A 126,793-nucleotide genomic window follows, 5' to 3' on the forward strand; every position below is an offset into this window, starting at 1 on the left:
AACCAAGAGGATACCAAGGGATTCTCCTGTTTCTGTAAGCAGTGTATTGGGAATCCAGAAATAAGATCCCCAGGACATCATTCTGTGCAGGAAGTCATCGACCCTCGAATGAGGAGCGGATTGAGCCTGAGAGCTGGCTGCCTGGGTCTGCTCCAAGGCTTTCAGCACCGCTTGGCTGGGCACAGAGGTGCACAGTTACACGGCTAATTACTTCCATTGCATATGGAAATCAGGAGAGGGGAAAATGATCATTATAATCCATTTGAGCATATGGTTACCTGCTTTCGGTGTGTGGCTGCAGTGCCCTGTTTGTGATTTCACTTTCAGATAAACAGCATTGCGCTTTCCATACGAGGTTTTTATAGACCAGGCTTAAAGAAAAGAGCCCTAAAGCACACTTAATAACGTGGCTGGAGTTTTAAGAGATTCTGGTTGATATTTGCAAATCAATATGTCAGGCATGCTGTCAGAAGCTGGTAGGTCTAAAAATATGTTGACCAAACACCGTTTGAATTGATCAGTACTTGCTGTACTTGATCCATTCTTGCTCAAGGGAAGCCAAGAGATGCTTTGAAAGATCAAGTTAATTTAGGCATTGCGTTTGGAAGGGCAATGAAGGCAGCGGTGTTTCCAGCCCTTAGGATATGATATTTTTTTTGTTTTGTGTTTATTGGCTGATTTGGGTTTGTTTTGTTTGTTTGTTTCTTTTTTTTTTTTTGCAATTTTCAAGTCATTTTGAATATTTTAAAGTCTCCATGGGCTGTTCTGACAAACTGGGCTCTGAGGGGTCTCCAGCTCCTCACTGAGGACAGGGAAAGGCAATCATGCCAAACAGTCCTCAGCATTCTGAAAGGCACCTTCGACTTCCCCTCAACTCTCCTTTTACATTTTAAGAGCAAAGTTCTTAGCTTCATGGGTGTCAGGAAGATCCTGAAAGGCAGGGACCATAAAAGGCTCTGAAACAAAGAAACAAAGAACCTAAATTGTGTTTGGCTTAGCCGAGTTGGAATGCTATTGTTTTTATTATCACAGTGGGAGTGAGTTCAAGACCACCCATGAGACTGACGAGGGCCAGATCAGAGATGGATGCTGTGGTAGATGTGCTCCTTCCTACTCCCACTCCCTCTCCTCCACATGCCAGCCCATACCTGGCTGCGCAGCTCCCTAGGTGTGCAAACTTGAAGCAGGAGGATGTGTTATTTTGGTTTATTCTGGTGGTAAGAACAAATGATCTCAAAATAGCCTTTTCAAGTCAGACTTGATATCAGACTTGACAGACCCAAATATGTTTCATTGCCTGACCTTAGCAGAAGTCAAAATTCACCCTGACTTCAGTGGGCATCACCTTGATTTCATGAAGCTGATGCCACATAACACCACAGCAGATTTAACCTGTTAGTTCTTCGTTTCCCAGTGATACACAGCATTCACATGTCAGCATGTCACCAGCAGCCTCCACATCTCACCCATAGCAGTGGGTGACACCATAGAGGAATCCCAGGAGAAAACCCTGTGCTAGGTCAGCCACATGAGCTGCTGGGGTAACAAATGGGGTGGCAGAAGCCATTCGCTCCTGTCTGGGAAAAGGAGCAGAGCTGGTTCTTGAAATGACAGGCAACACAACTCCAAGGTGGACTTAACCAGAGCCAGAAGCAATTTCCATCCATCATGCACCTTCTCAGCTGTGTCTGGTGCTCCTTTCAAGTTGGGCCAGCTGGGCATGCCCACAGGAACTGGATGCCATTTCCCTGTTCTGAGAAGTCCCCAGCTCTGCTGCAGTGACGCAAGCCAGGCTGCCTGCAGCGTAAGCTCACGATTACCCAGAGGAGCAGGCGGGTTCTCCTGCAGTCACAGGAAATAGCTGCGGCACTGCTTCCCTTCGTGCAGCACCCATCTCCTGCTGACACATCCCAGAGGCACTGCGGCATTACTCACACTGCTTGGCATTTCCTGGATGGGTTCTCACGGCCCAGCCTGCTGCCAGCAGGAAGGAAGGGAAGGAGTGGACATGGCTCGGGCCGCATGGAAGCAGCCCATCAAGAAAGGCTTGTTTGGCACATGGCAGGTCAGCCTGCCTCAGGAGTGAGCTGGTTCCATGAGTTAAATGCTCCCCATGAGTCAGGAGCTTAACCGTTCATTACAGAGTTGTGTATATTCAAAAACTGCTTAAAAGCAGCAGGCACAAGCTGTTTCAAGCTGGTGTGGCCACACTTCCCATTTGCATCGTCACTTGATGGTTCCTATGCTGCCTCCACAACTCGTCTGTTCCCTAGCTGGCCTTGCAGGCTGAAGGTACAGTGGTGCAGTGTGGTGTGACATGGCATAGCATGGTGTAACATGGCATGGTGTGCCACAGTGCTGCCCTGAGAAATGCCCTCCCAACTGGCGCTCCCTTTCCTCCATCCCCAGCTGGAAATGGAGCATCTGTGGTTCTTGACATAAAGCAGATCACTGAAGTGAGCGGGTTTAAATATAGCCCTGAGAGAGCAGTGTGGTATGAGGCAGTGAAAGGTGAAGGCTGGAGATCTCTGGTGGCACCTTTGCTAAAGAGATGCCTCCTTAGCAGTCCTGTCTGCAAGGCTCCTCATGTCTGTCCTGTGCATCTTCTTAACTTGGAAATGACTCTTGTTCTTCCCATATCTGTGCAACACAAAGGAAACAGCAAGTGTCACGTTCCTGCTTCATGATGACTTCACATCTGTGTCCTCCACTGACTGCCATGGGCACAGAGCCTCTCTGGGTTCTCCACAGGGCCTGGCAGTGCTCTGGTGGTGGCTGACCACCCTGAAAACATCTGTTACTTGCATATAGTGTCACTGCAGGACATAGTTCCTGCTGGCTGGGGGTCTATCTCACTGGGAGAACTCACTGTAGGGGAGAGCATGCATGTTGTCCTTGTCTGGTGACACAAGGCTGCCCTCATGGCCTGAAGGTAAGCTGCAGAGAGGGGAAGTGGGACCTTCATCTTCCACCTGCCTCAGGCTTTGCTCTCTGGGGCAAGTGAAGCTCCCAGTGATGGAGGGCAGGGCCACAGTTAGCTCTGCTTTGTGGGAAGAGGTGAAACTCCCCTGTGATAGAGTCCCCATGGACTCTATGGCCACCAGCTTCCACACAAATTGTGCAGAGGTGCCTGTTTCTTGGCAAGCAGGTCTGGCCACAGTGAAACTTCAGTGTTCCTCTGAACCACTTTGGCCATGCGTTTCTCTATAATGCTGCGACTCAGAGGAAGGGAATCTTGAAGGGGGATATCAGGCAACCCATCCCCTGCCAACATTTGCCAAAAGAGCCAGAGCTGGCTGCTTTTGAGGTCCTTTTCCTAAAGATGACATTTGCAGGAGTAAGCTATATGGAGACACTACTGAAGATAATCACAGAATCATAGAATGGCCTGGGTTGAAAAGGACCACAATGACCATCTAGTTTCGACCCCCCTGCTATGTGCAGAGTCACCTGCCATCAGACCAGGCTGCCCAGCGCCACATCCAGCCTGGCTTTGGATGTATTCAGGGATGGGGCATCCACAACCTAAATCACATGTGGCTGAGACAATGCTGATTCTAATTTTGTGATACTTGGCTACTGTAATCTGCAAACAGAGCTCAGTGCTTGAAAGAGGCAGCAGCCTCCTTCCAGAGCCATTGGAGGCTGTAACAGGTACACACAGTCAGGAGACCCCTTGTTGCAGCTAAGGCACGTACACACTTCTGCTCTGTGCTTAGGAAGTGGCAGTGAGGATTATTATCGCCTTCACATTGATCTTTATACAAACATCATAAAACATAAGATAAAAACATAACCATTAAATTGTCTGGCCTCGCCAGCCAGCTGTTGCTTGTAAGTGCCAAGTGATTCATTTGCAAGGGGGGCCGTGGTGGCCCGCTCTCACAGAGCAGCCTAGCAGGACAAAAGAACAACTGGAAAAGTTCTCTCGATGCTTGCTGTGTGGCCCTCAGATAGGACTCGGTAAACAAAACATCCTCTGTGAAATATATGATTGAGGCTCCCGCCACACGAGAGGGACCTCCTGAAAGGTTCCTTCGTGTGAAGCTGGAGAGACCAGGAGCACCAAAGCTTTAGAGACAGAACACTGCAGCAAATGTAAGCAAACTGCTTCAGGAGGGACTCTTCAGTCTTTGAATTCAGCTTTTAAATAAAACATTCATCCTGAGACTAAAAAAAGACGATACCTTTAGTGAGTAATAAAGCATAAAGCAATTTTTTTTTTTTTTAGATGATACAATTATTCAATATAAAATAAGCTGGCTTTTTTGATTTATTGAAAAGCCAAACTCATGCTTTGCCTCAGGAAAAGAACCCACCATACAGCTCTCTGGTTTGCAGATGCCTCAGAGGCAGGGATGCTGCTGCTCTGGTTGGGATTAGCATCTGTGTGGCGGTCGGCAGGAGGATGGTTTATGTCTCAGCTGCAGTGCTTATTGGAGATGACGGGACAGAAGCTGCTGGTGAGCATCAAGGCTGAGAACAGCGCTTTGCTGAGAAGTTCTGCCCTCAAAGTATGTATGAAGCATTTGAATTTTAACAACTATTTGCTGGCATATGTGGATGTAATTAGGTACATATCAATCAAAGTTAGTTGAATATTTGAATTCATTCTTGCAAATGAAACACCAGCATTTTGGTGTGTGCTCTTTGTGCATCCTCGGCAGTGACCTGCTCCCACTTGCTTCCCAGGGTCCCTGCTGGCCTCCTCACCAGCGGCGGTGATGCGCTGCAGCATGGCATGACCCGGTTGAAGAGTTTCACCACGCTGTGATGGAAGCTTTGTGCCCGCTCTGCACCACACGGGATGACTTTTTGCACCATGCACCACCGGCAGCCTGCCTGCCCCAGAATGACTTCTCAACTGTCTCTGCCTCAGTACACGCTGATGCACAACCTGCTATAAGGACTTAAAGCCCAAATTTTCCAAAATGGAAACCATTTCCCATTCACATCATCTCTTGTGAGTTTTTCTAGAAGGCACACAGGACTTTTTGGGCCAGGTGCAAGGTGCTGCACAAATGCAAACTGGGAGATGAATGGATTGAGGGCAGCCTAGCAGAGAAGGGCTTGGGGATTCTAGATGAAAAACTGGATGTGAGCCAGCAATGTGCATTTGCAGCCCAGACGTATGGAACAGCTCTCCTGGGACACCATGGAGCTGTGACACATCAGCAGGCCCATGATGTCACAGGGTTCCCTCCTAAGTCACAAGACTAAGAGGAGCACCTACAGTTCTGTTCCGCAGCTCGCGCCTGCCCGCAGCTTTCTGGACAATTTTTTACTCTCCCAAGTGCAAATAGCACTTGGGCACTGATGCAGCCTGAGGATGTCTCTGCTCAATAGCTTTTTGGAAGACCATGAGTGGGATTTTAAGCAAATGGAGAGAGCGATGCAGAGACAGATGCAGCTGCTGGACCAGCACCTGCAGGAGCTGCGGGAGGAGCTGCTGCCCTGCTGCCCCTGCAGCCACCTCCCACCACCCTCCTGCCTCTGCTCATGGTCCCGCACAGCTGCCAGCCGGGCTGTGATGGCCACACGGGATGTGGAGCGAGACCTGGCCAGGTAATGGCTCCTGGGGCTGTGGCACGGCCTGGGCCGGCGGTTAGAGCGAGCCCCTGCAGGAGGGTGCAGGCTGACACTGGTGTGCATGGGAGGGGCAAGGTTTGGGATTTCTAAATTTAGGGCCTGACCACTGTTGTGGTGGTTTCAAGTCTGTGAAGTCAGTACAGATAAATCCAAAAGGCATCCCTGCAGGAAGGAATAAAATCTTTCAGCTTGAGGGAGGCCTGGTCAGGCCTTGAGAAACCAGGAGGGATGGGAGATCCCCAGCCTTTTGTCACACACCGTGCCCCACTGTGTGGGCACTGTCACTGCAGGCTCTAAGTGCTGATGCTGAATGGGCCACAAACGGTGCTGGGATCTCTGACTGCAGTGGCCATGCCTGTTTCCTCTCTTATGGCCTCATTTCTTCTTTCACCAGGCACATTGTCCTCTTAGTTTGGTGCCTTCTGCCCTCTTCAGCTGCAGTAAGAGAGGCAACCCTTCTGTTGTGCATTCCACATGTGGTTTGACCAAGAGCCTTGCTTCTGGTCAAGCAGACTTGCTATTTGACAGCAACAGAAATCATTTCAACAAGTCAGTGAGCCTCCAGATCAGCTCCACAGTGGTGTTTCTGTGATTTTTACCAGATGTGTCTCCTCCCCTTCTCCTAACTAAAAAATGTGATCTATTGCAACCACCCATTTGCAACATAGGGCAATGCATGACATGGGCAAACACAACAAGGAAGGCATGAAAAAGAGCATTGAGCTTTGTGTTGAAGTGAAAAAAATCTCAAATTCCCAGCTGTTCCATCCCAACAGGACATGCTGAAATGTGAGCAACCACCAATACCTGCAGATGTGGGCCAACACCATTGCATGTACTGTGCATCACCCTGCAGTTGAAGATGGAACAAATGGTTTATATTTGCTCCTCTTGAGCTCATAGTGATCCACCCATTCCTCCATGAGCTGGACTGAAGGGCTCTCTTCTTGTTTTTATTGCAGTGTACGGAGAAAACTGAACAAGATGTGCAATTCTTCCCAAAACCGCAAGGTTTTAGCAGTGATGGATGTCAAGGGTTTTGACCCAGAGGAGGTCACTGTGACGGTGAAGGACAGGAAGGTCCAGGTGCTGGCGGAGCACGAGGAGGCCCACACCACCACACGAGGGAAGGAATATAACTACAAAAAAGTCAGGAAGGAGATCACCTTGCCACCGGGGGTGAGAGAAGACGAGGTGATGTACTCTCTAGGGCCAAACAGTGTTGTGAAGATTGAAACATCACAAAGACACTGCCCTCGTCTCCTGAGGCTCTGAGCTCCTGGGGCGCAGCTGGACGGGCTGTGCTGAGTAGTCCCTCTACTCCTTTATGTTGATCCATAGGCACTACCAACTCTCCTTGCTATTCCCAAAACAAAACAGAGCATTCAAAAAAAAAAAAAAAAAAAAAAAAAAAAAGGTGTGTGAGCCTCATTTCAAAGAATTTTGGTGATCAAAAAGGGGGGGTGCCAAGAGGAAAACTCAAAGGTACAGGTGAAGGTGAATACTTGACTGGGGTCATTGCTGGAGACAGCATGATTTAAAGCAGGCATTGCTGCTGCTTATAATCTCGAGGATTTCAAAAGCCAAATGAAACCATTGATCAGTTGTGTTTCTATAATAGAGGCACTGCTCTCCAACCCATCACTTCCGTTTGAGCTGTTTTATATTTTCTAGGGCACAACAGAAATCACCTGAAGGGAAGGAGACTCCTTCCAAGGCAGCACCATGGCCTAGCCTGCTAGTGAAGAACTGTCCCACCTCTTTGGAATGTGGTGTGTCTTGCTTTCTTCTCTACATTCATCTGTATTTTCCTAGATCTCACATTGTCATTCTCTGTGAGATGCCACCTCTAGCAAAAGTCTTCTCACTCTGTTAGTGAACCAATCACTTCTTCACCCTCATGGAGAGGAACATCAGCAGAGCTTTCTCCTCTTTCCCACAGGACTAGTGGGTTTCCAATATTATTTAGTTATTCCAGTTAGAGAGGAAAATGCCTCTGGATACTGGAACTGCACATGTTGTAGTAGTATGGCTTCACCATGTCCCATGTTCTCTCACAGAACAGCTCCTCTGGACCAGCTCTGTCTCCTAGAAAATTTCATAGGAGGCCACCAGAGCTGTGTGCTGGTTAGGTGGTGAGAATAGACTGTCCCAGTCCACATGGAGCTGCAGCACGATGAGGTGCTGCTGTGGGAGCAGCAGACAGGAGCCCTGCAAAGTCAGCTTTCCCTTAGAAATAGGGGAAAAAAAAAAACAAAAAACAAAAAAAACAGTACTATTTGTCTGCTCAATTTGGCTCTTACAGATGTTGCACTACTAGGAAGAGCCTCATTGTGGATGCACAGAGGGTTTTAATTTAGAAGGTGTTGAAAATGTTGCAGAGCATTTCCCAGCAGATGAGCGCTGTAGCACGGGGCAGAATCAATAGCTCAGGATGTTTACAGTTGGGAGGGAGTGAACTGTCTGAACTTTCTTCAGCTGTACCGAAGGGTGTCGTTTGCTGCCATTTGGGCCAGGCTGGCAAAGTCAGCAGTGCTGTGGCCTCTCTCCAGAATCCTCACAGAACAGCTCCATCAGCCACATGTCCCAGCAAGAGGCTGAGGATGGGTTTGGCTGGAGCCAGCTGGGTAACTCAACTCAGTGCAAGATGTGCTGCTTTGGGCAGGTGTTCAGCATCCAAGCAGATCTTAAATATCTGGTATAAACTTCAAGCTTTATGGGCTCGGTGTGTATCTGGGTCTGCATGTACAGGTAGCCCACTTTTCCCGGTGTTGTTGGAGGACATATAGAAATGTGCTTTGCTCCTGCAAGGAGATACCTGGGAGACTCCTGCTCTCACCAATATGGGGAGATCATGGTTTTATTGACAGATATGATGTTATTCCCACATTTCAGGACCAGAAGGCACTATCAGATCACGTGGCCTCATCTGTCATACGACAAATCAGCACTCAAAGTGTCACTTCCAGAGAAGAATCTAGTCTTGATGTGAAGATTTCAGGTGACAGACTCCAGCACTTCTCTTGTATTTTGTTCCAGTGACTAATTCCCTTGTAATTAAATGTCATGCCTGGTTACTAGCATGAGAATGTCTGGCATCATCAGTTCATGAAATGTTCAGAGGAGGATGCTATTAAAGCAAGATGTAGGGGAAAAAAGTGTTTTCTCACAGAAATGAACCACAAACAGTCATTTTTTCCTAGTGATAGGGCTCTTAGTGCTTAAAGTCATAGATGACTTGGAGATTGGGAGGTATGCATTACTTTGCTTTTGTTTATTTTTCTTATTTCTGTTCTTTTTATAGAACTTAGTAACAACTGTATAAGTGTTCTTTTTCACTTACCTGTGCCTGAAGAGCAGGATAAATATTTTCAGCACGAATATGCCCCATCCTGATAAATGTTTTGAGAGTTATCTTATGTATTTTCTTTTGATGTAAAGTAAATGGAAGTCATGCACTGCTTTTGACAGCTGATAATGTAAGAATTTTTTTTATTATTTTTATTTTTTTTTGGTGAAAGATTAATCTGCTCTATTTTAAGTTTCCCATTCAGAAAATAGCCACACGTATGGTATTAGCAGGGACATGGCTAACTAGGTGGTTGTGTGGGTGGCAAAGGAAGAGTTTGCCTTCCCCTAGCACATACACTGTACTGGCAGTAGGGAGCACAGCTCTAGGCTGAACAAACAGCATCTCCAACTTGGAGATGTGTCTCCTCTTAGATTCAAAACTCTGTAATAGCACATTTGATTTTGTTCCTGCCTTTAGTAGATGCAAAGGCTCAGATTGAACAAGCCTAACAGCAGCATTTAAATGACTGTTATTTCCATGTAACCTGTAGAAATGTCATTTTTCTTTGCTGTTCATTGTTTGCCATTATTCTACCCAAGGTGCAAGCTTGCTATGGTACTACTGGAATTACTGCATTCAGTTCTGAGGCTCCCAGCATAAGAAGGACATGGACCTGTCCAGGATGGTCAAGGGGAGGGACACGTGAATATTTCTCTCCTACAAAGAAAGGTTGATGGAACTGGGCTTGTTCAATCTGGAGAAGAGAAGACTCCAGAGAAATGGAGTGGCTTTCCAGTGGCTTATGGTAGCTTTCCAGTACCTAAAGGGACACCTACATGCTCTGCAGCTGAAGATGAAGACCTTATCAGGGAGTGTAGTGATAGAACAAGGTGTAGCTGTTTTAATGTAAGAGAGGGGAGATTTATAATAGATATAAGGAAGAAATTATTTACTAAAAGTGTGATGAGGCACTAGAACAGGCTGTCCAGAGACACTGTGGATGCCCCATCCCTAGAGGTGAGGGAATAGCCTCAGTTTGTGCCAGGGAAGGTTCAGCTTGGATATTAGGAAAAAACTTGGAAAGAGTGGTGAGGCATTGGAACAAGCTGCACATGGAGGCAGTGAAGTCACCGTCCCTGGAGGTGTTCAAGAAATGTAGAGATGTGATACTGAGGGACATGGTTTAGTAAACAATACTAGTGGCAGGTGGTTGGACTAGATGATCTTAGAGGTCTTCTCCAACCTTGAAGATTCTGTTATATGTCTTAGGAGATGAAGAAAATTCCTAGCTCATTATATATCCCGCGCAGTGCTAGAGTGTGGGCCAGGCAAAGCGCCATGCTGATCTTTTCAGTAACAGAAGCCAGTCACTCAGATAGGTCTGTGAGCACCCGCATGCTACGGATATTCCGGGGCCTACCCACAAGTGTGCTTGGAATCAATATCCTTCAAACACTGCTTAGAAGAGAGCTTGCTAGATGAATACCCTGTATCACAGCTTGGCATTCTCATGAGAGCATCTCCCTCAAAAAAAATCACGTTGCCACTAGGTGGCAGATTTATTGCTTTTTTTTTTTTTTTTTTTTTTTTTTTTTTTAATTTATCCCCGTGTAAATATTTGTTAAAAGCAAAATCAACAGCGGTGCTGTTTCAGAGCAAGAAGGCAGGTCTCTGCTGCACCATGCATTCATGTCTGCAAGGCTGGCAGCAAACGGAAGGGACAGCAAGAGCCCTCCTTCATGCGGCTGCAGTGTGTTCTGCCATGTTCAGCTCTGCCACAGCTGCTCGCCAGCTCCCGCGCGTTGCTGTGTTCTGCAGCACGGTGTCATACAGGGTTATTCTGGGGGACAGTTTTGGCCGTCCCCATAGAGCAAATACCCTCTCTGAATTCTCTGGCACAAGGAGGATGTCGGAGGGTGATTATAGCTCCAAACGCTGCTGCATTCCTGAACTCTAGCCTTATTGGGGGCACTTATAAATAGACGGAGTTCTGTGGTGGGAGGTCATCTGAGGATGCAGCCCTCCTTCAGCCGGGTGCTTCCAGGAGCACGTTTCTTCTGAGCCTACTGCCTGGCGCAGCCCTGCAGCAGGGCACCACAAATCGCAGCTGGGGGGTGGGCTTGCCGCTGATAATCTCACATTTTTAGAATATTCCTTTGATTTATGCAGAAGGAAGGGTAACTAAGCATGTTTGAAGAGACAGAGGCTCTCCTGGTATTAGCATAAATCTCACTGACACTGTTTGTGCTACTTTTCTCCTGGGTATGGGGGTTTAGCTGGATTTCAAACATTAGCACAAAGACTCTAAAGGTAAAGGCCTGACATTTTTACTCTTGCTGATTGGAATGGCTTCTATTCAGGCTCTTTGCCTGTGATTATAGAGACACTTCTCGCTCCCTGAAAACAATGTTAAATTCAGGAGTGCTCACAAAACCCCATAAAAGTAATTTATTGTGCATCACTGAACACCCTCAAGAGGCTGAGACAGCATTAGCATTTTTATAGGAAGCACTCCCAGACCCTTTTGCACACACTCCACCTACTCCTCTGTTGCTGCTATGTCCATGGGAAGCACGCAGCTGTGCCCAGCCCCACACCACAGCTGGCACTGGCTCAGCAGGATGTGGGCTGCCCAGCTCCCATTGCAGTGCTGTAGGACATTCAGCTCTTTGGGGTGCTGGGGGCTGAAGTCATGGCTGAAGTCATGGCACTGAAACCCATCTGGGCTGTAAAACAGCTGCATTTCACCTGAAATAAGGGCAAATGAGGCAAGGAAATAACCTTAAGATGTCTAAATAAAGAAGAGGAACAAAACTGATCTCATGCTTTCTGCCAGCTACATCAGTAAATGCCACAGTAATTCAAGACTCCAAGACAGTTGTTTGTTCTTTAATTATCAATTTTAATCAACAAAGCAGTAGTAAAAGTTTCATAAGAGCTCATGCAGCTGGTGCACATTGACAGTCACTTGGAACCAAAGTGCAGCAAGGGAATTGCTTAATTTTCGCTGAGGCTCTCTGGGCTGTGGGAGTTGTAACAGCAAATGGAATTGTTGCTTCGTCAGCTGACGTTCCCTCTGATCCAGCCTTGGCTTTTCCTCTTCCCCTACATTTTTTTTTCTTTTCTCGTTTTAGGGCAGTCACATGGGACAAAGCGGTAGCTTGAGGGACTGCCTGTGGGCACAGATAAGCACGCTTGTATCTTGGATAATCCTGGATACAGTAAGAGGTGTACACAGAAACATCTGCAACACAAGATGATTTTCTGCTTACTGTGGTCCTAAAAGAAAGTAACTGAATCCATTGCTCCCCCTGGCTCCAGCCTATGCACTGAACAGATCCAAGCTCTGTAGCATGTGGGTTGCCCAGGGGGGTGGGTCAGGAAGCTGCAGGCATCCAGACCTTGGGGAGCTCCTCGTCTGCACAGAGCTTGGCCATGGAATCCTGTGTCTATGAAGCAAGACCATGAAATAACACTACCAATGCAGGCATCCATGTGATTGATTTTCAGTGCTTCTCATGCCTGTGGGGGTCAACCGCAGCTTAAAAACTTCCTCTGTAACAAACTTTCATAGAGGCAATTGCAATATTTATGATCCCTTGGAGATGCCCTTGGAAACTCCAAGGGAGTGATCAGAACTGTGGCCAGGGCCTGGTATGATCCTTGGCAAGTGAAAAGCTGGCCTTACGAATGGAACGGCACTGAGGCCGTGTCCCACACAGCGAGGTCTGGCATGACTGAGGTCACGGCTATGGCTTCGGCTTCAAACCAGTATGTTTGTCTAAAAGGAAAAGAAGGAAATCTGAGAGCAGCCACAGGGCTGTTGAACAAATTTCTCAATACAGCAGTGTTTTTTAGGTTTGCTGCTGAGTTACCTCAAGTGCTGCCATTAGAACAGGAAACACTCAGAATGTAATCATGTCAATCTGCTGAGAATTGCAATTTGCCTTTCTCAGATTTTTTTCCTTCTGAATTGCAAAGTGGATTGTCACGTGGAAGGCGCATGGAGGAAGGAGGCCTGGCTGCGAACCATGTGTGACAGCACTGCTGTGTTGAGATATGAACCAGGGCTGACATGCAGATGGATGTGCCGTCTTATCCCCCCGACCAGTGTTCTTACCGTGCACAAAATGTGATGAACGCCCGCATCACCTGCGCTGCCTTCATGCCTGGCAACTCTGCTCACAGCCTCTTCATGACAGTGGCTCTGCAGGACTTCAGGATTACCTGGCACAAGGCCTTGCCTCCCCTGGGTGCTGCAGAGCCTGACTTGGTACGTGCAGGGCCATTAGCAGCAGCTCCTCAGCTCGGCAGCGACATAGAAGTTGCTCCCAAGGCCTGTGCTGCTCTGTGAATAACAACCCTCCCAGGCTCTGTTCGGAAGGCCTATTCAAAAGCCAATTTTTCAAACCCTGTGGAGCCACCACAGCAGACATGGAGCACATCTGGAGTGTCCCCTTTTACCTCGTACCCAGCTGCCCTCTGTGCAGTCCTGACTTCATCTGCAGGCTGTAGTCCTCCTCTTCCCAGGCACAGCCAGGAGGTCTGCACAGCCCCCAGAGTCCCCTTACACACTGCATCACCCAAAGCATTGGAGCTGTGCTGGGAACAACACAAGGAGAAAGACTGGGGGACATGAGACCTGCTGGCAAGCAGTGGCTGCAGCAGTAGGGGTGGGTGAATCACAGGGTGAATCACAGGGAAAAGTATAGCTGGGTTGGCAGGACTTTCTGTGCCCCTCTGGCCCATCCCTTCTCCAGAAGGGACACCTGGAGCAGGGGGCCCAGGCCCATGGCCAGGTGGCTTCTGAACATCCCCAAGGAGGAGACCCCACAATCTCTGTGCAACCTGTGCCAGTGCTCCGGCACCACACTGCACAGGGCACCACTGAACAGAGTCTGGCTGCATCCTCTTGGTCAAAGCCTTCTCCTTGGATCTTTACAGACGCTGATGGGATCCTCCTGGACCTCCTCCATTCTGAACTGACCTCTCCTCGTACCAAAGATGTTGCAGGCCCTTCATCATCTTGGTGGCCCTTCATTGGAAGAATCACAGAATGGAAAGGGCTCCAGCCCTGATGCCCAAATATGCAGTAATGGTAACACAAGTATGTTGTCTATTCGCCCCAAATTAAAAATAGCAATGTTCCTAAAGCCACACCCTCAGACGTAGATTTATGAGGCCCTGAAAAACGGTGTGTCCCACACCACCACGTGCAATGCTTGTCCCCACCAGGAACCCCTCAGCAAGGAGCCATGCATGTGCTTGTTCTGACTAATATCTCTGGGCAAAGCCAAAACTATTTTAGACATTCTTTTGGGGATGGGAGTGAACTATTCATGAACTACTGCATGTTTTTCTCTGGAACACTGAAATACAAGCTGGCTCTGTTAGTCCTGGTGATTCAGGAATGTAAAGAATTATAGAACCATAGAATCAAAGAATAGTTTTATTTGGAAGATACCCTAAAGCCTACCCAATTCCAGCCCCATGCTGTGGGCAGTGTTACCACCCACCAGGTCAGGCTGCCCAGGGCCCATTCAACCTAGCCTTGGATGCCTTCAGGGAAGGCACATTTATGACCTCTGTGGGCAACCCATGCCAGTGCCTCACCACCCTCTGAGTGAAGAATTTCCTCCTAATAGCAAATAATTTCCCCTTCCTTAGTTTAAAACCATTCCCCCTTGTCCAATCACTATCTTCATGTGTAAAAAGTTGGTCCTCCTCTTTTTATAAATTCACTCTAAGTAATGGAAGGCTGCAGTGAAGTCTCTCTGGAGTCCTCTCTTCTCCATATTGAACAAGCCTGGCTCTGCCTTCTATCACAGCAGACTCTGAGCATTTCCATGGTCTCTTCTGGAGTGGCTCCAACAGCTCCAAAACAGTTCAAGTGACAACCACCTCTTGTTTGAAGGAAGTTGTGTGGGGAAAAAAAAAAAATAGATTAAATCTTCTTCCCATGACCCTAGAACCAGCAAGTTTTCCAGGCTCTGCTCAGTACTAAGCTGTAAGGCATGTCGTGAAGTGTGGGGGCACTTTGGGGGCATTTTTGCCCCAGTTGCTGTCTTGGTACACTTTGTTGAGTTTCAGGTCACATCCAGGTGGTTTTGGCTGTCACCTCTGGGCTGGGACTTCTGCAGCAGCACCAGGAGATACCTCTGCAGGAGAAGAGCAACCCAGGAAGATTCCTTTTAGCTAAGAAAAATAACTCATTAGGCAGGAAAAAATAAAAAAAAAAAGAAGAGGAAGAAGAAGAAGAAGAAGAAAACATATTGTTCAGGCAATTATATTCATTTCTCCAAACTAAGAGCTGCTGTAAGTCTCCTCTGCAGTCAAACATCTGTTTGAAAGGCAGCTGGCAGTGCAGAGCTGTATTTGTTTCTCTGGAAGTGAACTCTGTTGTGACGGGGCTGTTGCCATGGGAAATATCAGTGTTTGTCAAAACTTTAAGGAACAGCCCAGCACATGGAGGCTGTCAGCCTGAGCGCGGGGCTGAGGGCAATGGGAAATGGGAAATGGTGGCAAAGGGACTGCAGTGCGGGTGGGGATCTGCTCGTTAAATATCTTAGAGAAGGAAATAGGCAGCAGTGGGGGAAACAGAGTGTCAGTGCTGAAATACGAAGCGCAAACAAAACGCAGGGCAAGAGGCAGCACACGCCATTGGAAGCACCATTTCATTCCGCTTCAGAGCCAGAAGGAGTGGCATCATGCTCAGCCCTGGCACTGCACACCGTTGGTGCTCAGGGCTGTACCAGCACAGCAGAACAAGCCACAGCTACGCTGCTCAAGCGAAACATATGCTTTATTCTGCAGGCTATAAAGCCTACCAATATACTGCATCGGCGGTGTGTGGAAGTGGTGTGAGTTGATTCCTTGCTGCACTGATGATTTTTATTCAAGTAATTCAGGAAAACCCCATCTTTCAGGTCAATTAAAAATTTGCTTAAGTGTTGGAACGGTTTCAATGTGTGCTTGAATGGTTCCAGAAGCCAGTACTGTGCTTCTTAGACAGAGCCAAGGCAGCAGCAGACCCACTGGGGCTGAAGAATCCTTCTCCATCCCAGCAGCACTGTTGCAAAACTTAAACCCATTCGTATCTTTGAAAAATTTCATTTGACCATGGTGGCACTTTCATTGTTCCTTCCCTACACCTCCACCCGAGCACATCCCACAGCGGCTGCAATCACCCCAGCTGTATTTGGCAGAGCCAGACGAGCTGCCTCTGGGCTGTGGGACTTGAAGCTAGGCTATGGGCTCAGTGGTGTCTTCCTGACCACACCATGGCATCACCACCATTACCACACAGCCCAGTGTCTGTGCTGCAGGCGGCAGTGACACACACCACCATGGCTGGCCTGGCCTGAGGCATCAGGCCCACCCAAGGGCCCTCCCACCATGCCCTCATCCCCCCTGTGTGCTGGGAGCACTCCTCACACAGCCCAGGGAAACAGCCTCCCCCAAAAGTTAGGTTTGCCTTTTAGATCTCGCTGCATCTAGAACAGATTTCCTTTCTTTCTTTTGCTTTTTATAAATAGTCCGGGCTTCCTGCAGCTATTTTCCTGGCCTGGTGACTCACCATAGACTCATCAGGCTCCTTACATCGCTCGAACAGGGAAGTCTCTGGCACAGATAGAAAAGAAAAAGAGAGAGATCCCCCCAGCTGACATTAACAACTGGTTATGATGTGTTCCCATGGAAGACCTGAAACATGTCCTGCTGCCCCAGGGCCAGAAGGATTAGTGTTAAGATGAATCTGTGCAGGACAGAGGCGATGACACCTGGGCCTCCCAGTCTGTGCATCCTGTCCTGTCTCCTGCCTCCCTCGGGGCACTCACAGACAGAGCAATTGCTTCTCCTTAGGTCATTGCTGAGTGGCTTTGAGCAATTTAGTACACCAAGAAATTAACATGGCTGCCAAGCTTTCCATTTACTTCAGAGCAGGGCAGGACACTGAGCAGTCTGCATGCGATGCTTTCTAATTTTCTTCCCTATTTTGGAGAGGGGGTTGGGATTACCAGCTGCCTTTCGGGTAATTAAGCACCAAGAACCCTCCTTCCCAGGCAGGAGCATTGGGAATGGCTGAGCTCTCTCCTGGCAGCAAGCTCCTGGTGCCAGGCACCCAGCTAGCGCTGCGGGGGATCGCGGCCTTCGCAATTAGATGATGACAACTTGATGGAATTCAGCCCAGTACACACTGATGACACGATGAAGGGAGCTTATAAACAGGAGGCGGAACGGCTGTTTACAAGGGTGGATAGTGATAGGACAAGGGGGAATGATTTTAAACTGAGACAGGGGAGGTTTACATTAGATGTTAGGAGGAAGTTTTTCACTCAGAGGGTGGTGACACACTGGAACAGGTTGCCCAAGGAGGTTGTGGATGCCCCATCCCTGGATGCATTCAAGGCCAGGCTGGATGTGGCTCTGGGCAGCCTGGTCTGGTGGTAGGCAACCCTGCACATAGCAGGGGGGTTGAAACTAGATGATCATTGTGGTCCTTTTCAACCCAGGCCATTCTGATTCTATGATTCTGTGATGACTTTGTCCTTCATGGTGGAACACACAAGTCGGTAAAAAGTTTCACCAAAACTGTGGTACCATAGGAAAGGTTCTGAGTTATTTAACATATGACATTATTATCACCTGATTTATATTGCAGCACAGCAAATGCATCTATGGGCTGTCTGTGCATTCTCATCAATGTGATGAGGAGGCTCAAGATGTGTGTTGTTCTTGCTGATAAAGTGTCAAACTGTCCTTTGGAGCAAACAGGATGCAGCCCATGTCAAGGTACCCTGGAAAAGAGAGCACTGTGCAACATGTTCTACCCCACCGGGAAATGTATCCCAGAAACATTCACTGTGGCCGTATGTGATCTTCCCCAGCCCTTTCCCATGGAGAACAGCAGGTAGCGCGAGCCCTCAACACGCCTGTTCATTCATCCAGCATTTCTCCAGCCCTGATTGTGTGTTATAACTTTTCTGACAGCTTGTAAGTGTTTCCGTGGCGACAGAGTTATGTTGCCAAAGCAGACAAGTGAATCATCTATTTGCAGGAGACAGGCGAGCTGCCACGGGGATACCTTGTGTCCCTGCGTGCGGAGCAGCCCTGGGCTCAGTGCAGCCCTTCCCTCTGGCACAGGGGCACACGCCACGTCCGCAGGCGGCAGCGCCCAGCCGGGGCCATGGCTGGCTGGACATGGCCCCGCCAGGCAGCAGGGAGGAAGGAGGCCGCCGGGCTCACTGCTCTGCAGCCAGAGCTCCCTCATTGGCGTCTTGGTCCTGCCAGCGGCTGCGGCTCCCAGCCTGCTGCTATGTCTCAGGACCCCTCCTGTAAAATGCGCATTAGTTCATTTGTCTAGCATCCAGGCCTCCCACAAATGCTGTAATGGAAGTTATTGTTCTCCCAGCCACAGGGGAAATTATGACTTTTCCAGCTTTCTCCTCATGCAGAGATGAAGGCCCTGTGCACCACACGGACACGCTGGGTGTGTGGTGGGGGCTGCTGCAGTGCTGCAGGGGGTGACATGCCCCAAGCCCCCATACCCAACCAGGGTCTCCAAAAAATAACCCCAGGCTCTTATTTTGGTGCTGCAGCTGCAATCTGCAGTGCCATGTGCTGATCAGTGGGGCAAACCTGTACATGGGGTAAATTCACTGTTAAGACCCTGCCTTGAGCTGAGGGAGGCACTACCTTCCTTTTCAGTTCTGAGATTGAAGTGGGAGTCTTTCTTTCATTTAGCTCCCTGCAGTGCCTGAGATTTGCCAGCACTGTTCTGGTGAGCGATCCCAGCTCTGAACAGAGCCCTGCACCCTCCTGCCTGCTCCATGAGTGTGTAATTAGTGCTGATTCACCAGCTTAAACAGACCCACGTCACCTGGAGGTCTGACCCTGTGTATTTACCCAAAAAAGAAAATGTGAACACCCCAGGAGCTCTGTGATGCTCCTAGGGTCTGGCAGGAAGTATGATGTTGGGATGCACTGGTGATGCAAAGAAGCAGCAAATGGATGTGTACATGCTGAGACAAATTAATTGTTGTGTCCAGGCCAGTGCTCTCAGAAGGCCACCTGTTTTGCTGACTCTTCTGTGTCACTTCAGAGTGTGGAGAGGGTCTGGGAGCTTTGTAGTTGAAAGAACCTTCCTCCTGCTGGTCCACTCATAACATCACTGAACAGTTTGAGTTGGAAGGGACCTTTAAGATCAGCTATTTCCAACCCCTCTGCTTCAGGCAAGGACACCTCCCTCAAGACCAGGTTGCTCACAACCCCATCCAGCCTGACTCACTGGGCAACCAGTTCCAGTGTCTTACCACTCTCACAGTAAAGAATGTTTTCCTAATATCTGGTCTAAATCAGCCCTCTTCCAGTTTAAAACCATTTCCTCACATCCTGTCACTACATGACCTTGTACAAAGTCCTTCCCCAGCTTCCCTATACACCTCTCAGGTTCTGGAAGGCCACTGTAAGGTTCCATTCCTGGAACGCCAGTGTGCAGTGCTGGGGCTTACAGCATTGCAGGCAGATGGAGCTTCTTGCCTGGACACCCAGGTTTATGTGCAGCTCCCTTCAGCTTGGGGTGCTCCAAAGCCAGAAGGGAGCATCGAGGCAATCCCTGTCTGGCTGCCTTAAGTTATCTGTGTACATGGGAGCTTTTGGAGCCTGCTTCTAAAATGTAAAGTAGTGTGTGAGGTGAGAGGGAAGACCGGGACTCTGCTCATGGGGAAGTGTCTCCTACGCTGGGTTGTGTCCCCTCCTGGAACAAGAAGAAAGCATAATGACTCAGGGTTTTACTGCATAGGGCACTACATCAACTGGGAAAGGTAAGGAGTGCCCCAATCCTGATGCTACTTATCCTACAGGGAATGACAGTGAGTCAGCAGCCACACAGTCACGAAATATGGGAATCTCTGCAGGCAGAGGAGGGAATCAGAGCAGGACATGGAGGAGCCCGCATAAACAGAACCAAGCCATTATCCTCTGCACAAAGCAGCAGAAGGTAGAGAAAGGTGCTGCTTGCCGACTGCGGTGAAGGGAAAGCTTCCTGTCAGAGATGGCTCAGACTGCTGATTCTGAGCAGGCAGGCAGACCCGCAGCCTGCAGAAGGGTGAAATTCAACGCATACCTCTCTTGGTGTTGCTCATGACCAGCTCCAGGCAACATCACAGAGGAATCCCAATCCCACGCTGCACAGATGGTGGCTGCCACCTCTGCCTGATGGCTCGGCCATGTGCAACGTGGACTGTGTGTCACCCTGCAGAAGACACTGCAGTTCCACCATCATCAGAAAAACAATCATTTTAAACCAGCACTGTAGTGGCCCGCATAAGGACATTTATTTTTGGGTGCCTGGTGGAAAAGCGGGGGAAGGATGAAGAGCAGGGAGGGGAAAAGTATTCTAAGCATTAAGTGCAGACTTCAAATTCCACTCCTGTTGGCTTCACAGAGCTCATAAATCAAAGGTTGAGACAGATGGGTCTCACCAGTCAGGACATGCACTGTTGGACACTATATTTCACTCTGAGGCTCGCTTCCCTGCAAAGGGGTGAATACGACAAAGTTCTCATATGAACAAAAGAAGCCTGTATTAAAGAAAATTGCTTTTATTGTAAACAAAGTATAAAGTACAACATAAGAAATGTGCAAATCTTTAAAGTAGTCACAAAAGAGCGCATCTAGTACACTATTTTCAAATGGTTCACTTTCTGATAGGTGTCCTCGACATAATATGATAAAATATAGTGAAATTGACACATTATTTGTCACAAAATATACAGCTTTAATTCTAAGCTGTGTCTTTACTGCCTTGTTTAACTTTTCAAATCACAACTTTCTAATTTAATACAATACATAACATATCCATATCTCATTTTTAGTATAAACCATCTTTCAAAGAATAACATGGTCAAGAAGCCTAAGGTTCCTGTTTTTCTCTCTCAATCAACCCAAGTAGCTTACAGTTTCACTGTTTTTCTTAAAAGTACACTGTATCTGCTTATGAAAATCGCAGTGGTATGGAATTTGAGAGGGTATGAAGGAAACTGTAAGCATCACAAAAGCAGAAGCATCATACGATGCCTCAGTATAATCGGTTGTAATAATCATAAAGCTTTCAAAAGAAGCCAGGAAAATATTGCAAAGCCAATGAGGATTCACAAACATTTTACCCCCCACCTCCCACTGCCCACAGGGTGCCCCTCAGCACCCACCGATGCCCGTTCTGGGCAGCAGCACAAAGCTGGTGGCCCCAGGGCACGTGGCACCAATAATAGGACAGGCCCCACAGCTCCCAGAGCATGGCACCGACCCACCCGTACCACTGGGCCTGGAAATCTACTGAGCCCACCTACCAAGAAAAGGCAGCAGAAGTAGGAAAACCAATCTGTATTACCTCCAGCACGTACACCCTGGCTTTCAAGCCTGTGCCTGCACATTGCTGTCTATCTAATCTGTGCTGTACTGGCGATTCACAACCAACAGTTAAAATCTGTGCTGGTCTCAAGCATCAGCCGCAAACCTTCAGCAACACTGATGCTTGACTGATATATATATATAAATATATATATAGCATATATGAATAATCTGCAAAATTCAAAACCTGCACGACACGAGCTGCTCTGCTCTAGAACCTTCCCTTTCTCACCTCACCAGTGCAAAAGACACCCGCCATTTCAGCCAGCCCGAGTCTCTCAGCCCCACGCTGTGTCACTGCACACAGACCGCCTCTGCCTCCCTGCAGCGCTGCCATCAGCAGCTGGCACTGGAGAACCACAGAGCTGCAGCAAAAAGCTTTTTTTTTTTTTTTTAAATTTTTTTTTTTTCTTTTTTAACCTGGTATATCCCAGTGACAGCAGTTAATCCGCCACCTTCTGACCAAGTCCCTTCACTGCGCAGCCACCGACGGAGGCGGCACGGCGATGTCATTCAACTTGCTCACTTCCATTTGCCAGTTGGGCAGCTTCTTGGCGGAGAGGTGCCGCCGCGCGTGCTTCGTCAGGTGGTCGCTCCTCATGAACCGCCGCTCGCACATGGGGCACGCAAACTTCTTTTCCCCCGTGTGCGTCCTGCGGTGCCGGGACAGCTCGTCGGAGCGGGCAAACCTCCTCTCACAGCCCTTCCAGCTGCAGCTAAAGGGCTTCTCTCCTAGAAGAAGGAAAGCCATGAACACTGAGCAATCAACGCTATTGGCTTGACTGCCAGCAGCTGACTTTTCGAAAAAAGCATTTCCATTACAACCAAGCTCCACATAAATCATAATTACTTTTATATATATGAAATATGAAAAAAAGTGTACTAACATTTAAACATTGCAGACTAACTATCCTCAATACTAAGTAGTGCAGAAGGTGTGAAAAGTCCTCTGAAAAACAAACTATTTGAGATGCTCCCGATGCCTGCACACAGGGCTGATTTTAGTTCTGAGCTCCATGAGTGCCACAGATTATGGTGCCTCAGATTGACCCTACTGAGTGCTACTCCCTAATGCAGCCCATAATGATGTTGGTCCCATTCCCATGTAACAGAGCTCTGGCAGCACACCATGAGTCTCTGTGAAAACGCACGCGCCTCTTTTCACTACTGTGAATAAGAGCTGAGACACGAAGGTTGCTCAGAGATAACCAAAGTGGGAATAGCTTTGATTGGACACTTGCTTTTGTTCATAAAAGAATCCCTTTACGTTAACCTTAACCTACTTCTCACAAAGGCATTCTTTTGTAGAAGCCTAATAAGGCATCTGTAAGGACAGAAAAGCCTTTTCTACATTTGGACAGGGCCTTGCTTCCAATGCTTGTAAGATATGTTGCTGTCTGCCTTCTGACATGGAGCAAGGCCAGCATAAACTGCTGAATCAACTTCCCCCCGGGGTATTTCCTCTCTCAGATTAGGTGGCATTATAGTGCACACAATGAGAAAGAAGCCTTTCATTGCTGCCCCACAATATGCTCCATGAACAAATCCAGTAACTACAAGATTCTTAACAAGTAGTGCATACAGCTGCAACGTCATGTTAACTGTTAACAGCCAGAACGAGTGACCAACCTGTGTGTGTTCGGACGTGAGCCTTCAAATGGGAGCTCTTGAAGTAAGTTTTCCCACACCCCGGGTAGTTGCAAATGTGACTTCTTATTCTCGAAGAATCAACTGGAGGAGTGACTTTGGCTCCAGAAGGTACGAAGCCAGGAGCAGGGGCAATAGGAGAGAGCCTTGTGCCATTTGGGCTGAGGATCGGAGCCTTCGCGCTCGGCACAACTGGCTGGGGCACAACGAACATGACGGCGCCCTTGGGGACCTGTGTGCCCATGAGCACCATGGGCTGGCAGAGCGCAGGCGGCCGGCTGGCTGCAGCACTGGGTACCACAGCAGTCATGACAGAGTTGCTGGTGGACAGTGGGACCATCTGGCAGATCACCGGCACGGGGGGGGCTCCATTTCCCAGGACAGGGCATGGGGCTGCCATCGGTGCTGGCTGCTGCGCTGACCCAGAGACAGATGGACGCCTGCTGACCACAGGCTTTGTCGAGCGCTCAGGGCCAGCAGCTGGCTCTGCAGTTTCTCTTTCTGCAGCTGGCGATCGTCTGCTTTCATAACTCACTCTATTCAGTGCTGTAGCCGAGCACTCTTCTTTGCTGTCCAGTTTGCTATCGGTGTCCCATGAAGCACTATCCTGGTATTTCAGTACGCTGGCCGTTCTCGCTGGGCAGGTTTTGCGATTGCAGAGCTGAGCATCGGCCGTGTGGCGAATAACGCTGGTCGCTTGAGCCTTCAGGGCTCTGGGCGCGTGCGGCTCAGCCTCTCCTCGAGGTGTGGGGGTGGTGTGGGACAACTCCAGGTCGGATGGGCTGTACGGGGGGGTCAGGCACTGCAGGAAGAGGTGAGATTAGGGGGACATTTAACAACCTGCTACCACGCGTTACCAACTGCTGCCTCACGGACACAGAGAAACGAGCCTGCACATGGTAAGCACTTACAAATGCGGGGATGGTGCTGAAGTCTGCCACTCCAGGAAGCAGGGTCTCATCGCTGTCCTCTGACATGTCAGAGGCTGGGGTGATGGGTCTCACGTCTGCATGTTTCTTCAGATCAGACTTCCAGTTGCAGCTCATAGAAATCAGGGCCTCGACAGCCTCATAATCGCCTTTCTCAGGGGTGTTGTTCCAGAAATACTGAGCATCTCCCTGCTTCTCAGTCATCATCTCCATTTCTTCTTCCTGTTTGGGTCAGAGTTCAATAAGCCTTTAACTCGATGGCCTCGGCTAGCTAACAGCACGGAGCGCCTTGTGCAGGGAAACGTGCATGGTGACACGGGGTACAGCTACACTGCCCTCCTTACAGGATGCTTTCTGAAGTCATCTGTGGGGAAATCTGCCATCTGGTGAGGATGACACAGCACCTTGAGGCCAAACAACTTCCCCAAACCTTAAGCAATAGCTTAAGTTATTCCGTATTGTTGCGCCCGAAAGCTTAAAACAACAAAAGGCAACAGGGGACGGAGCCCAAATCCCCCCTCCCGCCGCAATCTCCTTCCATTCCCGCTCTGAACGGCCGCTCTGACCCGCGGCTACGAGGAGCCCAGGGCCGCTCCCTTCGGAACGCGTCAGCCGCCACTCGGTATTCCCACAGCGCTCGGGAGCGCATGCAGCCACGTTTACAGCCGTGAGGACGGCAGCTGGGGGTGCAGCACGTCGGGACACGCACGGTTTGGCGAACGCCGCACGGAACGGAGCTGCCGCCGGCAGTATCGCTCTGGGAGAGCTCCGTCGCACGGGGCAGCGCCGAGGCACGGCCGGCCGCACGGCCCGCCCCCATCCCCACCCCCACCCCTATCCCCATCTCTACCCCTATCCCCACCCCTATCCCTATCCCCATCCCCGCCCCCATCCCCGGCGGCCGTTGGGCGCGCGCCACCGTCACCTCGGCGCACCCCGCCGCCTCGCCTCGCCCCGCCCCCGCCCCGCCCCCATTGGCTGCCCCGGTCGGGGCGCGGTCGGGGCGGGGGCACGCGAACAAAGCGTGATCGGCGGCTGCTGGGAGCGCCGCGCGCCGACCTTTCCCCCAGTTCGCCGCGCGCCCGCCCCCGCCCTCTGACGGCGCAGGAAGGGAGCCGGGCAGCACCGCACCGCGGGGACGGGGCCGCGGCCACCGCGTCTGGCGGCGCATAGGCGAGAGGCTGCTCGCAGTACCGCTGCCCATCGCCCACAGCTCAGCCCGTCCCGCTGCCCGGTGCGGGGACGCCCGGCTCCCAGCTCCCCGCCCGCAGTGCCAGCGGCGCCCCCGCCTCGTACTCCTTCGCTCCCCTCACGCCGCCGTCCGGCCCCCGGGCTCTGCCGGTTCCCCCGTCTCGCCGTGCCCCTCCTCCTGCGCGCCCCCCGAGCTGCCCCCGCCGCAGCGCCCTCCCGCAGCCCCCGCTCACCGCGCGCCGTGCCGGGACCCCGCGCCGCCTCCGCCGGCCGTGCCCGCGCCGATTTTCCTCTTTTTGTCCGCCGCTCCCCATTCAGGTGGCGGCGGCTCCAGCGCCCCGCGCGGGTGGGCGGGGCGTCGCCCGCCCGGCAGCCAATCGGCGGCAAAGGTGTGTGAGGCGGCCGCCAATGGGCGCGAGGCGCCCCGCGCGTGATCGGCGGCTGCCCGGCGGCGTGGCCCGGGTGTCGGCGCGGCGTGGCTCGGGAGTCCGCGCGGCATGCGCGCTCCCGCCGTCATCCCGGCTGAGTCAGTGCATCCGGGCGGGGGTGGCCGCCGCCTCGCCGTGAGGTCACGCGGCCCCCCGCCCCTCCCCGCGGCGCGGAGGTGGCGCCTGGCTCCTCGCGGTGGCGCCGGGGGGATGCCCTCCTCCTCGAGTTCCCCGCCGCCCGCGATCGGGGGGGTCACGGCTCGGTGCGCGGCGGCCCGGCTCTGTGCTGCGGCATCGGCGGCACCGGGGAAACGCCCGCGGAGCGGCGTCTGCTCTGCCCGTGTCATTGAATGCGGTATGCAATATGAAGTGCTGTTCGCCTTGTCAGTGCTGCTATGGCAAGGTACCGGCGGTACGTGCTGCTCAGGTGGTGGTGCAGGGCTGAAAGTAAGCAACGCTTTGCGGCTCCTCACAGAAAAGACGTGGAAGTCCTGGAGCGTGTCCGCAGAAGGGCACCAAAACGGAAGGGTCTGGAGCACAAGTCTTATGGGAACGGCTGAGGGAGCTGGGATCGTTCAGTCAGGAGAAGGGGAGGCTCGGGGGAGACCTCATTGCTCTCTACAACTGCCCGAAGGGTGGCTGTGGTGGGGTGGAGTCTCTTCTCCCAGGTAACAGCGATGGGATGAGAGGTGAGGGCTGGGTGCTTGGCTGGGACGTGGGCAGCGAACGCTGCCTGAGGCAGTAGGGATGCAGCCAGGGCTGAGGGACCATGAAGAAGAGGGGACTTTGTGCCAGAGGGCATAGGCTTCGTGTGCCCAGATCCCTGAGGCCCTGCCATCCTGGTGGTGTGTCCTGGAGCAGCATTTCAGGCCACTGGGTTGAACTGGGAGGAGAGCCCTCAGAAAGGAGAGACCAAACTGCTCTTTGGCTCCTGCACCCCGTGGGAGCTCTGTTCCCCACACATCCCTGGCATCCATGGAGGTAAAGCTGCTCATTTTGCTGCAAACCCTCCCATGTGTGTTGGACTGCTCTTTCCTTCCCCATTCCTTCCCTGCTCTGCAGGCTGAGACTGTCTACAGCCACCTCTCCCAAAAATAACCCCTGCTTAAGAGGCTGGAAAATGTGACAGTTTATCTGCACATGCAGCGCAGAACTTATTTGTAATTAGCTTTAAGGCTGTCGTTTATTTTACCAGCCTGATTTCCACACCAGGCACATCGTGCGTGGCTGGCAGCGCTGCATTCCTCCCCATCCTACATAAGCCATCATCACATGGATGCATTCAGCACAGAGTTGCTCATGGCCCCATCTTCTCTCCAGAATATTTTGCCTGCCCCTGAGTCCATGCAGCCGTCATCCTGCCTTGCCTACAGGTCACTGCGTGGAAAGCTCCAGAGAGTGTTGGCAATGCTGTTGTTGACGTGGCTGCCATGGGGGTGGGGAGACCCAGACGCTCCTAATGAAGCCTGAGGCAAGTAAAAGGCACTTCTTTTCGTCAAATGTGCTGTTTTCAGTAAAAATGCTTTTCTCTTGGCAGCCAGTGGAAGCATCTGAGCTACAGTTGTCAGATCAAATGTGTGCTTTCCCTTTGGCCTCCCAAGGAAGATAGGGATGTGGTTTTATGCCATCTAGGAGTAATCTGATGTGTTTGCTTTTCATTCTGAAGATGTTTAGGAGTTTGACATTTAGCCCTTGTGGGTTATTTATTTATGCCTTTTACACTATATCTTATCTTTTCTAGAAAACCACTTACCCAGCCTGCATGTCGTATATTTTTGATGTGGAAAGATGTGGGATTGGGATGATAAATGAGGAAAGAGAATTGGCAACAGGACTGGAAAATCACTGGCCAACCAGGTAACTTCAGTCCTATCCGGCAGTCTGAACCTGAATTTCAGCATGCTCCATTAACCTGTGGCTTACCTTGGCTTTGTCATACAGAATTTACAAGGAGCCACAAGTGGCTCCTTTATCCTAGAGACTAGCAAGAAGCTGTGTTGCACTTATGAAAGGGCATGAATGATTATGTTAAACCTCGCATGTTGGATGAGTACTTCTATGGGTGTTGTGATTTAATTAACCATTTTGAATTTAACCCAATGATCAATTTAAATTACTGTTAAAAAAAAGTATCAGATACTTAGAAAGTGAACTAAAATTAAGCACTGTAGAGCGAGCTTGTGCAGCTGACAAAGCCACCTGTCCATGCTAAGTGTTTTTCCCGTTGGAAGCATTAGAAATACATTTGTTTGCTTTTTCATGCCCAAGCTGATCTTGCTCGTGACACAGTGACTAAATCGCTGCTGCATTTCCAGGATAAATTCCAGAGGCAAACAGATGGTGGTGTGAACAGAGCATTTTGTTTGACATACTAATGTGGTATGGAAGTCAGCAGGGACTTTCCTCCTCCTCACAAAGGTAACAGCATTTCTACACCTCAAATATTTTGATAACAGTCATATGAACAAAGTCATACGAACTTTTCTTTAAGCCTACCTGCATTTTCTAATTTTTGAACTGTTGAATAGTTTCAGCCACACGAAACAGACAAAATAGAGCAAAGCTATCAGTAAATGTAATATTGCAGGAACAGCAGATTAACAGCTCTGTGATGCCAATATTTGATCAACTCCCACTGCATGTGTGTTAGTTCATATTCAAGCAAGTGAATAGTTTCTGAATAGGGAAATGCAGGTGCAGAAGTGCAGGCAGATGTTCCTCATACAGTACAGCCTGTACTGCTTCCACTTTGACTCCCTGCACCCAGTACAACCCTCCAGTATGTCTTGGCAAGCCTTGAGTTTTCACATCCCACTGCCACCTCTTGTCAGATGCCTCTGCTCACATCATAGTGCAAAATACACCACTGGTGTGCTGTTAAGCAATCACCTCACTGTTAGTAATTGATTTTTTTTTTTTCCTTGAGATGTCCCAGAACTAAGGGCATGCTTTAGGGAGTCGTGGAGCTCAAGGCCTTGTGTCTCATTTAAAGAGACGTCATAAGAATCATGGCTTTGCCACACAGATAGCTCTGATAGTCTTTGGCAGTACAGCAAGAATTGAGCAATACTATTTTTTTTTAATTAAAAAAAAACAAAAACAAAAAAAAACACCCAAAGCCTCTGCGAAAGCCTGTTTTGGTGCTGCACACTGCAAGTATCTCAGCTGTATCAGAGTGATGCAGGGCTGCAGGATAGATCCCTGTTTAATGTCCAGATGCACAGCATGCAAGTAATGATGATTTTGTCAGTGGGAGGGAACCCCAGCAGTGAGATTGCCCTCATGACAAGAAAAGCTTGCCTAAAGTGCTTGTTAGGTGTGGCAGCCCCTGGACTTTGCCAAATGTACTCAACCCTGGAGGCTTTCATGCAGGTAACATAGGAGCAAGTCGGTGGGACTGAGAGGAGCAATAATTATGTGGGGAGTGTACAGGGAGCAGGAAAAGTGTTTGTCTTTGGTTCTCCAGTTGTTTCAGTGCCTCAGGCAGAGACAGGAGATGGCACAGAGCACACAGTGTGCGACTTGTCCTGACCACCTGCATGGCAGCAGGGTGCTGGCATCTGGCTGCTCCCTGAACTCCTCCCTGCGGCTCACTTTGGTCCTGCAGCCCAGATTGCAGGGCACACACCTCATTCCTGAAGCTTAGCATGGGGGTGTGTGTCTCAGTTCTGTGTCTCATTGCTGGAGAGATACACTTTGCTCTCAAGGCTCACTGCTGTCAAGATTCAAGTTCCTCTGTCCCACATTATCCTTGGAGGCACACTGCACCTCAGTCCCACCAAGACTTACTCTGCAGGAGCTTGCAGCCCCAGCAGAAAGGAGGGGGCTGTGCGAGCCATAGCAAGGAGCAGAGTGATGCCCTGACACCAGGGAGGTTCTTTTGGAAGAAGAGAGCACTGGTTTGTCCCTAATAGATGAATCATGCATTACTGGTGGCATCCGCTCCACAGACTGATCCTTAGTAGCCAGTTATGATATCCAAAAAAAGGTTGTGGTTGCCAGCTTCCAAAGGAGAGTGCTGGTTCTCTTTTCTGTGGAGATGGATCCATTAAGGCACGTGCCTGATTTAAGGGGCTGACAGGCAGTCTTTATAAAGAACTGACTATCTGATCTCACCCCTGGCTTTTGCCTTCCTGTTCTTACAATATTCTGAGTTGGAAAGGACCCAGAGGAGTCATCAAGTCCAACTCCCAGCTCCTCACAGGACCACCCCAAATCCAAACCCGGTGTCTGAGAGCGCTGCCCAAACTCTCCCTGAACTCCGGCACTCGGGGCCGTGCCCACTGCCCTGGGCAGCCCGTTCCGTGCCCACCGCCCTCTGGTGCAGACCCTGTCCCTGACCCCCACCCGCCCCTCCCTGACGCAGCTCCATGCCGTTCCCTCGGGCCCTGGCGCTGTCGCACAGAGCAGAGCTCAGCGCTGCCCCTCCGCTCCCTGTGAGGAGCTGCAGCCGCCATCGGGCCTCCCCTCAGCTCCTCTGCTCTGGGCTGCACAAACACAGCGGCCTCAGCGCTCCTCATAACATCTCGGCCTCCAGACCTATCCCATGTCTGTAGCCTCCTTTGGACACACTCTAATAGTTTAATCTCCTTCCAGTACTGTGACACCCAAGCTGCACCCAGTGCTCAAGGTGAGGCTGCACAGCACAGAATGGGACAGCCCTTCAGTCAACTGCTCTAAGTCCAAAGTCTCCTTTCCCCAAGGGGAAGAAGGGACCGCAGATGAGGTCAATGCCTGGAAGGCTGCAGGTGCCTATACCCATACCTGTTGCAAAACAGCAGCTGAGGGCTGTGTGGTGGGGCCTGGTGAGTGTGCTGGCTGGGGAGGCCAAGGAGACCTGGAGTGGGTAGAGCTCTGGCACAGCTCTCATGCTCCTGCTTGTCTCTGCCATGGGTGCAAATCATCTGCTCCAGAGGAGCCTTGTTTGAGCAGCTGGGAAGCAGGCCAGTCTGTACTGCATGGCCCTGATCCCGAGGTTGTTCTCTGGTTCAGATAGCAAAGTGAATGTAACTGTACCCAGAGACTTTGTGGGTGGGATTCATCTAAGATTAGGTGCTTGTAGCACAAGCATTTGTTTTTATAGCTCTTTTATGGCTGTTGACGTGGTAGTAAATATAAACCCTGGGGTTTGGGCATGTTTCATTCTTTACCCTGATATGGGATGAATTGCACTCAGCTCTGCTGACTCCATCTCCAGTGCTGATGATGAGAACCTGGATGGCTTCTGCAGGTGGGTAAGCCCACAAAGTAGATTGGTGAGGTGAGGGGAATCCCACCGTGAGTACCCGGAAGGTGAGGAGAGCCATCAACTGGGCAGAGGAGGGCTTCAAGGGGCAAAGCACTCAGGCCTCACTGGCTGGGTTTACTGGCCACGTTCTCTCCAGCCCAGCCATAGCACAGCCCTCTGCTGCTGAGAGATTTGCCTGAGAGCTGGGGGGGAGAGAGGAGATACTGAAAATGATAATGAAGAAGCCTGAATCTTACTGTGGGACCATGGAGAAGGAGAAGGGACGCTGTGGCTGTTGAGGTGGGGAACAGTCAAGAGATGAGAGTGATCTCCAACATGTAGGAAACCAGGGCTTCCCAAACCTGCCGGCTCAGCTCGTTTGCCTCTGCCCTGCATGAGAAGCTTCCATTTCCTCTCATTTCCTCTTTGTTGGGTACATGATCTGCAGGCGACCATCACTGATGCTCTGTTCTGCTGGGTGGAAACGTCCACCTTGAACCTCTTCCTGGCCCCTGGGTCTGCTTCCCTGGGTCCAGCTGTCAGACAGGTCTCTGCTCTGTGACTGCTGCAGTTTTCAGAGCTGATTCAGAAATGTACCTTGAGTAAAAAAAATGTAAAGTAAAAAATGAGTAGGCTTGCTTATAACTAGGTCCATTATCCTAGGAGGCAATTGGCACTTGTTTCTCACTACTTCCAGAAATATTTATTTTTATGATTTTTTTTTTTTCACTTTTAACATTTTTTTGAATATTTTTCTGTTAAAGAGGCAACTGGAGGTGGATTTGGTGAGTAAGCTGCTTATACTGGAATGGATGACTGAAGGTTGATTGACATGTTCTTCCCAGCAGTCTATCCAGCCTCTTCATGGGCACTGCTGAAAAGTCTCAGTCTGTTCTGCAGTAGTGGCAACACAAAGGGATTCTTGTGAAATACTATCTCATCTCACCCTACTTAGGGACAGAAAATGCTGATATTTGACAGACAGAAAAAGTGTGATTCTGCAGCTGTTGATTCCTATGTAGTGAATTATTCTGAGAAAAACTGAAAGACAGATGAAAGATAAACCACCACCAGAAGAAGGCTTACATCCAGCTGTTGGGTTCAGGAGCCACTCCCAAAGGCTGTTGTTTATTTGATGACACCAGACATTGTAAAAGCAACATCGATGTTGTAATGTTTATATGTGTGCGTGTTTTGCAGCTGGAATGATTGCAATCATCAGTCAGAAAACAGTCCCGTTCCACTGTGAGTGGTCAGGATCATGTGGTTACCAGGAACCCTCTTCAGATTCCTCCCAAAAACGGACAGTTCCCACACCGGTGTGAGTGTAGGTGGAAAAGAAGGCAGCAAACAAGAGCTGAGGAGTTTGCTGTGGGCCCCCACCTTCTTATCTGACAAAGCCTTCTGTGAGCACATTGCCATGTTTTGTTGTTTATATATTCAGCCTTCCTTGCAAGTATCAAGATGCATAAGCAGCGAGTGCCCTCCTCATGGGTCCTGCTCCCATCAGTGAGTGCTGTTTGGGACTGGGGCTGCAACACAAATACAGACAAAAGGAGGACAAGTGGAAGTCCTCTGGTTTCTTTCATCTGCAGGAAGCTTTGACGTTAACCCCAGATGAGACCAAAAGCTGCTGCCTTCAGCTCTAGGCTGTAAGGCATAATTCTCTGGAGCAGGTCACACCTGTGAAAAGCCTCCCAGAAAGCTTTGTCTGCTCTGTCTTCTGGAGGAGAAGTCTTGGGAATTCCTAAAGGTGGTGTGAGATCCCTGCTGTACTCCACCCCAGCATTTTCTGCCCGCTGTGAGCTATGTTGTCACATTTTGTGGGTTTGATTTGCCCTTTGGGTATTTTTCCTCACCTGCAGTGAGTTACAGGCTCAGATTTCATGTAGGAGCAATCAGAGGCATTGTGAATGCTTGCAGGGTTAGTGAAATCAGTGATATGGTACTGTCCTGGTTAACATACCTGTGGAAGGCAAAGCTGAGAAGGCAACGTACTTGTGTAGTTAAGTCTATGTCTGAAGTGTCTATTAAACTGCAGAAACACTGCAGCAGCCTGCCCTAAAGGAAGTTTTATGAATCTGGATTGGGATATGAAGCTGCAGTTTTCAGGAGGAGACCTGTGTCTGCATGGCCCTATAGGGACAAACCCTTCTCCTGCTCTTGAGTGACTATAAATAGCCCAAAATCACAGCGTAGGTGGGTTTGTTTGGTTACTGCAGTGCTGTGTGGCAATTCTGGCTGGATGCCCCTAAATAATCCTACTGGCCATGTGTACAAGAGAGCTTAAGGTTTTAAAAAGTTCTGGGTCAAATTTACTCTTGTTAAATAATCAGTATTGATCAGGTCATACGATGCACTATCCGAGCGGTCGTTCAAACACCCCATCTAGTTGGAGTTCATTTTTAGGCGTTTACAGATTCAGAATCCCTGGAAGAGTAACTGCTCTGCTCATAAATCCACGTACTTGTATACGCATGGTCCCGAGCACACAGGCAGGAGGGATGTCAGGGATGTGCAGTGGACTTGGATGCTCATTTGGTTTGTTTTACTTGGACACTTGAATTCCTCAGACAGATCCAGAAATCTCAGCTATAACTCTGTGTTTGTTTTAGTACATCAAGGCAAGAACTTTCCCCTGCTGGAGTTATTTTTAAGTATTCCTTTCTTGCTGCCATAAAATACAAATGAAAATGTGTTTAAGTGGATTTTTTAAAAGCATCTGTTTCCCTCAATGTGCCCATTTATCACATCCATTTGCTGTTTTGATTAAGAAAGAAACTCTTAAGCCATGATCTGCATAAATTTTGGACTGAGAGGGATAGCAAGGAGTTTGGCAGCACTAAGCATAAATTTAAAAATGGCTTTTTGTTGTGGTGGTTATTTATACAGATTAGACGTCCTGGAAAGTTTTTCTCATCTGAAGCCTCTCTCAGCTGTACCATTACAGAGCTGCACTCAAAAATACATCAGGAAAACACCATATGGCTCTGCCAGCTGCAGTGCACGCACACACAGAAGGGTATTGGTGTGCAACCAAAAAAAGGTGACGAGTGAAATCTGTAAACAGTGCTTTATAGGTGAAAGGCTGCACAGGGCTGCACTTACTGTTTTGTGGCCTGAGCAGGAAGCCATCACGCAGCAGCAGCGTGCAGAGGCTGCCTGGCTCCTCAGCTCCCTGCTCCCACTGCACTTTGTATCTCAAACAGTGCTCCCGGGGCTCACAGTACTTGGCTTGGTACTGAAAGCGAGACAACTAACCTGAGACCTCACTTCAGTGCATCATCAGCAAGAGGCTGTGAGGTGCATTGAAGCAATGAGAGGTTCACTGAGCACCTGCAGCTGGGTGTGCCACAAGGTGTGCTGCTTGCTGCAGGGCCTCACTGCCTATCAGTACAGCACGCTCTGCAGGAGATGAGAAGCAGCCAGGTTCCAGCCTGCCCCATGCTCCTGCCTGCCTGATTCCCTCTCAGTAGGTGCAATAGAGCACCGTACTACACCTGTACTGCACTGGTTCCCCTCCAGGAAGGACTTTGCACTGTGGTGGCAAAGCACTCACTGAGTTCACTCATTCACAGGAACAAAGGATGAAATGCTAAAGTGGACTGAGAGGGAAAATCCATCCTTCTCTCAGTTGCTTCCACTGGAACCAGACGGAGTGCCTGCTCTTGTAGGGCAGAAATGGTGGTGATCCAAAACAAGGAATGATTTTCCCCAAACTGATGGGAAGGGTAATCATGCCTCTGCTGCAGGACTCTGGCTGCTGCTCCTGCGAGGGAGCCCCCAGACCAAGCCCTTATCACTTTGTGTAGTGTCATTTTCATCTCAGTTCTCACGTCACCCACACAAAGAGACAAACATTTGTGGGGAGACTCAAGAGGTACAAAGAGGCTATGAATGAACAACCGCCTACAGGTAGCCCAAGGATCAGCGAGTGCAGGGACTTTGGTAAAAGAGGCTGGGGGAAACAGTTCCTTAGGGCTAGATAGGATAAAAGACTTTATAACATGTTCACTATCTACCTGATATGAACTTGGAGAACTGTCCTGGAAAGAGTGACCAGAGCTCAGAGTTTCTCCTTCCAGGTGTGTCGTAATAGTACAAGGGTATACAAATAAGATGGCTCTTTCTAGATAAACAGATTTCTGCACAGAAGTGCAGCACAGGCCCAATGCTGTATGAAAGGTGAATACTACCTGACAGAGCTCCTGAGCACTGCCATGAAATGAAAGTCTCCTCTGCTTCATGTTAAGGAAACATTAAAAATCTGAAAGAGAACATTTAGGTTAGATGTTTAGAGGAAATTCTTTACTCAGAGGGTGGTGAGGCACCGGCACAGGCTGCCCAGAGAAGCTATAGGACAGCAGGGGAGCCCCCACCCCAAGGAAACTGCAAAACACAGAGAGAGCAACCAAGCAGCAGCATGCTGAATGGCAATAAAGCCAAGCAGCTTCATTCTGTGCATCTGTTTCCATAAGGCACCAAGAGAACATTGCTTTGCAATGAGCTGGAAAGGGGAATTCCTTGCCTATTTCTGCCCATCCCCATGCCCACTGGAGCCCAGCCCAGGATCTGACCTGACAGAATCTATTCTGGTCTCATAGCCCAGGGGGGAGCTGAGAATGGATGGGCATCGGGTACCAGTTCCCAAGTCTGCAAGGAAAAGTGGATTGGTGGATAAGCGGATAAACACACAGTGCTGCAAGGAGAGCTGCACCCACACCCCAGCGTGGGCCCCGCTGGCAGCAGCGGCTGTGAGTCCAGGCCAGGCAGGGGGCTACAAGGGTTGACAAAAGCCAGGGGGGCTGATGAGTTGGTTGGAAAGTAATTTGTTGAAACAGGAGCTTTTAATGGGAACGTCCACATGGGGAGGGTGCAGGCTGTGCTGAGGCTGGCAGAGGCATCTGGTGGCGGGAGCTCCCTGCTGGCCGCTGCCCCATCGGCTGAGTTCAGAGCCAGGCCTGCAGCCTGCATGGCTCTGGGCCCTACCAGCATGCAGGGACCCAGCACATCGGCTCCCATCCTGTCACCACCCTCACTGCGGGCACTTCAGCTCAGCCCTGCACTGAGCCAAGAGCCAAACAGCTGAGGTTCTCCTGACAGCAAGAGAAAGGGTCATGTTCTGAGATGAGCAAAAAAAAAAAAAGTAACACAACCAGGATCTAAAACTGCAGCACTCACTAAACCATGCTGTAAACTTCTGGAGCTGACACTGCTTATTCTACTGTTTTTCCTTGATACTGAATCTCTATCCTGTCCTGAGTTGGCAACAGCAGGAAACACCACTACCCAATGCACACCCCACAGGGGCCGGTGCTCACACTGCTGCAGCATTCCAAGTAGAGAACGTCAAATCAAAGCACCATTTTTAAAAAATCAGGTATTGGCAGGGCAACACACAGCCCTCAGGGACCCCAGACCAGCAGCCTGCCCACCTGTGGCTGGGGGTTTGCAAGGCTCAGGCCTCCCTGAGTCCCTCTGAAGAGCAGTTAGCCTCATCCCCTGCGGCTGACCTATTAACACACCTAACTTATAGACTACGCAGCTGCAAAAGGATTAAAGTATCAAGTGAAGGAAAGCTTATTATGCTGAGGATACAGCCTGCCAGCAGGGCGCACGTCACCTTCACACTGCTCCCACTTGCACCACCCGGCTTCTGGCTCTGGATCAGACAGGCACACATACTCTCTCAGAAAACAGCCCACAAACCGATTAAAAAGCACATCTGCACATGACCGCTGCCCACCTCCACCTGCCTCCCCCTGCTGTTCCCATTCCCAGCACCACAAGCAAACACACACCATCTGCTCATCAGGAGCTGGGGCCCATTGGGTAAGAGCTGCACGTGCTAACAGGTTGGGCTTTTCCCTAGCCCAAGGGCAAGCACTCCCAGCGCAGGATTCTTGTTAAAGCAACAAACAATGGTAGCAACACATGCAGTGAGGGATCCACAGCCCTTCCTTGCACTGGGAGCCAATGCACACCAGGTGTGGAGCTGCTCAGTCACACACCTCAAAGGTGGAATCCTTTCAGCTGCTCCTGAGGGAACTGGCATAGCTTAAAGCCAGTCATAACCCCGTGCTGTCTCAAGTTGTTGTCCTGTGTCTTCCTTGGGAATGGGGATGCAGCTGAACGGTTGACGGTACAACAAACAGGTAAGGATGTGCAGACTGCACACAGGAACTTACACTCAGTGCCATTCCCATTACTGCAGCCAGCTGCACCAGCAGGTCAGCAGGAGCAGTGTCTGGGCAACAAGTGGAGTTGCAGATGTGTATTCAGCATGATAAAGCTATGCTAGTTCCTATCTCATAATTACTAGATGAAAATCATTCCACTTTTGTTTTCACTAAAAATCATAGGTTGCAATAACAATATAAACAAATAGCAACGCTTAGCAATGTTAATTGCAATACATACTGCATTCAAAATTCACATTCTTTTAATAGCAAGCTGCCTTTAAGCACCATCACTATTTCTGTTCTGACTGTATCATTTGGAGATGCTTTGCTCTTAAAAGTGACCTGCAAGTTAACATAAAACAACTTCAAAACTCTTTTATATATCTTAACCAACTGTAGCTCGTATTCTGTAGTAAAAAAAAAAAAAGAAATGGTGTGGTCTGTTCTGCCTAGAGAAAAACTTTAATAAGTAGATTGAATTAAGTGCAGATTGATTCTTGAAATGTCAAGATGGATCATCATTTCAGGTTCAAAAAAGAGTAGGGTTCCAGCCGTGATTACTTCCCTCCCTTTCCTTTTCCCACATTTAATCCAGTGATCTTTCTTAACGCTACCGTCAACATAAGTCACCTTGTACTTTAACTTGTCAGGACAGTTTTATAGGCCAGTTAAGTTCAAACTGACAGGTCTGTGCACTGCTAAGTTTTCTTTAATTTCAAGTACAACTCATCACATTATGAAGCCTCAATTCTTCATTCAGCAAGGCACTGTCTCACAATACACTCACAACTAGAAGGTAGAAATTATACCTCTATCTGTTAGAACAGCCCCCTTTGATTACGCAATCCGTAACCTCACACACCATTTCAGAACCCTGAGAGCCCTCCACAGTTCTCACATGGGGCAGATAGAGTTAAAATGAGAAAGAAAAGCACCTGGAATACATCAAAGGGCTCCAGTAATAAAGAGAGTCCCTGGGTGGTTGCAGCAGTACAAGTTACTTGGTGCATTTGGTGTATGTACTTCTGGTAGAGTGCTTTCCTTTTATTTTGTGGATATATTCAAATTAAGTCCAGTGCAGGACAGGACTGATGTTTCTGAAGACCTGCAAGGCCCTTCTGATGAGTTAGGGCTACATAGAATAAATTGAAGTTGAAAGTCAGAAACTCATAGAACGCTAAAAATAATAATAGCAACCTGCTACAGAACTCGTAGTGCTTGTAAAGCTGCACAAACCCATGCTAGCCTGGGGGCACTACATGTGCACCAGCTACATGACTACTATCTCTCCTTTGTACATTTGTCATCTGTTGCAGGTTTGCCATTGGCTGTCAGAACTGAAACTAAAGTCATGCTATAAAATTAAACACCACAACTTGCATTTTAGCCTTCCAGAAATGTACTCAGATTTTCACTTTATACAGATTTATCAAGCTTAAATTATTTACAATTTAATGCCAAGCTGCAATAAAGGCCAAAAGAGAAGGCAGCTTCCCAATCACGTAGACATCTATCTGCTCTATAGCTACCTCTTCTGCCTGCTCCCTCCCAAAGGTAGCCTGAAAAACATTAAAATCTACACAAAGTTTTATTGCAATCATACAAGGGATACATCAAGGGTCAAATACAACAAATACTATGATGCAATTTTACATTTATTAAACTACAGTTCAAAGCACAAATTTACACATTCTAAATACACTAAACATCTAATGAAGTCACACTGGTCTCCCACTGACATTTGATATATCTGGGCGAAAGACAATAACTTTACAAGACTTTTCTAACAGGAATCCTTAGTATAAAAACTGTGTACTTGTATGTAAACTGTTGAAGAACCCAAGTGATGGGTTTCCATCTCCACTAAGTCATCCATTTTGTTGCATATTTAAACGCTCAGGGGTTGAATAAACATAAGTTTAAATTTGGATGCCATTATCTAACCCTCCCTCCCCCCGGTGTAGCTGTAGCTTGTTTTGCCTGGTCCCCATTAGCTATTACTATTTTTTTCAAGTTTTGAAGAGAATGAATTGAATTCAAGATTGTTCCATTTCTTCCACACTGGAATGTTGACCAGACAAACTACAGACTTGCAACTGCAGGTCTAAATGAAGCGTTAATGCCTGTTTAAGCTGCAGTGGAAAAGCGGTCTTCTGGGCTCAGCTGAATGCAAGAAGGCACAAAGAAGAAATTCTTCATCAATGTGTCTGAAGCAATTCCAGCATCTTGCATCTCATCCCTGCAGCAGAAAGGTATGAGTTGTAATATGGAGTTTTGTGTACAACTTAACACTGAATATGGCATTTTAAGTCTACCGCCTCTAGGTATGTTGACTTGAGTCTCAGCAGAAGGGAGAATCACTTACACACAAACATGGCAGACACAGGAAGGCTGTGACTCCATCAGAACATCTATAGGAATGTGGTTCTTAGAGACTGGAACATTATGCAACTCATACCATCTACGCATCAATGCTAAGACCCTTCCTCCCTACAGCTACGATGCCAATGCTGTGTGCAAGTCACAGTTAGGAATCGTATTAGGAATTTCCTAGTTTTGCCTAATTGCATGTTTGCAAATGCAAAGTTTTCTAATTCTATTAGAGAAACCTCAACAGCTGCCATCCAGCAGTAGGCACCTATGACTCAGAAACAATCACCACTAAATGTACAGTCCACATTAGATATGTTGCTTTCTTTGCCAACCCTAATGACAGGTTGGAGCTTTATCACAGCTATCAAGAACACACAGCCATTTGTGGGTTCATCTGCATCTTCCAATACGTGCCATTCTAAACATTTATGCAAGAGAACACTCCTGAAATAGGTGAAAACAATCTCGCAACTGTTGAGAATTTTCTTACCAGTCACTGAAGGACATCATGTAGTAAATGAGCGGCCTCTGATAGTCACTGAAGGTGGACTGTTCACCTAAGGTACCAGAACCCATATTATCAAAGATCAGCCAATCTCCAACACTCAGCTCAGGAAGAAGACAGTTTTCCACAATTTGATCAAGCTCATCACAGGATGGACCCCAAAGGCTGCTTGCGAACAGAGGCTCATCTTCCTTGTATTTCTGTACAGAAATGTACCAGTTCAGGCTTTAGGTTATCCAATAAGAAAGTCTTCAAGTATACATAAGGATAATTTTATAAATATACAGTTACATGTATATACTGTATGTACAATACATACATGTTGCATATAATCTATAAATTGTAACAAAAATAAGGTCTATCCTGGAGGAATACAGAAGGACTCACCTTGTGAACCTCTGGGTTAGTATTCAGTTTCTCAGACAATTTGCTTGCAAAAGAACCATAAACACCATCATTGATGTAGTATGTAAATACTGGTTCATCATCATTCCTAGCTTGCTCCACTGCAGGTTAAAAAAAAATATCAGAAAATAGGTTATGAAGAGTCTATTTAACGCAAAAGAAATGCATGCAAACCAACTTAAATCAACTGTTGTCTCCTGAAAATGGACTTCAGTGTATTAGAATAGGAAGATTATGAACAGAGTAAGCAGTATGAAACAAGATTGATTCAGCTGTAGCATTAGATGTGAGGCTTAACAAAATCACTTTCTTCAGCAATACTCTCTTTGAGTAATATAAATCCAACATCTACTTTAGCAGAGAAAAAAGTCACTCTATTTTATGTTTTATCATGTAATTCTAGAAAAGAACCTTCCAATGCACCTTCTGTAAAGTACTTGATCTAGGCTTAACCACTGACAAGTCAAATCTATTAAGTAAACTAGAAATGCCTAATAATCTCACTTTCTTCGTTACATTTCACAGATAACATATGGCCAGAACCAAAAAAGGTGGATTACATGGCATAGAAGTATAAGGCATACGTTAAATATACACCAAGACAAACTAGTTCTTTCTTACTGGAGAGGGCAGTTATCTGCACCAATTCACAGGGTGTAAAAGAAATACATTGCTTACCTCCAGAAGGAAGAAGTTTGTCACAATCAACAGCTTTCTTTGCAATTATGTTAACTGCCAGTGTAAAAGCAGATGAAACATAGTAACATCCAGGCTCTGCAATCACCTCAATACCAGATTCCTTAGGAAAGTAGACATCCAGCAAAGGCCTGATGACATGATTAACCTGGAAAGTTCAAGTCAGATAAGACACACGAAACTCAGTTTACACGTGCATATCAGATACAAACATACCATCAGTCAGAAGCAAAAAGTTCAGAAAAGCATGGCACAAAGCTTATTCTGTTCCTCTATTATGAGGATTGTCTGTACAAGAAGGGCCAAATTTACGAAGCGTTTCAACGTAGGTCACTCTGCTAAACACTGTGGACTGAGCACCACCAGTGAGAATCAAGCAGTTCCTCTTCCCACCCAAAGTTTAAGCTGAAGGGTAACACTCAAATAACACAAGTCACTTCAAAGTTTCTTTCAGTTGTACTGAAATAGAACAACACCAGAAGTGCATTTTTGTGGTTGGTTCTGAAAGCCTTTGCATGAGAAACAGAGTAATTTGTTTAATACCTACGCTCAGATCTTCAGTAAGTAAGTACATGGCTTAAGTTTAAAAAGTATTTTGAACCAGTAACAGAACAGTTAAAACTCACAAAGAAGAATTCTGCTTGTCATCAACAAGTTGTCACTGAATGGCTTTCACTGTCCTACAGTCAAGAAGATTGTCTTTAGAAAGACATAACAGTCAAAACAGGTTATTCTTTTGTCTGCAGAACTGAATAGCATAGACCCAGTTCAGGCCAAGCCCACATTAAGAGTTATCTGAAGGCAAGATGGTTCATCTTCAGTTCTACAACAAAGTGCGAGAAGTTTTTGTAGCAGTGCCGTTTACGACCCAAAGCACGCTGAACAATCCTTGTGCAAACCATGCAATAGAACAGCCAGCTATATAACTGCCAACGCACCAAAAATTAATTGTTAGTAGCCTAATCCACCCTTACAGAAATTATCTCAAAGACTGAATTATGGAAGTCAGCGTTCACTCCTTGCGAACAGGATTAAAAAGGAAACAAAAGTAAATAAAAGATCTCCGGTTATTTGGATCTTTTGATTACAGTTTAACACAGAATTTAGAATAAGTTTCAGCTATTAACGTTAACTGTAGTTTCAAAGAGAAACACTTTGGCTTCCTAAATCAAAACAAATTTCAACTTTCAAGACATTGCATACCTCTTCCAGCTGAAGCTCCGAACCTGTGAAGCCCCCACCAATATCCAACATGTTCATCTTAAAGCCAAATTCTTCCTAAAATGCATAGGCAAAACATTACGTAAGTACACAACAACTGTAACCACAAACCATTCTTATTGCTGTTTACCACAGTTATTGTCTATGTATTTATATTTTGAGCATACTTGCAAAGAATAGTCTAGTGAACAAGCTGTATCATAGTAAAAATTAGCATCATTTCATTAAAACCAGTAGTAATAGCATGAGGGTGTAAATAGAGCCTGGTTGCAGAGCTCTCAAGTAGAAGTACTGCAGAAATGTCAATTCCCATCCTATGTTATTTAGTATGTTCAGATATTGTTTGCCAATCAGGGTGGTGCATTCTGACAAAGATCAGTGAGCACCTCAGTTCTACTGCCCTCTGTGTGCAACCTGTCATAGGTAACACTCTAACTGCAACATTAACAGCAGAGATCAACTCACATTCACCCTAGTTCTTTATTTAGATTATGAGTTGCTTATTTATAAAGAGGTACTTCCAGAGATGGGATCTTGGGGTTTTGCAAGATAGGAAATGCATATAAAACACCCAAGACTTATTTACATGAGCCACCAAAATATGACCCCTTTTAACATTTAAGCGTCATAACAAATAACCTCAGAAATCACACACACCAAGTTACCTCCATCACAAGAATTCCAAGATACAAATGCTCTAGTTGTTTTACAATGTGAAAAAAAGCCAACTGTGCATTTGCAGGATTGAGATCTGAATTTCAAAGAAAGAAAACTTCACCAGAACTAGGAATATTTTTGTTTTGTTTTGTTTTTAAAAGGAGAAGTAACAGCTGTTATTTATTTCAGCCATTTAGCTTCATTCTTCTCTAGGAAAGTAGGTCATCTTAGAAAACAAAGATACTTGCTATGTAAGCGTATCAATGCTTATTCCAGTGCTGCTTGTAAAAACTTAATGCTTTATAGCTACTGGCAAACTGGGTTACACACTATCAGGGAGACAGTAATTCATTCATTAACTTTTGTCCTCAGTTAGGATTGTCAAGTCTGCTTTACCACTAGCACATGTCTCACAAAGAAGTATTCAGTCCCCTACTAAAAGCTTTTGTTTACATTGATACATTGTGGAAATAACGTAGTAGTTTGGTTAGCATAATTAGGGCAGAGTAGATCCCCCCACTGCAGCATGTGCAGGTAAGTAAATATCCTACTTACAGCCATGTCAAACACACACCGAGCATCAGATATAGCATGAATGTATGTTTGCAGTTCCTTGCAAGAGCCTGAAACATGAAATCTGTAAGAAAAAAACATAGTTAGTACACAGAGCCTTGCAGCTTTCAGACAAATCAAACAGGTTCACTACCTACAACAGCAGGGGAAGTAATTCAGCCTTAAATAGCACAAGGCAAGTTTGTATGACAACACATTAACTCAGATGATGACTGCCTTCTCTTCCACTGGATTTGCACATAAGGCCCATCTAGCTTCACAGCCTCATGCTGCTAGGAATGTCCTACAACTGTCTCATCTTAAAAAAAAAAAAAAAAAAAAGCCACAATCACAGAACTTTTCAGTCTATGCTATCAAAGCAGCTAAAGTCCACCTCCATGGGTGCCAACACTAACGCAGAATGTGATGGAAGTCATCTGTCTTATCCTCTTTGTACTGCCATACTTGTATACCCTCTCTCCCAGGTCATTCAAATCTCATCCCAAGCTCAGGCCCTACTGTTCACAGCACCCACTGCCTGCAGCACTGGGAAGAAGGTGTTAACTGGACAGTGGGACGTGCTCTTTATCTCATCAGGCCAGGTCTTAGTTTCATAGCAAAACAGTGCGGGCCGGTGAGCAGGTAACTGGAAACAGAGCCGTACCAATGCCTCCCCTCCCACGAGCTCCTGAATCTCCTCTGGCTCCTTCTCCAAATAGTTTGATAGTACCAGAACACCAGTAGTAACTGAGGTGCCTAACCAAGCACCAACACTCCTACAGGCTTCTAAAGACTTGTACTGGTTCTGTGTGGTTCTGGACAGACCACACACATACCCATTTGCATCACCACACTAAGTACATTTATTTAAGGAATGTCAATCTGAGATAAAGGTTATGAATAACTTAACTTTTTAAACTTGAAATGTATTACAGCTATGTGATCTTGGTTAAAGGTAGTGCAAACATTCTGGATTCTAAAGCAAACGTTCATTTTCACATTGAGGAAGTGTGGGATAGATGAGTGGACAGTGAGGTGGGTTGAGAACTGGCTGGCTGGCAGAGCGCAGAGGGTCGTCGTTGGTGGTGCAGAGTCTGGCTGGAGACCTGTAACCAGTGGTGTCCCCCAGGGCTCTGTGCTGGGTCCGGTCTTGTTCAACATCTTCATCAATGACCTTGATGAGGGGATAGTGGTCACCCTCAGCAAGTTTGCTGATGATATGAAGTTGGGAGGATTGGCTGACACGCCTGAAGGCTGTGCTGCCATTCAGCGAGACCTGGACAGGCTGGAGAGCTGGGCAGTAAGAAACCGGATGAGGTTCAACAAAAGCAAGTGTAGGGTCTTACACCTAGGGAGGAATAATTGCATGCACCAATACAGGCTGGGGGATGAGCTGCTGGAGAGGAGCTCTGCAGAGAGGGACCTGGGTGTCCTGGTGGACGACAGGTTGGCCATGAGCCAGCAGTGTGCCCTCGTGGCCAAAAAGGCCAATGGCATTCTGGGGTGCATTAAGAAAAGCATGTCCAGCAGGTCGAGGGAGGTGATCCTCCCCCTCTACTCTGCCCTGGTAAGGCCTCATCTGGAGTACTGTGTCCAGTTCTGGGCTCCCCAGTACAAAAAAGACAGGGATCTCTTGGAAAGAGTCCAGCGGAGGGCCACAAAGATGATGAAGGGCCTGGAGCATCTCCCCTATGAAGAAAGGCTAAGTGAACTGGGTCTGTTTAGCCTTGAGAAAAGAAGACTGAGAGGGGACCTGATCCAGGTTTATAAATATCTGAGGTGTGGCGGCCATAGCGGTGAGGCCAGTCTCTTTTCAGTGGTACGTGGAGACAGGACGAGGGGAAACGGACATAAGCTGCAGCATAGGAAGTTTCACACAAATGTGCGTAAGAACTTCTTCACGGTGAGGGTGACGGAGCACTGGAACAGGCTGCCCAGGGAGGTTGTGGAGTCTCCTTCTCTGGAGATATTCAAGTCTCGCCTGGACGCCTACCTGTGCGACCTGGTGTAGGGAACCTGCTTTGGCAGGGGGGTTGGTCTCGATGATCTCTAGAGGTCCCTTCCAACCCCTACAATTCTGTGATTCTGTGATTTTCTCTGTAGCATCATCTAATGATTTTCAAACAGATTTGTCATTTGTAGTGATTATAATACTTCTGTGCTTCAATTTAACATAGTTTTGGATAGATGGAAGATTTAAAAGTTTCATTTTGAATTAAAAATCCAACTTTTGCTTTAAATACTTTTTTGCTGTTCTGACAACCTACCCCATTTTACTTGTTTGATTGCTTCCTGAAAGCATGAGAGCATAGCATACACCAGCAGCTGAAATTAGAACAAACTCATGTATGCATTTTTCCTTCCAACAGTGAAATCGTTGTGTCAAACTTAAAAGTAAAATTCCACAGACCATTTGAAAGCTCTCAGAATACTGTGATTCACTCCTGCCCTTGGCAAGTAAAAAACCTTTCTGAATACTATGCCTCGACATGATCAATTGTGAAACAGGACTCAACTACTCTGGAAAATCCAATACTGTATTCACATTGTTCAAAAATCGTTCAAGGTAAATGATGATGGAGCATGAGATCAGTTCTCTGCTAATTGCTCAGAAAAAAAGAAAACAGAAAATAAAGAACAAGTTATCATGGAAGATGGAGTACATAGCTAGAAGAGGACAGGCTTCTAAACTCTGCTTTAACACTAACAGAAAGATTTTTAGTACTCTAATTGCTTTGATGTCAGAAATAGTTATTGTATTTCTGTTTCTGCCTGGATACAAGTACTCAGCTTGAAAGCAAAAATTCATGATCTAGAATTTTTAATTCCTTATTTAAAAAAAGTGCCGGAAGGGGAAAAAAAAAAAAAGCCTTTTTGTGCTGTAGCTCTAAGCCGTGAACACATCACACAAACATCAGCTCAGCCAGCAGAGAACAATGAAGTTACTCACTTAACACCAACTATTTGGACTCCCAACTCCTTAGCACATTCCATGAGGTGCCTACAGTTCTTCAGAGTGGTGCCAAACTTCATATTCATCTCCTCATCAGCAGTGATGTCTTCTGTGGCAATGTGCAGTAAGAGCCTAAGAGAAGGGGAAGATGATTGGGGCAGTTGGTTTACATCATCAGCACATGTGAAGCCTGAAGACTGTCAGAAGTATGTTGATAATGTTGTCAGTACTCCAGCTCCATCGATGGATGAGTCAAGTGAACCTAGTAAAAACAATCCTGTACAGAGAAAAAACTAGCAATTAGGGGCTAAAACATGGAGCCAACAAGGGTAAGGGATTTCGAAATGCAGCAACTAAGACTCTTTTGTAGCAGCAAGAGTCTGTTGGGTGCTGTAATAAAAGAGAATGTTACCTTCTGATATAGTAGGCTTGCCCATAAAACCACATGACTGTAATATGCTTTCTCCTTCTCTGTCCTCTTTGTAGCCCAGAAGGAAAGCACAGAGATTCTCTTTCAGTCAGTTATATCTCAGATGTGGTTAAACAAAACATCTGCTGAACCAGGTCTGACCCAAAGCACATTCTGGATGCATCTCTCCTCCCCCAGCCCCTTCATTTCTGGCTGGGCACAGTAACTGGGGTGAAGTGCGGGTTGTCCCCCCAGCCATGCTTCTCCTACAGCTCTTCTGGAGCAGCACTGCAATGAGCACTAACAGCCACAGGCAGCGAGAACACCCTCCCTCTGCTCAAAGCTGACATCTGGGCAGCACTGGCAAACTGCAGTGTCAGTTGTTGACAGTTTGCTGCACTGTAACACTGAGGGGCAAAGGCACGTTCACATCAAAACCTCTTCAAGTATACCACCATTTGGGAAAAATCAAACTGCTGTTCATTAAGAAAATCTGCAGCCTCCCCCACTCACAGAAAGGGTCACCATTAACAACGTGGAAAAGCTGCATCATGAATAAATAAATACATACAGACTACATGGAGCACATCACAGTTAACCAAGAGGGAGAGCATAAACCAATGGTAAAAGCTCTGCACCTGAAGTGAAGCAGTTCTGTGAACAGACACAGCCTGGCTGTAACTGCCATGCAGCAGAACACAGCTATATAGAGACTGTGATATTTTGGAATTACAGCAAGGAAGAAGGAAGAAAATCCATAGTTATCACTTCCGTATTCAGGTTTTAATCAGTGACAAAGTTTTAAGAGAATTTAAATCAAAATGACAACAAAAAACCACCAAATGAAGAGCAAGCAAACAACTCTACCAAGTAGGAGAACTGGCGTTCAGGTTTCTAGAAAACTTAAATGGCCATCTGCAACTCTTCTGTAGAAGTTCTTGTGCCTTGCTATCAGCAACCTTTTAAATACACTAGGCTGCGGGATCCTTGAGAATTAATACAGTTTGGCAACTCCTTCATTCTGCTTTCCCATTTTGCCATTTTTCTGTCTCAAGAAAAACACACATCTTAACTACCCTTGCTGTGGCCACTGATATAGAGAGCACCTGCTGAAAGAGGCTGGTAAGATTTGAAGGAATTAATTTAAAAACCCCTAGTGAAACATTATGAAGACACCAGTTAGAACTGGTAGATTGCTAATGATAAAGAAGGCAGCCTTAGCATAATAAAAGCACTCAAACGCACAAAGTATGTCAAAATTATACACAAATTATTTATCAGAGATTACATTCTTTGTGCAGGAAGTACTCTCCAGCATGCAAAGCACTGCCAGGCTGCCATGAGGATGAAATGTAATCATTACAAACAGCAATATTAGCTCCTGAGATAAAAAACAACAAAAAAAAAAAACAAAAAAAAACAACATAGCCACCAAAACCCCATCAGTGCAGTATAAGCAGTCCCCCGAACACTGGACTCCGTAAAATCTTCCCAATTCTTCAGCTATGGCCACAGTTTTGAGATGATGTGAATCTTTAAAGACTGTCTACAATCAAGGATTTTGTAACGAATGCCAGGAATTCCATTTTTTAAGTGTGCTCCGAGGAAGTCTGCAGGAAGCTATAAAACATTAGTTACTGGGAAGCAATATAACATTCACTTAGGCTCTTGTTTATTTTAAAAAGATGTAGCCCATGGCAAAAGCCTTAGTATGTGAGGGAGGTGATGCTTAATGACATAAGCAAGCATCTATCAATCCAAAGTAAGTCATTACGCACTGGCAGCCATGTCTGAACAGTCAGAATATCAGCTTTCATGATCTCTACAGAAAGTTTGAATCAATACATAAGTAACTGGAAATAGAACTGGAGTCACTAATTGTGGGGAAATATCTGTAGGTATTTAATAGACCTCAAGGCACATCCCAACCTTAGGGGGGACTCAATGTACAAGCTCATTTGCTGATAATCTCCACCTGGACTTCAGCTAAAGCCATTAACTTTAGAACAGAATATTCCAAAAGAACATACTGAAGCCAGAACAAAACAGGAAGAGAACGGACTTTCAGATGACAAGGTTTTTAACTCGTGAAGCTTAATGTCCGACATCTTTATATGAAGATTATCCTACAAGATTTCTCCCAAAACAAGGGCCTTATTATTGTGCTGAGACCCAAAGGAAAAACCACTGAAGAGAAAAAAACTCTACCTTCAAAGGAGGTGTCATAAAGAGAAAAAAAAAAAGAAGCGAATTGCATTCAGGACCTAAATATCATTGCTGCAGCTCAACAAACAACCCAGAGCATTGGCAAAATTAAGTTTCTACCACACAAGAAACAAAACCAGAATTCTGACACTTACTTCGCATCTGGATGGTTGCGTGCAATTTTCTTCAGCTCAATATCACTGTCACAAGTCATGATGTTTATTCCAGCTTTTGCTGCATACTTTATCTGAGAAGCTTGCTTGCAAGGATTTGTATATATAATATTTTCAGGAGAAATGCCCAGGCCTTGCACCAATGCCATTTCAGACTGAAAGACAGGAACATATAACAGATTTCAACAGTCATGCGTGCTATCTTTACTGAGTCTTTATTACTTGCATTCCAGTACTGTAAGAAATAGTTCAAATAAGCCAAGGAGAAAACTAACCACCATTTCTAGGATAGAAGTATAGATTTTCAGCAGCCAGTTACATAGTATAACTTAAAGTATGAACTCCTATGTGTAAACATGGGAGTTAATACCAGAAAGCAGTAGAGAGGTGGAAGGAAATAAGGCACAGACACACAGTAAATAGAAACTTACTTTACTGGAACATGCAAATCCAATCCCAAGGGTTCCCAGGATTTCAAGTACACCTGGAGTAGAATTGCATCTTACAGTATAAAATGGTTTTATTGGTGCCATCACATTCTGCCATTGTATGTTTTTCTTTACAAGTTTTCCAAGATCACCAACATAAAATGCTCTTTTTCCAGTCTAAAAAACAAAATTAGGAAAATAAAATGTCTGACATCGTGTGTTTGCTGTCAAGACACAAAAAAAACCCTATGAAAAAGTAAAAAAAAAAAAAACCCACGCTTATTTTTTTTCCTCCTATTAACTTAAGTTTGACCCTGAGCAATTCTCATTTGAGATTTAACCTAGCAATTTGGACTAGCTTTGAAATCAAAGGGAATACCTACCACTTCAAAGACACTATGAATGCTTTCTAGACAATACTCTGAAATTCCTGGACAAAAGGTACTACTTGAAAGCCAAATACTGATTTTATCTAGAAATAAAGAATAGGTTACAAATCACTTCCAACTCAGTACTTTTGGACTGCAATGCTTTGGAGGAAGAAAATCCAGTAGGATGAAAGCATCCACAGTCTCAACATGATTTGCAGCTTATTATACACGGGGGAAAAAAATATATATATCTAATGTAATACCGTTATTTTAGCATCTAGTTTTTTTTTTTACTGAAAAACTGTTTGACAATATCTAATAATTCATGTATTCAAATGTATTGAGACTGTTTTCTCCACGTTTTACAGAGCACAAAGTTGAAGCAGAATTTAGATACCCAAGTTCAATGTGTTAAGGTTGCAGAGTCAAGTACATAGCCTTAAAGAAAACACACAGAATTCTCTGGAACCTGCAACAGTCCCTCTCGTGCATCCGTCACCATAATCTTGCTTAATACCAAGTCATGATGTCGATGTAGAGGACCTAAATCCAAACTGATCATTCTGTATTTGTTCAAAATGTGCACTCAGTAACAATCCTGTAAACAAATAGCCTCCTTTATATTAAAGACCAGCACAAAATACATGATCAATCTGAATTAAGACTGTACATCACACGTTAATTCTAGCACTTGACTTTTGCAGATACAAAACTTTGTTGTGGCTTATCGTATACAAAGTCTTTATTTCTGTTTTAAAAAAAAAAACACAAATAGAAATTCCATCGGGTGGAAGCATACTGACCCCCTGTACGGGTCACCAGCAGGAATGGGATCTGGAGCTTTAGATCCATGGCACACGCCTTTACCCCTTGAGCTAAAGGAGTAAATGAAAGCAGCAGGAGGCAGCTATCCTCTGTGAGCCAGCCAGTGGTTGGAGACATGACATGTTGCCAGCAGTTTACCTATTTATTTGCTAGACAGAAAAAGAATATTAGGAATCAGGATTTGGGAATCCTTTACCTGAGTTCAGAAGGCCATGGGATTTAGCTATTTGCTTTATTAGAGTTGAGCACCTGCATTGGAACATTAGTTCTGATAAACCAAGGGAAAAAGCGAACAACTCATAGATGCGGCATATTGAGGACACAGGACTTGCTTAATGAAACTTCATTCTTCATAAAGCTCTTTCTTTCTACAGCCTTGTCTACAAAACTAGGTCCATAACATCTGCCAACATCCTAAGAAATGAGTGAAGTCTTATTTCAATAAAACTGTTACCGTACAGCAGAAAGTTATTTTTTTTCCAGTGGATTACTAAACCTTAACAGTTTTCAGACCAGTTTATTTTCTTAGAAGAAAAAACTGCACCTCACAATGTGCCCTCGTACCTTCTACCTGTGCTTCTTACACAAAGAAGGATATGGGAAAGACATATAACCGTGTGAGCGTGTCAGACCGCAGAAATGTTAAACGTGGCTTTAAGCTGGCTCAGCATGTGCTATTTGCCCAAACTTTGGCACACTTTCAAAGGATAAGCAAAAAATTGTTTAACTCTGCAGTATCTACTTGTCAAATTTCAGGTTCCTGGTCTAAATCCCACTATCGGTAACATTTCTTGGAGGAATGAGATAGGAACCTACATTTCATACATCAGCAAGATTACTTTCCTGCTAGCCATGCTAAAGGAGGTAACAACCGTTGCCCACATTTCCCCAGCAGAACTCAGCCTACAGCAAACAAACAACAGCAAAGTAGAGTTAGAATAGGTAACTACTCTGTGAGTTTTAACCGACTGCTCCTCTGTTGCTGTCAGCTCACCAGAGCTAAATGCCTTGACCTACTTTGAAGATTTAAAGAGGACTAAACCAGAAGACGTGGAAGATGTATAAAACTTACATGAGTATGTTCATAAATACAGTTGTCAATAACATCTGCAAGAGTTGCTCCTTCATCCAAGAGGCCAATGGAGTAATTTGCATCCTCGAGAAATCCTTTCATCTCAGCCGTATTCCGCAAAGCCGACAGTCATAAACCAAGAAACACAAGGGATGGGCTTCCAAGCCTTATATCCGGGTCCTTAAATTATGCAACAAACTGGACAAAGAGAACATAAGTCAATGAGAAAAAAGGCACAAAGCATCTCTTGACAGAAATGGAGTAGTGTTTATTAAACAAAGCTGATTGTTTTCTCAAGACATCTGTATTTGCCTTCAAAAATCATACATTTCTCTAATTAAAAGTGTTGACAGAAACATTACAACAGAAGGTTAAAAAAAATACCTCACTAAGACCTAGAAGTTAAGACAGTTCAGGCTTCAAGTAATCCCAAGGCCATCACATGAGCCCTGGCTCATGTTTATTCCACAACCTCCTCACAGTAAGTGACAGAGGAGTGATAAAAATCACAATTTGCAACACAACAGTTTTCATATTGTTAACAATGTTGATGAAGCTTCTTTTCACTCAGCTATAGTGAGAAAACCAGCTCTTCCTTCTTGTCATTCTAGACAGTAGCAAGGAAAACCCCAGCAGGAGCTTTGTGTGCCTTCTGCACAGTTCACTTTGGGTATGCCACCTCTGCTTCTCAGAAGAATGACTTACTGCCAGGTGCATTTAACTCCACGGCAATGAGAACTTTCAGTTACACTCAGGAGATGAATGATAAAGACAAGTACGCTTCTTACTCAGCATACTTGCGTGAGGTGAGTCACACACCTAAGTGAATCCTGGATCCAAAACAATTATGAAAGAGTAAGATAAATCTTGACATCAGCGTGCTAAGTAAATTATAATTATAAAAACAATGTCTAGGTGGTAGACACTGCAATGACCAGGCGAATCACATTCAGAGTTCCACCTCCTTTAAAGTTTGTGAGTAACAGATAAAATTCCTTTAAAAAACCTAACTTATGAGTTAAGTTTGACTTGGGATCGATGAAACGAATGTGAACACTAGAGCCATATTTATGCAGCTGCTGTCACACTCTGAACAGATATGTCTACAGCACAATAATGAAAACAAGGACTTGAACACAATCAGCTCCATAAAGTAACCCTGCTTTGCAGCAGCAGAGAAGCAAAGTAACTGTTTTTCCTCCTGGAAAGAAATTTGGCATCAGTATTTTATTGAAAATTTGATACAATTCTATGACTGACAATACAGAAAAAAAAACCAAACATGAATATATCTAAAACATTAACAGCAGAGTTTAGACCTTTTAGAGTAACTCCTTCCTGCTATGACTTAAACAGCCCAATGTTTAACTAAGTTTAAAAGTCCTTCATGCATCCTTAGGAACTTGGCAGCTGTGTAACAGAACATTAAACTTTCTTTCTCCTACAATAGATCTTTTGTCATCCAGCTGCAAGAAAAATACCCAAAGAGAGGAATAAGTAAACAGCCATCCCGAACACATGCAAAAGCAAAACCATTTCCATTTTCAGCAGATTATTCAAATATAGTAGGTAACATTAGCCACTCAAAAACCACAAGTTTCTCATTTTGTTACACCGAGAGGTGTTCATTTCAGGGAAAAATATATTTTGTGTTATATGTCAATTTACAGCATCCTTTGGACTGTCTCGTAACTTTTTCTTCAGTTCAACAAGACTCAGTGACAAGATTCTAGCAGGGCAACTCTGTAAAGGATGACCTTCCACGACTCCAGTTTCTCATTGTCCCTCCCCTCCTACATCTGATCTGTCAGAACTCTAACCAGCTGCAACCAAATGAATGCACAAGAAGCAACTGGGCTGACAGAAGCCTCATAAGAGAGCTAGGTTTCTTCCCTCACACTGCTGGGCAAATTCAGCATTTCTGACCATAAGCTCCAAATTCCCTATTCAAGCCTGCTGAATAGTCTGAAAACAAAACTGAATAATTTGAAGAACTATTGTATGTTAAAAGGGTACTAGATTTTCTTTACTTTTCCCACCCCACAGGTACTATGAGGCACTTCCAACACTCCAAAGCCTGCAGACAGTCAGAGTCCCTTCCACTGCACTACAATGTACCTCCGTTCACCCCTCTGGGACAAAGCACAGATCTGCACTTTTGGAAGCTCCGAGGACACTCAATGGCACCAGTAACAAGCACTGAATAGATTTCAGACTCAGCAGACATGCACACACCCTGCAGGCTAATTGCTGCTGCCTCTGACTGCAAACCAAGCTTGGTCTAAACAATAGCTGCCTTTTTTCCTCTCCAAGTCCTTGCATTTATTGAGTTACATGGGAGTGGATTTAGACTAATTTTATAAAACTTTTAAAATAAAGATTTTATTTTTTGTAGCTAACGATTCTTACATCCAGAGTTTACAGAGACAAGTTGCCAACTTTTCTCCAAAAGCTACCTTTTAACTTTTAGGGAGATCTTGTGGAGAAGAAAAGAACAGGTTCAAATAAAGCATGGAGGGGGATAAAGTCTACCACCATTAGTTCCTCAAGAACAAAAACAACAAGAATACTTACTGGTAAGTTTACTTAAGATCTAACTTAATCTTCAATTTAGAGTAAGTAGAGGAAAAATATGCTTGAGAGCAAAAAATGAACATCTTAGTTTCAGACAAGCAGAAAGCTCTATGAAAGATAGTGAAAACATTTGTGTTTCACTCAACTGATTGATCACATCAACTTTAAACCAGAGCAAGGATTAACCAGGCAGCAAGAGCTTGTTGGTAGCTTTGATGCAAAGTCACTTCTTAAGAGGCCATCTCCTATGCTTCAGATTATCAAGAGCACCTTCTGGTCAAGAGGCAGAGAGGAAAAGGAATCCCTACACTTGTATAGGCAAATGAAACAGCTTGCAAGAAACCAGAACAACTCAGTACAACCTTCCCCAAGCCTGCTAAAGAACACTTCCTTTTTCTAAGCATGCCTGTGACATCTGAACTTTCCATCTTGCAAAACCCACCCAGTAAAAAAAGCTAACGTTAGCCTACCAACTTCTGTCCTCACCCTCAGCTCATCCCTCTCCTCTCCCATGCCTTCAGTCTTCTTGAGAGCAAGATAGGAAAAAGGAAGCTTCACAAGGAGAAAACCAAAATTCCTACCAGTACTGTCAGCAACATCACAAAATGGTACGTACTGAAGAGATTTTTCTTTAACAAATGCAGAGTGATTAGGATTGTACTATAAAACCTTACTCTTGCTCTGCCTCCAACCTCAAGGGAAGGAAGAGAATCAAGAATGTGTATGTAATAAGCACACGCAAAAGGAAATCAGAAGGATGATTTCAGACTTCTATATCTGTAGATGGAGTCAGAAATGAATAGAGCACAAAGTTCAGGCCACGTTAGGAATGCTGACTTATTGCTAAGTCATAGTTCTTACATAGTTCTTCACCAGCTGTTATACTCCCAAAATGTCAGCCTGCACAATGCTCCAGGATGTATACTTAATAAGGGCAAACAAAGCTGTCAAACAGCATGAAATTTCTACGTAGGCACAAAACTGCTTCCTCTGAAGTAAGCAATACATCCTCTGGCCCCTCAGGATTTAGCATGATGATTTCCCAGATTAAGAACTCCAAGATAAAAGTTCAAATGTGTGAACACTGCAATTAATGCAAACATCTGGAACACAAGAAAATTAAAATACTCCAAGAAGTGCCTAGACACGTGCTTGTCATGTGCAGAAAATTCATAACAAAAACACCATTTGCATTTTTCATTACATTGTCAGAACTACATATTGGTTGGTCTGAGAAAAAAGTTGTTTTATTTTTCCCCACTCAAAGCTTCCTCTGCAAAGAATGAAATCCCTGCAAACCAGGCATGTTCCCAATAATGCCTCTCAGCTACATGGCTTGTTAGGCAATATAAATATTTATAAGGTTAACCATTACACCAATGCAAAAATCACAAAGAGGTGGGAGAGCTTCATCTCACATTCCTTACTGTTCCAGTTCTTTGAGAGTAAGAGATGAAAAAAGTAGGAACATTTTCTCACTAATACTGCCAATTAGACACCAAAGCAGGTGCACCAGAAAAGTAAAAACACAAGTCCTTTGTTTTTAGTACCAAAAAATGCCCATTTATATTCAGAGTATCTTGAAAGACAACTCTAAGACACTGTTTCACTCAGTGAACATCATTCAGTCAAAACTGTCAAAGCACAGATTTCTCTGTTTACAATGACAGTGTATATTCTGCATCTTCCATCTGCCCCTCAGTAGGGTCATGGCAGAGTACCACTCAGGTGTTAGACTTCTGCAAGAGACACACTTTGGAGAACTTTTTTCCTCTTCATTAATGTTTAAGTATATTATTGAAAGCTGATAAATAGCACAGCTTACCAGCAGGAATACCCTTGGAATTGCACAGGAACTTGCATGGTAACATACTAGCATTTCTCCTTGCCTGTAATGCAAACAGTGATCTCTTCCCCCAAATCCTTAGTCCATAGTCATGTCCCATCTCCCCGCTGACCCCAGCCCTTCGCTGCCTTCCTAGCTCTCCTATTTCATGACTGCCACCCAGCCCCCTTTAGACAGAAAGTCAAAAGTGTCTTTAAGGCCAGTCTGTCCAAAGAACAGCTACTTGCACTGGGCATAGGCAGGAATGGTTAACAGGACATATTTTCATTGGTAATTCCCCCCATTTCTGATCAACCAGACATGGCAATAAACAGTACAGATTTTTCCAAGACACAGCTGCCAGGTTGTTTGCTCAGGAAGGCAGAGCTTGAAGAGCAAGACAGAACTACATCCAAGTTCTTCCTTGTTCTCCAGTGTAATGCAAGGACAGAAGTGGGAGGAGAAGAATTTAGAAAGGAAGCAAATCTAATGGGAATATAAGTACACCTTCAGACAGAAGATTTTTATGAGTCCCATTGTAACGTAAGATTAATAGTTACATTTAAAAGCTCAGTTGACCTTTTCCCTCCATTAAATCACAAGTTGAACAGGACTCAAACTACCAATTAGCTGGCTAACTCAAATACTTCTCAGCTGCATTAGAAGCAGTTCTCCCTGCTTCAGCACATGAAAACACACCGACTTACAGGCAAACATTTACAGAGCACTGCTATGTACATCACCACTACATTCAATATTGAACTACTTACATTTACATACAGTGCACTCGTGTTGAAGACATAACAGATTCCAGAGCAAAGTGCACAGAATACAGCAAATCTATTGGTATTTCCTTTCTATGACAAGCTACACCTCACACTACTTGCTGCAGTCTCAGTGAAAAGAACAAGCTTCTCCATAAAGGAAGGAAACTCCTTAAGTAATACTGACTGAATAGTTTAAAGAAATCCAAATTATCTTCCAGTACCATAAGCTTTTATACTATATTGCCTCCCTCTTCCTGAGAATTCTGCTGTTTTTCTTATCCTTTAAACGCTTCTTTGCTTTCATCCTATTGAAGCACAAACCATCATGGAAGACAGTTCTACCCGCATACAGAAGTGACCTGCAGCTCAGAAGCTAAGCAAAAAAAACGTTTAGCTCTTCACTTACCAAAAAAAAAAAAAAAAATCAAGTTACCAATAAAACACCACCAGTATTCAGAGAATTTTCAGTGCTAGCTGTATTCACTTGAAAAGAACAGTACTCTTCACAGAGCCAGCTATATTTGGCTAATTCCATCATGTCTTAAACACAGCCAGAACCACCCCTGGACAGAAAAGATAGAAATCACGATAAGCTGTGCTCACCCTGTGCTTCCCTTACCAACATGGCACTGTCATCGAAGTAAGTACCTTATTAGGAGTCACACTACCATAACCAGCAGTTAAACTTGTTGTGGACTTTAAGCAGTACCTTGTTCAGTAGACCACACCTAACCATTCTCATTCTAAACTTTTACATTAAAAATACCAGATAATCTGGAGAGAAGTAATACTGTTGCAAAATCAGCTCAATGCAGATGCTAAAAATGCATTTCCAGTCTTAATGATTCCATGATTTAAGGGCATTGTTAAAACTGTATGAAACTATTGTTTTATGTTAACGGAACAGAATAACCTCACACATTCCAGAGTCTTCTGTACTCCTTAAAATCAGCTACATGCATTTGTTTGCTTTAATTCATCATGGGTTTTGTTCTGTTCTAGTAAAGGCCGTTGTAATTGGTGTATGATATCCACTCAGCACAGAATTCCATCTTTAAAAGCAGTTCAACTACAACTATTTGTGGAAGTGAACAACAAGCAGCAAATAATAGAGACAGGCATTTGGGGCGGCACACCCTTCACGACCAGCAAGTTGCTGTTTACAATAGCAGATTTTAACTATTTTAACTATTTCAGTATAAAACGCCCTCAGAAATCACAAAGTACTCAGAAAAATCACGATTTGATGTTAATGCCGAGCAGTGTCAAGTCATGACTAACACTGAGACTGAAGCTACTGCATTTTATTTTAGGGTTTCTGTAGCTAGTGGTCCTAGCTCAGAAAAGTAACTATTTACAAAGCTTACTCACATGTGTTTAAGTCCCACAGAAACTGATAACACTGTTGAGAAAAGTATTACGTAAGTACAAAAATTACAGTGCTCCTCTGAATGGAAGCCCAGGATACCATGCACACTTCTATTTTTCAGTTTTCAATAATCTACATAAAGAGTTATCTTGTTGATCAGAAAGCCAGTACATACTATTCAGTTTTGGAAGTGTTCATCTGCCTGTATACAGATGAAGGGCAAGGAAAAAAGACTTACATGGACAAGTTAGGAGATGGAACCCTACTATCATCAGCTAGGTTCCCAAGGTGGCTCAGCGTTGAAGTCGAACTGTTCTCTATAAAGCACTTCTCCTAAGCCTTCTGGATAGTTGTAAACTTGATCAGAGATTTTGCCCTGTGGGAAGAAATGTATACAAAGGTAAATTTGTTAGCCAGAATAAAAGAAAAAATGTATCTTCCAAGATGTAACATGCATTTTCAGTTCTGCATATAAGGAGATCTACAACTTCCCCTTAAGAAAGTCTACAAATCACATACAGTGCCATTTTCAGCAGTGAATGTAAGCTCCAAGTGAGACCAAGTCACATGTATGACGCACTGCTGAGATGCAGAAAATGGGCATGTGAAGCTGCTTGCTTGTGTCTGTCTTTTGCTGCCTGAGCTGGAAGATCCTTGCTGGAAGCAAAGAGCTCCTGCTTTAAGGAAGGCCTCAGTGTTTGACCACCCTCCGGGAAATACTTGTATCTCTGTAATTGTTACGATTTGTACTTTGTAATTCCTTTGCCACCTTCCCCTTCTCTGCTGTGAACCCAGGTGGCATGTGGGTGAAAACAGTGCTTTAAATAGTGAAGCTGAACACCATACACACAAATCCAGAGATGCGCAAGACATGAAAAAGAAACAAAGCTATGCTTGCCTTCAAGAATGAGGAAACATCTCAGCTGGCCCATAGAGACTAAGGCTGTTACACACAACAGCAAAGCAGCTTTCTAAAGTACATGGCTAAAATTAAGGCAAAGCAATGACAAAACAGTATGAAGAACCAAAAAGCAGTCAAGAGACACTAACCAGCCATGCCACGAAGTTATTCCTTCTAAAAGAAACCATCATTTTCACAGAAATAAACAAAATACAGAAGAACTAGTTGTGTGAAAACCCAGCATGTGCTAAAGTTTCCACAAATTTGTTGTGGTCTATGGCATGAACTCCAGAATGTACCAATGTATTGTAAAAAAAATAAGTCTTTGCTGCTCTCATTATTTAAATGAGCCTACATGTGCAGACTACAAAGATCTGGCTTCTCTTAACCCAAACAATCATCTTTTCAACTGCATTACAGCAAACAGCCAGCCAAAGTATATTTCCCCAGTTATTCTTGCTACTGGAAAGATAAATGACTGTACTCAAACTCAAGAGTAACTTTTCCACAGCAAAAAGAGCTTTTTCCACAGCTTTAGCTATAAATTACCATAAGCATTCTGTAGCATATAATATTAAAAATAAGCCTCACTACTCAAAATTACTTAAGATATTACCACAGAATAGTAGTGGTTGGAGGGGACCTCTGGGTATCACCCAGCCCATCCCCCTGCTACAGCAGCTCCGTGCAGCAGTCGCACAGGAAAGCGTCCAGGTGGGCTTTGAGTATCTCCAGAGCACGGGACTCCACAGCTGCTGTGTGCAACCTGCTCCAGTGCTCTGTCAACATCCAAGTAATTATGTTTTTCCTCATGTCCAGACTGAACTTCTGTGCACCAGTTTGTGCCCCTTCTTCTGCTACTGGGCACCACCAAAAAGAGCCTGGCCCCATCTGCTTAACTCTCATCCATTAGATATTTATAAGCACTAATGAAATCCCCTCTCAGCCTTCCCTCCTCCAGAAAGAACAGACCCAGGTCTCACCCTTTCCTCAAAGGGGAGGGCTCCAGGCCCCTCATCATCACCTGGCCCTCTGTTAGACTCTCTCCAGTAGTTCCCTGTCTTCCTCAAACTGAGGAGCCCAACACAGGACACAGTACTCCAGAAGTGACCTCACCAGGGCAGAGTAGAGGGGAGGATCACCTCCCTCAACCCGCTAACCACACTGTTCTTGACGTGCCCCAGTTTACCACTGGCATTCTGGACCACAAAGGCACACTGCTGGCTCATGGTCCCCATTGTCCACCAGGACCCCCAAGTCCTTCTCTGCAGAGCTCTTTCCCAGCAGGTCAGCCCCTAACCTGTACTGATGCACACAATTATTCCTCCCCAAGTCTAGGGCTCTATATTTGCCCTTGCTGAACCTCATTCGGTTCCCCTCTGTCCAACCCTCCAGCCTGTCCAAGTCTTGCTGGATGGCAGTACAGTCCTCCAGCATGTCTGTCATTTCTCCCAGCTTCATATCATCAACAAAATTGTGATCCAATTATGGAGCTTACGGAATCCTGCCATCTGGAATTAATGTATATACAATGTGTTTTTATCATCTCTTTCTTTCATTAAAGCAAGAAGTCAGTAACATTTTGTTTTCAAATTACACACACAACACCACTTTCTTAAAATAAGCCAGGAGCCCTGCTGTACTGTTGTCATGCTGTACTTACTATGCTCAAGAACTTGTACAAATTCCAATGATTTTCGAATTAAGTTTACCTTCCTAGTGAAGTAAGTCACTGAATACAGGTACTTCTAGGAGGAATGCGTGACCTTTACTGCAACACATAAAAGGACATGCTCTGGACAAATATAATCAGCAGTACTATTCTGATAAGTGCTCTTGCATGCCCAAGAAAGCACGCAGAGAAACAGCTCCCATGAAGTCAGAATGAAATCCAATCATTTTCTGTAGTATGTTAACCATGAACTGCTCTAAGTTCCAAAAGCCCTTTGGAATTTCCTTTAAACAAAGATTATTTGTCTGGAAAATCTACACAAGTGTATAGAAAACGGTCTGACTTATTTCATATTGGCAAATCTGCAAGAAGGAGACATTTGGAGATGAAAATATGATTTCAAAGCATACTAATTTTACTCCATAAGGCAAGTAATTTAACTAACAAAGAGTTAGTTTGCTCTGCTGCAGGAGAGCAGGACAACCGTTTTAAGCCACAGAGGCGTAGCAGATGCCCATAATTCATATGGACAATGCCAACGTTGTCTATGTGAAGAAGCACAAATGACGAGTTCCACTGTGTAAGGGTTTTAAAGTAGGTATACAAGTGTTCTTCACTTAACAGTGAGCTTGAAGTTATGGGTATGTGCTTTGCCTTCTAATACTCAAGTGACACCTATATGCATGTATTTATAAACCATCTGTAAATACACCAGCAGGTGCCTAGAGTCTGACTGCATGCAGCTTGATGAGCTATGCTGTACTTTGTACCAAACCAATAATATTATCCTGAGGAACAAGAAAAACCCTAGCTGTTCAAAGATCATAGTTTTTCCAAAAAACTGTGTCAGCATCATGTGCCCTACGAGCATCCGCCTGAGCTCTTTCTAGCTGACATGGCCCTCAGATCCCAAGCCTGACAGAGACAGGCCTACAAAACTGAGCATAATTCTTTTTCTTTGCTAATGATCTACCGCATCTCTGAATTCCAAAATAAACAAAAAATAATAATTAAAAAATCTAATTATCTGAAATAAAATATCTAGGAGCCAAACCCTAAATATCTAGAAACAGCCTCACACAAGCAGACAGACAGACTCGGAGGCACCAGCTCCTCAGGTCCACAAATAACACAAGCTATTCTTCTGGTACAATGGGTCTTTTCCAGCCCAGTGCCAAGGCATTTCTGTGAGGCAGTCTGAGGGAAGTGTGGCTCTGCACACTGTCCCAAGGAGCACGCAGGTCTGCCAGCAGTTCTCCCATCATCCCTCTCCTGCACTAGATCAACTGCATTTCAAACTGAAATTTGCCATTAAACCCGAATTAGTCCATTACATGATTAAGCATCCCTTCAGGAAGAGACAGTATAAACTCCCTGCCAGAGCACACTGTCTCTCCTTTAATTGGAGAGATTGAATCATTTTCAAATCATACGCTCCAGCTGAGCATTACTCCCAATACACACCTGCACCAGCTTTTTCTTTAAAAATACAAAATAAAAAAAAACAGCCACCAGCACCAAACTAACCCACACACATAAGCAGATTGCCTCCACTGCAGCACTGGAGGATGCAGTGAGCCTTCCTCTTGCCTCCAGTAAAGCAGGAGAAAAATCTTGCATGGCTGTTTGCCACCAGACAATGCCACCCCACGCAAATTCTTGTGGAAATCCCTCATTTTCATGGGTTTTACATCGTGGGAGCTGGTGGCTGCCTGCTCTCCCCTGGCAGTCAGAGGGAAGGAGGCCAGCGTGCTCAGCCCACTCCAGGCAGAGGGGGAAGAGAATGGGGCACCTCCCTGCACTCACCACAGCCCCAAACACATGGGGAGGGGGCTGTAGTGTCACAAGCATCAGCCACAGCGGCAGCAGCATTGTTTGCAGGGTGACAGGAAGAGAAGAACTAGACTGGACCAGTCCAGACTGGAACAAACCCCTCCTACCATTACTATTATTCACAACCCCCCACTGCCCCCCCCAGCACTGCTGTCTCTCACATTTATCAAGGAAAGAATGGCAGCAAGTGCTGGGGCTTCAGAGCCAAAAACCCAACAGCTGGGGTGGGGGTTGAAGCTGAGCAGCATCCCCCAACCCACCACCATGCAGCACAGAGAGCCAGCCGCGCTGCTGCCTGGGAGAGGAGGCAGACCCAGCTATCCTGCTCCATGGGACGCTGTGTTTTGGTGCCAGGTGGCTATTTTCAACCGGGAGTACACAACCAAATCATGCTCAGTCACTGGAGACTGCTGCAGAGCTTGGAAACTCTGCTTCTCCCATCTGCTGGCATGCATGGGCTGTGCAGGATTCCACTGCGCAAGAGATGCGCTTCAGAAGAGCTAGGAGGAAGGTTTTAGCTCACTCATTTTCTTCTTTGCCATAACCAGGCTCCCTGGCAAAGACATGCACCTCCCTGGAATCCGAATGGGTCTCTGACATCCAAGGTGCTGCCTAGTAACAGCCACAGTGCCTTCCTTAACCCATCTCAGGTATCCTATGGCTGCAGATCCCTTACCCACATGTCACCTGCCCCCTCCCCACCCCCATCCCCCTTCCCCCACACACACCATGCTGGCAGCTTGCTGTGACCAGCAGTGTGTGACACCCTGACACCCAGGCTCAGGCTTCACTCTGTGCCACAAGTCAACCCTCTGCTCCATGCTTCCCAAAAGCCACCAGCACAGCTAGCAGCAGCCAGCTGAGCAACCAGGACCAGCAGAGGCAGCCACGTTGAGGAGGCTGAGCCCTAGGCAGGAGCCTTCCAGAAGGACCTGCAGCACCTAACCTGCAGCTGTGCTGACTGACCAAGGGGAGGGGAAACGGTGCATCCTTGAGACAAGCTTTTTTCTGCTACCTTCTCTGCTTTTCAGGAGGAGGAACATCTATGGCCACAAACAGCTGACTGGGAGCAAAGGACTCCCCTTTCCTCCCGGCGCCGAGGCAACGTGCCCCGTCATTTCTGCTCCCATGCCGGAAAGAGCCACTTGTGCAACACCGCATGATTGGTGCCATAGCCTCCTGCCTCACGCTGTCACCGCGCTGCCATCAGCCGCACTGAGAGGGACAGCCGAGGTGACACGGGGCCACCTCGGGAGCGGCTCAGGTGAGGGGAGGAGAGGTGTGACAGCTCGGGAGGGAACCCGGATGGATGGCCACGGTTACAGACACACAACATGGCCTCTGCAAAGCGGAGGAGGAGAGACGCCTCGGCCACGCCGCGAGCACTTCTGTTTCCCCAGCTCCCCTGCTCGGCAGCCAGGCCCGCCCGGCGGCACCGCATTCCTTTCCGGCTGTCATTTACCGGCGGATCGGCGGCCGGCAGGGCGGCCCGCAGCGCTGCGGGCGGCTGTGACAGGAGCGGGGCCGGCGGGCCGGGGAGCGCAGGCCGGACAGCCCGTTCGCCCCGAGGGACCCCCGGCCCTCCCCACGGTGCCAGGACACACCGGCGGCACGGAACTCCCCCCGCCGCCCCGGCAGGGGACGGGGTAGGCGGCACGCAGCCCCTCCGCGGGGATCCGCCATGTTGGGGCCACCGCCGCCGCCGAGCCCCCCGCCCGCTCCCCTCGCGCCGCGGCCCCCCCCGCCCGCTCACTGCCGAGCCCCGCAGGAGCGCGACGCGGCCGCAGCTCGGCCCCGGCGCCCGGCCCGCCCCTCCCGCCCGCCGATCGGCGGGCACGGCCGGCCGCCATGTTAGCGCGGCGCCCGCTGACCCTCCGCCCGCGGCTCCCTTCGCCCACTCCATCCCCAGGACGCAGCCCCAAAGCGCCAGGCGGCGGCGGCCCCGCAGCGGCCGAGGAGAGGGGTGGCCTCGGCCGTGACTCATCCCCGCTGCACTCCGTTTGCCTCCGCCGGCGAGGGAAGAGCCGGGCTCACCCCGGCGGGGAACGGGCAGCGTGACGGCGACCTCAGCCCCGGCCCCACTTCCCCCCGGCTCCCGGGAACCCCTTGCGGGTGCGGCGGCCCCCGGCCCCGGTACTCACGTGAGATAACGGCCCGAAAGATTTGGTAAATCGTCTTCTCTTTTTAGGCGGAATTTTTAAAGAGGGATGTGGGAACCTACAGCAGAAATACAGGCGGCGGCAGCGGCGCCTTCCAGGGCCATAGGCTGCGGGGGCGACCGGCAGGGAAAGCGCAGCGCAGCGCCGGTACGGGAGGGCACGGACACAGAGAGACGGAACGGAGCGGGCCGGGGCGCGGGGCTGCGGCGGAACGGGAACGGATCGCGGGCGGCAGAGCGGCGCGGCGGGCAGAGGAGCAGGGAGCGCCGCCGGCAGGGCTCTTATAGGCGGCCCTGCCGCGGGGAGGGACCGGGACGCGCGTCACCGGCCGCGGGGCGGGAAGAGCTGCCGCCGCTCCCGCCTTCCCGCCTCCAACCCGGCTCCCCGCGGGCCTGGCCCCGCTCCTGCCCGCCCAGTGCCGGGGGCGGAGGGGGCGCTGCTCCGTCGTTCCCATTCCGCCGACGTGGAGGCGGCCGCCGGGGCAGGTGCGGGCGGCGCTCTGCATACGCTTCCCTCGGGGCACGAGTGCCGCGCCGAGCGGGACCCGCGTCCGCCGCTCTTTGTGGCGCCGGAGCGTCTTCAGAAGTGGGTTGTTTTTTTTTTTTTGAGCCGCCAGTTTGGGAATGGCACGGAACGTCACCGTGAACAGCCGGGCAAGGGGACTGCAGGGGCTTCGGAAAGACCGAAGCGTGTGTGACGCAGGCATTGGGATCGGGACGCTGAGTTGTTTCCAGATAAGGGGCCCTTGGAAGACAGTGCTCGAAAACCCACCTTTTTTTGTAGCCCTTTTTGTGGTTCCGTGCAGAGAGCAGGTCAGGAGCTGTCAGAGATCATCCTTCAGAGTCCAAGGCAGGGGGTTGCCTATATACGATTTTGTGTGACAGCCTGGATCTCCATTCCGTAACAACACTCACAGAAATGAGACCAGGCCGGTGCCATGCAGTGCTGAGCAGGTGGCAGAGGCCGGGTCCTCACAGCCGGCCAGGAGCCTCCTTCACCAAGGGAACGGGAGCCTGCTGCCTGCTGCTGATACGTGGAGCATTAAGCTGTGAGCAAAGCTCACTGGAGGAGACCGAGAATGGAATGGTTTGGGTTGGAAGGGACCTAACTCACCTCGCTCTTAGGTGAGTTTCAAGACAAGTAAATACATGAACTAATGGGATTTAGCCAACCCGCTTAGGTGCTCGTACATCTGCATGTCCTAAGGTCCTTATTACTTCATAACATCCTTGTGAGGAAGCGCAGCTCGTGCTCAAGTGGAAAACAGCCACTCAGAGACAGGGAGCTCAGGTAAAGGTCACCAAGGGGTTTGGTGGTGGAGCTGAGAACTGAACCCTGATCCCACAGTCCTGCCATCTTAGTTTCCAAAGCACACAGAGCTGCCAGGTTCCTAAAGCTCCTTCAAGCAGTTGTAGTGCTTCCAAGGTGCTAAAATCTACTGACACCCCCTCATAGAAGAGGATGGAAAGTAATTGTTTTGGAAGGTAGAACACACTAATTTACTAATTAAAACCAAAATCCTGTGGGTTAGTGCAGGTTGGATTTTTTTTCTTCCAAAGCAAAACTGGGTTTGTTGAGTTTTGTAGAAGAGAGAATGTAGAAAAGTGGCTAATAGACACACACCTGTCATCTGCAGAAATAAAATGAGACAGAAGTTCTGCAGTGTGCAGTGATGGAGTTTGTTTACTCTTCATCTGTTGTCACCTTCTCTTTTGCGAATAGTTTTAAATGAGAAGGAAGTGAGCTGACAAATGTATGCAGTCTCAGTGCAGTGTCTCATCTTTCCTGATAAGAGCACTAAGAGGATACAGATCAGCCAGTAAAATCAGGCACTTAATGCAGAAGTCAGAGGACCTCTTGCATACATTTGCGACAAGCCTCACATTCAGGAATAAAGCCAGAACAGTTTGCACTGTTGTTTTCTCAAGTGTGTTCTGAGCTATATCCCTCATTGGTGACTTGCCTGCTGTTTTGATTTCCTATTCTGGAGTAGTAAGTGCAGGAGGAGGAAAGGAATCACCGAAAACCCAAAAATATAACCCACACACTGCGGGGGGGGGGGAGGGGGAAGCTGTAAAGAGATAGGAAGAGAGATTTGGACAGATCCTGGACAAGGGTACCATAAATGTGAATCATTAACAGGTAAAAAGCAAGGAAGGATTAGAGGGGAGGACAAAGGTTATAGGGATATAACCAGAGGAGCCATTCAGACTGCTATATTCTTAGATAATACAGATTTTTTTAAATGTATTTTTGGAAGGGATTTAAACTAGGAAAAGTGCTTAGTTTAAAGTTTGGAGGAGTTTAGTGATGGTGAAGGAATAAGTAAAAATAAAAATAAAAATGGGTCAACAGTAGTTCCATGTAGAACTATTTATTTTATCTGCGTTCTTATCTTGTGATGGCAATAGCTGAAGATGTCTCAGCAGTGCATGAGGGATGTGACTGCCACATCAGTTGCTGCCATTTCATCTACATGCACCTTCCCAGAGGAGTTCTTGTTTTGCTAGGTAGGGGATGTTTTTAATATTCTTACCGTGCACATGAAAACAGGCTGACTATTGAGGAGGGGAGGACAGTCACGTAGGCCAGGAAAAAGAAGTTCAGTTTGATCTGCAATTAATTGGGGGTACTGTCAGCTATTTTAAAACATATGGAGGGAGGGAGGATTTCCTGCTCGTCGGGGAAGCAACACTTGAAAACAGAAACATAAACTTCATCCTCTCCAATCTACTGAATAAACAAAAAGAAATGGCATACTGTTCAAGAGTGAACTACATACAGAATGAGGACCCACACTTTATGCAGTGTTTCCACTTTCAGTGGTGATAATAACGCAGAAATAGAAAACTGATGTCACAGCTTGAAAGTGTATATAGTTTTAGCATTGCACTTCACAAAACTAATGCTGCTTTGTACTCTCAGGCAGAATGTAAAAAGTTCAGTAACAGCTCCTTCACTTCATTAACATTTGTCTACACTCAGTTTTAATCCTTCAATTAGTAACCTTGAGTGGCTCTGCATGCACAATGTGCTTCATGGATTATTAGAGTAATAGCTCGTGTTGTGTTCTGTAAGATGAAAAGGCAGCAGAGCACAAAAGGCAGGTACAGCCCTCATTTCCAATTGTGAGGCACTTGTACCACATTTCCTTTTCTGCCTCCACACGTGTTGTTTCCCGCATTGCTGATGGTTGGATATAGACAAAATTAGGTTTTATCCCTGTGACTCAGATAAACAGGAGCAGGAAGGACACCCTTCCCCACCTCTCATTTTGGAATGCAAAAAATACTCAGTGGTGAGGTAACCCTGTGGTCAGGAGTTTCAAACTGATTTGGGCAGATGTCTGAAGGCTGTGTAGCCTGATGACCTTCTCCACTAACGCAAAGTATTTCCTTCTCTTTATGTCTTCCTATGGGCTACCTCTTCTCGCCTCTGGTTCTCCCATTTCCTTTCCCTCTCTGATGCACTCTCTATCACCAGACATCAGCAGGGGATCAGATTCCGTTCCTGCAGGTGAGAGAATGAGATTATTTCCTCCTCCGTCTCCTCTTCCTCTTCCCTCTCTGCTGCCAACTCCTGCAGTCATCAGTGTTTTTTCTTAAAGCCTCAGGTGCAGGAATTGTATGGGTGTGCAAGAATTTCGACTTCCATCAAGAATAAAATCATGATCATAGAGAAGAGTTTGAAATGTGTTTACTGAAAACACGGAGCAACAGAAGATAAATACAAATAATAACCCACTTTTTCTGTAGGGAAAAGGTTACAGTAATTTCAGAATACTTGGACTTGGCAATATGGTTTCTCTCTTGGCTTCTTGGCTTCACGTCCATGCGGAGGCATCCGGTGCCAGGAACAGTTAGCAGTCTGTAGCTGTCCAGCAGGAGCAGCGAGCCATTGCAGTAGGAGGAAAGAAGCAGTCAAAATTTCATTTTGGTCTGAGCCGTGTAGGGGAGGAATGGCTGTGCACAGGGCAGCACAGGAGGAAAAGAAAACGAGCATGGTGACAGATGACAGGACCCCTTGTTCCCACTGTGCTATAGAAGTACCAGATTTCCAGCAGCCTCTATGTAGTAGAACAGTCTATATAAATGGGACCTGCTGGCAGTACTGTCCGTTTGGTACTCGAATCTTTGTACCTTTCTCACTACTGCATAGTTCAGAGCTATCGCTGTTCCTGTCCAGTGGAAAGAAACACTGATAAGGAGTGTTGAGGATGGATTCATAATTATTAAAAGCACAGAGGTGGTGGGAGGAAAGACATCTCTGCCTTAGCACACAGAGCAGTCGCCTCTCAGCTAAGTTTGCTGAATTATTTGCCGGATCAAAATAGCTGCAGCAGAAATCAGATCTGGTCTTGGATTAGCCTGGTTTACACAGTGAATATTTACAGAATACATCTCATACTCACGCTAAGTCATTTGAACAAAGAAAAGGTTAAAAAATGAGTATATACAGGCTCATTGTTTTGACTGACACAGGTTCTATAGAGGCATGTGGAGTGATCTGACGCTTAGAAAATTAATGGAAACAGTGGCTCAATGCACTGTGTAAGAGTATCACAAATAAGTAACACTGAATTTGGTTGTTTTAGAAAATTCTAAAGTAAAAAGAAATAACAAAGAAAAATCAGTCTTGATTTAAGAGTATCTAGCAATATGCTATAAGCACAGTTTTGCTATTTACGGATATAGCTTTCTATCAGTCCACTGCTAGAATGTCATGCACCTCTACAAAAACCTCAAGTAGATGACCAGAGATTAAAAGAAAATGTCTGTGAACTAGATATCTTACCAGCTGAATAAGGACCATCAAAGAGAATATTCAAATATGAGCATTACTGTGAAGTCCAGTGACCTGCATGCATGCAGCACATTAACTAGTTAACAGCAAGAAGATTCAATAGCTTTAAATACCTGCAAAAGAATATGGACTTCCTACTATCAAGAAACAGACCTAAGCCCAACCCAAGTTAGAAACAACTTGGACTTGTTATGTAGTAGAGATTTATTTGTGTATTGGTCATTCACATTCTAGTTCCTTGTGTCCAGGTGCCATAGAGCACCCTTTAGGTGCTGAAAGGTCAAAATGAGGTCTCCCCACAACCTTCTCTTCTCCAGACTGAACGAGCCCAATTCCCTCAGCCTTTCTTCACAGGAGAGGTGCTTCAGCCCTCTGATCATCTTTGTGGCCTCCTCTGGACCCATTCCAACAGCTCCACATCTTTCTTGAGCTGGGGTCCCCACATCCGGACACAGTGCTGCAGGTGGGGCCTCATGAAGGCAGAGTAGAGGGAAAAAATCCCTTCCATCTCCCTGCTGCCGTCCTTCTGTTGATGCAGACCAGGATGCAGTTGGCCTTCTGGGCTGCAAGTGCACACCACTGGCTCTTGTCCAGCTTTTTGTCCATACATCTGTGTTGCTGTATGTTACACTTGCAAGGATTTTTTTTCTGTCCAGATTTTTTTTTCTCAGCCCTGTATGTTTTGTATAAGTAGTCTTTCCCAAATTTGATCCTAGCTCTACACAATTAGGAGTGTTCTCACGTTCCTACGCTTGCTGGTAACTCTTATCACTCACCTTTCAGCTTGCCAAAGACACACGTGTTCTTGTGTTTTTCAGACAGCAGATGCAGCAGTTTGACTGAGCTTCCCTGGGTGCAAGGACATTTTGTCAAGCACGAGTTCCCTCTGTTTTCAGAGAGGAAGTTTTCCAACTGAGCCTTGAAGGAACACTGCACTCATCAGCGTCCCCCACTGCCCTCCTGTGTGACCTGTGAGCAGTGAGGAGGAGAGTGAACTCTTGAGACCTCATGTCAATCTGAGAGGCCTCTGAATATCTTTGTTTTCTACAAAAAAATATTTGACCCACTTAAGATGAATCTTGTTTACTTGCATGAATAGATTTACTAATGTTAGCAGGAGTAAGATAAGCAGACTGGCACTATTCACAGCACTCTGCATCTGAAATTTTGCATGCATTAGAAGTTAAGACAAACTTCCTCAAAAGGAATTTTTTTCCATAAAGAAAAGAAAACCCTTATATGCCATGAATGGCAGCAGAGACCAATGTGAAATAATTATTCCTAAAACACGAGGAGCATACAGAAGGACCTGCAGGATCTGCACATACATTGAAAGGGAGGAGCTGCACAGGTCCAACTTGCGCACTGAGTTGTCAGAGCACTGCTGTTGGCACTTGGGGCTTCTAAAGGTACGGTCTGTGAACAGGATTTTGAGTCCCTATTTGGATGCAATCAAGCTGGATTTTCTTCTCTAGTAAGCTGTGTTAATGTACCTGATGTTGTCTTGAGGCTGGCCCTGATTTCTAGGATTTGTAGCTTATAATTTCTGTTTCTACGTTCATCCTTCTGTGGTCCTCAAAATCAGGGAAAGAAATCCCTTTTTAATTTTGTTGCCATTAAAGTCCCCTGAGCCAATTGATCTTGTTCAGGACTTCAGCCACACTTTGCCCAAGAATGTGAGGAAATTTCCTGTGTCAGATGCGAGATGGAAATAGAAGTGAAATCTGGATATCTTTTGTTTGGTGTCTGATGCTCTTTTTCATACCTAGCAGCCAGGATGTGTGGCCCAGTGAGCACACTCAAACCACAAGATGCATTGCCAAGCCAGGAGTTCTCACCTGTTTCTAACAACTCCTAAACCCCAAGGTATGATCCCAAGAAGCAGATCCAGAGAGGCAGCAGGGTGAGGCTTGGCAAAGCCAACAGTGGGCAGGAGGTGCAAGCTGCTGAGAGCTGCTGCGCTGAGCCAGGCAAAGGAGCTGTGGCTCTGCTGCTCCCCTCTTCATGGAGATCTCCAGAACTGGGGATGGCAAACAGTGGCTGACAGCAGTGAGCACAGTGCCGTGGGTCTGACTATCTGTCTCACCATTATGAGAATCACCAGTAAAACCGCTCTGCAACTCTGAGAACAGGATTTGGTTTTTTTGTTAAAAACTATGTGCAAAGGGGACAGATAATTCTGTTCATGCTTGAAACAGTGAGAAAAGAACTAACAGTGAGTGCTTTGCAGAATACATTTTCCTGTGAGTAACAGATTCCAAGGCACCAAATTGTTTTTAATGGGTTATTTTGAAATAAGTAGAAAGATGCAGCCCCACTGAAATTTCTGCAAGCACTGACAGTGCCACAAATGCATTGATGTGGCAGGAACATGTTCTTTGGGTCACAGGGACATTTTCAAAATTCCACACTCCTCTTTGATGCCACTCACCAGACAGCCTTGAAAACTCATTTTGTTTCCAAAAAAACACCACCACCCTCTCCTTCTTGCCAACTTCTTTCTATGCCCTTCTCCATTTTATATAATTTTCCTGTGCATTTCAGAATTTGCTTCCCCCTTTCCACAGTGCCAGAGGCAAGGCAGAGCAACAACACTACACCAGGGAGACTTCTGTGGTTCCACAACTGGTTGTCCTCATGGCGAAGAATTGTGAAAAGCAGAGTGCATGTAAGTTACTGCCTCTACTCAGCACCATGTCTTTCCATCATTTTGGATTTGGTCCTGATCCCTTTCTGGTTACAGAACAGGGCTTCAGGCTTTTTTTTTTTTTTTTTTAATTTTTTTTAAAAGGTTTACCCTCAGGAGCCAAAGGAATGCTTACCCTGTTCTGTAAGAGAAGCAGGGTTCAGATGATTGATTATAATAATAAACTAGGGATTGTGTTTCTGAGATTTTACATGTAAACACAATCTTAAGTGTAATTGGTTTCAATGACTTCCATTTAATTCTTGAACAAACTTTCCTTTTAAATTCCACACCAGATTGGACATGGCCAAAGATAAATTGAATGCAATTAGATCTACTATTTGCTTTGATGATATGCTACATTATTTCTTACAACAAACCGTTTATTATACAAAGCTAATGGTCATACTCATGCATTTAACAAATTTAATATGTTGGAAACTGTGACAAAATGATAAGTTCCAAATTCAAGTCTGAAAAAAAAAAAACAACAAAACTTGTTCTATGAAAGAGTTGCATCTACAGTTACATCCTTGTCAATGCCCAAGTCATCACTTCCACAAAGAATTCTTAAACTAATAATTTAATGCACATTTCTCATAATTACACAAATCAGAAATCTTAATTACACTGCCTCTTCATGACAACTTTAATTTACATTCGCTTAATGAATGTATATTCTTAAGTAGAATGTCTGAATTTAAATGTTTTTATGGTGTTGTTAACATAATACTTCTTAAAACTGTTAATAAGAGCTCCAAAAAGACTTGCTCTCATCTACGCTGAGCCAGCTGTTGCACTGGGCTGCCATGGAATTATTTGAATACTCATGAAATTTACTGAAAATTAGCCTTGTATCCATCATCATCCCTTCCAAGAACAACCACAAAATGATGTAACAATGACAAAAAAGGGAATCCGTAAAACTATACCCTCATGGCTGTGACAAGAATTCTTCAGTGCATTTCCTGGAAATTTGTAAAATCAAGATGATCTTCTAATATTTAACCCAAACAATTCTTACTTTCCTCCCCACTCCTCTTGCTGAAATTTATCATGATTTCATCATGGCAACTACAAATTAATGAAGAGAGAATATAGTCCCTGAAAATACAAATATTTGATAGTAGGAATTGTTAACCCTTGAAATGCAATGCTGCTTACCACAGGGCTAATCCAACTACTCTGTGTTCTGAATTTCCACTTCAACCCTTGCCTTGTCTTGTTCATGCAGCTGAGGAACGCAAATGCCATGCCTTACAAAATAAAAACCAAAAACAGCAGCAGAACACCTGCCATCATCCATTGGCCTAAAACATAAGGGTCTAGACTTTAGGAAAAATGGCTTGCCCAAATTATACCACTTCTGCAAAGTATTAGGGATAATTTATGAATACCAGTCTTTGCTATTTGGATGCCTTTTGAAATTCCACGCTGGCAAAAGCAGGACACACATAACTTAACATCTCCAACATGGTGGGAAGTCTTCTGGTACAGCTAACAATGGAAAGCCTACTGAGATTTCTAATTTGCCATATACAGTGACATGCCAGGCACTGTGCTCCTGCCTGGCCCACCCCCAAGCTCTTTGCTTTCACAGCTCTTCCCAGCTCCAGCTGCGTCTGGCTGCAGTCCCCAGGCAGACTGCTGGTCTCACACTCTGCTGCAATGCCTTAAAGTTTCTTCTTCCTTCCATTTACCCAATTCCTTAGGGACTTTTTCTTGTCTCAGTATCACTGCTACTCCCCCTGTCTCTTTTTCTGACCTCGATGGTTTTTGCTCCCTATTTTGTAGGGGATTTTTCTTCTTGGTGGATCAGTTCCACTGAAGAAGATAGGAAGAGGTGATCCCTACAGATAGTTCAGAAAATCTACTGATGATTCAAAATAACCACTTAAAAAACACTCCAAACGCCATATTGTGTCACTGTGAAATCTTAAAAACATGGATTGTACCTTCTGCCAAGCGCTTAGTAGAAATAGGCTTGCAAGGGCACATTGCCATTTTTCTTTGAGAAGAATTAATGGAGTAGACATCCAAATCATCCTTCTTACTCTGCCGCACAAATCATGTGTTCATAAATCTGTTCACCTTGAATAAAAACAGCAAACACAACAGAAGATTTGGCACACGTGATCCTTCTTGCAGCACCACAGCTAAGACATTGTTGTGTTTGGGGCCCTTTATTCCAAAGCACTGTCTCGTTATTGTCTTTTTAAGCTGTCTGGTTTCTAAATTCTGATCAGAAGAATGCTTCCATTGTCCAGATACCAGCCTGCCTCGTGCCAGCCTGTTGGCCTGGCCGGCATTTCCTTGAGGTCCATGGTCTCCAGAAAAGGGGCCTAGAAGGTTGAGTATGGCTGGGCTGGAAGGCCTGGGGCAGCGGGCTGCACTGCGCAGCCAGGCACCTCAGCAACATGTGTTCATCACCCTATGTGTCAGAAAGTTACAGAATATCCCGAGTTGAAAGGGTCCCTCAAGGCTCATTGAGTCCAGTTCCCAGCTGGACCACAAAGGACCACTCAAAATTCCAACCCTATGTAGCCCCATGTATTGCGCACAGCGATATCTCCTCCATCTTTTTTTCCAGGTGGAAAGGATCCAGCAAACAGAGCCGCCTTCTTTCAGTGGAAGAGGACTGGATACAACTTATGCTCTGCTCTTCCTGTATACCTCCTGCAGCAGGGAGGCTGCTTGGTGCCCACACAAGTAAATGTGTCATCAGGAGGCCATGGTCACTTCTGGGGCCAGCCTGCTGCCTCTTGTACATTTCTGACAAAAACATGTAGCTAATGAAGATGACTATTTTGAAAAATAATATTTTGTAGTGGAGAATTTTCTCTATCAAACGGTGTTATTGTGCTCTTTGTAGCTGTTATAGTTTCCATGGAAATAAATAGGAGGCATTACTTACGGAGCAAACTATGTACATTTGCTTGGCACGCTGAATGAGCAAATGAGCAACATACAAGGCAAAGGGAACACTTGCAGAGCACTCCAAGGAGCCCCTGCATAAGGCTGATGGGAGCACATGCAGCTGTGCTGCCTGCAGGACGGGGCTGCTCTCTGTGCCTGACACCATTAGCATTCCTCGTCAGCCACAGCTCCCAGCACCGTCTGTGCAGAACTTGGGAAAACCAGGTCACTGTCTCGGCTCATCCTCCTTGATAAGCAGTGTTTTCTTCTGCTGCTCTGAGGCTCCGGACAGTGTAATTAGTTGTCACTAATGTTCAATTCTGTGTTCAACTGCTTCAGCCCAGGCCAAAAATGAAGGTTTTGCATAGTTTGCATGCCCTAATAGGAGGGGAACTTGAGAGAGACCCATTTTCCTTGTGTTATAATGATGCAGCTGATATTTTTCAAAAGACCAGAAAGAATACTAATGACATGTTAAGCTTTCAGCACTCCCAGAACAGAGAATAAATGAGATTCCAATGAAAATACAAAGCTATACACCTACCCGTGCCAGATAACAACTTGTACTGCAAGGCTGTCATAACGAGCAAACTGAAATCATGCCCTCAAGCAGAAAAACTGCCTGAAATTGCATTTAACTGCTTTGGGTTTGCAGGAAGATGAGAATCCTGATATTCCAAAGAAGCTGGAGGGCGGAAAAAAGGAAGAAGTTAACCCAAGTGCCAGACCAGAAATCCAGATTTCTGCAATGCGATGCTGGAGATGAGGTCTTTTAAGCTTTTGGGGAATACATTTTGAGGGGAGTGTATAGAGTTGGTCCATGGTGATTAAGCAACAAACTTTACAAACGGTCAAGTGGTTTTATACTGTGGATAAATAAATAAGCATAAATGCCCTCAAAGAATCATCTGGATGATGCAGCGTAGCTTGTTTCTTGGCAGGGCAGCTGTATCAGTAATTAAGGTTGCATTAATGCGTTCTGTAGGTGTCACTGTAATGGCAATGTCTGCATCGACCGAAGCGACTGAGCAGTGTGAGGAGCCAGGAGCTGCATGCACTCTTTGCCAAAAATGCGCTTAGAATTTGACATGCCAGAACACCATTAAAAATAGCATCACTTAAGTCATAAACAACAAGGCAAATGATATTAGCATCCACTACAGTAACTGCAAAGTCAACGTGCAGTATTTCGGGAGATGGAATATGAAGCAGAGCATGCATTAGCAGTCATTCCAAGATGGTTTCTTTGGACAGAAGAGCACCAGCTTCAAAGAACTGTATTCTGCTTTGTGTGTGCTGGGAAGCAGGGAATGAGATGAGGGGTCATGAAATTACAGCTGGAACTGATGACACTGGAAAAATTGAAATTCCTCTTTCGCAGTGATTTGGGTTAAGAAGTCCTAAGCGTGCAGTATGAGCTATATACAACTCTGCCAACAACCATAGGTCAGTTCATGTAGTAAGGTGAAAGTCAGAAAGAGAAATATTTTCTGAAAAAAAGAAAAAGAAATGTTTCTGTGTAGTAACCTTTGTAGTTAAGCATAGGTGATCCTTGCTGCCCCAGTCAGCAGAGGAATTTTATAGGTGCTTCAAATACATTAAAATACATCAATTAAATACATTAAAATACTTCAAATACATTTTACTATCATCATTATTTAAGCAGAATTCAGCCCCGGAGGCCACATAACAGTTAAACTTGTCATAACAACTCCAAATATAATAGGAGCACAAGCTCAAGATACTCTTCAGATGTGTGCTGCTAATTGCAGTTACAATGGTATTATTTTCCAGCTTCATCTCCTGCAAGCCAGCACGTTACTAACAGATGGAGAAGTAACTCATTTTGGTAAGCCCAGTCACACGTTACCTGTCTTCTCAAATGTTCCGTGTAATGAAAGCTATTGCAGAGCTAACCACAATCAGCACCATGTGGTAATGCCTCTTCAGTCCTCCGTGCTGTATTCCAACCTTGCTTTGGCTCATAACAGTGCGAATGCAATTTAAAAACTCCAGGATGGAAATCCTGCTTGGAAACATTTCCAGATTTGTACTTGAGTATTAATTGCGCTTGACGCTTAATTTGCAACAAAGAACACCTTACAGTGACTGGACGTGTGCATTGCAAAAAGTAAGATAAAGGAATGTCTGTGACGCAGATTCTTGCAGCTGACGTTCTCCGGTGATATTTAGACTATGTAAATATGGGCAATGTAAGCAGTGATCTTGTTTGCAATGTGGCTGCTGAATTCTTGGGAAGAAACCCAAACCTTGCACTTGCCTCCTTCTACAGAACAAGCCCCACAGGAGCACAGCAAGTACTCTGTTTAGATGTGGTACAGAGGAAGATCTCTGTGTAAAAAGCCCTTCTGTACTCATGAACTCTGCAAAGGAAAACATACAACAGGATGCTTTTCTTTTGTTTTTAAATACACATCTTTCAGGAGGAAAAAAATAAAAAATAAAAAATAAAAAATAGAGAGATTTCCACATTCACAAACTGTCACACATAGGTTGCTCCAAAAGTAATGCCTCCTATTTATTTCCATGGAAACTGCAACAACAGCTATAAAGGACACAATAGCTGGTAGAGCAAATTCTCAGCTGCAAAGCACTATTTTTCAACACAGCCATCACCATTAGCTGATTCATGTAGATGAACTGGTTGAGACACTCTTCATTTTGTGGGCTGACAGCTGTGCATAGCCGTCCAGAATGTGGCTTTCATGTCACTGCTGCCACTGCTGAAACGCACCACGCACCACCTCCCTGTACTCACGTCCACTGCTTGGTCTCCATAAATGTTCACCAAGCATCAGTGAATGGCAGTGGGTGCCATTTTTTCCTGCATGGAGTTAATCAATGAGACCTCTTTTCTTCATCCACACTTCCGTGTCAGACACCATTCTGTCCGCTGCCATCTGTCACACAGCAACAACATGTAGCGCAATGTTGGCTGGAAGGTTCAATCTCTACTGCCATACCACCACCATCTGCCTCTGACGTAATAACATAGGACACAATGGTTTTGAAGTGGCTTTCATAATACAGCATCCCTTTCAAAAACACTGCAGAAAACCTGCAGCAGCTCTGCTTTGACTCCTGCTCCCATATGCCTTGGCATTTTCCTCACTCCCGCTGAATGGAGGACCTTGTCTTGCTGTTGGAGTGGCCCTGGCTCAGCAGTGCCAGCTCTCGGCTAAGAACCCAGGGCAGAGTTACCCAGCAAGAGCAGAGTGGCAGATTTTTAACATCCAGTCAGAAGCTGTAGCAAGTATTGGAGCACAGATTGAGTTTGCATTATATTAGCATCTTTGTTTGTCCTTTTCTAACAGATGATACTTCTATTGCATAGTAAATGAGTGATGTTATTTGGTATTTATCTTACAATTAAAAGCTAAAAAAAAAAAGCTCAAGTCCTCTTCCCATTTCTTGGACTATGTGAGCTTAAAATGTTCACTGCTCTGCTGCACTAAATATTCTCAGAAGATTGTTAATACACTGGTGGTCACATAGCATGAAGTGGGAAAGCAGAACACTGCAGCTCACTGAGGCTGCACAGGAGCCAAGCAGAGACCTGCTAGCAGCACTGCTGCGCAGAGCCCAACTGCACTGTCTCAGGAGAGGAAAGCTTTGGTCGGGGAGGGACAGGAGGTCTGGGGGATTACAGAGCATGCAGTGCAGTGTGTTACAAATAAGAAGCAGCTCTGTGCTGGCCCTTTGTCCTGCAGGTGGCAAGGAGATTTTCTGCAGAGTCTCATTTATGCTGACGTCTCCTGTAGGAAGAATGGGCCCTGGGGCATTTATTTCTCATGCAAATATTGCAGAAAGTCTGAGATCTTCTTTGGGATCCTGAGAAATGTGGCTGTAACAGAGCAAGGCCAGCCTGCCTTCATCTGCGTTCTTATCAAGAAAACATATTGCATGCAGATCAGCTTTGTGTGCCTCAAGCTGATCACAACTCTGTATCTGAAGATTCCTGAGCTGAATGATATCCACACAGCCATCCTGCAGGAGGTGCAGTGCTCACCTCACAGATACAGCCAGACTGAGAAGGGGTATCTATGGGTCTTCTTTTCAGTAAGAAGAGCTGATGGGGCCATTTCCAGCCATCTCAAAATACACTTCAGTAAGACACCACTCTGATCAGAATAATCTACATGGTCCCAAAACACATGGGGCTAGAAAAAGTGTCTTTGCTAGCACAGGACAATTCTTGTGTTAGTTTGCTTCTGGAAATAACAAGGATTTAGACCAGTGCCTGCAAGTTTATAGACAATCCTTTAGGGACTTCATACTACCCAGGGAGCAACTGGCCAGAAACTGCCGTGCACAATTCCCCTGAAATCTGGCCCTGTTAGCCATTGCCTTTCTCTCTCAGGAAGATAGGATCACAGCAGAGGGAATTCCCAGACATGGGAGGACATGGAGCAGGGTGGGTGTTCAGACACTGAGTCTTCCTGCAGGCTCTGTTCTCAGCCTCCCCTTTCACTGGGTTCAAGGAGAGGACCGAACAAATCCCAAATTGAACAAACAAGCCCTGTGTGTCTCTACAAGCTTATCAGCGTGGATGGAGCTTTCCTCTAATTTCTTGTTTGCTTGTTTGGGAGAGAATTCTGCAGTGGCTTGACAGATGGGTTATTGTGTGCGACTCCCTGCATGCACAACTAGGTCAACCGCCAGGCAGGCACTGTGCAAGTGTGAGGCTCTCCCAGATCAGCCAGCGGCTGCACATTATATTTTCAGAATTAGCTAGGTAGGAGAGAATGTCCTTCCTGGCATGTGCTATCCTGAAACTGCAGTCCCTTTGCTCGAGTCATCTGAAACCTCTTCTCAGTCCCAGCTGCAAAGACTGTAATATCCATGGCATTCGTTTGCCTCCCCATCAGCAAAGAGAGACTGCAGCAGTGAAACATCAGGGGTTTCTCTTCTCCCTCCCTTTGAACTCATAACTTCATCACGACGCAGCTCACCTGCCATCAGAGAGCGTCAGCTTTTCAAAGCAATTGGAATAAGTCTGGGGTAAGATAAAAGTGAAGGGATAAGGACCCAGGATATTTTTATTAGGACTGTTTCTACTCACCATATGGACACAGTTCTTATCACTGCCATAGGCAAAGAACAATAAGACAGCAAAAAGGATGGCTGCTCTTGCGTCTATGTAGTTGGAGTTCAGGGTTCTGCCAAAACATGGTTTCACTGACTCCGTATGTAGTGGAGCTGACTCTGTTGTAGTGCCATCAGTGTGGAAATGCTGCTGCAAGAACATATTTTTGGCTGTTGCTCAGAAACTGCTGCCAGCCCTCTGCACAGCCTGTGAGACCTTTAATGCTGCAGCTTGCCTTTAAGGGGAAAGTCCCTCAGAATAAATGTTTCCACATCACTCTCAGCTCAGATGTCCAGCTAAGCTGTAAATGAAACTAGAATAGAATGGAATGGAATGGAATGGAATGGAATGGAATGGAATAGAATAGAATAGAATAGAATAGAATAGAACAGAACAGAACAGAACAGAACAGAACAGGATAGGAGTATTAAAATGGAAACTTAATCTTCCACATTAACCATAAAATTGCAAGCAAGAAAGCTCACTCTCTGCAACCTACTCCCTCTTTCACATTACTCCAAGCCATCACACACCTTGACTTAACTTGGAGCTGTTTCAGAGACCACGGAGTGAGGGTTGTGCAGGAGCTTCCCAGAGAGCACTGGCTACAAGCAATGGGACAGAGCTCATTTTACCAACAGGAATACCTTTGTGAGGCTCAGCAAGGGCATGGCATGAACGAGATCATGCAGAGTTGCAACAGTTTGAAATTTTGCAAGCAGTCAAGGTTTATACCAATCCTTAGCTAATCGGGATTAGAACATTTCTTGCCCCTTCCTCTGCTGACTACACTCAGGGAAAGGTTACAGGGCTCCGTAAGCTGTGTGGCTAATCCCACAAAACAGCTGATATGACATATTTATGTGTGTCACTTTAAAAAATGGTGCGCCTTTGTCATAGTTATAGCCCTTGTCACTCCTTTTAAGCAGCTTCTCACTCACTCATGTTTTACGTCTTCTATAAAGTCAGGAATAACTTGAAAGTGAAAATTCCCCAAATGTCAAACCCAGTGAATGAACAGCCGCATCCCTGCACGGGGTGGAGGCTCTCTGGGATGGCTGCTCGCTCCCCTGTAACAACAGATACATGTTGTGGATTGCAGGCATCTTCTGGTCTTGAAGAGATGGTCACCCTCCATCTGAATTAGCCTTGCGTGCTCCCTTTCTGCTTAGAAACACTTCCAAAAATTGTATTTAGACACACATATCTTTCCACAAAAATAGCTTACCCTGAGAATTAAGAAGACAAATTGAAAAAACAGCCACCAGAGGAGAACCATCCAGCAGTTCATGCACATCACGGGCTCAGCAGAGGACTGAGGACTCACCCAGTACCAGATCTCACTCACTCACCGTTTCCCTGCAAAAAGCAGCGCTTATCAGATCAGAAAGCCTGGGTTAATGCTGCAGCTCGGAGGCGTGACATTAAGACTGATGGGATGTGTGAGCTGCAAAGGCAAAAGGTCTCCACAAATGTCTAAGCCAGCCGCAGTGTTGCAACACTTGCTAAGCTACAGTGAGAGCTTGTGATATTACATGTTTTTGTCTGCCAAGTTGCCACAAGGAAGAGGTCTGCATGTTTATTAAAGGAGGGAAACCAAGGACCATGGACAAAAATGTGAAGGTGCAATCTTGAGGCTTTTTTTTTTTTTTTTTAAATTCCTTATTTTGAAGGATTTGAAGCAGACAATGCAGCAATTTGCACATTAGCATGAGCCACAAAGCACAGCAACATGCACTGCTCCCTCTGCCAGTCCTGGCTCTCCTAATTCCTGGATTCCTAATCCAGCAGGACAGCAGGGAGCTGGACCCTGGGGTGGTGTATACACATATATATACATACATATGCATGGATAAACACATACATATATATCTACCTACATGACCAGCCAGCTGACTCCATTGCCAAGGATCAGGTTTTCATGAACACTAAGCATTCATAATCTCAAAAGAAATAATGGGAGCCATGGATTCTCTTCACATCTCTCCATGCCCTAAGGCATAACTATAATAGAAAACCTGCCCTACTTTAACCAGATCAGTTTTAAAATGCCAGGTTTTAACAGTGAGATTTTTGCCACATAAGTAGTCTATACAGAGCCATATATATTACATATATCTAATGGATTTATGAAAAGGGCCGTTCCTACTGAAGAGGCCATGGTAACACTTAATAGTGTGTAAAGCCCATGTGGGAATTTTTTTTTTTTTAATGAGAAAATCCTAAGTTTTCCATACTGTTAATGTCCAGCTGGGTTATCCTCCCTTCTATGATGGCCAAAGAGCAGGCCATGTGACCATGCCATTCCAGAGCAGAATTTTACCTGCAGTACAGCCATTAATATCATTTCCATCCTTCTTGAGGTTCTCCTTCTCTGTTCTCTTTCCCTTCTTCACTGTCTTTCAGGCAGCCTTTGCATTGTAGAAAATAACAGTCCTACGAAGGGACTGCATTTCAGATGCAATGCTGAATTTCTGCTGTGGATGTGAAAAGGCAGCCTGGAAAAGGCAGTCAGTCTCCCAGTGTGGCCATCGTAGCACCCAGCTCGTGGCTGAAGGCTCTGCAGGGTGGTCTGGAGTAAGCCCCTTCTCCCAGTTCTTCATCCTCCTCACCCATACAACAGAGAAGGCAGTGATACACATCACTCTGAGCTTTCTGAGTGAAAGCCATATTAAACATGTATTGTTGCTGTTAAGATTTGTTACTATTCAAACCTGTATTTCATTTGTTACTATTCAAACCTGCGATGTGCAAGACATTACCTGGCATTTAACTCACAACTGTGTCTACCAGATTTGATTATTTGGCATCCAAGTTGTGCTTTAGGCAAGAAAAAGCGCCTGCTTGTCTTATAGCTGTCTCAAATCCATGTAACAAATGCCAACAGCTCTAGCAATCTATCTTGTTCTTAACACATGCCTTATCTTAAGAAGGTCATGTTTCATATTGAATTTTCCAAACCCAGGGAATTCATAGCAAGCTCCAATCTGATTTTCACCATTTAACTAAAACACAGTCAATCCACTCACAGAAGAAATGCGATTCATAGGAATTTGACATGGAAGAATACAGTACATTATTCAAGCCAAGTTCAGAACAGGCCAGTAAAAAGAAAGACCTTGAATACTTTCAGCTGCAAAATAAACTGAAGGCACAATGATGCGAAAGATGGGGATGGAATTAACTGAAAGATATTTGTTGTGTTTCTACTTTCCAAGAGTGAGAGAGAATAAAATGTACTGCTTGTCTGAACCTCGGAATATTCTTTTAAAATAGACTAAAAGATGAAATATCCAAAAAGCTACTGCTGGGTGAGCATTTATCTTTAGTGAGGAGTGCTACAACGAACTCAGGTGCCTTCTGTGAGATCATTTCATTCTGGTAAGGGAATGAGTACCCAACAAGCAATGTTTTACTGGCAACAGATGTCACATCAGGACTCCTGAGCTTTGCTGCTAACACGCAATTACCTTTACAATCTCTTTTACCTCACATTGCACAGCATTTGCTTGGTTGTGTTTCAGGTCCCCTTTTCATAGGAAAAATCAATACAGTGTTATTCTGCTGCCACAGAGCAGGTTTGGGATGACATGACTTGCGACTGTTAGCAGGTTTGACAGCATGAATGTTTGTTTATTGGCGCCCTGCTGTTAAAATTCACGTATTTCACATACGCAGATTGCAGTTTTAAAATGCTTAAATTGCATCCCGAGGGTGTAGTCCTATCCTATACATTCAGTGTACCTGGATTTAAATTTGTATTTCTTCAAACACACAGCAGAGACAACAGCTTTCTCGTAGACCCAATCACTATTTTGAAGACAAGGCTTTGCTTCAATGCCTAAGACTTAACTAAAGCCGCATGCAGATCACATTTGCCATCCCAGTCTTATCCCCCAATCTGAGGGACCTCAACAGCCTTAAGAGAATGCAGAAGTTCAATGTGCAAAGTTACACCGATGGAATCCATGTAAGTATTTAAAAAGAAAAAAAAAAACATTAATAATAATACTTATACCAAGCACCATTTTCATTTGAAATTCAGCTTATAACTGGATTTCTCTGCATTTCCATTAATGAGCAGCTTAGCAGCTGCTGCACCTGCATCTTCTCTATGATTGAAAAAACAGAGATTTGTGGGCTTGTTAGGTGAACAAAACCCCTAAATTCTCTTTCCTTGCTATAGCCAAACCAGAAAAACAAACTTCTCTGAGAAAGCAAAGGTGAGATAGAGGAATTAACTAAGTCTTTGAGACCATAAGTCTGTGCTACAAAACTCTTTAAACTTTGATGCTTCCAGCTTTTAGATCCAGAAACATCAGCTCCGAGAAACAGGAAACGACAGCACTTTTCATGATTTGTTCACCAAAGAAATTATTTGCACGGTCACATCACACTGAGTCCAGCGAGAGCCTTTTCCTGCAAGCTTTATCTTTACTGAACAAGACCAAGAAGTCCTGAGTAATAGGAAGACAAGCAAGGACACCACAGGTCATCAAGTCTGCTGAAGATTTGATTGTGCTTTGGACAGAGGCCTGGCTGATTATAACAGACTGTGCTCATTTCTACTGTACTTCTCATATCAAGCACTTCCCATGTACTGCCTGGATTTCAGCACTTCTTTAACGCTCCTGTCCATTGGCTAATATAAAGCTGTGAGGAGAGATGGCAGATTTTTCACTATCACTTGGGGAATATGCTCAAATATCTAAAAGTACCAGCAGGTAAATCTCTGCCCTTTTGGCAGATTAAAAATAAATATGCAGCGTAACATAGTCAGCATAGTTACCTTGGAGGTATGCTGGGCAAAGGGAGACTTCAGATCCCAGGAACTCCAACTGAAACAAGAGCTTTGCAGCACGTCTGCAAAGAGCCAAACATGCCATCATCCACAGGCTGTGAGAAACCAGACAGGACTGGGAATCACACAATGATTTATGCTAACATTGCCCTCTATCAGAACCTTTAAGTAAAGATGATCAAATGATGCGTGAATTTTGTATTTGAACAAATTTGTTCAGTTAGGATAAGGCACATACAACTACAAAAACCATAAATAAATACAGAATTGTATTTCTGTGAGGACATGATTAGATAGTCAGTGGAAATACAGTTTAACAGCTCAGTCTTCCTGTGCCCTCTCAGCCTCCCATTTCACACCAGCTCTGTCCTTCCCAGTGACACATTTGCACAGCCACTGAGTAAATCAGGTAGAAAAAATTATTCAACTGAAAAACAACAGAGGAAAAGAGGGCTGGTTTTCAGCTACATCAGTCCAATGCATGGCTGCAGGATGCTTGTGCCGGTGCAGCCTAGGGCAGAAGGAAGGTGACGGAGGGTAGAGACCAGCAGCCAAGGGCACAGGAGGGACGCTCTTCAGTCTGTCACAGATGCCAAATTTTCTTATCAAGCTAGGCCCTAAAGTCTTTCCTCACACAACGCTGTGACATGGAAAATATTTGATTGGGGTTATACCAAAGTTTTGAATAAGAGTAAACTGAAAATTTAAGCACTTACAGTAAGCTGGTCAGATTGTTGGGTTTTTTTAAATAATTTTTTGGAGAAAAATTCCTCTGGTCAGTTATATAGAGATGAGACAGAGTTTTTGTTTTCCTATCAAAAACACCCAGGTAGTAACATGGATTATCTCTTTGGACAGCAGCTTCTGTGTTCTAAGGTTCTACCTGAAAGGCATGGGGGATGTCCTGCTTCTTTAAATGAGTGCTTACGGACCTGGGAGTAGAACTTCATTGTCACTTCTATCTTATTCTTAAAATCTTTCTTAAAATGTGATTATATAGCACTTCAATTTCTTGGAATATACGGGATATAAGTCACTGAAATACTCTTCTGTGACACTGAATTTATCCGACCCAACATTATTTAGGAAAGACTCATCATAGGTTCAGGCATTAAATTCTGGTGAGGTGACACTTGGAATCACTGGTGTTTACACATCCCATTCTGGTTGCTCAAACACATCTCAAAGCATCCAACCACAGTGCTCACAGAAAGACGTGTACCTGCCTGAACGCTGTGCACCCACGAAGGTCTGCTGAATGCTGAATGCTGCTGCAGAAGCAGGCAGTGGCCAAAAGGCACATCCCCTGGCCTCGTGTTACACGAGAGCGGGACTGACATGGACCTGCTGTGCAGATGGAAGAGCTGCGCAGCTCCGTGGCTGAAATGTGTCACAGGCCCCGGGCTTCTCTGAAGCCTTCCCAATCTCCTTGGATCAAAACAGGGAAGCTGCTAGGGAGGAAACACTCTGTCTGCTACACAGAGCTTGGCTGAAGAAAATATACAGTTTGCAAATATCATTTTCAAAGATTTAAATTTCAGTCTTAAGGCTTGTGTCTCCAGGCAACATCAAGAAAGATTAAAATGCAGTCTGCTTTCATACCTAGCTTTTTCTAAAATGCTTTAGAGCTTGTATCATCACCTCTAGGAAAAAATAAAGTAAGTAACAAAGTCACACGAGTTTGTTTCCTCTCCACTTCCCAGTCTAACTAGAGATAGCAAAAAACAAACAAACAAAAATCCCACAAGCACCAGAAAACCAAGTCACCATTTTCATCTCAAAATTCTTTGCATAATATTGGGCAAACAAGAACTGTTTTTCTCACTCTCCTATCAGCCAAACCGACAGAGGCTGCAGGCTCAGGTCTTATACTGCAGTTTCCCTATCATAGAATCATAGAATCAGGAAGATTGGGAAAGACCTGCAAGATCATCCAGTCCAACCGTCCACCTACCACCAATATTTCTCCACTAAACCCATGTCCCTCAGTACAACATCTAAATGGTTCTTGAACATCTCCAGGGACAGTGTCTGACCACTCTTCCAGAGAAGGAATATTTCCTATGTTATGCAGGATATAATTATTTCATACCATTTGCTTGTTATTTTTTAGACAGTTGAATCCTGTGCAACTTGACACTGGGCTGTGTGCATAAGAATACTATTCTTTTCTATCTTTTGAAGTACTGATATTCTCAAGCTTCAGAAAACATAGCTTTAAAGTTTTACATAAGTATACTCTTGCAAATTGTAGAATCTTTATTTCAGCAACTTTATCATCATTATAACAGATTAACATTCTAACAGAATGACACATTAACAAAACTGAAAAAAATTGTGATCTTATTAAACTGGTAATATTACTTCCATTGTCTTCAGGAAGGCAGGAAGTCAGCTTTTATTTGGAACAGGCTGCCTGGAGAGATGGTGGAGTCTCCTCTGGAGATATTCAAAACCCACCTGGATGCTTTCATGTGCGAGCTGCTGTATGAAACTGCTGTAGCGGGGTGGGAGGACTAGATGAATTCCAGAGGTCTCTTCCAACCCCTGCAATTCTGTAATTCTGTGCTTCTATACAGTATCTGAGAACTTGGCCTCAGAGAACACCAGAAACTGAGGGAAACCTGTACCCCTGCCAATCTATGTTGCATATGTCATCTACGCACCAAAGAACAAGTAGCTCTGCAAAGATCACTGCAGAAAAGCTGGGTACAAATCAAAAGAAATAAACAGAAAGAAAATGGGTGGACAATCACAATTCAAATAAAATCTATATTTCCAGAAGAAATGCTTGAAGTTAGCAAGAGTCACTGCAGTAGAATCAAAAGGCACGATCTTTTCACTTCATTTATTTTGGAAACGTTCATCTCTGAGAGGGAACATGGAGTAGAAACCTCAGCTCACTATGTAAATGACAGGGCTTTACAGGACAGAGTCCTTGAGTGGCTTCTGACCTCAGCCTGCAATGGGCTCTCTGGCCAAGGCTCCTGCATAGCAGGTGTGGATTTCCAATGAGAGTGCTGGTCGCTGGGGACTCCCCATTGCTGCCTGGCATGGCACACATGCTCTGGGTCATATGAGCCCTGTGGGGCTATTCTAGCCCTGGATAGTGTTATTTCCATCACTATCCATCTCATGTGTTCTTATTTTCACTCTCCAAATTCAGAAGTGCACTCACTGTGTGCAGCTGTAAAAGATTAGGCCTAAAGGGCAACACTGCCACCCTGCCGTCTCTTGCCTAACTCCTAGGTTAAGTTTTCTTGATGATAAAGATCCAGTAATTTTATCTGCAAATAGCCCTGTGTCCCCTTGGGCACACTCAGGTCAACTTGAGTTTAACCTGTGCATAAGTGTTTTGCTGAACAAAAAAGAGTTATTTGGATGAGTTATTCAAAACTGAACTTTAGTCTTTGTGGAGAGTTGGTCTTCTTTGACAAAAATTTATGTTAAAGAATGAGATTTGTTTGCAATGATTCAAGAATATTATTATCAGAAAACATACAACAGAAAACAACTGAGGACAAAAAGACCCACTACAGTTCTCCTTTCACCAACCAAATTTTTTATAAACATATTTTTCCAGCCATAAAAAGACTGTTTGTTATTTCTTTCTAAGTCTGTATAAAAATATCCCTGTCAGGCCACATTGAACAATGATATGGTAAGTATGTTTATAAAACATATTAGTGAACACATCTGTTTAATCTACCATATACCCTCACATATCACAACATCTCTGGTGTTAAATATTAGTCCTTTCCTGTGTTCTTCATGATACTATTAGCAATTACTGCATGCCTGACTTAGGTTTCTCATCACGCATGCTGAAGCTCACTCTTATTGTGTTTAATCTGAGGGTGCTAATATATTGATTCTGTGATTTGTGATAATTCTTTTTTCCATTTTTGATGTTTTGTTTCCTAGTGAAGAGTTACAGATTTCCTATGGGCCTGGCCCCATCCACTTGACTCTTACCCACTGGATATCTATAAGCACTGATGAGACTCCCTCCGTTTTCTCTTCTCCAGGCTGAACAGTCCCAGGTCTCAGCCTTTCCTCATAAGGGAGGTGCTTCAGGCTCCTCATCCTCTTTGTAGCCCTCTGCTGGACTCTTTCCAGTAGTTCCCTGTCTTTTTTGTACTGAAGAGCCCAGAATTGGACGTAAGACTCCAGACATGGCCTCACCAGGGCAGAGTAGAGGGGGGATCACCTCCCTCAGTGTATTGGCCACACTCTTCTTGATGCACCCCAGAATACTGCTGACCTTGGCCACAAGGGCCAACCTGTTGTCCACCAGGGCACCCAGGTCCTTCTCCACAGAACTCCTTTCCAGAAGGCCATCCCCTAAATCCATATCAATGCCCGCGGCTAGTCCTCCCCATGCATTGAACTCTACACTTGCCCTTGTGGTACTTCATCAAGTTCCTCTCCATCCAGCACTCCAGCTTGTCCAGGTCTCAATGAATGGCAGCACAACCTTCTGGCATGTCAGTCACTCCTCACAGCTGCATATCAGCAGCAAACTTGCTGGCTGGGGGGCACTCTATCTCTTCACGCAGGTCGCTGATGAAGATGTTGAACAAGACTGTTGCCATTTACAGGTTAGAAATGCTTGCTATTTCTCCGTGCCTAACAGTGTAATTCACTGACTACTCTGTTTATTCATAGAGGTTAATGCCAACTTTCCATCTGATATCTTGGAGCTATGGATCGCTCAAAAAAAAATCTTATCTTGTTCCAAAAATAACATAGCTATTGACTTGCCTTTGCTAGTTAGTGTCAGTATATGGCATATGTTGCCATATTCGCAGAAAATAACTTGGAATAATAATGAGAAAATGTACTTATTTCTAAGTTTCACAAGAGTTTCTACTGAAAGCTGAATGAATGTTAGTAATTCAGCCACTAAGAAATAATTCTTGCTGGAATTTGGTAGTCAAATGTCTAAAAATAAATTGGCAAACTTTTAAAGTGTGTGAGTTTCTTTTTTACTATATTATTTTAGAGTATGCTCTTTTTTTTTTTTTTTTAACTGATGTGAAAAATGTATGTCTAAGAAAATTCTACCAGTTCAGGTACATCTAACATATTACGAACAGCTGTGGACAGCTCCATAATGGGAATATATTAAAAACCTCTAGTGATTGAAGAACAACATAAATGGTTGCAGGAAGACTGACTTGCCACATTAGGAGCTGTTTCAAAACATTTATGCTTCAAACTTGACTAAGAAGTTTGGAGCAGCTAGGTCTAGAAATATTTACCACTCGTAGAATAGGAGCCTGGAGTTGCTCCACAGAGTTCATAAGATTGGGACTATGTGAAGTCACCTTTTTGGTATCTGTTATCATGGCCATGCTTTCTCTGTGCTGCCAGTGGAAGAGAGTTCTCCATTATTCATTTGCAGCTACAGGATGGCTCTAACTTGTGCATACTTGAGAAAAAAAAAAAAAAAAAAGGAAAAAAATAAACGAAAGAATCATTTGGTTCATGAAAACCAACGAATCACCAAAGTAGCTTGATTTTGTGCATGGCTCCTGCTTTCTCCAAATACTATTGTGAATTAAGATAATAAGCAGTTTGAAGCAATAGAAGGAATTCACTTCTTGAACAATCTTCAGCATGCTATTTTTTACTTAGGAATTACACTGTGAAGTGATAAACAGGAGTTTTAGGGCCAGAATAAAACTGCAATGGTTTTTCTCTAAAGCTGTCTTTTCCCAGTGTCTCCCAGAAGGCATATTGTCTTCTTTTCCAACACTTTTACTGTAAGACAGAAGCAACAAAGCAATTAAGTGCACATATGTGGTGCTCAGGGATATGATTTACGGAGAGTTGTTAGGGTAGTATGGTTAGGTCATGGTTGGACTTGATGGTCTTTAAGGTCTTTTCCAACCTGAGTGATTCTATGATTGTATGATACACTGCAAGTGTTCAGAGAAGAGCAATGAAGGTGTGAGGGGTCTGGAGCACAAGTCTTATGGGGAGCGATTGAGGGAACTGGGATTGTTCAGTCTGGAGAAGAGGAGGCTCTGGGGAGCCTCTATAATTGCCTGAAAGTAATCTGTGGTGAGGTGGGAGTCGGCCTCTTCTCCTGGATACAGTGAGAGGAATGAAAGTTGATGGCCGCAAGATGAGCCACAGGAAGATTCAGTTTGGATATTAGGAAAAGTTTCTTCCCAGAATAGTGGTGAGGTATTGGAGAGGCTGCCCAATGGAGTCACCATCTGAAACTTGGAGATGTGGCACTGAGGGACATGGTTTAGTGGGCATGGTGGTGATGGGTTGATGGTTGGACAAGATGATCTTAGTGGTCTTTTCCAACTTAACTATTCTATGATCCTATAGTTTTCATCAGCAAACTATCATTATATTTTCCAAGAGTTTATCTGACTAAGTCAGCCAGACATAGCAAGAATGAAACCATACAATTTCAAACTGAGTATCTTTCTCTGTCCTACAGGCACAGTGCCACACAGCCACAGGCAGCGAAGGCCACTCTGAGCCACATACACGTTTCCCATAAGTTTCCCAATCAATCTCAGACTTAGGGGAAGGCATCAGCCCACTCCCAGTTACTTGCTGGCAGCGTGCAGCCTCTCCCTGCCTCACCTAGAGGCTGCAGCTGAGCACTGGACCCATGCAGTGCCTTATGGCTGTGTGCTACATAGTGACTCTGGTTATCCAGAGCCAAGGGATGGGCACAGGATGGGACACCAAACTTCAAGATGGTCTTCCTAAACAGAATGGATGAGTTCATAAACATTTTCAGTCAAGAAATGTCAATCTTTTCATATCTCCATTTTCCTCCTCTCCTTGTAGAAATGACATGATCCCAGAGCCCTCAGCCAGAAGATGGTTCCACCCTGCCAACCAAGCCTGAAATTGGCATTGACCAGGACTGGAATTGCAGTAATACGTACTTATATAGGTATGCATATTCTTCAGAATGCATTCATATACACAAGAGGGCTGCTCTGAAAGTAGTGCCTCCTCTTTTATTATGTCAGCACACAACATCAGAGGCTCATGTTGGTGTTACGGCCGTAGAGGCTGAACCTTCCTGCCAATATTCTGTTAGATGTTGTTGCTGTGTGACAGATGGCAGCAGAGGAACAATCTGACAAAATGGCGTCTGACATGGAAGTGCGTATGAAACAAAGACATACTACTGAATTCCTCCATGCAGAAAAAATGGCACCTAGTGACATTCACTGATGCTTGCTGAACGTTTATGGAGACCAAACAGTGTATGTGAGCACAGTGAGGCAGTGGATGGTGTATTTCAGCAGTGGCAACAGCAACAGCGGATCACCTCTGCTGGTGCAGATGTTTACAAGCACAGCATGTAAGCTCCTCATTGCCAGTGAAAATGCCTAGCTAATAGTGGTGGTTGTGTAAAATACAGTGTTTTGTAGCTGAGAATTTACTGTGCTCTTTGTTACAGTTTTAGTGGAAATAAACAGGAGGCACGACTTTTGGAGCAACCTACATACACAGCAATACCCACCTACTCTCCAGCCATCCCATCGCAGGCCCGCACGGTGCCACACCGGGTTTCGAACCCGCGGCTCGACTCCACGCCCCTCCCCGCTCCGCCGTCTCGTGACCGACGCTGCGGCGAGATCAGCTGACCCGGCGGCTCACGTGACGAGGCGGTGGTTGTGCGGGCGGCGCGCGGCTGCGGCGCGCGGCGGGGGATGGAGCAGTGACGGGTGAGCGCCGCGCGGGGCGGCTGGGAAGGAGGCCGCGGCCGGGCCCGAACGGGGTCGCCGCCGTCTTCCTCCGGCCCCGAAGCCGCGGCCGGGCCCAGCGGGGAGGACGGAACCGCGGCCGGGCCCGCGGCTGGCCTGCCTGCCGCCGGCGGTTGCGCTCGCGGCTCCCGCCCCCGGGGCCGGCCGCAGGCTCTACGTGCCCGGGCTTCGGGACGGGCGGCCGCGGGGCGGCCCCTGCTTGTACCGCTCCGCACCGAGGGACCGCGGCTCGGAGCCTTCCCTGCCGCCGCGGCTCCTGCCTGTGGTGCGTGGCGCTGAGGGCCGGATGTCGGCTGTGAGTTCTGGGAACGGGCGCGGAGGAGCGACGCGGCGGGGCTCGGGGCTGCCGGCCGGCCGGCCTGAGCGCTCCTGGGGCAGGTTTGCGCTGAACGGGAAATATGGTGCTTTCACTTCCCTCTCCTGTATCGTTCCTGGGAAACGCAGCGCGAATTCTGTTCTGACATGGCCGTGTGTGTTCCCATCGTTGAGGTGTGCGTTTGGGGGCTTTGTTGCTGACGTTGGAGCCACTTTTCTTTGGAAATCCATTCCGAACAGAAATTAAGCAATCTCAATTACAAGTAGCAACACGAGAAACATTAAAAATGACATATCCAGCTGATGTCAGCTACTGAAGCAGTTGGGGCTCAAAACTGATACTCGGGAAGAAAACTTAAGGGAAAAGGATTACTTCAAGAGTACTTTAGAGATGAGCTTATTTGATTGGCAGAGCATCCTGGCAGCGTGGTTGTGTTACCTGGGCCTCTTTACGGTGCCATATGGAAGGCTTTATTACCTGTCAGAATCCTGCTGCAGGCATGGTTAGGTGAAGGCATTGAGGAATTCAGAGTGCTGTGAATCTGAATTGAGAGAAGTGTGTTCTCATGGATTTATGGTATTATGGCCTTACATGTGAGAGCTGCATTCTTTGTGAGTGCTAGGCAACGTGAGGTCAGGTCAGTGTTACTGGTCTTGCAAGATGGAGTTATTTTGTTTTCATGAACTTTTAAGGTACCGACACTCAAGTTCATCAGTATGGGAGTAGGAATTTCATGACCTGCAGTATTGTAAGAATTGTTGTCACCAACTCAGTGCTGTGTGTAAACCAAGAGAGGGGAGATTTACTTCAGATGTTAGGTAAAATTCTTTACTCAGAGGGAGATGAGACACTGGCACAACTGCCCAGAGAAGCTGTGGATGCCCGACGCCTGTAGGTGTTCAAGGCTAGGTTGGATGGGGCCCTGGGCAGCCTGAGTTGGGGACTGGCAACATCGGGGAGCTGGAACTGGATTGACTTTAAGATCCCTTCCATCCCAAGACATTCTGTCATAAAGCTGAAACTCCAGAACCTGTTCTCAGAACTTCCATTTAAATTAACTTCTGAACTTTGGTTCATTGTGGTCTATAGAGAAATTTTTGTATAAACTTTCTTTCTTATGTTCCTGACTTAATGAGTTAAGACTTTTTTTTTTTTTTTTTCCCCCCAGCTGTATAGCAAACACTTCTTGCTAAGTTGGCCAGAAGGTACAGTGACATCTCAAAAACTCTTTCATTACTTGACAGATAGTTTTATCTGTACTCAGCAGAATTAGGACCGTGATTCCTACCTGCTTAGAATCGCAGTGGCTGTAGTACTGAATTAACGGTGTTAAGAAGACTTGAAAGTTTGATTAAATGTGTTGGTGCTATGGCATTGAATGCTCTATGCTGATAGATTTGTGTGGTGGACAGTTCCATTTAGGAATGCGGTTATCTGTTTATAAATGCTTTTGTTTTTCATGAGTGTGCCTCAGAAATAATAGGAATAGCAAAAATAGCTGACAATAATTAGGTGAGACAGTACTATGACAGCTTGCACTCAGTGGTGTGTCACAGAGCAGTACCAGTCATGGAGGTACGAGTTGTAAGCCAGAGTTCTCATCAGCTCTTACAGCTGTTCCTCTGTTTTGTACTTGCTGGATTCTTGGCTTTTCCCTGGGATTGTTGTCCCAAAACATGAAAGCAGGCAAGTTTGGTAGACTTTGACCAGAATGATCTCAAGGCTTCCAGCTGACCTAAAGAGAAAATAAATTCACACCGGCAGTGGATCTCAAGGAAGGCTTTATATGTGTATATGGTGTGTGTGTGTGTGTGTGTGTGTGTGTGTGTGTGTGTATATACACCGTTATTTGCAGTTCTAAGGAGTAAAATAATAATTTACTTAAAAAAAATAAAAGCTGTCTACATGCTTGCGTGATCTGAACACTTGTTATTTCCTGCTTTATTCTCTGGTGCTCTTTAAGTGTAACAGCAGTTCTCCTTTTTCCAGTTCTTGTTTGTTGTTCCCTAGTTCTGATTGCGAATTTCATCTTCCTTACGTTGAACAAACATGGGAGCAAGCACATAAAATTCTATGAAGCTTCTCTGCCTTGTGTCTATTTGAAAGTATTTCTGGCCCCACAAAAAAGCCCCATTGTTCCGACTAGTCTGTGTGACTGACTGGAATAGTGCCAAGCTGTCAGTCTTTCACCCATGTCAGATAATCCTCTGCTCTGCTGAGGTGGCCGGGATGGGGAACGGGCTGTTAGAAGTGGAGCAGTGCTTTTGGAACGGCAGTCAGAGGAGAACGGTGGGGCAGGAGGGGAGAAGCATTACCCAGCTCTGTGGTTACTGGGAGTTATAGCTGCTCCACTTGCTACAGTTGTTCAACTCAGTAGTCAGGATCAATTCATTTTCCCCTCAGGTATTAAAGAATTATGAAGTGCTCTTGTTTTTTAAGCAAGGGAAAAGATTTGCCGAAGTCTGTCAGGTGTTTTTAACTTTGTAGTACACTTGTCTTGATTTGAAATTGAAATGGTTAATCTTTGAAAACCGTCTTTAAAAGGCTGAAAAACTAATTGAAGAAATCATTCTTTGCAATGGATCTGTTAACATCTCTTCCCAGAAAAAAAATCATCTAGATTTTGACAGTATTTTTCTTTTCCAGTCTGTAACACAGTGAATGAGACAAACTCATGGTGAACATATAACTGTTTCCTTAGATGATATGATCTGTGGAAACTTTACACATTTTCCTTAAGATGTATCTATTTTTTGGTGGAAAGCTTGAGAATGCAGTGTTCCATCTGTTTTGCTGAACAAAAGCCTTGGGCTTCTGTGTTACAGTTTTTCTGCTTTCTCCAAGTGCTTTGCTGCTGCTGCCATCTGAACTAGCTCCTCTTATTTATCCAACATGCATGCCAGAGCTTCTTCAAGTCCTAGTGTAGCCAGCTCCCAACGAAAGCCAATCTAAAGATTAAACACTTGAGTGCATGTGTAAGCTGCAGCCATGTGAAGTTGACTGTAAACTTGGTGGTGTTTTTTATAGGGTCAGTGTTCATTGAAGCACGAGGATAAGTAACATGCCACGTATTCACTAAGTTTGGCGTGTGTTAGGCAAGATAATGCATCTAAGTGATCAAATTAAGAAAAAATTTTCTCCCATTCAAAGCGTTGGTTGGAGACCTCCTGTGGAAGTATGGTTAGTGTTTCCCTAAACAATCCCCGTAAGATAATTTGTGTTTAGTGCATGTACTCTCTTGAATGATACTAGTATGATCTTATTGAAGGTCTGTGATGAGAGCAAGGATAAAAAGCTCTCCTTCATGTTGAAATGAGTGTCTACATAATAGGGTAATATGTTCATAGAATTGGAGAATGATTTGGGCTGGAAGGGACCCTTAAGATCACCTAGTTCCAACCCCCTGCTATAGGCAGGAACACCTCCCATCAGACCAGATTGCTCACAGCCCCATCCAGTCTGGCCTTGAGCGTCTCCCAGGAGGGAACATCCACAGCCTCTCTTAGCAACCTGTTCCAGTGTCTCACCACCCTCACAGTAAAGAATTTCTTCCTAATATCTAGTCTAAATCTGCCCTCTTCCAGTTTAAAGCTATTTCCCCTCATCCTGTTGCTACACGCCCTTGTACAGTCCCTCCCCAGCTTTCCTGTAGGCCCTCTTCACGTACTGGAAGGCGGCTATAAGGCTCCTTGAAGCCTTCTCTTCTCTAGGCTGAGGTGCCCCAGCTCACTGAGTTACTGGGTTTATTTTCAGTTAGATTGCATGTGATCTTTTGTAGGAGTTGCAGATGTTAATGTTGCAAACTCAGTCTTCAATGCGTGGGTTGGGCAGTTTAAAAAGGCTGCAACTGTGCAAAGGTGTAAGACAGTAAAAGAATTTCTGTAAAACAGGAAAAGAATATGGAACCAGGTGAATAATGTCAGTAGAATCTCATCTGGCGGCTAGGGCTGCACTACGGTTACATGGAACAAGAGGTTTTTCTTTAGGCAGAGGTTTAAATCTGGAACTAATTACAGATATTCTTTCTCTCCCAAACCTCTCATTTTTTCCTGCCAGCATCTTGACTCTTTCTTCAGAAGCAGAAGCATCACAATAGAGACACAAAGATGACTGAGTTTTGGCTGATTTCAGCTCCTGGGGAAAAAACCTGTCAACAGACATGGGAGAAACTACATGCAGCAACTACAAAAAATAACAATCTCTCAACTAATTCCAAGTTCAATATTCCAGACCTGAAGGTAGGTAAGCTCCCCATCACGTGCAGGAAGTATATTTGTAGTGTGTTTGCTTTTTTTTCTATAACTGTAGGCGATGAATACTTGAAACCTTTTTAGAAAAATAAACAGCTGATGTCTCTTGGAGTATATGTGGATCCAAAAAATTAATTTAGACAATCGATTATCTTTTTATCTGGAAGTCTAAGATGAAAGTTCTTCACTCTATAAGTTTTAAATGCTCGGCAAGCTGCTCTTTCAGAGAACACAGCATTTTTCCAGGAAAAGCAGTCTTGATCTCATACTGCCAGCAGTTGGCCAGAAAAGAAAATTAACTTTGGAAATTAAGGTGCAAATGGAGACCTGTGATTCGAGTGTTCAGATGAGAGTTTTCTTTGATTTTATTTTTTTCACTTCTGAATTGTCTTTTCTGACTGAGATGTGATGAAATGGGTCGATTTAAAACAAGGGAGATGATCAAACAGCTGCTGTCTTTATGTTCAGAAGTAGCTTCTTCAGGTAGGGTAGTGATTACCTCCAGCTGAGCATTCCAATGTGACCTGCCAGTGTGTTACAGAGAAGAGAAAGAACACTTTTTCAACTATTTCTACAAGAAGGAAAGAGGATTGTTCATCTAAAAGCATGTTTCTCTTGGTTAACTACTATTACCAGGGATGAGAAAGGGTAGGAAGACAGTGTGTTAAAGAAAAGGTCTACCTGACACCTGAATGCTTCTTGAACAAAAAGAATGGTAAGCTCAGTTTAACTTAGAGAACTGTAAGATTAGCAAAAATGAAGGGGAAGAATGCCACCCCTATCTATCTTTATACAGAATGGTTCAAATGGGGTGATGCTTCATCCTGCCTCCACTGGGGAATGGACTCAGAGCACCCAGTGCTTTACTGCCTCTTTTGAGGGAATCTTCCATTTGCCAGGTTAACATTGACTTTTAGACCATCCTGAGTTATTTCAGAATATGTATTAGTAGAGGTATAACGAGGGCCTTTGGCAAATGTCAGTCTCCTCCCCAGAGGAGGTGAGGTGCCTTGGAGGTGAGTCAGGATGACGTTCAACTTACAAGCTGCCAAAGTATTTAGAAGAGTTAATACCAAAAACTTATGTGGCCATTATGGCCATTAACATTTGTTTTCATTTCTCCTCTTGCATTTCCTATGAACTAAAATTATTCAGCTTCTGCCCCTTTTAAGAATATACTTTATGTACAGTGGGACATAATCTGGCTTCTGTGTATCTAGTAAAAGTATGTTAGGAGTGACATTCTGTAGTGAATGCTTGTTATTGGAAGCAGTCTCCGCTGAACAGCAGCCGTATTACTCAGGGACTTATTTATCCCGTGTCCTGTAAATGAACAGTTAAGACATTAGCTTCCTTATTCTTGCCTGTAGCTCAGAAGAAGGCGAGTCTGGGAAAGATTTTATGACGTTGCGTAAGTAGTTGTTCCCTTTTCTGCTTCGAGGCTGAAGAAAACAGGAATTGGTCCAAGATGAGTTGTCAGATCTATGAATGGAGTAAAGATACTAGACTGAAAGATACTATCATCTTCTCTAGATGGAAGATTTGATTTCTGCATACTAATAGTCTAACAAGAAACATAAGCAAGTAGCTGAAATTTTGGAGCTTGAGAGTCATCTTTTGGAGATAGCTCCTATTTTCATTGAACAGAATGAATAAATGCGTCAGTGCTTGAAGCAATCCAAAGAAACTCTTATAATGTGACCAACTCAAAATCTCTATTCGGCTGTTAAACTTGAGCATTACAGGGTTTTTTTCGTATCTTAAACCCATTTGAGGTTTGTGTATGAATAAACTAAATCATGGAGTACTTAACTGCTGTGCTGTAATCTTCATGCTTAAGTTATACTGAGTTTGAAACAGTCATCTCTGACCCTAAAAGTTGTATCTATTGCTCTAGATTATTGTATGAGGTTTGAGAAGAAAGTGTTCTCTAGTAGGGAGTGGAAGAAAGAAAAAGCTTGTAGACAATCTAAAGATATTTCATTACTCTGTATACAGAAAGCCTTAGAGTCTTGTTGGGCAGACTGCTACAGAACTACTGAATCTTCTGCGTGTTCAAAGTTCTGGTTGCTTCCAGCACAAAGATGCCCAATTACAGAAATCTCAGACTTGATCCAAAGTAGTAAATAAAATGCTAAAGCAAGCGACTTGTGGAAAATGCAGCCAATTCATAATATAAAAGTTGGTTTCATATGCTTTGCAAGGCTAGAATGCTAAAACAATGTGCCAGGCTAGAGCGAGTTAGATCTAGTGCTGCTGAACTTTAGGGATATCTTAGGTATACAGGAGAAAGTGTGACTTTCTTTGATTAACAAGTCCGAAATATTGGAGTGAATATTTTATGTAATTCTGCAAAGCTGCCTGTTGAGGAGATTTAGCTTTTACTGTCATCTGGTTTTCTTTTTAGGCTTGCATACAAGTGCTAACACATTGTGATCTTTCCTTCTAGGTTGGCACACTGGATGTTTTGGTTGGTCTGTCAGATGAGCTGGCTAAGCTGGATGCATTTGTGGAGAGGTAACATTCTATTTTTACTAATGTGCAAAATATTAGAGCAGTTATGTTGATACTTTACCAATCCATAATGATGCATGGATTGTTTTCATCTTTTTTGTTTTCATGTTGATCATCTTAGCTTACTGAAATCTTAGCTTGTCGACTCCCCAAGGAAGATGCTTTTTCTTCTAGTATCTGTACTTGAGGCGGGGGGAGGAATGAAGAATCCAAACTTCTTGTGGAATAGTGGGACATGATGTACGGATGAAAGATGGGTTCTCCCTATAATAGTGCTGTGCGTTGCCAGATCCTGGAGAACTGTTAAGAATTGAACCTGATGGCTGCAGGAAATGACAGTGAAATTGAGTAAAACATGTTCTTCTAATATAATAGAATACTGTTTACAGGCTTCAGGAAGGTTCCTAACCCACAGAGATGATTAAACACCATTAAGTCTTAAAACTGTCCATTTTGAAGGAATTAATAGTCCTTTAAGTGATTTTGAGCAAATGTAACAAATTTACATAACCAGAATTTGTGGAGCCATCTTCTGTTTCAAGGAGAGAATTATTAAGTAGTTGTTTTTAAGTTATGGTAGAGTACTCTGTTGTTGCCTGCATGGCGTGTGTGAGTAATGGTGAATGTCGCTTTTCTAGTGGAGAGAGCAGGTCTTGTGCCTCAGATCTCGTGAGGCTTAGAGCTGGAATTTCTCTGTAGTTCTTCAGTTATCCTTGGTATCTTGTCTCAGTTGCCTTTAATTTTTTGTTAGTTATGGCTTCTACCTCACAATCTATTTTGAGAGAGGAGTTAGGATTTTGAAATTACAGACTTAAAGGTTGGAGTGTAGCAGAAAGTAACGTCACCTTGTTGAGAACTGATGAATTGCAACACTAGAAAAGGATTTTTAAAGAATTCTGACGTGTATTTGAGATACTGAGCACAGTTAGTGCTCTTGGGAAGCTTATATGTAAAACAATTAACACTTTGTTTTTGATCCAATCTCTTAATTCTTTTCCCAGGCAGTTTCAGATGAGTTCTATGAATGGTATTAATCAAAATGGCATTTTTTTCCCTCTTATTTATAGCTTAATCTTTCATTTTTCAGTGTTGTAAAGAAGGTGGCCCAGTACATGGCTGATGTTTTAGAAGACAGTAAAGATAAAGTTCAGGAGAATCTTCTGGCTAATGGAGGTAAAGTGTTAACAATAACATATGCATTGTAAAAGGAGGGGGGAGGGAAGGAGGTGATCCAGATACGTACTGCTGCTTCTCTTTGATGATCTGAAAGCCTAGTTTAGGCATGGAAGTAAGTTTTCCTATGAGTCATTTGCCATGGAAGAAATGATAGTAACCAAAATGGCAAGTAATTACAGATCTGCATATGAAATATTCACATTCCAAGACCCTTTGAACCTTTGGGGCTGTCATCATTAGTCTCTGAAGGAACGTAAAGGTTGCTGATCATTGGAAACAATATTGTCTGTCTAAAAGTCCTCCTTTATCGCTTTAGTTGACTTGGTCACATATATAACAAGGTTCCAGTGGGATATGGCCAAATATCCGATAAAGCAATCATTGAAGAATATTTCAGAAATTATTGCAAAGGTAAGATCATTTGTTTTATAAAACTTAATTGACCTTTTGTTATTTTATGCACAATGTGATGTGTTCAGAGCTTGTTTCTAGTTTGCCAGCTTCGTTTAACTTTGAGAGTAGTAGCAAGCCTGTAATAGCATTTAGTGTTGTAGTAACCAAAGAAGTAATGCAAGGTGGGGACAGGAACTGGAGACTGCACTCACTGAAGGCCATGAGCTGTCTCTGCTGGTTTTATTTCCTAAAATCGTGAATTTAACAAATAGCTAGCAAATTATTTCACTTGCTGTCTAATTTTTGCTGTAGTAGCTTTACACTTAGCTCACAACATTTGATAATGTGAGATATTAACATTGAAATCACAGCATTTATTTACCTTCTGGAAGTCACGGTGCCCAGCTGTGAGGGGAAAACTAAGCCTTCAATGTAAGAAAAGCTCATCTCGTTGTGGTTGTTTTCTTTCTTTCTCTTCATGCTGGTAAGGTGTTCATAATGTTGCAGATTTCATTTACATTTGTGAGCATGGATAATAAGATCTTGAGTACCAAGTTACTGCATTAGAATGGTGAAAGAGTTTTCTGTGAGCTATTCTTGCTTTAAATATCTTCTGAGCTTTTCCAGTTTCTTTTCTGTGTTTTGTGATCTTCAAACAGCTCTGGAGATATTTGCATTGGTAAGATATGTAACCAAGAAAAAAAGTGCAGCAGCTGCTCAGGATTCCTTTGAGAGAGTCTTTGGGGTTGGATATGTGGATACAAGAACTGAGAGGAGTTGCATGTCAGTTCTGGCAGACTGATGCTTTGCACTAAGTGCAGATTCCATTTGCAAGTTTCTTTCCTGAAACTATTTAAAATTTTTGCTGAGACTATAAAGTCTTAGTTACATTCTCACTCATCATTATTAACTCTGATACATTCTTTGTGGCTATGGCTGTGTCCTGAATTTGCACCTGAAATTATGTTCAGTAATGATTCCTGGAAAACATCTGCGGTGTGGTGTTACGTGGTGGGAATAAGGACTGAATTATGACTTTAAGACTTACATATTAAAATATCCCACACATTTAAAATGTGGTACTATCTAAGAACCTGAGTGCTTGCTTCTTCACAAGGAGCTGAAAATGAGTGTTTCATTTTCATACCTTACAGCAGGTACTTGAGAAAACAGGTATGAAGTTTAACTTGGGAGAAGAGAAACTCGTTTTTTGTAGCAGTTAAGTTTGTTGAGAAAGCCACAAAGAACTTGAAGGGATGATACCATTTGTTGAAATATTTTTCAAGGATTCAGTGCATGTTTTCCTGTGTCCTGGAGCTTGCTAGATAAATTATCTGCTTGCAACAAAGCTGGGCTCCAGAATCTGCACTTTAAATAAGAGTTATTATGCTGTACAGTGAATGCAGAGGAAAACATCTGCTCATTTGCTGGAGTTCAGCCTGAAATCAGCATCTTTAAGTTGCTTTTTCTCTGAATGGTTTTCTGTACCTCTCTCCTTCATAACTGTCATAGCAGCACCATGAGTCTACCTCTCTTATTTGCAAGGATGCTCGTGAACTTTCCGGTTCTTTACTGAGAGGTGGTGAGGTGCTGGAACAGGCTGCCCAGAGAGGCTGTGGATGCCCTGCCCCTGGAAGTGTTGAAGGCCAGGTTGAATGGGGCCCTGGGCAGCCTGGTCTAGTATTAAATGGGGAGGTTGGCGGCCCTGCATGTGGCAGGGGGGTTGGAGGTTCATGATCTTTGAGGTCTCTTCCAACCCTGGCCATTCTCTGATTCTATGAATTCTTACAGCAAGACGAAGTTTGAAATGTGACTCTTGCCAGTGTTACACTCAAGTGTGTTTTCAAGCGTCCCACTGTGACGTTGAGGTGTGCAGCTCTGCTTTTTCTGGTAGTTCAGAGGGAAGCAAAGCTGATTCTTGTTTATGGTAAACTTCAGTCAGTGCAAGTTTTCTTTTAAAAGGCTACTGACTTTACAACTGAGAGTGGTTAAAGGATTGACAACTGGAAAATAATGAACGGCACTGCTTCATAAAGAAGTTTGATATCAGCTGTTTTTGATTTGTCATTAAGTAATGTGCATTTCAACAGTTCTTGACAGTTTTGATTGTTGAAAATTGAAAGGGGGAGGCTGCCTGTCTGGGAAGATATCCAAATGCACCTGCTTCATAGTATGTGATGCTTTTTTCCTAATGTTGGGTTCTTGCTGTAAACATGTTAGTGCTGTTCCTTGTGGCATAAAAAAGTTGTCATGAAGAGATGTGCTTTGTCATGGCTGCCAGGACGTTCCTCATGCTTTGTTAAGGTGACATCAGTCAAAGGATCTAAGTAACTGTAAAGACTGATATGTCTAAAGAGCAAGCTCTCTTATTTCAGAGTATTTTGTCTAAAGCATTGCTGTATATCTGCAGAGGTGTGAGCTGTTCACCTGTTGAATGAAACTGCCAGGGTGCCATGCTTTTAACAGCTTCTTGGTACAGATGCGTGAACCTGTGTTACCATAAACAAGGTTGCTTTATAACACAGTGACATGCTTTTAACAGATTTACTTTGTAGAAACGAAGTTTGAGTCCCCAAGCTGAAGTGCTGTTTGTAATATGCTGAAGTGCTGTATGCAGGCAGATGTTTTGTCAGCAGTCTGGATGCAAATGAAAGGAGAGACTCTTAGCTTTGTGTTCAGATACATGCCCCTAGCACTTCTCATATGCTTCTTCCTATGTACTGTGGAGGAGGGAGTAGGCAGTGGTATGAAGCCAAAGCAGTACTGCTCCAAGTTCTTACAGTTATCCAACTGTTCACTAAGTGAACTTGAAATATTTTACTGCGTAGGGTAGGTGCTGATTGAAGTATGACTGCATACTTACAAACTACTTTCTGCTTAATTTGTTTTGTTCTTCAACTTGCTGCCAAATTACCCAACTGGGCCAGTAGTACTTGCTTAGACAAATGTTTGAAATAAACTGGGTTTGTGTGAAGTACTGTTCGTCTGTCTACCCTGAAGCTGGACCTGGGCAGCTTCAGGCATTCCAAAGTATATAAGCTCTTATTAAATGTAGAAAATATTTGTAAAACAGACTTTCCTTTATGTCTGTAAGCCAATGCCAATATATAAAATTGCACTACAGAAGTTCACGAAGGGAAGTGATGATAGGATGTATTGTATATTCCTTTGAAAAATATGGGAAATGGGAAATAAATGATTGGGGGAAAATGTGGTAGCACTTAAAGCTGTAAATAGTAATGGCCACTGGGAGTCAGGTATGTGAAACATTTTGCTGATGCTCTATCTGTCTGAATGAACAAGGCTGTCCTTCTCAAGGAGATGTACAAGTAAAAACATGCATTGAGCAGATAGAGTCTCTTAAGTTGTAGGTGATGTGAAGCAATAATGCTTTGTGCCACTTAATTCTTGCTTTCCTACTTGTAAGACTGTACTGTTGTTCATGTTATTAAAACTCTAACGGGAGAAAAGTGTAAGAATAGAGGAAGCAGAGGAAGGAAATGATGCTCAGCAGTTGCCACTAAGCTTGTGTTACCCTTGGAGGTGATCTTAAATGCTGTGTCTGCTGAGCTTGAGGGCGGTAACACAGTAAGTGGGTGGAGTACTGGTCAGCTGGGTGCAGTAGCGTGTCCAGTTGACACGACTAATCCAGAAGAGGATGTGTAATTCTTACTGTTGGCTCATTTTCTTGTATAGATGTTATAACCTAAAATATCCTGAGTGTCAAGTGAAGCTTGTTATGCTCTAGAGAAATAAGCATTTTATCTTGTGTGTTTTTTTTCATTAAGCTCTTTCTGGCAGATAAAGGATCTATGTTTTGAAATTAAGAAATTGTTTTTTAAAAAATCAGTTCCTGAGTCACTTTTTTTACTTAATCTTAAAGGGAGTAAACCAGATTGACAATGATCTTAAAGCAAGAGCCTCGGCATACAATAATCTAAAAGGGAACCTTCAGAATTTGGAAAGAAAGAATGCGTAAGTCATATCTGTTGTCTGTTGCTGATGTGTGAAGAGGTTGTGTTTGTAAGCTTAATGTGTTTTTGAGGCGTTTGTCAATCTTGAACAATGGATGTCATAGAACAATATTTATCACCAGCTGACTTGCTGATAACAGCTCACTTGTGATTGGCAAGTGCTTGTGAAATATCCAAAAAGCATGTATAAATTGCTGATGCCTTTAGGAGAAGTTTGCTGTTAAAGTGGTGTGTTACACTGCTGTATTGATGTCTAGCTAAACAAGGAAGACCTTCCCCTTACTCCAGTTCTTGCTGTAAGCATCTCAATGTCACTGGGTTTCTTCCATCAAAATTAACAAGCAGAGGGACAAGTGTTGCATAAATGCAAGTAAGAATGCAATAAAAAGAGCTGCATGCTGCCCTGTCAGGTACATGTGATTATTCAAATACAGTCAAGATACAGTACTTCTGTCTAAGCATGGTGGATTAATTTGACTCAGCACTGCCATTATTGCTAATGATTATTTTATGATAGAGCTATAAATGCCTTCTTGAGCCATAGTAATTTTGTCAGCTAAGTCTCATAATATCTGTGTAGGTTCTTATTCCTTAGTGAATAGGGCAATATGCCACTGCTTTAAATTTTCACTGAGGTTAAAAGTGCAGGTCTGCAGTAGCTTAGTTGTAACTCTGAAGCCCCATATGACAAATTTCATAGAGAATTAATGGTTCTTGTGGTTTTAAATCCCTCTTTAAAAGAGAATTTGGCTTCCTAAGCCTGTGCAGTGTTTGGAATATAGAAATGCCGCACAGCAGTGGAACTACTGATTTAAAAACAAACAAACAAAAAACTTCCAGTAACTTTAGACAGTAAGCTATAATGTTCATTTAGAAACTTTTGGTTTTTCTGCTATTAATGAATGCTTAAGTGAAATATTTTTGAAAAAAGCGTATATTACCAGACACTAGAAACTATTTTGAATACCAGCTCAATTTTCAAACATGCATTTACTGTGGTTGTGTTTATTTCTGTACAGGGGAAGCTTGCTAACCAGAAGTCTTGCTGATATTGTAAAGAAAGAGGACTTTGTACTTGATTCAGAATATTTGGTCACGTTATTAGTGATTGTACCAAAGTAAGTTTGTTCAACTGAAGAGCAGAAGAAAATAATACATTTTAATCAAGCAATAGATCCCACAGCTCTATAGCACTGTAAGAGAGGATGCCTGAAATTGCTTTGTATCTTCCTGGATCTACTTATGAAAACATTTGGATGTCTATAGCAAATGAGCCCATGTGCATATATTCCATTGTTCATAGGAATGCTGGGTTCTCATGATTTTATTTTAAGAAACTGCAGATTCTACTTCTGCTTCTTATCTGACATTAGCTATGACTATTCACGCTGCGGAAGATATCCTTATGAAAATAATAATTACAGAGTAAAAGCATGAGTTCTTTTCTGTGAGATGGCTTAACGATTGAATTATCCAGATTAGCTCTACGCAGGCTTTCACCACTTAATGAACCAAGTAAACCTTTTGCAACTTTTACTCTGTGCTCTTTCAGATTAGCAATGTCAGATAGGACATTGCTTTTGTACTTAGTACATAAACAGGATCGCATTGGTAAAGACTTATGTAACATCTAAGGTTTTCTGGGAACAGGTTGTTCTTAATCCAAAATGACAATACATCTGAAATAACGGGAAAAAAAAAAACCTTTATCCAAGGCAAACTATATCTTTAAAACTTGTAAAACAAGAAAATAGCTGTGCTCTGGACAGGCAGTTCTTTTGTCTTTGCAGTGCTAGACTGTCTTCCTGGAGCTGGGAACAAGGAGAGTTTCTAGCTTGTAAAAACAGCATGTAAGGCTGTTCATCACATGAAATAGTCTCTCTCTTGTGAAACTCCAATGGCAAAACAGGTCCAGTGGTTTTGCAGAGAGCTGGTAGTTGGTTTACCTTGTTGGTTATTTTTCTTTTACCTTTGACTTGTTTGTGGTGTTAAAAGGATGTAATTTTCTCACCACTAGCTACAGAAAGGCAGAGATTTCCAAATTCTCCAGAGTATTTTAGGCAGTTGCAGTGTCTGGTGAACCCATTTGTAATTGCAGAAGGAGGATTCCCTTTAACTCAGAAGAGCGTAGTTGTGTACAAAGTTTGATAAACCTTGACAGCTAAGTCCATTTGATCCTCTGAGATTTATGCTGAAGGATGATTGATCTCATTGTTCCTTGATTTTTAAAACAGTCACATGCTTGTCAACTTATATAAAAACTGAAGGTAAAATATATTTCTCACTTTTTTCAGTGTAGCTTATTTAGCAATAATTGTAAGAGTTGTAAGGGGAAAACTGTTGTGTATTTCTGAGAGCCTGCAGCTGGGTTGGGAGATGTAATGATTAAATTTGTTTTGAAAAACTTTTTCAATTTGGATTTTTTTCTACAATAATAATCATAACCTGTGTATTTTCTAGGGTAAATTATAATGACTGGGTTAAGCAATACGAAACGTTAGCAGAGATGGTTGTTCCACGTTCCAGCAAGTAAGTTGTCAGTGCGAAATCTCATGTGCTTGTATTTTATGTGGTGATCTTTATCTGTAGTGACTTTGGTTAGTCTAAAACTTGACAAAATGTCTAGCTATACAGCTTGATCTGAGTCAATCAAGCTTGAATGTGTTGTGATTGAAGAAAAATTTTAAAAAATCTGTCTCCCTGTAGGGTTGATGAGCTATCAAACTCCTCACTTATGTGGGAAGGGTGAGTTAATCTAGTTCAGGTCAGGCATATTTTGATACACTTTGAAAACTGCTAAAAAATCGAGAACCAGAGATGTAGACTTTGGTCCTGTGTGCATACAAATAAGTTACTTCTCGTGTGTTAGCGAGGGTCTCCACTACCAGACTGTTGTGTGTAATGGAAAAAACTAAGGCCAGGATTGAGTTAATGTTGTTAAGCAACTTTCACGACCTTATTACCATATCAAAACTACAGTCAAATTATAGGAGAAAGCATTGCTGTGTTAATTTGAACTGGCTGATTGGGGTTTTGATCAGGCAGATCTGATATTACCAGTTCTGTGCCAGTTAAAAAAATCTGAACTTGCTCAGCCAAACTTCACGTTTGGTTTAGATCAGTGTCAGTCTAGTAAGAGATCTGCTGATATTCTGAATTAATTACTGGGAAGCCATCACCTAGAGATGTATTGAGAAGAGGTTAAATCATTGTATAATGCTTGTATTGAAGACAATACTGAAACTGAAGAACAGTTTCCTCAAACTTTTTTCTCAAAGTGAACTCTCAAAATAAGCATTATTGTATTGACCTGGACAGACTGGAGAGTTGATAGAATCCTTAGAGTTGGAAGGGACCTTTAAAAGTCATCTGCAACAAACAGGGACACGTACAGCTAGGTAATGTTGCTCACAGCCTGGTCCAGACTGGTCTTGAAAGTCTCCAGGGACATGGCATCCACATCTCTGGGCAACCTGTTCTAGTGCTTCACCATCCTCACTGTAAAAGACTTTTTCCTTATTTCCAACCTGAATCTCACCTCTTTAAGCTTGAAGCCATTTTCCCCTTGTTCTGTTGCCACAGGCCCTTGTGGCAATGGTCCTATCGCCCAGTCTCCTCCTTTCCTGTAACTCCCCTTTAGATACTGAAATGCTGCTATCAGCTCAACTTGGAGTCTTCTCTGGGGTGAACAGCCCCAGCTCTCTCAGCCTGCCCTTGTAGGAGAAGTGCTCCATCCCTTGGATCATTTTTGTAACACTCCTCTGGACGCATTCTCCTGTACTGAGGGCTCTATATCTGGATGCAGTACTTCAGGTGAGGCTTCAGCAGTGCAGAGTAGAGAGGCAGGATCACCTCCCTTGACCTGCTGGCTGTGCTGCTTTGGATGCCATCCAGGATATGGTTGACTTTGTAGGCTGCAAGGGCACATTGTTTGCTCATGTCCAGCTTTCCATCCATCTGTACCCCCCAGGTCCTTTGCAACAGGGAGGAACCTGATGAGGTTGAATAAGAACAAGTGTAGAGTCTTGCACCTGGGAAGGAATAACTGTATGCATCAATACAGGTTATGGGCTGACCTGCTGGAGAGGAACTCTGTTGAAAAGGACCTGATTGTTCTTGTTGACAACACATTGACCGTGAGGCAGCAGTGTGCCCCTGTGGCCAAGAATGCCAATGGCACCTAGGGGCACATTAAAAAGAGTGTGGCCAGCAGATCAAGAGAGGTGATCGTCCCCTTCCACTCTGCCCTGGTGAGGCCGCATTTAGACTATCTGGGTTCCCCAGTTCAAAAAAGGCAGGGATGTTCTAGGAGGAGTCCAGTAGAGGGCCAAAAAGATGACAGAGGACCTGGAGCATCTCCCGTGTAAAGAAGGGCAGAGTAACCTGGCTCTGTTCAGCTTGGGGAAAAGAAGACTGAGAGGGGATCTGATAAATGTTTATAAATGTCTGAAGAGAGGTGGGAGACTAACAGATGAGGCCAGGCTCTTCTTAGTGATTTGTGTTAGTAGGACAAGGAGCAGTGACGTAAAACTTGAACATAAGAAGTTCCATACAAACATGCAGAAGAACTTCTTTATGGTAAGAGTGTCAGAACAGGCTGCCCAGAGAGGTTGTGGAGTCTCCTTCTATGGAGATATTCAAGACCCATCTGGATACCTGCCTGTGTGAGCTGTTGTAAGGGTACCTGCTTTAGCAGGAGCATTGGACTTGATGATCAGTTAAGATCCCTTCCGACCCTGTGATTCTGTGGAACTATAAAATAGTAAATCTAGGCATCTTCTTTAAAAAAACACTTATTAACACCAGTTTCCTTATTCCCTTTTTCTTTAGAATGTGTGTTTAAGAATTCTGTAGTCTAAGCTTTTCAGTATTAAGTCAAATCTAGTTCCTTTTAGAGTAAAATGATTTTAATTTGAACCAATCCCTAGGCACGTATGAAGTGTTTCTTGTGGTAAAGTGTCACTCTTTACAAAGGAAATAATAGTGGTTGCTAAAGCTTTTGTTACTTTCTGTAGAGGGTGTTTAATTTGGGAACTCATCCCATGTGACTATTTACAATTATGTTCCTGCCTAAGTAGCAGTAAAGTACAACTTAAACCATTGTATTTCAGGTCTTTAATGACTTGAACCTTAATTCTAGCTTTATTTTTCTGTGTAGTGTACTCTTTGAGGATCAGGACAGTTACCTTTGTAACGTCACCTTGTTCAGGAAGGCAGTGGACGACTTCAAGCATAAAGCCAGAGAATACAAGTGAGTCTTATTTTTGTGTCTTCTCTTGTGCTCTGAAGCATCTCTGGATAGCTACTTCTGATTTTATTCACTTCCAAATGCAGATTTCTGGTCCGTGACTTCCAGTATAATGAAGAAGAGATGAAAGCTGATAAAGAAGAAATGAATAGACTGTCAACTGACAAGAAGAAACAGTTTGTAAGTCTGTGCAAGCTAGTCATTACAGAAACCTAAGATGTCTAGGACTTGTTATTGCTACATAGCCATTTCATGAGCTTGTGATTCTGAGAGAGCATTGCAGGGATGACACATCAGGTCAGCCTGCCACCTGATTAATCTTTTCAGGGATAACGGTGCTGAACCAAGTGTTGGTATTGCAGCTAAAAATATGTGAAATCTGAAAATGGGCAAACATTTGAATGAAATAATCAGATATTATTAAAATGGCCCTTTATACAGTTAGACTGTGACAAGTGGGATGATGTTGTCTCTTCAGTACAAGTCTTGTTACATTTATGTTTGCTTTGTGCAAAATCACCCTTGGGCCATTATGTCAATGGCAAACTCTACCTTTAATTCGTCTGTCGCACTACAAATGTTGAGTATCTGCTTAAATGTGCTTAGTAGTCTGAAACTTCTTCTGAGGACCTTTTTTTTCTCTTTTACAGGGGCCTCTGGTACGATGGCTGAAAGTTAATTTCAGTGAAGCTTTCATTGCATGGATTCATGTGAAAGCACTCCGAGTTTTTGTTGAATCTGTTCTGAGGTAATGAGACAGGCCTGAACAGAAAATTCTAGGAAGAAAAGCACATCTAGCTTGGCTTCACTTGCTTGAGTTTTGTTAATGCCACTCTTCCACAAAGGAGGAAAGAGTGGAATAGGGCAGCAAGAACAGCTGTTGGCATGGCTCTTGTTGCCAGATGTGGAACATTTGAGGTAGATAACTTCATCTCATTCCTTCAATACTTTAGGAGAATTGTCTGTCCATTGTAGCAAGGCATTTCTGCTGTGTTTTTTAGCTTGCTTAATTGAGCTGCTTGTAAAAAGAGCTTACTATAGCTTGTGTTTAAGTGAGTAATGTGGATAGTTCAGAATAAAAAGTTTTGAGGCTTTGAGTAGCAGTGCAGTTTGACATCTTGAAATGTGTGCTAGTACACAGCAGTTCTTGTTCAGTATTCTAACTGTAAGATTTCTTTGTTTTTCTTCATAGCCATCCAGAAGCATAGCTAATGAGTTGACATTGCTGTAGTAGTTCAAACAGACCTGGGTTTTTTTCAGAGTGGAAAGAACTTAGTCAGAAAACCAAAAGGTGTTTTTAAGTTAGTTTTGCTAAGAGTTGTTGTCAAGGATGCCTTCAGAGAAGGCCTTGCAGACTTGCAGTCTGATTTGTTTTTCATAGCTGCTGCGGGCTTATTTTGAAGACAATCTTAAAGTAAAGAAGGCAGTTTGACTTAGTTTGAATATTGGCAGATATTTCTGCACATCTAAAAAGGTGGATGGAATAGAAACTGGATGCTCCACCTAGTGGTGTAAGGAAAGTCTTGCTAGTAAATTAATGGCAGCGTTCAAAACTTGAGGTAATGTTTTGAGAAGGTAAAGCACTTGGATTTTAAAAGGATTTAGACGTGTTTTGTTATTTTAAGCTTGAAGAAAGAAGTTCTGCTTCATGTCTTACTGTGTGCAGTACAAACAGTGATTTTGCAGAAATAGAAATGAGCGGACTTTCCTCATTAGCAGTAGGATTCTTTCTCAATATAAAATACATTTCATAGAAGAGAGCTTATTTCATCACTTGCATAGCTGTTTCCTTAACTTCTCCAGGTATGGTTTGCCAGTAAACTTCCAAGCAATGCTGCTTCAGCCTAATAAGAAAACAATGAAGAAACTGAGGGAGGTTTTGTATGACTTATATAAACATCTTGACAGCAGTGCAGCAGCTATCATTGATGTAAGTGTTTTTGTAATTGCTTCTCTTAGGTTTATTGTGATTAAGCAAAAAAAAAAAAAAAAGTTTACTAGCTTCTTAAAAAGCTACATCTCTTCATTTTTATTTTTCTTCATGGTACAAAAAACTGTCTCCATATTAAAGTGCAGCTTCTGCCTTACATTTTTGCAAAGGAGATAGTATGTAAAGTTGCAACCAGTGTGTTTGAAGAGCTGTCTGGTGTAGAAGTTCTGTTTCACTTCTTACTGCATTCTTTCCTGCTACCAATGGAAGGATGTCTTGCAGTCTGGATACATATTCACATTCTCAAAGACTTGAAAGAGAGAGTTTTGATCTGAAATTAGGCTTAGAAACTTGAATGCATTTCCTATCTTGTTTTTGACCCTTAAAGAAATATTTAAATTATCCATTGTCTAAGGTAACAGTGGTCTTAAAATGATATTTTCTTTAGTTGCTAATTTGTATTTTTAACTTCATGTCATTATTCTTCTCTGCTAATGAAATCTAAATTGTGCAGATGGAGTCATCTGTTCCACTTTCATGTCTTATATTCATGTTTAAAATTGATTTGTTGGGAGGCTTATTGTACTACATTAATTTTATATTGAAAAGCAGTGCTTTTCATAGTTAAAAATTGAGTAAAAATTATTACATAGTGAGTTCAGTTGCTACTTACAAAGGAAATCTTTTAGTTATATTTATTGTAATGTTTTTTCCAAAATATTTTGAGGCATTTTGGTGGAGAAGGAAATGTGGGATGATTAAAGTGAGTTGCTAAGCTTCGTGTAGCTTCTTGGATCAGTACCCTGTAACATTATTTGTGTAAGCTGGCTGAGTTTAGTAGTAGTAGGACATAATTGGAGTCCTTTACCTTCCTTTTAGTGGTGCTGTGTTTACTAACGAAATGGATGTGAATTATTGATGCAAAGCTACTTAGATTCTGGAAACTTTTGATTCATTTTTGACAAATATTTTTCAAAGTTATAACTTTGTTACTTAATTTTCCATTTCAAGTGAATGTTTAAGCTTGAAGTCTTGACTGTCTGATTGCCTTCTCAAACATCTGAATGTTTAAATCAATTTCTGAATAGGAGTCCGAGTTGTAAGAGTCTAACCAGCTTCAAAACTTCTTTGCAGGCAACTATGGATATTCCAGGCTTAAACCTCAGTCAGCAGGAGTATTACCCGTATGTGTACTACAAGATCGATTGCAATTTACTGGAATTCAAGTAAAAATTCCCTAACAATCCTGTGACAATCCTGTGTTGGTGTAAACAAACAGAAGTAAGATTGAAGTAATACCTTTAACACTCTAGTAATCACATGCTTGCTTCTTATGTTAGGTGAATTTTAACCGCGGTGGTCCATCTATAGACATTTTCTTTTTAAAGGGAAGTGTAGGTAATCTGCTTTTAAATAAACGTCTGTAAATGTATATTGAGAGAATTGAAGTATTTATAAACAGAGTGATTTATTTAAGGGAAAGGTCATTCCTCTTTCATACGTGATCTGTGTTAATTCCATTCCCCATCGTTTATTAAAAAAAATTGTTTACAGAAGAATAGTGTAAATGTTTATGGCCATTTTGTTCATTTGATTTAGTAGATACACGTGTTAACATTGTTGAACTGTGATGTAAAGTATGTAAGATTGGTATGAAATTGTGCTTTCTGAGTGTTGTAAAATTACAATGAAGCACTGTAAGCACACAGGAAAAAATAAACATACGTGTGCAAATGTGTCACTTTGTTGTGCAACATCTAATTGCAGTTGGCCGTGTCTGAACCGAAATGATGCGTTATGGCTTCAGTCCAGTGCTGCATCCTGCCTGCATTGGTACAAAAATGCCATTGTCTGAAACACAAATACTGTTAAGAGTTGTAGGTATTTCTTTTACTTTGGGCAGAAATATGCAAGTGTGGTGACTGCTCAGCAGACCTGTGTATGAATGTTTTCTTATTTATATCTTCATGACTCTCAGGATTGAGATGATTCTTCCAAAGTGAAGGTAAGGTGGGATGCTAACAACCAATTCTAATGTGATATTGTTTCAAATAATTCTGCATTCATAGAATCGTAGAACGACCTGGGTTGAAAAGGACCACAGTGATCATCCAGTTTCAACCCCCCTGCTATGTGCAGGGTCACCAACCACCAGACCAGGCTGCCCAGAGCCACATCCAGCCTGACCTTGAATGCCTCCAGGGATGGGGCATCCACAGCCTCCTTGGGCAACCTGTTCCAGTGTGTCACCACCCTCTGTGTGAAAAACTTTCTCCTAATATCCAACCTAAACCTTCCTGTCTCAGTTTAAAACCATTCCCCTTGTCCTATCACTATCCACCCTTGTAAACAGCCATCACCCTTCCTGTTTATACGCTCCCTTCAAGTATTGGAAGGTCACACTGTGGTCTCCCCAGAGCCTTCTCTTCTCCAAGCTAAACAATCTCAGTCCCCTCAACCTTTCCTCATAGGAGAGGTGCTCCAGCCCACTGAACATCTTAGTTATTGCATTCTTTGCAATCGCTTGCAGCCTGGGACTGCTTTCTGGCTTTGAGTTATTAAATACCCTTTGCTACTTTTTTCTTGTTGTGACATCCTTCCTACCATACAATACATGTGACGACTGCCATTTAGTGTATACATAGAGAGGAGTTGTTTATTTTAGTACCAATTGTCACAGCTGCTATAAACATACTATGTATTTCGGTTGCTAAATGTATAATAACAACTGCAGTACCCTTTAAAACTGACTTAGGACTGAGATGGGAAGTGGCTGCTGTGAACTTCCTTTCAATGGTGTGTCTGGGCTGGAGTTATTTAGGGCTGCAGTGGTTGATTCTTGTTTGTGAGGAGTTAAGGGCCAGCCTTGGAATAACAGATGTCTGATACTGTTGGGCTTTCCTAGTGGTGAAGAAAGATAATTTAGGTATAGGAATGGGAGTTGGTCTGTATTAGATTTAACTTATAAGAAAATGCTACAATAAAAATCTCCTCTTGATTTGGTTTAATGTATTTCTGCAGTTCTTAAAATAATTGTGGCAAATGGAACAAGGTTTAAAGTGTATAAAAATGGAAAACTTTCATTCCATCTCTGAGAAGCATGCCAAGTGATTAAAATTAAGGTTAAAAGGAATTTGTGGAGGAAATGAAGAGCCTGGTCTTCTCTGGAATGTGAGTGGTATGGAAATTTGACTTGTACTATAATAAGTAACAACAGGTGATTCATGGCCTAATAGGAAAAGCAGGCATATGTGGATTTTCACCACTTACATAGCTGGAAATAGTTGAAATCTGAGAAGGAGAGACAGCTGCTGCACAGCAGAAGTATCCAAAATAGCAATGCACCAAAATTTTAATAAGAATCTTGAAATGTTGATGATTAGCTTTTGAAGACTCACAAATAGGATGTAGTAATGAAGTTGTATTAGAAAACAATACCTTCAGTGAGTTCTAGGATCACCTGGACTGGAGAGAAGTGGAGAACTGGGCGGAAGAGGAGGAAATACGGATGTTTGGTAGGGAAAACTGGACAGTGAGTACGTGCAAGCTAAGTGAGGAGACAGCTCAGAGTGGTGTAATCCATAGCATGAAGGCCATCCAGTGGTACCAGTAGTGGTGTGCCCTCAGGTCAGTACTGGTGCACCCAGTCAGGACAGAGTGCACCCTTAGCAAGTTTTCTGATGACGTAATACTGGGAGGAGTGGCTGACAGACCCCATGGCTCCCTCACGGTGACCTCAGCCTATTTCTCTTCCACTGTGCTGATGGGAACCGCGTGACGTTCAGCAGAGAGAAGCCTAAAGCTGTACATCTGGGAAGAAACAACCAGGAGGCTGGTGGTCAACTAGCAGGGAGGGAAATCCTGTGCAAGATGGCTACAGGTCACAGGCAGGGAGAGGAATGTCCTGTTCTGTATCCTAGAAGGTTAAACAGTAAACAGGCATTCAAAAGAGTTTTGTATCAGGTGAGGTGACAGACATAGGCAATACGGTGGCATGTTGAATTGCTGTTTTTTTTTTTTTTTTAAGTGTTAAAGTTGGTCTTAATTGTTGTAATTTTTCTTGAGCAGAGGCAGGTGTGTGAGTGCTCCTGCAATATTCGGGAATCTCATTCTGGGATTGCATTTGGCTTAAGGACTACAGCTGCTACACACAGCAAACCAGGGTGACCAGCAGATGTCAGCTCTTTGGTTCGGTGCAGTTTTTGTTTTTAATATAGTGGTATTTTAAAACACTCTGCTTTTAAACCTCAGTGTTAATGTTCATAGAGGTATTCACGATTTTTAAAAGCTTTTTGAAAGATGAATGCATCTATGTCCTGCTTAACTATTAGATGCAGAAAACCATGGCCCACAGGGACTGGCCCAGAGAAACAAGTGGTGAGAAGGTAACCAGATGCCTGGTACATGAATTTGGTTTGGCTTTGTTTTAGTAGAATTCACACTGTGGAAAGGATGCTTGAATTCTGCACATCTCTTATGCCAATAAAGGCAGTTTGTCTTCCACCTAACTTAGGTTTAATTCTTAGTGTGAAAGGCGAACATTTGCCAGCAGCTTGGTATTTGCCTCCACGCAGATAACTGTATAGTGCACAGTTTATCTTACACTAACTTACATATCTTTAGGACACAGTATGTGAGATGAGTCATAAGCAAATGGCAACACCCTTCACTCCATGGGGATGGGATCTTTTTAGTGTTGCTTTAGTACAAGTGAATCAACTCCTGTCACTGACTGCAAGAGTTACTGCTGGAGTAAATCATGACACCTTAATCTTGCAAAGGTCAGTGTTTGCATTTTGTACAGCCAAGGAAAACAAGTGTAATATATGAATTCCTGCTAGTGCAACTTCATTGTGCCAAGAAGGTTTAGAAGAGATAGGATTTAGAAGGGAAGGATTTTTTCATGGAGAGGGTGGCCAAGCACTGGAATGGGCTGCCCAGGGAAGTGGTGGAGTCCCCATCCCTGGAGGTATTTAGGAGAGGAGTGTGCATGGCACTGAGGGATGTGATTTAGTGATGGGACTTGGTAGGTCAGGAGGATGGTTGGGCTTAGTGATCTTGAAGGTCTTTTTCAACTGAGGTAATTCTATAATTCTATGATTCTGTGATTCTGTTCTATGAATTCGATCTTCATTTTCTTGAGCTTCATTTGAGCCCATAAGCAAATTATTGTAGCATTATGCCTCTCTGGAACTTTTGGGCTAGGAAGAATATGTACAATTTCTTTCTCTCCAGTAAGAAGAGAGTTTGTGGGGAAGCACAGAGGGCACGGCTGTTTTGTATGAAGAAAACTACAGGGGAGACTAAATTAAGTAGATAATGGAGAGCCAGCTTTGAATAGCAAATACTGTTTAGCAATATTGTAGCATTCATGTTAAAGTTCAAAAAAAAAAAAAAGTGAACGTGCATGCTATTATAGGTCTGTTCGCTATTTATTGGCCTGTGCTCGGTTATTCTAAAAACAAAGTGCTTTTAGCTTTTGTATTATGCAGGCTCATTGAGGACTTCTGCTGTCCTGCGTGATTTGCAGAAGTGTGCTTCAACAAAATCTGGAATGCAAAGCTTTTTTTTTCCCACCTCTAGAGAGCACCCTCGAGCTGCTTTTGTGGAGCAGTCCCAGTAAAACTTTCAGCACTTACTGAGTGATAAAGGTTTGAATTTAAATGTTTGATCTTTTAATTATTTCATTCTGTAGCCTCATACTACCAAGGAAATACTTAGTATTGCACATGATTACTATGCTTTGCTTCCCCATGCTCTTCTGAGATTAACATTCTGCTGCACACATTCACTTCTGGTGAGCTAGAAGTGGACTCACAATTGCTACCTAGAAATTAATATTGTATCTGAAATTAAAAATATAGGATTCCAGAACTGGATTTAGTTACACTGTCTATTATTTCAGTTGATGTCAGGCTTGCCTTTTCAGTCTCATCAGGAGGAAATCACAGTTGCTGTGGACAGGACTACATAGGTACTTTATTCCCCCATAAATCCGTTTGGCCGTTCCCTGCCTTGTGTCAGTGATGGGGCCAGTATGAGGAAGCAGAGCTGCTAACAGATCCAGCTGGTTTTCCATTGTGAGGGTTACCTGCTCTGGCACGCAGCGCTGCACATCCGCCAGCGGTAGCAGAAGGGAGATGGAAACAGGCCTGGGTGTTGGAAGTGCTTGTCAAATCGTGGTTGCAATGCAAAGCCAGCCCAGGAGCAGCTGTGCCTCTGTTGCTCTCATCCAGGGGAAAGAAGGAAGAGGAGGCTCTGGGCAGGAAAGGGTTTTCAACTTAACATCACCTTAAAACATGATGGAGAAAACAACTGCAAAAACAAATACTAATTTAGAGTACACAGAACAATGTCACTCCATAAGAACCCATTCTCCACCCTGAGCAGCCAGGGACAATGGCCAGTTCCTTACCAGTCTCCTTTTACTCTGTCATGGTCACCTTTCATCATGTCATTGGCTGCTCTTTCCTGAGTCTCAGCTTTTGTCCTTCTGCTACTTTGACTTTCCTGTCTTACCACCATTCTTTATTATTCCTTTACTCTACCAGAGCCTGCAGTTCTGAATACTTTCATGTTGCTTAGCAATATTCTTCTTTCCTTCTCAGTAACTTGGTTTTCATAGAAATATTCCGTGTTTGCAGTCCTCGCTTGCTTGTCTTGAATTCTGATATCTCCTAGTCTTTATTCTCCATAGCTAAACAACGGCCTAACAGGCTGAGTTCACCCAAGTGAATGTTTGTAGGCATTACTAAGGCAAAATCACATCCAGAAATACTGGTGTCAGTGTGAATGCTTTTACATCTCATTTCAAGGGTAAGGTTAGCCCCTAGTAAGTAAGTGCCAGTAAAACAGGGGTTGTAATTGCTTGAGAAATAATGCTCTATTAAGAAGACCACCTGTGAGGTAGCTGTGAGGTAGCAAAGGAATGCCAACAGCTCCCTATTGCATAGTTCTGCTTTTCTATCTGCCGCACTCATTCACTGGGAAATCAGTATGAAAAGACTGTAATGCAGAGTTGCTTGCCAGAGGTATATTAAGTGTACTCAGTTATCAGGGATGACTCCAATGCCGCATCATTTACATGTTTAAAGTTATCTGAAGGACGGAGTAGTTCCCAGTTCCCCTATGGAAAAAGCAATCAAGAATTCTTTAAATAGGAGATCTAAGTTTTGTGTCTTTAGCATACAAATAATTTAACTTAATTTTTACAGAAAGCAATTACAGACATAGGAAGTGGGGAAGGACAGCGGAGAGTGCGTGCTTACATTTCTATCAGAACAGAATGTGGACACAAGCATCCCGAGCTGTGGCTTACATACTTTAGATGAGCCTAACAGAAATATGCAGCACATGTAATCAGGGAGAAGTTTAACACAACAGACTGACCTCAGCAAGATGAGATAGGAATGTTAAAATGCTTCTTGAACATCAAATGGGTGTGATGTAAATTCTTAACCTATGTTAGTTTGTACAGGCATGTAAATGACCCACTTGTAGTGAGAATTGAGAGAAGTGCCCGATAGTGTTTATCTCTCAACAACTTTTGTTAAAGGTGAAGGTGACAAAGATCTTCAACTTGATTTAGGTGAAAATCTGGCTTTCATTCAGGTATTGACATGGATTTCCTTGCCTGTGGAAATGCTGCAGCTTAGAGCATCACACTCCTTTTTTCAAGTCTGTTAGCTAAATAACAGAATAGAATGGTTTGGTTTGGAAGGGACCTTAAAGCCCACCCAGTTCCAACCCCCTGCTGTGGGCAGCATCTCACTGGCTCAGGCTGCCCAGGGTCCATCCAGTGTGGTGTGAACGCCTCCAGGGATGGGACACCACAGCTTTCTGGGCAGTCTGTGCCAAGGCCTCACTGCCTCCTCAGTAAAGAATTTTCCCCTAACATCTAACCTAAATCTCCCCTCTTCTAGCTTAAAAACATGTAAAAAGTTCTGTTTGTAAGCTCCCTTCAAGTGCTGAAAGGCACAGTAACATCTCCCTGGAGCCTTCCCTTCTCCAGACTGAACAAACATTCCTTGGGGCATTGGTTGACCTCTGAAGGTATGAGGTGCTCCAAACCTGTTCATAATTGTTATTGTAAATTGTTATTTCTTCTTCCTTCTTTTTTTCTTCTTCAGAGAAATGGAAGAAGAACCTGGCCCTTCAAGAATTATGTATCTACAACTGCAACATTACAGCCATCTTCAAACGCCACCCAGTTTGCTTGCTGGGTGTCTAATAGATGGTCGTTGCTGTCACATCCAACGCTGTGATGGCCACTATTAGTGCAAATGGCAGTTTCAGGCCCACTACACTGAGTGCATTCAAGAGGGCCCAAAACCTGTGGAAAATGTATAATTAAACTATTTGGGAACACTATTAGGTCAACTGATACCATGGTATCAGTTGGTATATGGTATATGCAGCTTGTTGTTTTTCTAATGAGTAATACAGTTACTGCTATAAAGTACCCGTTTCTAATAATTGTCTAATTTTCAAATGGAAAAATATATTCAGATAATTACTTAAGTACTGTCTAAAAATGAATTCTAAAATCACTAAAAATGGCTTTAAATTTGCTAAATACTTTAGCTGGCCTTATTGAAATACATTGCTTCAAAAAGTAGGAAATTATTCTTTCGTGGTGAGATGAAAAAAGTGGTTTTAATAACAAAAGTACTTCAAAACCTTACAGCTTCAAAAGATGAATCGGTCAAACACTGTCCCCGTTTCAATTAAAGACAGTCTTGCCACTTATTTCAATCAGGTACAGGTTACACTCAAAGTGGTGAATCTAACCTATAATTTCCCTGCTGCTTCGTTTGACTGGGAGATAATACATTTACTCATTCAGGCCTTTGTATCTCTCATTAGCTCTCATTCAGGGATCCCAAAGAGTTTAACAATCATGCGAAATCCACTTATGCTTAAAATACCAGTGTAGGGATGTCATCCCTCTCCAACTCTTTCCTAGCGAAACAAACCTGTGAGCTTCAAGACTTGAAAAGAAGATTATTGTAGATTTTACAAAAATCTTTACGAGTGGGTCAGTTACTTTACAGCTTTAATAATATTCTTTTTTTTTCCTATATAATTATTAACACAATATCATATTTTGATTTAAGCAAATCTTTGCTTTGATATATTGTTATTTGCAATAAATTCTGAAGTATTCAATATTTTTGTGTAATGTGGAGAAGGTGTCTTTATCATCACGAACATCTCCTGGGAAGAAATCAAAGAGCACAGGCGGCAGTGTGAAGGCAATCTAACCATGCAAGATGGAATTCAGCTCCCGACAGCACCATTCTTGGTATAACCTGCGTGTATACTAGAAGTGCAGGCTCTCAGTATAGAGAAGAAGAGGCACAGAGCTGATTACAATTGTTGGACCATGTCCAGTGCCATCTGACTTGCCATAGGGCAGCTGAGAAGACAAGCATGGAAGAAATGGGGCCTACAGGAGGTCCATACCCTCCCGGATGGTAGGAGGGCAGCCAGGGACACATCACACAGCACTTGGTGTTTTGCTCACCCATCTGACTTGAACTCTTTCCAAATGACTATCTGTGAACTGCTCTCCAAGCTAGTAATGGGATCCTCATTGACTGTAGCAGGGCATTGGCAGTTTTAGGAGGCTGGATCTCCTGCTAAATCCCAAGTACTCTTTCCATACTGCTGTGTCCAACTCACTGTGATCCTTCCATAGAGCTCTCCACAAACCCCCGTTTTGCAGTGTTATGCAGGGAAGCTTTAAGATGAAGCATTCTTTGTTGTTGTTGTTCTTGTTGCTTTTTAACTATTCTTGAAGCTATTAAATGTGTGGTATTTATCTCCCTATTCTTACTATGAATCACGCAGGGAAGATGAAACAAAGGTGATGATACCACCTGCTGTGTGCGAACTCAGTCCCACGCTGAACACACGCGTTGTATGGGTGATAAATCTGCATTCGATGACAGCAGATTTGGGCTCATTGCTTTGCCTCAATCATCAGGAACGCAAACAGTAAACAACAACCAAGCCCAGCTACTATCAGCCTGCCATCTCTTGGGTCCAGGTGAGTCACGCTGCTCTCTTTGCACAGACGTACAGCAAACCCACAGTTCATAATGAGGGCTCCCAGGTGCAGGGTCAGACTGCTAATAAATAACCCGTGTACCGAAGCAGTTCCCATCGGTAGGCTTGTTGGAGAAGTGAGGTGTTGTTCAGATCTGCAGCACAATGTTTTCTAAAAACAACAGCTGAGTAATTCCAGAATTTCAGGGAATGTTCTCGGCACAAATGGGTAGTATTTGTCTACACTGGGTGACATCAGATGAAGAATGATATTTTACTGAAATAACCGCTTAGTCCCTGTCTCATCACTGCACTCAGGGCAACTGATGATTACGGCTGAGAGACTTTCTGTAGGCCTCTCTTCTTTACTCCTTCTTTACTCCATGCATACCCAGGAACACACTGATTCCAGCTGCAATTTGGCTCATCCTGCTCCCTGGCCCGCCTTGGCACCAGCAGGTGCAGGGCTTTGGCCGTGCTGTGAGCCCAGAGGCCGAGCAGCAGGCTGGGCCACGTGTGAGCACGGCCATTTGCTAACACTGCCTCAAGGCCTCTGCAGCAGTGACCAACACTGGGGTCACATGCAAACTCCTCCACATCCTGGACACTGGATCCCCTCTCATAGGCATGTGATACTTGCACACACTAACATCCACATGCAACTTGCACAGATCTCTGTGTTTTCTGTTCTTGAAGAGCAAGAAAAACAAAAACACCCCTTTAACAGGGACAGAACTGAATTTGCTAACCTCCTCTCATAGCCATATTGATGTACTTTGATCTTCACTGCCAGAAATCAGCAGAGCCTGATCTCCTCTCTCCCTGACCTTCAGGGCTGGCACTGTTCAGATCCTACAACTCTTTTACACCTGTCCTTGCACACTACACCGCTACCCAAGAAGATCAGAAAAAAGAGCAGAGTGAATTTATCTTAATCTGCAGTCCTTGGTGTCCTCTAGATTGATGAACTCCGATGCGGTGAATTCATCTCCTGAAGCATGGGAGAAAACCAGCAGGAGACCCAAAGCGTGCTGTGGAAAATGGATAAAGAAAAGTGACATTGCCATGGGAGAATTTCTCCCATGTATATTGGTAACACAGAAGTCTCATTCAATGCCAAGTAGATACGGATAAATTCTTAAGAGAAGGTGACTTTCAAAGTTGTCAAGCCTTTATGTAACACTTATTGTCTATTCATTCATAACAAAGTTTCACTTGATAGAAGCTAGTGAGTGAGTAGACCTTAAGCCCTACAGGACTACGGTGGATAACAACACCCACAAGATTTCCACAGCTTAACTTCTGCAGCTGGCTCAAAATGGTGCACTGAACTGGGGCATATCTGCTGGCTATACATGTAGCTTAAGCTGCCAAATAACATTTCAGCAAGCCATAGTCCTAGTGAAATTTCCTCAGTGCCATCCTCTCTTCTTAAAAATCAAAGCATGCCTCAGTTTTGTCTGTTCTGTAGTAGTATACATTTTTAGCCATTTGTGATCAGCTCTATTCTAGTAAATTGTCTCCTTCCTGTGTTAACCACAGGTGGGATTTGCCTTTTATAGTGAAAAAAAAAAAAAGAAAAAAAAAAAAGAGCTAATAAAAAAGGCTGATAGAGAAAACCATAATGCTTAAAAACAATGTAAATGTATTCTTATACACTGTGTAGAGTCTCAAATTTTTGCTTTTGAAGGAGAACAGCAGTTATTATTCAAAACACCTCACACTGAAATCTGATAACTGCTGAAATAAAAATCATGTCGAATCCTCAGCTCATCGTTCAGCCATGCCACAGCAGAATACCTGTATATCATTGGTTATAAACTCAGGGTAATTTACCTCTCTAGCAAAAAGTTACTTATACTGAAGTGGATTTCCAAAACCTAACCTCTACATGATGATGAAGGGACAAGGAAAATAAAATGGAGTTATTCTTTGCTCAACATGCCAGCGCTGACTGGGCAGGAAGAAAATGGTTTCTAGAAAGAAATCTAGATGAGAATGGGACACAACTTCCTGGTGATGAGAGGCTCTTGCAAGGCTTCATCTTTGGTGAGCTGTAGTTCGAACAAAGGTATGAAGTCAGATTTGGAAAGCCTATCTTTCACCTGCAAACAACTCCTAGAGAAAAGTAAATTATTGAGGCTTTTAAAATGATGTATTGCTGTAAGTACATCTGAAGGTCAAAAAGTGGCTGAAGAAAATACATAGAAAGCTTTCTGGCTGTTAAAAACTGTTAAAAACTGACATGGAATTAGTTCGGATTAGGTTAGATTGTGAGGGAGAGTGATGCATGAAGAATGTCTAATAAAGAATGTGGAGAATTTGGGGAGTGCGAGACGCCTGTGAGATGCCACACATCAGAGAGTGCAGTCTGGGTCAGAGGGCAGGTGAGAGGAGCCTCTCTCAGAGGGCTCTTCTTTGTGCCTTCAGACAGAGCTGTACCTGAGATCTGTCCATATCAATTATTAGTAATGGGGGAGCAGTGAAAGCAAATTTTAAACACAATCCTGGAGCTCTGGTGTCTCCGGAACAGGACAGACGGGCAGATGGGCCCAGCAGATCTCTTAGGATGGGGCAGCTGAGGAGCTGCTGCTGCCTGGGGGTGACAGCAGCCCTCTCTGATAGCACTGCTCTCCCACTGCTCCATACGGGGAACCAGCTCTTGTCATTGCACAAAGATGGAAGAGCTCTGTCAGTAGTTTCCCTCCGTGTTCTGAGAATGTTTGATACATATTTTAGTGGTTTTGTCTTTTTACTTTTATATGCTGTATTCAATGTGTGTATATTTACTCAGGCAGCAATCCAACACTGGAATACTCAATTTCTCCAGATTTGAGAAATAAGGCACAGAGCCAGAACGCCAAATTTTCAGCCATGTTCTAATTCTGATTTCAGTTAATTCAAACCCAAATACTCAAATGTATTTAGATGTCCCTTTGCATACAAAATATGATAGAGAACCAGGAAATTAATAATTGAGTTAACTTTCTCAAAAAAATAAGAATGCAATTAATTATTTAATATTATTCCAGGCACAAAACGGTTGCAAGACACCGCACTGCCACTAGGGAGCAGCTGCTGCTCCAGCCGAGTGCCCCCTCCCAGATCTGACCCATTTCCCCTTCAGTTTGCTTGCCCACAGGTGCACAGAGCAGTAGCAAATGTCAGCAGTGACCAGTGAGACTGTCTGGTCCTTCTCTTAGGCTCCTGGCCCCCAAATCTCCGCTGTTTACAGACTGACACTTAGAGGCAAACACAGATCAGGGCTCAGTTGTGTTCCTTCAGTGCTTTAAGACAGTGCAGATGGACTTGCTCTTGGCAGGGGCAGCAGATCTCAACCAATAAAGACAATCTCCCTCATAGGAAAGGGCTCGGCCATTTAGTGCAAAGGGGAAATTCTGCTGTAGTGCTGCTGTGGTTCTGCACCCCCCAAAGTCCCAGACAAATTGACAACGGGAAGGCAGAGCCTCCAGCCCCATACCACCTCCGGTGGAAAAGCACACAGCCCTGTTGTTGTCAACCTGAGAAGGATTGGGAGGAAGAAACAAATAACCTGCTGAGACGGGCACAGATAACGGAGATGTATTTTGAAGCTGATGTAAATCCTGTTGGGTGACGCCGGGTGAGTCACTGCAGTGGGTGGCAGCGGTTTCACATAATAGCGGTATCATCTGCCTTCTCCCATTGCGCTGACACACGCCTCAAACACAGGCACTGTGCAGCAACCGGTGACTCACACCCTGTGTACCAAACTGAAATGGCTGAGGCCTCACAATATTTACAGTTGCGTTTCACTTCTTCATGTACAAAGTGATGCGCGGGGAGCACTGCTGGACTGCTGTTTCCATTCCTGGCTGCTTTGCAGCTCCTGGGACTGCTTGCACCGTACCAAGGAGAATGCAAGGAGGGGTCTCAGGGTGAGCTGCTATAGAGTGAACGGTGCTTGGGCATAAAAGAGGAAATGAGCACCGAGTCAGGTTCTTTCAGAACTACATTTTTAAAGAATGGCATTAAATGCAGAATAATTGCTCTCAGGT

General features: G+C 44.3%; 6 protein-coding genes across 26 annotated transcripts; 4 read left to right on the forward strand and 2 right to left on the reverse strand.

The window, feature by feature from the left end:
* Positions 1-5,038: 5,038 nt before the first annotated feature.
* On the forward strand, positions 5,039-6,938 carry ODF1 (outer dense fiber of sperm tails 1). Its single transcript, XM_085219941.1, has 2 exons — positions 5,039-5,565; positions 6,552-6,938. Exons 1-2 carry the CDS (start codon positions 5,330-5,332, stop codon positions 6,862-6,864), a joined length of 549 nt encoding a protein of 182 aa, XP_085076067.1. The 5' UTR covers positions 5,039-5,329; the 3' UTR covers positions 6,865-6,938.
* A 13,527-nt stretch (positions 6,939-20,465) lies between these two features.
* KLF10 (KLF transcription factor 10) lies at positions 20,466-25,427 on the reverse strand. Of its 2 annotated transcripts, none has more exons than XM_085221521.1 (4): positions 25,290-25,427; positions 23,848-24,087; positions 22,919-23,738; positions 20,466-22,021 (listed from the first exon to the last, which is right to left on the reverse strand). In XM_085221521.1, exons 1-4 carry the CDS (start codon positions 25,368-25,370, stop codon positions 21,762-21,764), a joined length of 1,401 nt encoding a protein of 466 aa, XP_085077647.1. In that variant the 5' UTR covers positions 25,371-25,427; the 3' UTR covers positions 20,466-21,761. The 2 variants fall into 2 exon arrangements, with proteins under 2 accessions (XP_085077647.1, XP_010707492.2); XM_010709190.4 differs by lacking the exon at positions 25,290-25,427 and adding an exon at positions 24,432-24,568.
* A 105-nt stretch (positions 25,428-25,532) lies between these two features.
* LOC146544775 (uncharacterized) lies at positions 25,533-58,516 on the forward strand. Of its 13 annotated transcripts, none has more exons than XR_014882634.1 (6): positions 25,533-25,839; positions 25,960-26,465; positions 26,858-26,955; positions 27,226-27,341; positions 27,800-27,902; positions 31,912-40,166. XR_014882634.1 is itself a non-coding variant. In XM_085221525.1 (5 exons), the coding sequence occupies exons 1-3, from the start codon at positions 25,554-25,556 to the stop codon at positions 27,831-27,833; spliced, it is 528 nt and encodes a 175-aa protein (XP_085077651.1). In that variant the 3' UTR covers positions 27,834-27,902; positions 52,350-52,544; positions 53,785-58,516. The 13 variants fall into 13 exon arrangements, 5 of the variants coding, with proteins under 5 accessions (XP_085077651.1, XP_085077652.1, XP_085077654.1 ...); XR_014882636.1 differs by having other exon boundaries at positions 25,551-25,839; positions 25,960-26,152; XM_085221525.1 differs by lacking the exons at positions 25,960-26,465; positions 26,858-26,955; positions 31,912-40,166 and adding exons at positions 52,350-52,544; positions 53,785-58,516 and having other exon boundaries at positions 25,554-25,931.
* On the reverse strand, positions 38,463-58,649 carry AZIN1 (antizyme inhibitor 1). Its single transcript, NM_001292044.1, has 11 exons — positions 58,512-58,649; positions 51,739-51,936; positions 49,474-49,647; positions 49,025-49,197; positions 46,253-46,387; positions 43,306-43,387; positions 42,076-42,150; positions 40,855-41,020; positions 40,159-40,277; positions 39,757-39,971; positions 38,463-39,132 (listed from the first exon to the last, which is right to left on the reverse strand). Exons 2-11 carry the CDS (start codon positions 51,838-51,840, stop codon positions 39,021-39,023), a joined length of 1,353 nt encoding a protein of 450 aa, NP_001278973.1. The 5' UTR covers positions 51,841-51,936; positions 58,512-58,649; the 3' UTR covers positions 38,463-39,020.
* A 5,120-nt stretch (positions 58,650-63,769) lies between these two features.
* Positions 63,770-78,635, forward strand: LOC116216482 (uncharacterized). Of its 6 annotated transcripts, XR_014882629.1 has the most exons (4): positions 65,219-71,050; positions 71,411-71,507; positions 72,209-72,309; positions 74,918-78,635. XR_014882629.1 is itself a non-coding variant. In XM_085221522.1 (3 exons), the coding sequence occupies exons 1-3, from the start codon at positions 63,985-63,987 to the stop codon at positions 75,118-75,120; spliced, it is 645 nt and encodes a 214-aa protein (XP_085077648.1). In that variant the 5' UTR covers positions 63,955-63,984; the 3' UTR covers positions 75,121-78,635. The 6 variants fall into 6 exon arrangements, 1 of the variants encoding a protein (XP_085077648.1); XR_014882630.1 differs by lacking the exons at positions 65,219-71,050; positions 71,411-71,507 and adding an exon at positions 63,770-63,943; XM_085221522.1 differs by lacking the exons at positions 65,219-71,050; positions 71,411-71,507 and adding an exon at positions 63,955-64,325.
* Positions 78,636-92,739: 14,104 nt separating this feature from the next.
* Positions 92,740-114,444, forward strand: ATP6V1C1 (ATPase H+ transporting V1 subunit C1). 3 transcript variants are annotated; one of them, XM_010709192.4, is made up of 13 exons: positions 92,740-92,866; positions 97,278-97,459; positions 99,921-99,988; positions 101,073-101,158; positions 101,478-101,572; positions 105,438-105,529; positions 106,548-106,646; positions 107,989-108,057; positions 110,687-110,779; positions 110,863-110,956; positions 111,427-111,524; positions 112,580-112,706; positions 113,841-114,444. In XM_010709192.4, exons 2-13 carry the CDS (start codon positions 97,328-97,330, stop codon positions 113,934-113,936), a joined length of 1,149 nt encoding a protein of 382 aa, XP_010707494.1. In that variant the 5' UTR covers positions 92,740-92,866; positions 97,278-97,327; the 3' UTR covers positions 113,937-114,444. The 3 variants fall into 3 exon arrangements, with proteins under 3 accessions (XP_010707494.1, XP_085077655.1, XP_085077656.1); XM_085221529.1 differs by lacking the exon at positions 92,740-92,866 and adding an exon at positions 92,895-93,200; XM_085221530.1 differs by lacking the exon at positions 92,740-92,866 and adding an exon at positions 92,895-93,170.
* The last annotated feature ends 12,349 nt before the right edge of the window (positions 114,445-126,793 follow it).

Source organism: Meleagris gallopavo, chromosome 3 (genome assembly GCF_905368555.1).
Source record: "Meleagris gallopavo chromosome 3, MGAL_WU_HG_1.1, whole genome shotgun sequence".
Lineage (NCBI taxonomy): Eukaryota > Metazoa > Chordata > Aves > Galliformes > Phasianidae > Meleagris > Meleagris gallopavo.

Coding starts and splice junctions, on each gene's coding strand:
- ODF1 (XM_085219941.1), top strand. CDS start 5,330: ATGTCTCTGCTCAATAGCTTTTTGGAAGACCATGAGTGGGATTTTAAG. Junction 5,566..6,551: donor GTGGAGCGAGACCTGGCCAG/GTAATGGCTCCT, acceptor TTTTTATTGCAG/TGTACGGAGAAAACTGAACA.
- KLF10 (XM_085221521.1), bottom strand. CDS start 25,370: ATGGGGAGCGGCGGACAAAAAGAGGAAAATCGGCGCGGGCACGGCCGG. Junction 23,739..23,847: donor TCAGCACCATCCCCGCATTT/GTAAGTGCTTAC, acceptor CTCTTCCTGCAG/TGCCTGACCCCCCCGTACAG. Junction 22,022..22,918: donor TCACGTCCGAACACACACAG/GTTGGTCACTCG, acceptor TCCTTCTTCTAG/GAGAGAAGCCCTTTAGCTGC.
- LOC146544775 (XM_085221525.1), top strand. CDS start 25,554: ATGCGCGCTCCCGCCGTCATCCCGGCTGAGTCAGTGCATCCGGGCGGG. Junction 25,932..27,225: donor GTGGTGGTGCAGGGCTGAAA/GTAAGCAACGCT, acceptor TATCTTTTCTAG/AAAACCACTTACCCAGCCTG. Junction 27,342..27,799: donor GAAAATCACTGGCCAACCAG/GTAACTTCAGTC, acceptor CTGCATTTCCAG/GATAAATTCCAGAGGCAAAC.
- AZIN1 (NM_001292044.1), bottom strand. CDS start 51,840: ATGAAAGGATTTCTCGAGGATGCAAATTACTCCATTGGCCTCTTGGAT. Junction 49,198..49,473: donor GATTTGCATGTTCCAGTAAA/GTAAGTTTCTAT, acceptor CCTGTCTTTCAG/TCTGAAATGGCATTGGTGCA. Junction 42,151..43,305: donor GGTGTGTGTTTGACATGGCT/GTAAGTAGGATA, acceptor TATGCATTTTAG/GAAGAATTTGGCTTTAAGAT.
- LOC116216482 (XM_085221522.1), top strand. CDS start 63,985: ATGGATGGCCACGGTTACAGACACACAACATGGCCTCTGCAAAGCGGA. Junction 64,326..72,208: donor CCGCCCCGGCAGGGGACGGG/GTAGGCGGCACG, acceptor CCCTTTCCACAG/TGCCAGAGGCAAGGCAGAGC. Junction 72,310..74,917: donor TTGTGAAAAGCAGAGTGCAT/GTAAGTTACTGC, acceptor CTTTTTTTCCAG/GTGGAAAGGATCCAGCAAAC.
- ATP6V1C1 (XM_010709192.4), top strand. CDS start 97,328: ATGACTGAGTTTTGGCTGATTTCAGCTCCTGGGGAAAAAACCTGTCAA. Junction 105,530..106,547: donor AATTTGGAAAGAAAGAATGC/GTAAGTCATATC, acceptor ATTTCTGTACAG/GGGAAGCTTGCTAACCAGAA. Junction 106,647..107,988: donor TTATTAGTGATTGTACCAAA/GTAAGTTTGTTC, acceptor TGTATTTTCTAG/GGTAAATTATAATGACTGGG.